We start from the raw sequence: 144,179 nt of genomic DNA on the forward strand, positions 1-144,179 counted from the left end.
AATGTATTTTAACTGTGCAAAAGTCATTTTGGTCACCACTTTTACAGCCTTCCCACTTCGGACGCCAGCCTCTGAGTTCGGGGGAAACGACAGACACAGACTTCACTGGAAAACCTGGAGCGGTGTTTGCATGCAGCTGTGCGCTAGCTCCCTTTCCACCATTAATTGTGGGTCTCCGTCAGCCGTGGTGGCTGCTCCTGAGGGAGGCCAGCCCTCCCCCATCAGAACGCCGGCATGTGGAGTAGGATGCAGGGCAGCCTGGCACTTCCTTTGGCCTGCGGTCACTGGGAAAGCAGCGCTACCGCCGCTTAACGACTAGTGTCTGAGAGCACTGCTAATTTTTATTTTGTGCCCCCCCCCCCCCCCCCCCCTCAGATTTTTTTTTTACTCCAACATGGCTGCAGATACACGCCGCATTCCCCCAGAACAAGGAGATGCCAGCACGATAATTTGTGTACTAAAATGTAGCTTGTAAAGTTCCTCAAGTCTGAAATAACAGTTATTCGTGCGGCACTTTAGATGTGGACACTGGATGCGAGCATCACCAGAAAGGCCTCTGGTACACAGCAGGCGGAGGCAGCGTGACGGAGCTCTTCCGCCTTTTTTAGATGGTTGAAATGGTGTGGACAGCCAGTATTCAGGGAGAGGTGACTTCAGCAGCACTGACGGCTGACCCTGTGGATGTAGCGTCTGTTTGATTCTCTCGCATTCCCGTAAACGAAACAAGTTCAAAACAAAGAGCTTAAAACAAAGACTTCTGGTTTACTTGCGCTTCTCTCTGTCACCTCTTCTTCTCTTTTCTGTTGGGATCCTGAATCCCCTGCAGGCTGGTCCAGCCACCAGCGCAGTGTTGCCTGCGTACCGCTGCTATCGGGTCTCCCCCATGGCTGGCTACCGAGCTTGATTTACTTCACTTTTGCGTCCAGCGAACACGCGGGGCAGAGCCATCGGGGCAGGACGGGGCCACTAACGAGGGGTGTGCCCCCGGACACTGACCAGGCCAGCAGCATCGCAGTGGTGGTGGTGGACATCTTCGCTCCGTGCCTCATGCCTTAAGTAAAGTCTATAAATGGGTCTTGGGGCTTCCCACTTGTGTGTGGAGCAGGAGGCTCTAAAATGGGCTAAGAGGAAGCAGAGCTGAGGAGCGCTGTGTCGCCAACTCATTTATTTGCAGCGTATAAAAAGAATAACTATGTAGATGAGGATGAGTATGATGAATTGGCTGCTAGTGGAGTGACCCATATAATACATTATGTGGCAGGTTTAGATGACTGTGATTTGGTGTGTACGTGTGGCCGTCGCATGCAGATGTGTCTTGTAATGACTCATGGATCCAAAAGGCTGAGCACATAGTGCGCACATGTATCCAACAACCTCTTTATCTTTTGCGGGTTTTCAATGAAGCTGCACTTTTGCTTCCTTGATGGACACAAATGCGGTTTTAATTTGTCTATAAATTAATTCCTTTATTTTAAATGATTAAAAATTCCTTTGATATCTCTTCTAATGTTTACTGTATCAATTATATATGGATTGTAGGATGCAATAAGCTTTCTATTTCATCTATACTTGTACTCCTCTATAACTTCAACAAAGAGCTATACAAATAAAGTTTTATAATTTTATTATTATAACTATTTTTTATCTATAACTACTTATGCATAACTATATGCGGGGCCATAGTGCATTCACTTAGTCACACAGCCTGCTGGAGTAGTACTCTTTTTTTATAACAACACACAACATATGAGAAAAGCAAACATCCTTTTTTGCAATGCAGGCATCTCTGTTTTACTGTATGTTTTTGTGGCTGTGTGTCATTGTGTGTGTTGTATCGTATGTAGTACGTATAGGGTCTTTCTAGACAAATTCACAAGAAAATAAACAGCAAAGCCCAAAACCTCAGAATCTCCATGCTCTGTGAAGTCACTTACCATACCTCAGGATGTATGCACTCACTCTGGCATACGCATAAATGCACGTGTTATTACACTTACAATAAACGGTTTCTGTGGTTGTGTTGAGATAAAGACCTCAGACAGGTAAGCAATGACTTTCATCAGGCAGGGAATGGCATTAATGCTCTCATCAGCAGGGCCTTTCTACTTTCTTCTTCTTTCGTCGAGCATGAGTGTTAGAAGCATGGGTGACCACACTGAAAGTACCTTGCGGGCTTTATGTGGTGGTTACTGAAGATTCCACGGCTCTGGCAGGATGTGAGTGATTCTACAGTACGAGCGTGGTTTTTATCCGACGTACGAGGCGAACAATGGTGGACGTTTCGCTGAGCTCGCCGGGCCTGTGCACAGCCAGGCTTGTTAAGGTTTCCTTTGGCAAGTCCCATTTGGTGGGATGCTGTAAAATGTCCCACAGAAGTCTTGCTAAGTGTGTCTCTTAGAAATCTTGAGTAATCCAAACCTTAAGATGCTGTCCGCAGAGCTGAATCAGCACAGCTCGCCACCCAGGATACACGGCACACACTTTTAATTGCACCTGCGTTCAGGGGGTCATGTAACGTGGGGCGTGACAGCATCCCGGACTGTGTTTTACCTTTACATTTTACGTTTTCAGCATTTGACAGACACTCTCATCCTGATCCTCTTACATGCATTTATCAGTAGACAGCATATGTAATCCCTGGGAAATGAACCCATGACCTTGGTGTTGTTCGCTCTGCGCTCTACCTGCTCTATCTGGAGAGCTACAGGACCTGGAGTTCCTCAGAAGAAAGCCTTTGTTCCTCAAAAGGAAGGATTTTCCTTTGAATTTCATGAAGCCGGAGGATGGGGAATTCAGGCGCTCAAGCAAACGCCGGGTGTGAGGGGTGCGGGTCCAGGGCAGGGATTCTGGATCTGGGCGAAGACATTCTGGTTCACCCGGCCAGCACTGCCCATGCGGCCGGCCACGGTTCTAATGAAGCCCCTGACTGGTAACGTGATGCCGCTGTGACGCACCAGTGGGCCAGCTGAAGAACCAGAGGTCGGAAAAAGCGAGGCGAGTTCCATCGACTCTGTGGCCGCACGCCGCTAGCTGCCAAGGCCGAGGCTAGCCCACTAATTCACCCAAATGAGGGCCCTTATTCGCGGTGTTTTATACATGCAGACACGCTAGCTCACACTGTCATAAAAAACACATACCATGAGCCCCGCAGACCAACAAGATTCAGGGGCTGGGACTCCTATACCTTCTCTGTGATGGAAGCCAATATTACATGACGATGGCCATTTATTGATATAAAAGCCTGTCGTCGGATGTCAGTGTTTCAATCCCAGACAAGTAAAGCATTATTGCAGAAAAACGGATTCAGCTAAAAATCACCAAGAGGCATGACGGTTCCCTAAGGTCTGTATGCATATCCATAAAGAAAAATACCGGTCTTTCCCAAAAGCTGGTTCCTCTGTAGTGACGGGTGGTTTGTCCACAAAGGACTGGCCTAATTATGCCCCTAGCAGGATTAACTAGATTAACTTATCATGCAGATGTGTTTGGAGAAGGTCCAATACTGCTTTAATTAAAGCATCACTATCTAATGCCCACAGCTAACAACCCCCTCACCACCCACCACTCTTTATTAAGCCAGTCCACCTCAAGGAGAAGAGCTGTGGAATCCAGACATGGTTCCTTCTGGAAGGTTCTGTATTTACTGTCTCAGAGAACTGCACGTCTACATAAACAGTCACCTTGAATAGTCACCTGGATTTTCATAACCATGTTTAACAAATATTGTTAACAGGTGATCATACAAAGGGAAGAGTTCATCTGGTGTTATAGCATTTGTAGATTAACATTGGATGTTCACCTTTCTTTGAATAAAATAATGAATATTCATTCATTATTGCTGGACCAAATGAGTTGTGATTTACCCATGAACTGGTGATTCCACTCGCTTTTTCTGCACTGCACTAATATTAGTATGTAATATTGGTATCTTATATTGCTATAATTCCTAAAAGTTACAATAGCTGCTAAAATGTTGCAGTAGATTTCAGCAGTGCTGAAAACAAGAATTTCTTCATAGTCTGATCTAGTTGTGTATTTTCAGCAGTGGGGAACCGTCAGGGCCCTCTACGCCCTCTCAGAGGGCCTAAAATATTCTTAAAGCATTATATATATAATTATCCAATTTTATTTTATCTACTTACAGTTTGACATTCGACATCTAAACAATTACAAAAATATAAGCAAATAAAATATTCACCCGTGTCTATTCAATCTGTGTTGGAAGGTGAGGGGTTGAGTGGAAGCCTGTGAGCCTGTGTCTCCCCCTATCAGGACTGTGATGCCCGCTGTTCGTTTACAGAGGGCCTGGCAGTTATAATTCAGCGCAATACCAGTTTCAAATGACAGCAAAATTGACCAATCATATCTTCTCTCTTAGTGGGCGGGCTTAACTGTATGATAATTTCCGCCCGCTGTGGCGACGCTAGCTGTCGTTAGCACCATCGCTAGCTAGTTTCGATTCATCCCTTTGACGTCCTCGTGCGCGTTGTTTACATATTCCGCTTCCGAGAACCACGGAGCTGTGAACCTTATTTTGTTTGGAAACTTATTTTGCTTAAGATGTTATCTAGTACAGATATTATTGTTTATTGCGTTTTTAAAGCTGTACTGTCGTCTCAGTTTTTCTTTATTTAGTTTATTAAGAAAGGAAAAAAAAAATTTCGGGGGGGAGGGGGGGGGGGTAGCGGGCCCAGGTTTAAAGGTCACGGTTCGCTACTGATTTTCAGTGAGTGAATATGTAGCAAGGAGCTGTACTGGCATACAAAATCGGGAGAAATGAAGGACTGGAGTTATGGGAGGGAAGGGTCACCTTGGGCTGTTCTTTGTAAGCTGTTAGGTGAGATCGGCTAAGGGCTGTTGAACTTCTATTAAGGTTAGTACTGCTTTAAAATTGGTATTAATTTACATGTCCTGAACTTAGGACTAGCTATACTAATTTAAGAATAGAATAGAATTTTATTGATTTCTATTTTGGAGAGACACTTCTGTTTGGCTGTAAGTTGATGCTTTGCTACTGCTAAAAATTACCTCAAGGAAAAGTATATGTTAAATGAATAAATGCAGATCTAAACCATCTATTTGTAGGTCTGAATATTTTTTCAAAGGGAAAATTTGAAATTGTTAGTTACACATGGCACTCTCAATGTGACATCTCACCCTTATTTGTATACATGCAGTATGCGTGTGGTTGTCAGATCTCCTCGTGACATCTCTGCAACTGAGCTCCATCCATCAGAGCTTAAGTAGTTTCCCAACACTACATTGACCTTGGCTGGCTGCCATCGATTTCCTGTGGCATGGCGAACAACGGGGTCGGTGGCACGCACGGCTCAACAGGGTGCCTCTGGGAACAGATTCCAGAAATCCCGATCTGTGCTGCTGATGGATCACCTGCGTGCATGCCACATCCATCCTCACCTGCCTCTGGAGACATGACACCTGTGTGGAATTTGTCATAATAAATGCGACTGACGTGGCAACCAGGAGACGATACAAAGTAGAATTCCTAAATGAAGACGCTGTCTTAGGACTTTATCCTCAAACACCCATCCTATGTTCACTGAAGACTGACCTCTCCCAACACACACAAACACACAAACAGAATTTCTGGAAACCATTTATCAAACATGTCAGGCCTGTAGACTGCCTGATTTACATAATGAAGTTAGCTGAAGTTACATAATGTCTGCTTCTTCTGTGAGTGTAACGCAGGGGTCAATTCTGAACAGCATATAATTGCAAAATCTTGTGACAGCTATGCGACTGTGCCCTCCTGCCTTTGTCCTCCTCCATGTGAAGGCGCGGCCTGTGAAAGACAATGAGAGAGACTGAGGCTTCATTGCCACATGCCTTATATGGGAAAGAAGGTCACATGACCTTGACTATGTGTTAATTCAATTAATTACCCACAGTTCCAATGGAAAAGGTTTTACAGGCAGTTTAGGAAAGAGAGTGAGAGAGACCAAGAGGGAGAGAAGGAGAGAGAGACCGAGAGAGAGGGAGGGAGAGAGAGACAGAGAGAAATGTCTGTTATTCTTATTGCTTCATGAAGCGATGCATGCGCTTGTCTCACACAAAGGTCCACTTTCTCTTTCTGTCTCTGGATGAGCCAAGTGTAAAATTAACAGCGTGTGAAGGGATGGAGAAACAGCAGTGTCTGTTGAAAATAAAAGGTTCTCTCTCCATCCATCTGTCAGTTCTTCTCTCGCTCCCTTTCTTTCACTCTCTCTCTTACTTGCTTGATCACTCACTTGTACCCCCTCACCAGGGCAACCCAGGTATTATCTCTATGGTGACTGTATGCAGGCCCAGGCCAGGTCCTAGTGCCAGGACCCCAGACCGCAGACCGTGTGGAGTGGAGTGGGGGGTGGGGGGGAATTACTCATTCTCCTTTCCCCACCCTCGTGAGCACAATGCCCCTTTCAGTCTCTGTGCAGTCCTTCACAAACCAGAGACAACCAATGCTGCCCCCCACCCACCCCAGATCTATTAACCCTGACCGCTAAAGAGCTTAACACCATGCAGCAGCCATGCTTGGGTAAACCAGAGGCTCTGGAACCCAGCGATGCTGTGGCCTGTTTATGAGTGATGGTGACATTAAGGGACCAACCAAAATGCACCAGCTCTGCCTAATGAAGGTTTGTGTTGGAACAATAGGTGTCTGCATGTGCTCTTAAAAGACTTTTAGGAAAAGAAAACGTCAGTCATTTCTGTGCTCTGGCAGTGAGGCGCTCAGAATTACTCAGTAAAGCTCTAAAGTCCCTTATTTCAGTTAGTTTCTTCTACATTTTTACATGGATCTTCTCCACCAGAGGCGTTAAATGCATGCTGACGCTTTTCTTCAATGCTTTGCTAATGGTTTGAGCCCTGCGGTCCAGCCAGCAGAGCTCCCCGGGCAGGCTGGCGGGCGCGGGGGTGCGTGCGGGCGGATGTGGGATGTGGCTCTCTCCCCAGCACCCTGTTTCGCTTGGACGGCGGGCTACCCACGGCCCGGGGGTTTTTGGAGTGGGGCTCCTGAGGGCAGCCCCGCCCTCCGCCCGTCCTCACAGGCACTGATCTCCCTGGAAAGCTCGAGGAGGACCACCCACAGGTCGCAGCACACAGAGACGCGCTTTTTGTTCAGATGGTTACTGTGTTGGGCCGCGTGCCCGCTAGCTCCGTCTGTCAGGGTAACGTATAATGTTAAAAGGCCACCTGAAACTACTAACATGGCTGGCAGTTAACAGTGGGCTCCAGTAAGTGTGATCACGTTTAAAGAATTCTTTAATCTTGCTTCAAGTTGATATCATCATTTCAGTGTTCATTAGTGGTGTCTTTGCTGAGCTGATGTATTCTTTTGATGGATGCCAATGCATAAATTTTACGTCATTAGAACATGTGTCATCAGTGAAGGGTGTACTCTGTAAACTGTGATTGGTAGCATTGAATGTGACCCCTTCCCTGTCTTCAGTGCCTCAAATTTGAGCAGATCAACTCCAGGCTGGATTGGCTCATCACTGTTTCTACATGAATGTGGTGTAGTTTGCTTTTCTCTGGCATATCGAGCACTAGTGAATGACTCTACAGGCTCTGTTCATTTTCCTGAAAAAGGTATTATTCTATTGTTTACTTTATCCTGTATATACTCTAACATGCGCTCGGACGATTTCATATGAATTTATATAAATGGCACATAATGCGGAACGTTTTGTTTTGTTTTGCTCCATTTGCAATTGCTTTTACTTTTTTTTTTTAAGTTTGAAGATTCTTCCTTCATTCCTCTTCCAACAAGATGGTCCTCCTCCCTCTGAGTTGATGCACAATGTGACGCACAGTTTCTGCACAATATCGGCTGCACACGATCACCTTCACTCCTTGCTGATCTTAGATGTGTAATAATGTGATTGCTGCAAAGGTTAAAAACTATATGAAGTTTCTGGCCTCCCCTCCACTGTCGTTTCTTTAGCCTTTAGGAACCGCCTGTCCTTGGATCCTCGCTGGGTCCCGTGCTCGCCGCGTGTCACAGAGGGGGAGTCGGCTAACGGGCCGCAGACATGTCGGCCTCCTCGTTAGTGGGTCGTTGCTTTGATAACGGATCACTTTGAAAGCTTCTTCAGAGCATGGAGCACTTCAGCATGGCTGTTACCAGGGCAACGACCCACAGGCAAACAGTGGAGTACTGACAGCAGACACCGCCTTCTGTCTTTGTTTGTATTGTTTGTTGGTTTGCAGCATTTTGTTTGTTTGCACTGGTTTAATTTGTTTGCACTGGTTTCATAGATTTGCGCCATTTTGTTGGTTTGCGCCATTTCGTTGGTTTGCGCCATTTTGTTTCTTTGCACTGGTTTTGTTTCTTTGCACTGGTTTTGTTGGGTTGCACAGTTTTATGTTGACGATAACAGTGTCCTTCAGTTAGATATCAGTTCATCAACATATTAGTATACAAGTTACTAAGAGTAAAATACATAAAATACATCATGGCACATTTATTTTCTATATAAGAATCATAGAGTATACAGTAATCAGTACTGTAAAGAAATAGTATTCATATCCACATCCTGCTGAAACTGTAAAGAATTCCTTTTTCTCTCGATCAGACAGCTGGGGTTCTCTCTCCTTCCTTCTCTTCCTTTGTGAGTACACATACATACACTGTACGTGCTCACTTTTGACAGGTGATTTGCACCGTGCTCCTAGGGCAGTGCTCCGACTCTGTCCGGAAACCCCAGGCAGGAGACTCACCTCAGACTCTTGCGTTGCGCCAAGACGTTCGTCACACTCTCCAGCGCTGCGCTACCTGAGCCTGTCCTCCTCCCTCGCTTATGTCACGGTGGGTGGTCTCCTGGAAAGCCCGTCACGGCTGTGATGCGTTAGAACGCGAGCGCATGTGTGAAAACGCTCAGCGACTTGGCCGGGTTAAAGGGTGACGGCGTGTCTGCTTACCCCGAACGCCAGGTGAGTGTGTTCTGTGTGTGATATGACAGCATCAGTGGACCATCGCGGCATGGAAGAGCAGGTTCAGACAAGGGTGAGCTGGCAAACCGATGCTGATTTATTAAGTTCAGCATGGCACTGCAGATGTGACCTCATCTCTTACACCTAAGAACGGCAGGTTTACTGAGACTTACAGGTCTGCACTAGAATGCCGAGGAGTGGGTTAGTGTTACAGGGTACCAAAACCGACTAATAACGGATCAGAAATGTCCTGTTGGAGTCACGATTGCAAGACACTTCCATGTAGCGCCTTTTCATGTGTTGACAGGCAATGCTCTTTTTTTGATCAGCGACTGTTTGTTTTAAAGATCAAAGCCATCAGGCTGGAGCAGAGAGCATGTGAACAACGGTGTAGCCTTTTTAATAAAAACTGCTATTACCCCCACTGTCTCTATCTTTGTCTCTTCCTCTTGCTCCTTCTCTCCGTTATTCTGTCGTTCTTCCTCTCTTTCCGCTCTCCCTCCCACCCATGCGCAGCTCTAACAGTGGAGTTATTTGAGCTGCTGATCTCAGGGGCCTACTCCTTTACGTCCAGATCTAGGAATAAGCAGTGTATTGATTAGATATCAGGGCCTAATTGGGCTGTGATCTCTCTGGCCCTAGGATGTATGATAGAGATGACAGGAAGCAGATACTCCGCCAGTGCTTGTAAATAGTGTAGTTGAACAAAATGTGTTGACTCCACTGCCAGGTCCCTCTGTCTCATCCTCCGTCATGTCCTCTCAGCCTCCAGTGCATGAACATGTGAATTATCGACATCACTGATTAATACGTCAGTGTCCAAAGCAAGGACAATTGGAGGAAAGAGTTATATTTAAAGATCATTTACCAAGAGTGCATTTGCAGGAAGTGTATATATATATACTGTATATATGGCTGTAATTGTGTGTTGGCAACATTCAGTATTAGGTTTATGGGGTAAGCAAATGTTCTGTAAATGTGCCTCACGTAGGAGAGCTGACCTACTTCGGAGAGTCAAGGCCTTAAAGGGAACCTTAAAAAAGGGAATGAACTCTTTCTTCCTCTCTTCCTGTCTCTTCCTCTCTTTCTTTCCTGGAAAACCACACGTTACTCTCTCAACACCCACAAGGGTGAACTCTGCAACTCGGGACACTTTTAGAGAGACGCCCGATTGTGTCCTCTGGAGACACCGACCGGGTGGACGGGAGCCATGCCTGCGTTCACAAGCTCCTGTCCGTCCTTCCGTGTGCACTGTTTTTTTTTTCTGGAACATTTGGAAACCAGGGCACGGTTGGCTCTGGAACCGCCAGCCCTGCTCTGGGCCTCTGTGTGGAGCGTGGCAAGCTCGCGGGCACGCGTGCGCTCCTGCTGCCGCTCGCCAGGGTAATGGCCGTGAGTCAATGTTCCGTGTCCGCTACCGACATCTGAGAATGCAGTTAGACGCTGGTGTCACTTTGGGTTGCACTGGAGCTGCATGCACGATACTTTACAGCATCCAAACCACAGCGTCTACCTACTGTGCTGTGACTTTTTTTTCCCCCATTTCACTGACACCTCGTATAATTTCAGACAGCACCTCTATTTACAATCACTCCACTGTGATTGTATAACAGCTCACTTGTTATTTTTTTGGTCTACAATAAAAGGTTTGCTGACTTTGAGCCTCTTGTGAGAAAGGATGAATAATAATTCTTACAGCTCTAAGTAATTTGGCAAAGATTAACCTGCACTACAGTGATGGAATGAGGAAAATGGAGAACTAAATAAGTGCTCATGATCCAAACTGTACCAGCTATATCATGTCAAACATGGTGACACGTACGTAGCGCACTTGTCTTTAATGACGATGGGACGTCTTAACTTCAGCTGTACAGTTTCTGCATTGCACAGAAATATTTGAGCTGCTCAGATCCAGAACTATAACGCCGTGCATCAGTACCCAGAAACACCTTCTGCGACGCGATGACCCAGAACATACTGCCGAAGCATCTATGGAGCTGTCCTGGTCCAAAAGTGAAATAATTTTGACAGGCACGTCACTCACACAGCCTGAACCCCATTGAGCAAAAAATGACTGACTGGGGACAAGAGTGATAGTCAGTGAAAGAAGAATGACCTGAAAATGGCTGCATTGCAAACATCAGCAGGGACAGCAGCCAGTCTAAAGTGAAGTGTGTGCGCTTCTTTCATGTCATATCCAGTGAGCGAGAGTCAAGCTTACAGATGGCACGTTTGGAAAGCTTTGAAATAAAAGAAAAAGTCATCATAATAGACGTGCGTGTGCCATTTAGTAAAGTCCCCATTTCCTGTTAGCTCTGCCATTTTGCTGCTAGGAGAGTATTGTGCCAATCGCGGCACTTTTACCTCCCTTTGAGTCCTGCTTTAACCATTCGCACATGTCTAAAAGTGGACTGGAAAAGATCTCCACATCTCTATCTGGGTTCCTTGGCAGTTATGGATTAAATGGCGCTCCTGCCGTGCGAAGGCGGACAGCTGCAGTGTGGCGGCGTTGGCGGTGGAGGAGAAGAGCGGGGACGGCCCGGTGCGGACCGACGCTCCCGCTCGCCAATCTGCACGCGAGGCAGAAGTGTCCGCAGGCCCACCGTCTCAGCACTCAGAGGGGAGACTAATTGAGCGAATTGTCTTAGGCCGGCTGGTGATGGATGGTGTTCTCTCTCCCCTTCCATCAGTGCATTCCGTGCTAATGAGAAAGTGTTTAATGGGAGACCAGGAGAGTTTGGCGTGGTGGTATGGGGGTGGGGGGTAAGGCATTGATGAGTTTTCAGCTGGACAGGAGAAGCCAGCCCCACATGACTGGTAGATCAGAGCAGGATACCTACCCTGGAAAAATGACTCCACTGCTGGAGGAATATAGACTAAGGTGTCTGAGCTCATTTTTCTGCGTGCAGCTGTCTCTTGTCTGTGCGTGCCTGAGCATGTTTTATTGCACCGTGGGGCGGCCCGTTTTCGGGAATGGCCTTGGGAGCCTCCCATTAATACCCCGCCTCTAAAAGTCACGTGCAAATCACAGAAACCACGAGGGCATAGTTCTCAAACTCACATGATCGTTGTCATCCTGCATGTTTAAGGACGTAACCAGTGTTAAGGGTCTAATCTCTACTATCCACATTGTTTTTTTGTCGGCATGCCATGAAGAGAGTGAAGAGCTTTATCTCTTCATGACCCCCATGGGGACAGTGACCGGACATCTATTTAACATGCTTCCTTCTGCTCGTCTGCTTTGGCTAGAGAGACAGGTATGGTAGAGCCCGTCCTGTCCTGCCCCGGTGCAGAGACGAGGGATGCTACCTATCACATAGCAACAAGAATCTATGCAAATGTCCTTCCCAGAACCTTATTTAGCATCACCAACTAGGGATTCATAGCATGATAGTATATATGCACTATGTATTACATAGAGAGGGCTTGTTCTGAATTGGTTTGTTCCCCCCAAAATGTCATGATTAACCTCAGCAATGAGCATATCATCTGATTACCTCAGAACTGACAGAAGAATTTGGCAGATTAAATGTCATTGGCCTGCAGTGGCTTCGTAATAAAATTTATGCCAAATGGAAGCTGGGAATGTTGACTTGCCATCCCCCACAACACCCATTCAGTGAAAGGTCTGCCAAGAAGGACATTCTGTGTCCTCTGCCCCCCCCCCGCCCCCCGCTTCACCCATTGTCGTGTGAGAGAAATTCCAGCCCTGGGATTGATGGCCCCATCCACTGTGAGAGCCTCGTTGTCGTCACTGCAGCCTTTGTCCCATTCCTGCCGCGTTCTCCGAGTGCCCACATGCCCCGGATGCCTACCTCTTCCTTGTTTCCTCAATCCCGCATCTGTTTACTTTCAAAAGAGGCTTTTTTTTGCCATGCATCTTTGCCCTCTTGGCCCACATCCTGGTGGGAGGGGGCCGGGCCAGACCAGCTGCCTTATGGGAGCCTCCAACGTGACTGTCACTCTTCTGCTCCAGGATGCGTCACGCTCGCGGAGGTTCACGGGGTCACGACCGTGTGCCAACATGAGAAAGGCATATGGGCACGGAAGCTTATTCCAGTATTGCTGTGTGAGAGCAGCATGCCTGGAAGTCACAACATACACACACACACACACACACACACACACACACACATACACACACACACACACACACACACACTCACATGTCTCCTAAGCCATGGTGAGTAATACCGAAAATCGTGTGATCTTGTTTTTTTAAACAAACTAAAGCAAAAACTAAGCAAAATAAACCATTGCGACAGGATATGAAAAAATGAAAACATTACTCAGCATTTTCACTTTGGTAACTGTTAGCAGCCTGGTGATCTCTCTCTCTCTCTCTGTCTCTCTCTCTATCTCTATCTCCCTCAACTGTGTCAGTGCTAGTACTCCCATTATTACCAGTATTTTGGTTCTTAGAAGTCCTTTCAGACATGGTGGCAGCAGAGGCGTGTTAGTGAGCAGGCTACAACCAGCCTCCACCTCCTGCCCCCACCTCCTGCCTCCACCTCCTGCCTCCACCTCCTGCCCCCACCTCCTGCCCCCACCTCCAGCCTCCACCTCCTGCCTCCACCTCCTGCCTCCACCTCCTGCCCCCACCTCCAGCCTCCACCTCCAGCCTCCACCTCCTGCCTCCACCTCCTGCCTCCACCTCCAGCCCCCACCTCCAGCCTCCACCTCCTGCCCCCACCTCCAGCCTCCACCTCCAGCCTCCACCTCCTGCCCCCACCTCCTGCCTCCACCTCCTGCCCCCACCTCCAGCCTCCACCTCCTGCCCCCACCTCCTGCCCCCACCTCCTGCCTCCACCTCCTGCCCCCACCTCCAGCCTCCACCTCCTTCCCCCACCTCCAGCCTCCACCTCCTGCCCCCACCTCCAGCCCCCACCTCCAGCCCCCACCTCCAGCCTCCAGCCTCCACCTCCAGCCTCCACCTCCAGCCCCCACCTCCTGCCCCCACCTCCAGCCTCCACCTCCTGCCCCCACCTCCTGCCCCCACCTCCAGCCTCCACCTCCAGCCTCCACCTCCTGCCCCCACCTCCAGCCTCCACCTCCAGCCTCCACCTCCTGCCTCCACCTCCGTCAGATCTTCGTCAGTTGCAGTCCACTCGACGGGCCTGAAATAAGCCTGGAGATGTTTATCACCGGACACCAGTGATTAACTCGATGCCAACAGCATGGGGATAATCTGACCTCATAAAACTACTTACGTGTGCCTTTCTCTGAATCACAAACACACCTCCACACACCACAGCAATCCTAATGTCTTTGAGCTCACGTGATTAGGAATGGTGCTTAGCAGAACATGTGTATTTTATTATAACTGTAAATCACATGAACATTTTATTAATAATGTCTCTTTGCATCATAATAGTATGGCAAAATTCATTTCTGTGCATAAAAAATCATAATTTTGAGTACAGTGTTTGAAGCATATTAAATGTGTGTAGCATCAAATGCCAAACATTGGGGATTAGTGGCTTTGCCTCTTGCCATCTCTCCAAATAACAAGCCATATCATCTTTCTCTGTTTTGGCACTGGTGAGACGTACACACACACACACACACACACACACACACACACACACACACACACACACACACACACACACACACTCACACACACAACCTCCCATAACTAGCCTGGAACACACCCAAACTCCTCTCCAAAAGCCCAAATTCACGTAATAAGATCTGGACTCTGGGATGTTTGAGTGCCACAACAAATTGGCCGTGTATAGGGAGTACTAAAGAGAGGCTGGTGGGGAGCAGGCGGATCCAGTGGAGCTGGGGGCATGGGGAGGGAATGTTAGAGCCACCGTAGCCCTCCAAGGCCCCGAGAAGCTGGCCTTCTCCCAACCAGAGGGCCTTGAAAGACGAACAGTATGGCTGGCTCCTTCTCACCCCATGGAAGGCCCACTGACCAAACCTCTAACCCTTACACTCTTGTTCTCACCATCAATGCATTCTCTCTCTCTCTCTCTCTCTCTCTCTCTCTCTCTCTCTCTCTCTCTCTCTCTCTCTCACTTTCTTTCTGTTTGTGGATGACTTTTTTGTCTGTTCCTCTTCATTTACTCTTTAGTCTCTTCCATCTGAATCCCAGATATGTTCAGACACTCATTTGTGGCGTTTCATTTCAAGCGAGGGGGGTTGATCTGCTGCTCTAGGCAAATGTATTATTTATGAAAGGAAAAGGGGTGTGTGTGTGTGTGGGGGGGGGGGGGGATTACGGGCTTGCATTTAAGACCCAGTTTAGTGGAAGTCATTTTTACAGGCAAGCAGCACCTTTCATTGGTCTGAGCCATGGAGCCAGTGCTGTAATCCCAGCTCTGTGTGGCTCTTGGTCCTGTCCAGGTGGAAGCAAGCAGGGTGAAATCCCTGCAACTCCTCCTGCTTCATCACTGGGGTATTAAAAGGCCACACGGTGTACACCAGCTCTGATTCAGCTCATAAAGCCGTTAGCAGTTAGCTCCCGATAAGACGCAGTTCTATTACAGCAGGTAATAAATAAATAAGGGCACGCAGGAGCTTATTGCCATTCCTCCTTATACTAATATACATTTGAACGAGATGTCGTTTCACGTGGTCCATGGAGCAACACGGGATGAATGAATAAAGGGAGGGATGACTCAACACGTTCATCAGTCTGTGGTGTTGGGGGCTGTGCTAGGCTGGTCTGGGGAGGTGTGGGAGTGTGGTCTTCTGCAGACAGCTGGATCATCTGCACTGCGCTGGTCCGTCTCTCGACCTTGTTTCATCTGGGTCTGGAGTCTCTCCCTGCCACGGGTGTCTTCTCCCGCCTCTCCTTACGGCACAGGAGGTGGTGCAATAATGTTTCACAGTGTTCAGTATTCAGTACAATAATTACAGTAATGTTATAACTGACAGTTGCCACATTTTGCTGTCACCTTGAAATGTTGGCTGTGTGTGTGTGTGTGTGTGTGTGTGTGTGTGTATGCGTGTGTATGTGTGTGTGTGTGTGGGTGCGCACGCTTGCTCTTGTGTTTTCCAGCTAACAGCATCTAATTTGTCATAGATGGTAGTGTAAGAGGTGTGTAAAAGTGGAAGATAAACCACTGTGTATCATGTACAGTGGGGAGGGTCTTCTGTGTCCTTGCAACAGAAAGTGAGAATAGGGGCTTCCATTTGTCGACCACACCTAACACCACTGAAACTTCTCCACAACGTTGACTGAGCTGAGGGCCGTCTGGTCACACGCGTGTAACAAGTAAAACGTAAACAGTATGCCTCTTCCTTAACAGTGTTTCTCTTTGTCTTACGCTTATAAACACCACCTTTCAATTGTATCACGTTCTTTACGACTTTAAATTTTCGACTTTAAATATTTGCCTCGCAATATTGGCTGAATTCTGAGTTGCTGAAGTTCTCATGAAGTTCTCATTTCTGTCATGACACCTGTGTTTATTACTCAGAGGAGAAGGAGCTGCTCACTGTGTCCTGGCTACGGATGCTTGCACCACCTCCCGCTTTCAATCACTTCCTTCCACAGGAAGTGCCTTCAGCCAATCAGCTCCATGACCACTTCTGGTGCGATACGGAGTCGTCTGTCAAACGCGCTCCTCTTGGGTCCTGGTTTGCACAAAGTCCTGCTTCACAGGAGGTGATCTGTAGCTGGTCCATGATTCTGTTGAACATTTTGTGCAACCCACTTGGTGTACGATGTGTGCGTGGCACGTGTAGCGTCTGCTTGTGTGTCTGTGCACGTACGCCACGACAGCACAGCTAACCACAGGGGAAGTTACGTTTCATGTTCTGTGCCGTTGATTCTATGAGACGCACGAGAATGCCGTCATTTAGTGTGGGAAGCACACTGATCCGCTTGACTGATTCACGTATTGCCGTGATCAGGGTGAAGGGCAAACTGCACATGATTTTAGAATCCAGTTTTCATGTTGTATGTCAAGATTTAGATTCACTCTGAGTGTGTGCACGTACACACACTGTGTTTTTATAACATTGTTTAGCCCTTAAAGTCTCATTGTGGCAAGTCCTACGTCACCACCTAAGACTGTGGTGTGATGAAGAGTGAACATATTCAGTGCTGTTATGCAGAGGACAGAAGAATTGATCATCTCTGTGTTTAGTTCAAACGTGCATCCGTGTTCCTCCGATAATGTGAATTGTAAACAGTTGAAACAGTCAGAATGAATGTTGTATGTTTTCCATCTTCATTTTTGTGTGTGCCACTATATTTAAACTTTGCACTGGAACCCAGTTTCTGTGACAAGATGACTGTGATGGCAGCATGTGTTTGACTTCCAAGGTGGCTTCATCCCTATAAATGAAGGTCCCTCTCCAGCAGACTGTTCAGACCTGCCTCCCATTTCTGATACATTCTGAGCTGACTGGATTGCAGGCGACATTTGGATTGTGTAAATGGTAAAGTCTGGTCCCCCTGGAGCACCATAGAGAACCATATTCAGATCAGTCATTCCATGCGTCCACACCTGCCTCCCAGTCTCCATCCATGAAGACTCAGTCAGGCAGGGACTAGAAGTCCGGCTGATATCACTCATTCTCTGTTTCTACCCCAGCCGTTCGGCATCGCTGTCAGCTGCCGGTCCCCGCGGCAGACAGACAGGACGGCTGCCGCCCCGTGAGCGCTTTGCCCCAGCGTCCCGCCCTTTGGCTGCATCAGTGTGCGGTTACCTTGACTCCCTCTCCACGTTTGTTTACTTTTACGTTCTCTTCCATAAATGGCCCTCCCGTCGGCACCCCGCACGCAATCAGTCCAAACCCGTTGCGCGGGGTAACTGCTTTTGGCTGCAGATAAAGGTGAAAGTGGCAGTCAGGCGTGACCCAGCAGACTGCTGGCCCCGCCAGGCCCTCTATGCCTTTAAAACGTGGCCCCTGCTAGAGCATCTCTTTCATGACCAGAGCACAGTGCGTAGTTTTAACTCTATTTATTCAGGATTTTTTTAACAGTTTAAATTCTGATTGCTTGAACATGTTTATTTCACAAAGGTCTCTGTACTTGAAGAGATTATAGAGATTACACTGGAAATTAGCAGTACGTTACATGTCGAACTGAACATTTGTACATTTTCACTCGCTATAGGCAAGTAGGTATTGTTGCATGTTTCAGTGGATTTTGTCTTAAATATTAGGCGGAAAAGGGCCACTAGTGGTATTTTGTGAGCTCAGTTTTTCAACCATCTTGATTTCCAGACCACAGTTATGCCCAAGCAAGCACAACAGGCCAGTACTTGGTTGAGAAAAAGTGACACAAATGAACCACACTGGAGCACTTATCAGGGGAACTTCCACTTCTACACTTCTCTTCATAGCTGGCAACCTCGCATGTATCCTCAAATGAAGGTGTTGCTGGCTTAAATGTGCTGATTGCATGAGTTGACACATTTCTGACTTCTGAGTTTGCACTGTACAGCTCACATATTGTGGCTTTATTTGTCTTTTCTTATTTTATTTTTAGTTTGGTTTATTTTGTTTCAAACAATTATGTGTTTTTTCTTCTTCTTTTTGTATTATTATTGTTATTATGCTCCTGGTGATGTGCGTGTAATAGTCCAGGCCCCAGATCAGCAGAGCTGTGAGCTGGGAAACATGAGGCCGTGTTGTCGGTCTTCTCTCCATCTTCTCCAGAGGTGTTCTTGTTAAGGAGGCTAGCTGAGCCATGTTGGCTCGTTCCCACCGCGACTCCGCAGGAGGAGACGTGTTAATTAATCATTTGTGACTGTGAGCGTGCCCGGGTTGCCGAGCTGCGGCCGGCCGGACCCGCGCCCCGTCCAACAGAAACACGGGCGTGTGGCACTGGTGCTCATGCTCGTCTGGATCCGCGTGAGGTTGGAGGGAGCGGTGTGGTCCGGCTGGTTTGTGTGGACCCATGTAGTACCGGGCAGTAACAGCACATTTACTATGATTCTTAGTGTTGATTCATAATATTATAAAGCAGAACTGTTGGGTAATGTTAAAACTACACTACAACATTACAGTAAATGTTAGTGGATTTGCAGGCGTCCTGTAGAATATACTACAGAAATATAGTGCAATATAATTTAACTACATATGATGTCATTCTGTCAGCAGAATCTAATTTCTTAGTTATAATGACACACTGCATTACTTAGCCAGTACTGTGTAGCCTGTGTTTGTTGTATGGGCCAGGACTGATATTTTATTTCTGACGCTACGGGTGCTGGTGCAGTCAGTTTTCAGATGTTTAGCAGATGGGTAAGAAACATCTCCTGAGTCCAGTTGCCTTAGTCTTGATGGTTAGGTGCCTTCTTCCTGGAGACACTGGAGGATTCAGTGGGCGGGGCAGGGATGGTTCTGACAGCTCTCTTTTGGGTCTCCCATTGCAGAGGTTGAGAGAGAGAAAACCGCCAACCATCCGTCTTGCACTCGCAATGATGTGTCGCTGTTTCAGCCTCGCTCGTGTGGCTGGTGAGCGGAACCGCACGAGGCAGTGGGCCAGTGTGAGCAGAGACGCCATGGTGGTTAGTGAGAACTGTACCACTGAGCCTGCAGTAGGTTCAAATGACTCTGTTAAGGAGCTGGACTCCTGTTTGATCATTGTGGGAAATGGTGGTCGAAAGCCATGGGTACTTGGGGGAAGAAGAGGGGTTGTTTACATGAGAGTGAGTGACATCGACAAACATTAAGTTTAAACCAGTGTAAACCAGTGTGTGGAGGTGCAGTTGTTAACATAGAGCTGGGGTGTGTTTTCCCAGCAATGGAATCAAGTCCACCAGCACGATAAGACATGTGGGACTTGATATGTGGAAGATGAAGAGCAGATATGAAGTCAGAAAGTAAATTCCTGTGGTCATTACACAAAGGCTGTGAAATGTCGTGCATGCCATATGCTCACAGCATCATCTGCAGACCTGATGGCTCTATGAGCAAGCCGGGCCTTCAGTCAGGGGCCCGTGATGCTTTTGGGGAAGACAAGTTTCTAAAAATCTTCATGACTGCAAATTAGGCCCACCGGTCTTTAGTCATTTTGATGTGTTTTCCTTGGTGTATTGGGGACAGCAAAAATGAAAGCTGAAGATTGGAGATTAACATTAATCTGCACAGAGCTTTGCGAAAACAGGAGAGATAGGGACGTTGGGCACTTCTGTGTTCATAATATTTCGGGAATTGTTTGGTTAGTGCTGGATTATGGGTATGGAACCTGGGTGCTCCTTGTCCAACCCTACAATCTGTCCTGTGGGCTTCTGCAGTACCCAGCATGCATTGAATTGTGGTGGAATTTGCATGCTGACCAAAATAAAAGAGGTGTAATAAAAGTCTTTCCAGTTTATTAAACATGATTCCAGGAGAGCAGAGTCAGTTTGCAGCAGACGTGACGTCATTACACAAGCATTCATTGTTATAGGAGCATTTTCTCCCAGATAGCAGTGGTCTGTGCGGCTGAAAGCCATCCAATCATAATGCGTCACCCACAGGTAAAACGTAGAAGAATGGTTTTATGAAGCAGACAGGCCACGTCTTAACTCATCAGTACTGATCAGTAATTGCAGTTCGTCCGGGTTGTTGGGCAAATACTGAGAATTAGTGGCCGCTGTCCCAGGAGAGGTGAAGGTGCAGTGGGTTGAGAGAGCTGCAGACCTCTGGGCCGCGCGGTCCTGGCTCGTGCCGCACCGCCTTCAGACGAGGCGACGGCACCTTTGACTATGAGCTCCAAAAAAACCCAGTGCCAGAAGAAAACCTGGAGCTAAGTCAGATAGTATAGTGCTCCAAAAAACGAAGTAGTTCTTCTCTGGAAAGGCTAATTCCGCTTGGTCACAATTTATAGCACCGCAAAAGTAAACAACAGGACAGAGCAACATGCCATGGCTGTCATCCGCGGCGCCATCTTAAATGAAATGGTTAGTGGTAGCAAAATATTTACTGCCCTTCATCTGATGAGCCCCCCCCCCCCTCTCAATTTCTCCCTTTTTCATTTACAGACAGACTATGCTATGCATTGCATCATGTGCACCAGGCCTTTTTGTTGTTTCTGTAAGAGATGAGGCTGCCAGACATGTGGTTCGCCACACCAGATGCCTGTTGATAGGCCAATGTCCTGCAGCGTTACTCTAAATGAATGTCTGCAAACAGCCACATTTCCAAGAATAAATGGAAAAAAGTGAAGGAAAAACCATCTTATGTACTTTGTCTGTATTTGACAGTAAATACAGAACCCGCACTGGCTTCGGCATACGTTACAGCAGAGCAGCAATGGTAAATGTGACCCCAAACACTTGAGGTGAGCTGAATACTGGGCTACGTTTGGGTGAAACTGAGTTAAACTCAGGTGCAACTCTCACATGAGCCCTGTTACTGATGAAGTAATGAATTGAGACGTATAGTTCTTGTTAGACCTTTTCACATAATCATTCATGTAATTATTCTGTCAGCCAACAATGCAATGCAGCAGTAATGCAGTGTGTAAAGTCACGCAGACACGGGTCACTTACGGTTCACATGAGACATCCCAACAGGGGGAGATGAAATCTGGGTGACTTCCACTGTGCCATGACTGTTGCTGGTGCCATATGGGCTGGTGTGAGTAGATCAGAAACTCGTGATCTCCTGGGGCTTTAATAAACAGCAACTCTACAGCTTCAGCAGAATGCTGCGATAAAACAAAAACCAGCAAAAACTTGAGTTGCGGGGACGGCAGGGATGGGGGGACGGCAGGGATGGGGGATGGCAGAGAGGGGGGACGGGGGACAACAGGAACAGGGGGACGGCGGGAACCCTAGCATGATGGAAAAAAAGAGGAGAGTGACCTGACTGGCTCAGGCTGTGGTAACGCACATCACGGCTGTGGTAACACACATAACACACCGGGGTCAGTGACCTCCCCATCATTGGATCTGAAGAGTGGAGGACCACACCGGGGTCAGTGACCTCCCCATCACTGGATCTGAAGAGTGGAGGACCACACCGGGGTCAGTGACCTCCCCATCACTGGATCTGAAGAGTGGAGGACCACACCGGGGTCGATGTACATCAGTAACCTCCCCATCACTGGATCTGAAGAGTGGAGGACCACACCGGGGTCAGTGACCTCCCCATCACTGGATCTGAAGAGTGGAGGACCACACCGGGGTCGATGTACATCAGTAACCTCCCCATCACTGGATCTGAAGCTGGCTGACTACCTTAGGATGAGGTAAATTTGGAGGTTCACTGTATAAATGTAGTGTGCATCACAAGTGTGCAGCTGATATGTGATGCAGGTCGTATAATTCCAAGTCATGTCATACCTTTGGGAATTCTGTCCACATGGTGTCCCTAATCAAGCAGACAGTGAGTGTACATTATTTTTGGTGAGTCATAGCAACTCTGTAGCTTCAGATTTCTGATTCTGTCTGACAGGAGTGAAACCTGATGTGTCCTCTTCGTTTGTAGCTAGTCCGCCTCAGGGTTTGATGTGTTGAACATTCTGAAAGGTTTGTGTGCTCACCATGGTTGTAAGGACTGGTTATGTGTGTTAACATGGCCTTCCTGTCAGACATCAGACATTCTCCTTTGACTTTTCCCATCAACAAGGTGTTTCTGCCCACAGATCTGCCCTTCACAGGATCACTTGTTTTCATCCCGTTTTGTGTCAAATATACAGAGTTCAGCAATTTCTGAAATATTTAAACAAAGTCGGCTGTCACCAACAACCACAGCATGGTCAAAGTCATCACATTTTCTTGATGTGAACATTAAATGAAGCTCTCGATCCGTGTCTACATGGTTTTACTTGTGGCAGTGCAGCCTCATGATTGGCTGATAGGATAATCATAAAAATGAACAGGTGCACCGCTGTTACTAATGAAATGGCTGGTCAGTGTTTTATATCCGCACATACAGTCCAACCATTTCTTGCAAAACCCAAAGTTACAGTTCTACATACAAAATGAAACTTAACAAATGTTACATAAAACATGGTAAATTGAATGACCAAAACATATCTACAATATACCATTCTCTCTATACCTCTCTCTCTCTCTCTCTCTCTCTCTCTCTCTCTCTCATATTCACTCATCTCAGAGTGGCTGTTATTAGAGGGCAGAGGTGGGCAGGGAGTTCTGCCCCTCCCTTGTTTTACCCCAGCACCCAGAGCAGGTGTGTTATCTGCCCCTACACAGCTACCCCTGACTCTGTAAATCATTTTTGTTTCTCTTCTCCTTCCATCTAAAGGGGGTGAAGCCAGTAAAACTTACACTTAAAAAAACGGGTGAGGATTCTCACCTGCAGTTGAACAGAGTTCACTGTCAGTTGCTACTGCAGGGCTAGCCTGTTTTATTTTGCAACATGTTTGTATGTGTTTGTCTGCCGTCTTATCAACAGGTGTGATATGCTGTCTTCTGATAGAAGAATAACCAGCATACCGAAGGTAGCCATACCGAACAGCTAATGCATCACAGTATTGACTAGCATTGATGCTACCTCACAGAGGTAATTTATGGCCTCTTTAACCCCTCAAACTCAAGACAACAAACTTAGAACAACAACTTGTTACGCAAGCGTAGAGACATCATAGTCACTTAAAAGACCATTTGATATGGATCCTCCGTGAACCCTTATTGACATCTCAAACAGATACCAAAGTATTGAGTGCCACACCCCCCATCCCATTTTAGTATCAAAACCCACAATCAGCTCTGTGCTTTCAGTAACCACCACCAGAAGCACAGAACCGATACCAGCAGACATGCTGATAAACCCAATGGATCCACCTCTCTCCCTGTCTTGTTTGATCAAACATTAGGACAGAGGAATGAATGAGAGGTTGAAGAGGACTTCACTGGGTTCTCCTTATCATTCAGATAAGTAGAAGATACCGAATGTTAATGAAGGCCACACAGATTGTGGGCTCTGATTTAACAGGGCATGTGGCTGAGATACAGAGAGAGAGATAATCCTGGTGGCACCTGGAATTGGTGGAGCAATTCTAAGTCCATCCTCCACAGTACGGAAACTGTAATGGAATGTGGGCGGAGCAAATGCTGCTGAAGGAATGTTCATGTCCTGCTTCATATGGCTTGACTTCTTCTAGTCAAAACACCAAGTGGAAACACACTAATTCCAGTTCAATTCAATTCAGTCCAATGTAATTTTACTATCTAGGTGGAGTAGCCCAGCATATATCAGTCACTAGTACAACAGGACAGCAGAATCGGTGGAGAGAAATGTGCCCAGGCTTACAATGTACTGTGCCTATTACCACCTAACCGTTTGTAAACAGCTCAAACGGCCCAAATTATGCAGAGACGTTGTACTACAGAAGCGTGAGCCGTATTACAGAAGACGTGGAGAGCCGCTAGTCTTGAGGTCACGTACGAGAAACGTTGCCCTATATCCTGTGCCTCTCACTTCTTGTAATGTGGCTGAAGGCTTCCCTCTCTAGAGCCTCTCCTGCAGCTCAGCCTGCTCCCCTTACACCTTCCTGCTCTACTTGCAGAAGTCTACACATGCACGCACACAGTGGACTGCAAAGGAAGATGCTTCTTGTTAGGGAATGTACAGAGCTGCTTTCTCTCTATAACTCATTTCCTCTCTCTGTCTTTGTGTGATCTAGCATCTGGCTTTCTAGGTAGGGCCTTTTCTTCTTTTTTTGCCCTCTGATCTGCCACTTTCTGACAATAAGGCAATGCCACAAAGTTTGGGCTGAAACTGTTTTTTTTCTGAGGTCATGACTTTATTTCATGCTATGTGGAGAATATTGTGAGTGTATTTTTGCTCCATTTACAAATCTGGAGTCAGAGTATCAAACCAATCTACCATCACCTCTCCAAAGACTATAAGGGCTTGCAGTAGGGCTGAACAGTAACATGTAGATGCTTTTTACGATCTGGGTGATGTATATTAATTGCACCAATTGACAGCAGTGTGCTGTTTCTTGCTTTGCTGAAGCACATTACTCCTGATCTGGTCGTGCTTGGTTAATAAGGTGGAGGCCCTTACACAGCACCACGTCGGTTCCCTCCACCCCCAGCCTATCATGAAGGCTAACACCCCCAACCCTTGTCTTCTCCATCCTTCAGAAGATGGCTTTAATTTGATGGCCCCCGCAACAGAATTAAAAAGCAATTAGCATTCAATCCCTCTGTCGACACACGGGAGGGGCCCCCACCTGTGGGTACCTTTTTAATTTGGTGAAGTGCTGAGTGTTTATCGAAGTAGAGGCACTTTGATATACTGAGGTGATGGCAAATCCTTTTAGTGGTAACTCCACAGTTGCAGCAAAAGTCTCTTGCCGACCAATTTCCATCTAATCCTCTAGTTAGTAGGAGGACTCTGTGTGTAACAAATTATTAGCAGTGTCGTCTGGGCTCGGAATTGGAAGGCACATCCATGCTTTTGTGATGGAGGAGATGAACAGGGTGGATGCACTGGCAAAGGGAGGGGAGGGAGAGCTCAATTAAACCCGCCTGATCCATGTTATTTGTTGAAAGTTTAATTGTAATATTGTGTGTACTCTTAAATCTCAAGTCTCTCTGGAGACCGTTCATTTCACACTGTAGGCTGAATCTGCGTATACCTTCATTTTCCCAGTTTCCCAATTTGATTTGTTTTGAACAGAAAACTGTATTGAAAATAATCTTTTTACAAATGATCTTTGGTATTGTATTCATTAAGGGGAAAGTCCACCTCCCTTAGGATGTGATCTTTGAAACTGTATCTTTACCCTAATGATGGTCTTCCAGAGCTTAGTGGAAATGTTTAACTCTCCGATCCCAAAGGAAATGTGAGTTACTTGTAATCCTGTGAGCAGGGCACTTGAACTTGCATGCCCTCTGACCTCTCATTAGGATGGCTGCAGTTTGCCTGAGGGTTGCCCATGACATGAAGCTGCAAGGGACCCTAGGACACCAAATCTGCTGGGCCAAATGCTTCAAGGTCTGAAACTAGACCAGCTATAGCTCAGATATGGAGACGGCGACCACCTACAAACGCATTATCTTCCCACCAAAGAAAGAACACTTTAACGGCAAGGATAACAACTTATTCTCTACTCATCTTGAAAAACAAAGTGTAGAAATGTTCTCTTGTGCCATTTGATCGTTTTCAGTATTTCCCAAAAGCACATTTAGTGCAGTGATGCACAGTCTTCCTAAACATCAGCCTTAAACATTTACAGCCACAGTTACCCCTAAATGCCTTGGTGCATAGCGTAGCTTTAATACTCTTGCTCCTTTGCTGTGATTGGCACACGGGCAAACCCCACTGCCTATGATGTGATCTGCCAGACAGACTCATGAGCCTAATCACTGCTTCTAGCTTGGTGATCGAGAGAGGTGAGTCCCGTGAGCTGAGAGTGAGGCTTTCTTCACGTGGCGTGTGTAAATCTGCCTGATCGCTCTATTGTGAGCCTGCACACCTGAAGCAGCAGTCCCCTCCGGGCTGTAATTACCCACACTATAATCAACCACAGCTGCTCCCAGCTCCGCCGGAGCACCTCGTCAGATCAGACACCACTAGAGAGAAGAACACAGGTGTTGACTCACTCACCTCTGAGTTAACCTCTTTTTGAGAAAGGGCAAAATGCTAGTTTATTTTCTGACTGTTAAAACCACACATTGATGTTACTCGAATAACTAATGTAGCCGTGAACTCGCAGCCAGCCACATGCATGGTTCCATCGTTTCACTCTTGTCATGGTATGCATGTTTGTGGAATAGAAAGGCTCTTGTGCAAATCGTGCTTCCCACCCAACCGGACTAGAGTGGCTGAGAGGCATCACTGCTGAGAGCAGGATGTGACAGTATCATCTTTCTTTTGAGTAATGCTAGATAACAATGTGACTTACAGAGATCTCAGATACAAACATGTTTTATTATTTTTTGGTTTAATTTGTACAATTTCTGCTTTTATGTCTTGAACGTTTATTGATAGCTGTCTCTTACGGCTGTCTCCAAAGTCTCTTCAGCTGTGTGCGTGTACAAGATGTTTATAGACATCATCATGCCTGATGCCTCTCTCTCGTTTATTTTCTCAGAAAAGTCAACATTCGGAGTGCGTGTTGATCACAAGAAATAGAAACTTTATCATTGTGTCAGTAATGTTTCTTATGCAACGCATGCAGTGCTTTTCGTCAAAGGAGAGCCCTGCTTGTGTCGTGCACTGTGGGGACTGCTGGGAGCTGTGGGCTTCTGCTTTTTCCAGCCTGTGTTCATGAGTGTGACAGCCAGTTGAAATGGGACCGGGACACAACAGGAAAAGCACAGCTGTCACCAAACGCTGCCTTTGCTGGCAATGGAAAAAAAAAACAAGCATAAATTTATGTAGCGATTATTTTTCATGATCCCAGGGATCGCTGCGGATCTTCGAGCTGTCTCCGTAGGGAACACGGAGCTGGGGGTCGGAGGGGAGGAGAGGACTTAAAGCATTTTGGCAGCTGAAACACTTCAGGATAGCAGAGATGGAGCCCTCCTCCTCTTGCTTAATCACATGCTATCGAGTGGGAGCTGATACCTCAGATGGAGAACGAATGCTGTTTTGGAGGATGTGCTTCAGAAAGCACGCTGCTTCCCTTCAGCCAAGAGACCATTTGAGCACCAACCAAGACTCGGACGGTAAAGACCAGACCTGAAATAATGTAATGATGAGGCAAACAAAGGCGTTTCTGGCGTGCCTGTTGCTGCATCTGCCTGAAGGATGTTGTAATGCTGAGGATCTAAAGGAGATCAACACGGAGACGATTGATCAGCTCAGATACAGACGTTCAGCGATATGGCTAGTGGATTGCATCTGCTCCACTCTCTGATGAGAGGAACGTCCCCCACGTGTGCTGGAGATGCAGAGGCTTTGCCCCAGTGCTCAGCTAAATGCATTAAGAAGTAAAGATACATGACAAATAAAATGACATGGTCTGTGGTTTCTGTCACATCCTTGCTTCTCATACAGATGAACCCTGCCATCTTTTCAGTGTCACATAATTGCCACCGAGCAACTGAGACAAGCTGACACAGTGTTGTCATAGTGACTGAAAATGTACTGTTACTCTTTGTCCTCAATTTCTAAATGACAGCGTCACCTGGATAAGTTGTACCACTAAACTCTAATCAGCAGTCTCATTTGGAGGACTCCCACCGGGGCCATATTTCACATGTACCCCCTGAGGTGGGATGACAGGGTTTCTGGCTGTTGGCCAAGTGTTCGTGGTCAACACTGCTCACTCCACAATCAAACTACCATATCCACACGACTTTGTTGAACTCTGGTGTCCTGAAGTTTTGTTTGCCATTTTTAATAGAATACATTTTTAATGCTATTTAAAATCTATACATACCACATAAGATGAGGGTCTTTTTTTCACCTTAGGACCTTTGTTGACTCCTTCAGAAGATGCACTGTAAGCAGTACTATCATCATACTATACGCCAAAGCACATGGTTACCATAACGATACCCCCCCACCCCTCCTCATATCAAGATCATTTCATTATCCTGGAACAAGTGCCAATGTCTTCCCAATTTATTGAATTAACTTTAATAACACGATTTTGCGCTGGTTCTCTGGGAGAGCAGTGCAGGGTGATGAGAGACGGCCTTGTCCAAGAACAGACGGCGCTCTTGTTCCCCGTGTGTAGGTGTTTTGGACAGGAGTGTCTGGCCGCGTTCGGTAATTGTGGCCAGGAATGTCAGTGTGTTTACAGCGCACCACTGTGCTCCCGGTGAGCATTGTTCCAGCAGACCTCGGCCCCAGGGATGCAGGAAGACTGGACACGCCACACACAATTTGACTCGGTCTTTGCCATAACTCAGTTAGTCCTTAAAGATACGGTGGGAACATGGAGACAAAGGTTGATTCTGTAGGCAGGGCAGAGGCGCTCATTCTGGGGTTCTGACTCACTTGACTCTGCTGAAGGTTTAGCGTAGATAAAGTTTATCTCCGCAAGCTGTGAATCAGTTAAGATAGTGTGACATGATTTTGCTCCGTGAAGCAAGTAAACTGTGTCAAGTAAACACACACGGATGTCTTGCAAATGTTCTTAGGATTAAACAGTCATTTGGACACTTTGGCTCTATGGGCCAAGAAAACATATCTTGCTTAAAAATCTGAAATCCTTCCTTTTGTGACACTTTGAATCCTTTGTTTTCTTAGAAATCATGTTGTGCATGTGTGTGTTTGTGTGTTTGTTCACGGGTGCGTGTGTGAGAGATAGAGATTGTAATTTAGATTAATCGGGATCAGAGAAGTATTTGTACATAAACCTACAGCCCTGAACAGCAGCAGAAGTGGTTCTGTCTATGTGTACTGACTATTATTCATGCAGTAAGTATAGGGCTCTGTGGAGGTGCTAAGAGGTCCAGCTGCTGTACTTTACATGATTCCTGCTTCGTGTCCTCAGGCGGAGAGATTCCCAGAAACAAAGCCATACAGCCCCCACACCACCACACAAACCACCACACACTGCTGGGTCCCATCCTAATAGAATCTTAACCATAGCCACTGCAGTCAATGTAGTGTGAAAACGAGAGATGAGTTGGCCACTTCCTTACTTTGAAAACAGCAAATTCCCACTCAGTTGCAACCTGTCTACTTCAGCCTACACACACACAAACACACACACACACACACACTCATACTGACGTGCTTAAACTACTGGCCTCAGTTCACATAAGGTTTCTAAGAAAAGTTGACCTGGTTAACGAACATCCGTCTGTGTAGCCATGAGATGCATCCAGCAGGCCTGTGTTTTTTCTTATCTGATCATGAATGCACAACCGCTAGCGATAGCTCATGGCGCTAACACTTCTCTCCGAGATTATCTTAAAAACATTTTAGGTGAGAAATACATCTGAGCTTGTTGTTACAATAACGCAGTCTTAGAGAAATGAATAGTATGAACCAATCTTTGTCGGATATCCTGTTGTGTAAATGTGATTTGAATAAGTCTTCTATACTCATGTGAAAGTTATTATGTGTTGAATGTGCCCTGTTCAATTAGATTCTAATTCATACCACTGTTAACCAAATTGTTTTTGCTACAGCTCATATGTGGTATGACGTGGGGGGTGGGGAGGGGGGTGTAGGATAACAGTCATGGGGAGTGCATTACTCCATAGTGTCTACAACTTCCACTGTCCAACAATACCACTGTGTCTGACCCTGCAGAAAATGATTCTAAGATCATGACTCTCTCTTTCTCACACTCTCCCCCCTCTCTCTCTCTGTCAGTCACACACACACAGATCTATTGTGGATGTTTCATTGTTTAATGGGAAGCTCCATTTCTGTTCATGGGATTGTAGGGGGGACAGGCCAGTCTATACTAGGATTAACTTAATAGAGGGCCTCATAATTTGCCCTTTATGGAGGCCCCAGATTACATAAACATGACGGGCTGAACCAACACATCATAGCCGAAGCATCCAGTCTCGTTGGCCCTCTCATTGTCTCTGTAGAGATGGACAGAGTGCATTAATCACTGGACTCGCCATATTGGTGGAGCAGCCTCAGCATCGATGTGTTCCACTATTTACATGGTGCAGCCGCTGAGAGACCTTCACAAGAGCACGAGGTTCCTCCTTTTGGGGGTGCGGAGAGTCCTATTTGTAATGGATGCTGCAGGTGTTAGACATTTTGATATGGGAATTTCCACAGCTTGCTGAGAGCACAGGGGAGACTCCCAGTAAACTTGGTCTTGACAGTCGTCCACACACTAAAGGCACATTTGCAGTGCATAATACATTCAGGTTCCTCTGATTTAAGCAAGATTCAATCCAAATGGAAAAAAAGCAGTGTTTGTTGTATCTTATGTATACCTTCAAACAAATTAAACAGAGAGCATTTGAGAGCATATGGTTGGAAGATCACTCAGGAATTCCTTTATTTAATCTTAAAATATTGGGTGGGGGTTTGAAAAGCATACAGATGGTTAGAGCGCAGTTAATCAGTATAGTCAACACATTTTTCCAAATTAAAAAGAGAATGAGCTGTTCATATTACAATCCCACTTCATGTTTGTTATGCCTTCCCTTTGTTTTTGACTGTCATATTTTCCCTTGGTTGAAATCTTCCCTTATAACATGGGACAATACTTCAAGAACCTGAGTTCTCATCAGTAGTTGAAGTGGATGGCTTTTATGAAAACAGACCCTTCAAGTCTTTGCCAAACTTTTTCTCAGGTGTGTTGATCTCTCTTGTGTGCGCTATACACATCCTTTTGCGATTGTCTGCTGGTGTTCACAATTTTTTTTTAATTATTGCTATTTTATTTATTTTTATTTTGGGGGGTGGGGGGATGTTTGAGTCAGGCATGTTTTCTGTGATTGATAAGACATTCTGAGAAAATATTCTCAAAATGGCCGGTTTGAGTGTCCCTCTGAGAAACCTTTGTTTGGAGGGCCATGTAGCCATCCATCTCAACAAGAATCAAGACACCCTACTCCTAGATGTGAAGGCAGTGGAAGGGGTGAAGTGGGAGAGGTAAGGGGTGATGTGGGTTTGGGGTTTACCATTCAGTTACTACAGTAATAATTATTATTATATTGTTTTTCTCATCACCTCGCTGCCACACCACCAAGTGTGTGGAAAATTATCTACATATTGCAGTGTGTGATTAAAATGGTAACAATAATCAAAAGAGGAAAAATATTCAAAATGCCTGGGATCTATTTGCTAGGGTATATGTAGATGTAGTTTTCTCTGTAATACTGATACTAGGATGACTCTTTCATAATGGTGAAAGCTGCATCGCTAGTTGTAATGAATGCAATAATTACATGTTGCTGAAATAACTGTAAATCATTAAATGACCCAACAAGTAAGGTTATTTTAAAGGGGTATTCATCAATATTCTCATGGGAACAGGAATACAGGTCAGAAGATCTGTATTATAGAAGGTATATATGTGTGTGTGTGTGTGTGTGTGTGTGTGTGTGTGTGTGTGTGTGTGTGTGTGTGTGTGTGTGTGTGTGTGTGTGTGTGTGTGTGTGTGTGCGCATGTGCATTTGTGTGTATGTGCATGTGTGTTTTCAAGAGAGAGATGGTATGCCCGTGTGTGCATGGATGAACTTACATGTGTATGTGAGATACGTGAGCTTCCTCTCTTGTGGATATATTCATAGAAACATGTAGTAATAGTACACAAGCCAAACTGTGTAACGACAGCTGTATTCTGCTTCTCAGTTTCAGTAATTCAGCTGAACCCTTACATATGCTGACACCAACTTTGATAACATCTGGCACTGGGTGGCATATTAACTCATACTGAAATAAGGACACGCTCGCTCTGATAAGATTCAGGGAGCAAGACAGGACCACTTACCTCCAGCTGGGTGGTTATGGTGACACAACATGAAAAAATGTCTTTAGGCAAACCTAACTGACCATGATTTGGAAAAACAAAATTGGAAGCACAGAATGTTATGGGCTGCTAAATGTTAGCCGTGTTGGAGTAATCGGGGTGCATACAGCTTCCTCATATCATCACATCCCTGCATGTGTTATCAGCGGTTCAGATCATGTTTACTGACACTGTTCTCGCGCAGGTTGCGTAGGTATGCCATGAATGAATCAAAGGTATACTATCTTGTGGCTTCTGTAAAACCGTCATTGCTTGTTAGCAGCAGTGGTCCATATCTTTTTGATTCGTTTGTTCGATAGTTTGTTTGTTTCTGGGTTGACTGTAGACAAGCATCAACATTAGTTTAACTGACAAGTCATTGTTGCATTTGTTGTTGATCTTGATTTTATTACAGGAAAATACATGATACAGATTTGCACAAGGCAGCACAGATGTGGATCCGAACTCCACTGGAGCATAAGGAAATACAATTAAGAAACGTTAAATGGATGATATATTATCCTGGTGCCAGACATATTAACTCTTGAAAACTAGGAACCCTATTAATCATGTTGTAGTGCATGCAATTACATGTAATACTCAGTGCCTCGTCACCGCTTCACTGAATATTGACTTGGCTCATTCGATTGTTTTACCTTGCATTATACCACTCCGTTCATCTGCTATGTGCTGTTGACCTAAGAATAGTGTGGGAATGATATCCATGAATAAATGCATGCAATTCATGCACATACTTTAGCACACATCAGTTTTGGATATATGTTTATGCAGCGGTGGTTAAAACAATAAAAACACATTAGCTGGTCTTCAATGGTAAGCCACGTGTGATTTGTGTCCACTATATTGTATTCAGCACTGTGAATGTGGGCCGCCTTGCTTTGGTTCAGCCCCCCCCCCCCCCCCCCCCCCCCGTCACTAGGTGGCGCTGTTCTAGTGTTGTTGCTCTGCTCCATCAGGTTATCCTTAAAGTACCATCATGAGACCCTGATGAATGATCATAAAAACAAACAGGAAAGGTTATTTTGAATCAGGCGTACATCGACCTGATTGTTTAATGCAGACGTCTGATCACCGGCATTACGGATATGAAATACGTGTTTTTAATAGCTTCCCATCAGACGATTTTTCACACATTCGTGCCAGATTCTTGGGCTTACAGTTGGTTCCTCGCTAGAAGGTAGATGTCAGACAAAGCCACCGAACCAGCATACAGACCAGAGCAGGCCCTGCCCTCCGCCATCGCCCTCATTCCGGGGTGGCCCAGTGCCTGGCGGCCCAATGAAGGAAGGGATGGGATGTGAAGTTGTGGCCTCTCAGGTTCCGCTTGTGGCCTGGTCACACAGGCTCTTCGCCAGGAATGGATCCGTGTGATCACGCCACGGCTCTGCCTGCATTCTGCATCTGGGTGAAAATGAAGGTTTGTAAAGGGCATCTCCTTCATCACTTCATCAGATGTATAGCTTCTTTCATCAGCCTAAAGGCGTGCACCAAGAACCCTTGAATGACGTTTGCCTCATGTTTGTCCTGTGCTGGAGAGGTCAGGAAAGGGTAAAAAAAAAAAAAGATGCTTAATAATGTAGTTGTGACCCATGAGCAGAGGTGGTTCTGCACAATAGCAATAGCAGTTTCAGTACCATTAATGGAACTCAATTCACCCAGTGAATAGCTTAATATACTTTAGTATAGCATCCCTGTAGTTTTGTTTTGTTTTTCTCCCTGTTTTCCTCATTCATGGACTGTTAAAAGTTTGTGTACACAGCAAGATGACGACCAATCACATATCAAGAATCAAGTTCTGTGGGTTAACCAGATTCTGCTTGCACGACCTTTTCTTGCTAAACATTAGTCCTGTTTATGTTGATCTAGCTGGTGTCATGTTTTCTCTAATGTACCAGCATTCTCAAACTGCTTTCACTGGAGAACCCCACCACTTACCAGATCAGACTTCACTTCATAAAAGGGAGCTTTCTCACTCTCTGATATGTTTTGCTCACTGTCTAACAGCAGACACAGAACCTGTCTGTGATGTGTTCATATATCGATAATTGATCGCTGAGCAGACACCAACAAAACAACAAGACCCTTGTCATTATGTAACACCACAGTGATCATTCTGTATTATGCAACATGGTTAACCAAATAATGCTGATTAAAAAACAAAACAAAACAAAATCAATCCTAAATTTGAGTGTTGACATCTGAACTATGTCTGTTTGGGATAAAATTCAGGGTCAAAGGTAAAATAAAAACGAATTGTCCTAGTGTCAAGAAAGGATTGTGATACCTAGAAAAATTTTCAGTGAGCTCCCTAATTGGTGACAGACATTTAAATCATAGCAGTTATCGCCTGTCATCTGAGGTCAGCGTGTAATTTGTGGTTATTAGAGTCTCAAGAAAAATAGATGCAGGTTTTCACTTTGCAAAACTTTGCCCATGTAGTTACAGAAGGCTTTACATAATTCTGCCCTCTGCGGACTTCCTGTGCCCGCTGTGCCCACAACCATCTAGGCATGCCATCACGTTTCCAGGGTTTCCAAGCGTCTGGCTTCTTTGCCTCACTGATAAACCTTGATTACAAAACAGCTGCTTTAGATATGGTCTTCCAAATAAGTATCCATGGTTTTAATCTAGTGAATGTAGCTACGAATGAAGAGAATGAAAATGTTTGCTCCTGAAGAGCATTTTGCTGTCTCACTATGAGGCCTGGTGCCAAACCGTGGACCTTGCCAACACTGGTACAGTGCTGGGCTGATTTATTCACCGCTTAAAAGAAGCAAGTATATGTACCAGCAAGCACCTATTTCTTTCCGGATCCATTATATAATTTAAGTGGAACATATTTATGTGTGTGCTGCGTCCGTGCTCTCATTTCTAAAAGATAAACGTATCTTTGTGTCACTTGGCAAGTCTTCCTTTGCAAGTCTTAAGACGCAAACTGATGTCGTCTTTCATTACAGTTCGCTTAACTCGGCCTCTAAAAATACCAGATATCCTGAGGATGAGATCATAGAGTTTTTTTCTGGAGATGTACCGAGTATATGATTACAGGCTTTTGCCTTCATCACGAATTCGCTATTTGTCAGCACGGTGTCGAGCCTGGACGCCTCAGACTGACTCTTCCTCACAGGACCGTTACGTCTACGTGCGGTTGTCTGTCTTACCAGCTGAACATGGCGTAAACTTTTTATGTTTTGATTTAGATGCAAAGGAAAGGAATACGACTGGCAATACTGGGCAGACACAGAGAGGGAGAGAGAGAGAGACACAGAGCTCTACTCAAAAGAAATGTATTTCTTAATAACACTGGTAAGATAAGGAGAAAAAGAAAGGGGGAAGCCTTCTAGCTAGAGTTCGATGTACAGTCCAGCGGTTTAATGTATGACTAGTCGAGGGTGAGATTCAGTCGCACAGATAAACAGGTTTTATAGCGGTCTAAGTCTGAAACGCGTTGCTCTTTCGTGTTTGAGTGGCTCATTGCGATACTTAGAAACATTTTCTCATGGTGCAGAGGTTACTGAAGGAATTGATAATGGAATGATTAATCTCCGACGGTTGTACTGTTAACTTTATTTTATTGCACTGTGGTGTTGTACATTTTCATTATATAAGTTTTCTTTCTAAATAAGCATGGTTTTTCTAACTTCAAGTTGTCTAAGTATGTTTTCACATGGCCTATTTAACAAAACTACATTTAGACACGTTCAATTCTTGTCTTAACGTAATATTAAAGTAAGGTATGTCTTAAGTAATATCATGCCAAAATTATGAACGAAAATCGTATTACCTCATTTCTCTATATGTCCAAAAGGTGGCACTGTTGAGTTTTCGAAGAATAGTATTTGTACAATTTATACTGTGTTAATACATCCCCACTGCTGTCACAAATAAGCTAGTAATTTGTTTGTTTTTGTTTTTAAACATTTGTTTAGCCCCCAAACTATGAGTTTGATGTTGAATACACTGTTTCGGTTAGACGAAATACACATTCCTAGTAGGAGCAACATATAATATTCTTGGACTATTGCAAATTATTATTAAGAACGAACCAATAACTAAAACATATATGCATAAATTATATATGTATTTAACACAATTGTATCCTGCGTGCTGTGATAGGCTGTCCACAATTCCCTAAGAAGCCAAAATAACTGAGAAAATAACACTCGAATCAGCGTGTACATGAGCAAAACTCGGTAGGGAGCCGGTGTGTGCTGCTGGAGTGAACCGTGTTGTAAAGCGAAATCATTGTGTTTCCGGAGTAATGCGGCTCTTTTGGTATTAATGAACAATCGTCTGGTGTCGTTTGTTTGACTAAAAGCGTGGTTACTTTTTGCAGGAGATAAAACGGTCTTCATTATGGTTACGCATGGCTGACTACAAGCACGGAAAAGCTGGGAAACAATACGAAATATTTCAAAGGTAGTATGAAACAGTTAAGGACTCGGAGTCCAGCTGATAGTCAGCTGATAGCCTCTGACAGACGAGAAAAGTTTAGTTTCTGTACTAATATGTTAATTAGCTCTCGCATTTGAGCGAGCCCATTGGCTGGAGCTCCGAGTCAATTTGGCATTTCAAGACTGACGTCAAGGCGGCTATAAAACTCAGCAATGCTTTTAAACTCATCTACTGTGTGTCCCTTTTAAATACTCCTACAAGCCCGGACAATTTCATGTCCAAGTCCACGTCTTGCGTCTTTCTTTACCATCTCCTATCACTCCGGTCTGCATGATGTATTCGTGAAGAGACAGTAAAGTGTTAAATGTTTGAAATACAAAGCCGCCGAAATTCTCATGTAAAGAGAGGAAAAAGAGTCGTTGGGGACATCTCCGATGCCTCTGCACACTAAACGCTGCAAAGGAGAAGATCTGTTCATTTGGAGTTAGGAGCACTTCGACGAAACGCTGAAAAAGACTTTTTTTTCCTGGTAAGAGTAAAATCTTTTTAAAACATCAAGCTGGCTCACTCTCTTCCAACCCAGACCGGTTTGACAGCTGCTCTTCAACCCTTTTGGAGGACTGTCAACAGCAAGAGGATGGCATCAGAACTGGCAATGAGCAGCTCCGACCTGCCCACCAGTCCCCTGGCCATGGAATATGTTAATGACTTCGATCTGATGAAGTTTGAAGTGAAAAAGGAGCCGGTGGAGCCCGATCGCAGCATCAGCCAGTGCAGCCGCCTGATCGCCGGGGGATCCTTGTCTTCCACCCCGATGAGCACGCCTTGCAGCTCGGTTCCCCCTTCTCCAAGCTTCTCGGCGCCCAGTCCGGGTTCCGGGAGCGAACAGAAGGCTCATTTGGAGGACTTTTACTGGATGACCGGTTACCAACAGCAGCTGAACCAGGAGGCTTTGGGTTTCAGCCCTGAAGACGCAGTCGAGGCGCTGATCAACAGCACTCACCAGCTTCCGACCTTCGATGGCTATGCTAGAGGGCAGCAGTTTGCGAGCGCAGCCGGGGCTGGAGGCACCATGGCCGGGGAAGAGATGGGATCAGCCGCCGCGGTGGTGTCCGCTGTCATCGCCGCGGCCGCAGCGCAGAACGGAGGTCCGCACCACCATCACCACCACCACCACAGCACCGGGCACCATCAACAAGCCGGCGTCCCAACCAACGGCACCTCCGGGGCGAACCACCAACATCTACACCTGGAGGACCGGTTCACAGACGAGCAGCTGGTGACCATGTCCGTGCGGGAGCTCAACCGGCAGCTACGGGGAGTCAGCAAGGAAGAAGTGATCCGGCTCAAACAGAAGAGGAGGACCCTCAAAAACAGAGGCTATGCCCAGTCCTGCCGCTTCAAGCGGGTCCAGCAGCGGCACGTCCTGGAGGGGGAGAAGACCCAGCTCATGCAGCAAGTGGATCACCTCAAGCAGGAGATCTCCAGGCTGGTCCGGGAGAGGGACGCCTACAAAGAAAAGTACGAGAAGCTCATCAGTAATGGCTTCAGAGAAAACGGATCCAGCAGTGACAACAATCCCTCTTCACCGGAGTTTTTCATGTGAGTCCCCACATAATAATAAGAAAAAAGAGAATAGTTCGAGCGAGTTTGTCAGTGCCCAGCGTAAAGTTTCATTGTTTTTTTTTCTACCTTTTTTTCTTTTTCGTGGTTTGCTAGACCGAGAGAAAAAGTTCCAAGTTCTAAAATCTTTTTTCTCTCAGTTGAGCGAAAACAAGGTCAGTCTATCGTTTTTGAGATTTTTCTTTTATGATTTTTTTCTCTTTTTCTTTTTTTTCTTTTTTTTGGGCCTGCGTGTAGACAGACGAACTTTTCAAGAATAAGTGTATATTTTTTGGAGCGTGCTCTGAAACCTGCCATCTTGGCATTTTATCTCCATGCTTATTTTAAAATGCATACGTGTCAAATGCATTATTTTGAGTTTTTGTTTTTCATCGATATTCACGTGACTTGCAGTGTTTTTTTTAATAGGATGCCATTTGTATTTTTCCCCGAAAGTTGACATTTTGTATGTGCGTATGCATGCGCCCTGATGCACACACCACTGATGTTCATCGATCCTTTTGCATCATTTTTTTTTACAACCAGAATCAATGTTTGCCAAAAACAGCTACACTTTACCTCCGGTGAAAGTTTTTGGCTTTTTTCCTCTTTTGCCAAAGTCAGAGGACCGCGATCCTGCAATTAGTCCATTATCATCCCATGCGTCCTGCTTGCTGTTTTGTGTTTAACAAGAATTTACTTAAGAATCTATAGACATTGCTTTAAAAAAGAGACAGTATGTTGTTATTGCCTGCATGCTGGACATGTATGGTTTTCTTTTCCTTTTTTGCTTGAAAACTGAACTTTTTACTCGGATAACTCCAGCATGGCATTCATATTCGTCCTTTACTGCCGAATCACTTTTTTGGAATATATGCAAAAAAGTGAAAGAATATGTTCACACCATCCCTCCCCCCTCCGTCCCGTGAAAAGGTTATTACGACAGTACTGACCTGCACGAACACCGCTGAACATCTCCATTCGGTCCGTGCACTGACGCATTCCTGTTGAAAGCTGGCCAACTGGAAGCAATGTTTCAGGGGACAAGGACCTCATCGTTTCTTAAAAAAAAAAGGAATTCCCTCTCGGGGACTAAAACTGTTAGTTGCTTAAAGCGGATTGTTTGTTTATCTCCAGTCTCATTCTTACGCATTTTGATAATTCTGTAATAAACCACAATTTGTTTAGTGTAATCTAGGCTAAGACTAGTTGTTTTATCTGTGAGCGTGATGGAGACTATGCTCCAGGTAGATGATGAGGAGGAAGGGTGTCATTTGAAGATAGGCTTTTTATGTAGGGTTCATGTCCTATGCACTAAACTGTTTCCTGATCATAGTGTTAAGGTATACGAGAAGGACCCAGAATATGTATTATACAGCAGGATTGTGATGATGCGAAACTTAAGCTTTTTTTTCAGCATGTGCTTGCCCTGATAAGTGCAGTTTGACAGATGTAGCCCCTCTTGTATCTTACCACTGACTGTATTTCCAAACCAAAGTATTAAAGAAAAAAATAACTTAGTCAACGTGGGGAAACAGTGCTTTCAAAAATGCACTCTCCCTCAGAGATCGAAACTATTTGGACTGAGTTGCACTAAAATGTAGCCTGTAGCTAATCATACAGTATATCACACAATGGAATCTATCTAGAACGCTAATTTAAATACATATCTTATGGCATTGCTGGAGAATTTATGAATACATTCTTATTAGTTACATTGTCAAGCAGGACTAGTTTCTTTTGTTGTAAACAAATTCATTATTTACAAGGCAATAATATAATAATCAATAATGTCTGGACATTGTTTTATAGTCAGGGATTGAAACCCTGCTTGTATAAAATGGGGATATACCATTCATCAATAATTTTTTTAAGTATGTTAATTAAAATTTTCTCATATATATTTTGCTGTGCAAAATTATTTCACTCACTAACCATATGTGATGTTCATATGTGCTTATTTTCATTTCATACAATTATATGATATGCAATAAAAATGCAATTCAGGCTTCATAAAGTCTGTGTTCTCTGGATATTAATTTATAAATCGTTATCGTTATGTGTAGCTAATGAAGTGTCAGAGACAGTTGTAATAACATATTTAGTCTTTCACTTTTTTATTCGAACACCTTTGTTTGAATAACTAGATCAGTGACCCAAATGTGTCATTTCTTCAACAGATTTATTGCATAAAGTACAGATTTATCACTCAGACAAGGACAACGTAATGCAGAGTTTTACATATTTGACACATAACTTGTCTTTGGTCAGTGTCTTATAGTTGATTCAAATAAAATAACATGGACAAACTTGAATTGTGTTTGGAAGGATGGCGTGGCCTTGCTGAATTGCTCTGCTTGTAGCTTATACAAAACTTCTTTACTAGAACAGTGGGGCCAGGATATTTGCCAGACGTTTTGTAAACTCTTTCGTACAAATCAATGGCAATCTATATTGTAGATGGATGTTCTCAAGAGCACAAAACACTAACTAGTATGTTATTGAAAGTGGTTAGTTTAGTACCATAAATGCTGTATGTGAATGAGTGAGTGAGTTGTAGTTTTTGATTGTGTATCTGTCGGTGTGTGACGGCTTCGTGAACTGTAGTTAGTGCATTTTTGGTCTTTTAAGTGGTGCTATGTTTACTTTTGTTGGAGTACAATTCACAAGTTTCACTTGAATGCAACAAAATATTTTATTTTTATACCGTTTCTGGCATAGTTCTACTTGAATTTCACTGGCAACCAATGCAAAATAGTAAAGTTGCACACCTGAAACCTATCATAGGCATTGTTTTCTTACAGCCCCATTTCATATTGATCATCTCCATACAATCACATAGCTCCATTCAACAGGATGACAAGTACACTAGTATCACTACACCAAACTAGTTGTGTACGTTGTTGCTAAAAGTGCCAGAAAGTGAAGTTGAATACTACATAAGTGCATTCTTTAGTGTTCCATCCAGTCCTGGCTTGTAAACGTATGTCCTAGTGTGTGTGTGGTTGTGGGTGCGTGCATTTGCATACTTGGATGACTGTCTGTGTGTGTGTGTGTGTGTGTGTGTGTGTGTGTGTGTGTCTCGGTGCGTGTGTGTGTACACAGGCACACATTTGATTAGAGTTGCATACACACGGGTGTACAGGGCTTCGTGTGGCATCTGCTGTGTCCTTAGTCCTTTTGCTTTCTCCCTGGTGTTGGGGCTGTCGTGCAGGGCTCTGTGGGTTCAGTTCAGTACAGCCGCAGTTCAGTTCAGTTAGAACGTGCATCCACTGAACACACCATCTAGTACGGTTTCTTACTGTTATTCACTTTATTGTCTTTGCAGTCAGTTCCGGTATAATAATATAATTATAATAGTTATAATAATGTAATGGTGAATATATAAAATGCAGCACATATTGAAACATCTTCATGGAGTTCAGGGTACAATACAAGAAAGACAACATCTCTGGAGGAGAAGCTTTTTCCATGGCTGATTTATGAAGTAAAGTGCTTCTCTGTTCAGTGCTGTGAAAGAACTTTTGCCTCTTGTTCAATCCAACCAGTACGTCTGGGCTGGTGGTGGTGGGGATGCGGAGAGACTCACACAATAGCCTAAGAGTTGAAATGATTTTCCTGATGATTAATCGCTCAGAAAGAGGCCCGTTTGTGCAATGCAAAAATGATAAATCATGACTGTGGCTGGCCACAGCTGGGCCAGGATAGGAGCTTTCATGACAAACACCCTGCCTTTCCCCAACCATGACAGCAACTAATCTGTCTGTTGGTTTGCAGGAAGAACAAAAATTTTTCCATATCCTCATCTACATGTAAGCGAATAATTGACCTGCTTACCTAATTCAGATCGTTTCAATATGAAGGGTTGCACTGAATCACGTTTAAAGGTTTTTGCTGATATGATGTTGTGTTGTACACAGGGCGAGTTTGACCTTTAGTTTCACAGTTATCAGAGCTTCATTCCTGAATTGATTATTTAAGGTATCAAATGTTGCTTAAAGTTGGTGTAAAGAGCCCTTCTGATATGTGGTGTTTGAGAACATGTACGATATGTTAGTAGTGTTTCTGAAAAGTGACACAGTGACCTTGCCATCCACTTCTGTTAGATTTGAGCATTTCTGTTAGTCTGATTGATGTTTTGGATAATCAAGGATTAAATGAATACATATGAATCTAAACATTTAACAAAGTAAAATTTAAAGCATTTAACCAAGACCAAAATTTAGAAAATCCTGTTAGTGTGCCGTAAATGACACTTACTTACACCACCAGAGAATCCTTCAGAGAGTTTGTGTTTGTGTGTTTGTGTGTTTGTTTGTGTGTGTGTGTGTGTGTGTGTGTGTGTGTGTGTGTGTGTATCTGTGCGTGGGCACGCATATACATGCTTGAGTGTGAGCATATTTATGCGACAAGAGTGTTTGACTGTGTTTGCTTCTCTGTGTGTACATGATGGTTTATGCTTGTGTGTGAGGGTGTGCCTTGTGTATGTGTGCCCAACTATGCATTATTTGTGCCTGTCTCCGAGAATGAATACTTGTGGTTTGTCTGGAAGTGCGTCTGTATGTGCGTCTGTATGTGCATCCGTGTGTGTGTGTGTGTGTGTGTGTGTGTGTGTGTGTGTGTGTGTGTGTGTGTGTGTGTGTGCGTGCGTGCGTGTGTGTGATTTGCAGAGGAGGCACGGAGGTCAGTGATGAAGCAGGAGGAACACTCTCAGAGTCATTACACTGATCCATGCCCTCAAGGGATCCCATGCTCATTTCCTGCACCGATCCTAAAGACGCATACACACACATGCACATGTGTTCATGCACATACACACACTCACACACACATGCACAGCTGGAGGAGCATCTTCTGACTGACTGCTGGTCTGCCAGCCATCGTTCTGATGGACTCACCACTACATTTCATTTGCTGCAGATATTAACCAGTTTATGTTGTACATATAATAATATTCATTACAGTCATTTTCATTTTGTTATATTTTCAACAAACGGCACAAGCCATTTTTAACATAGCAAATGCATGCACATGTTTATTTATTTAGAATTCTACACTTGGTGCTGTGTACATCTCAGAATTAAAATGTTTATTTTCTATTGTTGATCCAGCCTAAGCAGGAGCGTTTTGAAGGAAAGGACTCGTACAGATCCCACAGCAGTATGGGTAGTCTGCACTTGTGTGCTGTGCCTGCTAGCCCGGCGCTGCACGCTAGCTTTCGTTGCAGTAGGAATGTCACTGTGGGCCAGTCCCTTCATGTCCCTAATCTGTCCTCTGGCTAAAGTGTGTTTGCACAGGGCTGTGGAAGAGCAAAGCTACCATTTATAACCCCTACACAAACACCAACAGCCCTTTAATGTACACACACGCACCGCACACACACACACACACACACACACACACACACACACACACACACACACACACACACACACACACAAGGAGGGGAAAATAAAATACAATGAAACAGAAGAACATTAAGGGAAAGTCTTTAGCAAATTGAACAATCATAAAAAATGCTGCTACTGGGTTATGAGTGAAAGAACCTCTGGAAAAGATGTGCAGAAACTGAAACTGTATGTGTCATTGCACAGGGGTTTTCCAAAAATGCCTGGACACAATAAAGATGAGGTGTGTGTGTGTGTGTGTGTGTGTGTGTGTGTGTGTGTGTGTGTGTGTGTGTGTGTGTGTGTGTGTGTGTGTGTGTGTGTGTGTGTGAAAGAGAGAGAGAGAATGTTTCCTGCTACTTCTCGCATGTTAAGGATCAGAAGCACATCTGATGGATCTCCTCCTGGAGGACTAAACACGGACCAATAAACCATTGCTTTAGCTTCAAGTCCTCTGGTTCTGTTTGGATTTAAGCTACTGCAAAACATCACTGCTTTTGACACAATTTATTCATTTTAGATAGTATTAAATGTGCTCTCATATGTCAGTTATAAATGTATAAAGTAGAAAAAAAAACCTTGTCGTGTTTGTGAAAGCACGTTAAGTTGTGTTTATTCTGCTAGAGTGAGAGGGAGAGAAAGCTAGACAGGGTGAGGGAGAGATGTCTTGATTGCATCATCCTCCTCCCTGAGAAGCAGTGTGAATATTACATCAATTAAGATGTGCTTGTTTTATTGTAAATGTACCCCCCCCTCCCCCATCCCTGTTTTTTTCTGCCAAGCAGTCTATCTTCTGAAAAGTCAAAGAAGGCTTGAAGTAGATGTTTAGATCAGATCTCCTCCCCTCTCATTACGCCCATTGTCCTTGAGAGTTGACTGGCTTAGGGTTATGCTGATAATGAGGTGTACAATATACTCTGGAGTCATTTTATACGGCCCCAAATGTACCCAAAGTGAAGCCACAGTGACTTGTAGGAATCTAATACCCGTCCCCGGGTGACTGGCACTCAAGAGACTAGGCTCAGTCTCTCAAGTGCTGAAAGTGAGTCCTATATTATCAACTCCACTGTTGTCCTAATGCCAGTTTTTATTTAGATTCTATTAAATTAAGTAATTATGTTATCATCTATCTATCTTGCATGATGGTCTGCATAGGTAAAGGTATCATAGGCATTTTCTGGACCATGAATTGATCTGTGATCTATGTAACCTATTTTGCAGAAAAAAAGCAATGGATTATATTTTACAATTCATTTTCTAATTTATTGCTGAAAAAAGAAAGTGAAGTAAGTGAAAGGCCAGTGGAAAGTCAAAACAACTTGTGTGTGTGTGTGTGTGTGTGTGTGTGTGTGTGTGTGTGTGTGTGTGTGTGGACAAAGGAAATGAAGAGGTAAGATTTTGTATTAATGGAGCATAAAAATGCAGTTAGTTCATACAGTAATTTAATCTTCACTGAGCATCCTTCACTCTGATGCATACACACACACACACACACACGCACACACAAAAGTGTGTGTGCGATTGTACATCCCCTGTTGCCTGTTCTTCTTCAGAAAAGTGTAAGTGTTGCAGTGTATGCAGATTCCTCAACTGAGCTTGATTGCATATTGATAAGATTAATAAACTATGAATGATTTCCAGATTGTACATATTTGATTTTACCACCTTTAACTGAAAAAGTGTCAGTTGCAGCTAAACCCTCGGAGCCTGGGAGGGGAAGTCAAACCTGCGGTTTCCATGGGGGCTACATAAATGCAGACTTTGCTGAAGCTTTTCTTAACATACTAGGCTATATGTTAAAATTTAGTGAAATGTTTAATATCTCTTTTCTTTGCTGTTTGATCTCTGTCTTCTGCACTAGGTCTTCCAGAAAGTTCCTTCACCTGTGACTGTGAGCTGTGATTCCCTCTGCTCCTGGCCTTGAAGAGTGAGGTACAACTTTCACTGTCTCTCCTTTTTTTTGTCCATCTCCTCTCTCAGCATCTCAACCAGGAGTCCTTGTACCATGCATGACAGCTGATAGAGCTCCACTGCCATATAGCACATGGATGGATGGATGGATGGATGGAAAGAAAGAAAGAATCAAATGTCACGTAAATATTTCTGAACCATAAGGTCAAATAGCAGATTCACTTGCAGTTGGTTAGGGTCTTTCCCAGATCTGCCTATGTGTCGTTTCATCCTTCCTGTCCTGCACCTGGCTAACAGTGGTTGGCGTGAAATCACCTTCCCACACGCTGCCCTCTCAGGGAGGAGGTGATGGATTTTCAAAAGCCCTGGATTGGCGCGCTGAGAATCCATCTTTCTCCAAGTCTCGCGTGGGCTTTTGTGGGGTCTCACATGACATCTCACTCTGCACGATTGCCAACTCCCTTCCATACCCCTCCAGCCCGCTGACGGGAACCTTCTTCTCGGTGAGGGATTGAAGTTGTTAGCGGTAATATTGTTGAAGCATAAGAGCGTTTTTAGTGACCAGAGCCAGCCGTGTTCACGGCAGTCTGACCGAGTGTGATTGATTCTGTACGCTGTGCATGCAGTAAAGTCAAGGCAAACGAATCCTGCAGCACAATGGATTGAGTCTGGAGACACATATGGAATGGACAGCGTAATTCTTTATATTAAAAGCAATTAAGTGGACAGTAAGTATTTGGAGAGCGATGCCATGTTTATTATTTTGTCAATTTAAGAGGAAACAATGACTAAACAATGTTAAGATGTAACAGATGCCAACTTTAATTCAGGGGTATTTACATATACTCTGGGTAAACCATATAGGAATTACTGCCCTTGTATGCATAGTTTCGCTATTTCAGAGGCCTGTAAGCAATTTGACAACTGGCTGCTCAGTTGTTTTTTGGCCAGCTGTGTCACTGAATCATTTGTTCATGCACGAGAGAGCTAGCCAATGGGACGGAGCTCATTCCAGATGTGGGATTTACATCTGGAATCTGTTGCTGGTGTCTCTCAATATGACAAACATGTTGGTCAGAACCTTTGGGGCAGGCTGTGACGAGGCTCATCAGGAGAAATTGATCATAGACATAGTCAAAATGTTAGGAGCTCAGAACCAACTTGTTTGGCACACACTGTAAAGAAAGAATGCTTGTACAAATAGATGAGCAGACAACTGGAGTGGATGGCCAACCCATACACTGTTGAAAGATGTCCTGAAAGAAGAATAAAAAAAAAAACACACAAGCTGTACAGTTCGAGAACACTGTCCAGGATGTAGACAGATGTGTCAGAGCCTATCATATACAGAAGGGTACAGGAGCAAGTTGTGTTCTCCACCGACAGATTCACCATGACATGCCAGTCACTGGCAGCCCTCATGGGCAGAGAGGCCGGCTTACAGCTTGCTGAAGCGAATCCTTGAGAGGTCTGAGATTTATGGACAGATGATTTGAAAGTAAACCTGTACCAGATGGAATGTGTGCACTCCAGGCACTAATACAACACCAGTGATTCTGCCATGCAGCTTGTGTGTGAAACACGGAGAGCTGGCGTGCACGACTGCCTCCCTGTTCCCTCACTCTTGTGTGTCCTTGATGCAGGGGCAATTCCAATAATTCCAGTGGCAAACTGGTGTTGTGTCTCTTGATTGGCTGTTAGTCCTGCTTTAGAAGCGTGACCTCGGTCTGCACCTCAAAGCGGGTTGTCGTTAGTGATCGTTAGTGCATCTCTCTCACTCCTCGTCAAGGTTATGCAGACGGCACTCGGGACGGCGGCACCTCTGGGTGCAGCATGGCGTGGTCGTCCACCATTGTGTCCGTGCAGGGACGTGCAGGACCAGCTGATGTGTCCCTGTGCTGGTCCAGGAGCCAGGGGACACAAGCAAACAGTGAAGCCATAGGCACAACGCCTGAGAGGGGACATGTGAGGACGGACGTCCCACTCGCCATCGTAAATCTGCTGCATTGTCCCCACTCACACGGACACCTGATCCCTGCCAGTTTCAAACGGCGTGTCACTTATTGCCGACCAGCAGAAATGTTTTGCTTCCAGGCACCATGACGGACGAGCCTCTCCTCTGGGTTCGTTAAGCCTCCTCGTCTCCGTCTTATGCAAATCCATGCGTATGAGGGCGAGAGGGCGGGCCTTGAGCAGTCCGTCCACGTACCCCACGTGTCGGCCGGGGTGATGGAGAGGCGGAGCCGTGGCCTGGCTGTCCTTGCCCCAGAGAGTGTCCAGAGCGCGCCCCTGCCACGCTTCGTCTCCGCCCGGACAGCCCGGAGTGCGGCCCCGACTACCTGCTGTGATTACGGTCATCACTCACCTGCAGTGCTTCAGGCAGCACTCTGACTGCTATGTCACATTTATGCAGGCCCCGTTTCACCCTGGTGTTGGGTTTTTCTTTCAGAGCCCTGTGATGTAACAGTTCACACGTATAGAGGGTCAAAAGAAAAAGTCAGTCTGTTTTAGGAGGGTGTTGTAGCATTGTGCACTGCAGGAGACCCTGCCACCCTACCTATATACAGATGAACTCACCCTGTGTTTGCGTCTGATGTGGGTTTGTGTGTGTGGGTGTAGGTGTGGGTGGGTGTGGGTGAGTGGGAGGTGAGAGCTGCCCCAGGGCTACCCTGACTCCTGTCCTGCATGTGGCGGTAACTCAGACACCGGCGGGTGGAGGTGGACAGAAGGGCGTAGGAAGTGCTGAGGCAGGGAGAAAACTACAGAAGCCCTAGGACGAGAACGTGAGGAGAGAGGGGTGGTGGAGGTTTAGCGCACACACACACACACACACACACACACACGCTGTGGCAGCATCAACGTGACACCATTGCGACAGAAGAGACAGTGGACTGCGACTGGCAGTTGATATATTTTTTTTCACTGTTGGTCAAACTCGCTGATGCAGTCACGGCTTCAAGCCGTCCTGACAACACAACCGTCCTGACACCACGGCCACTTCTGCATTCTCCACAAAGCCTGTTAAGGACAAACAAAAAAGCACACAATATTTAAAAAAGAAAAAAAAAAAGAATGAAGTGGAGGGAAACCAACACTCCTGTGTTCACCTAATGTCTGATGTCTCCCATTAAACCCTCAACTCTGTGTACAGCCTGAGTCACTGCATGCATCACAGAAACAGGGTGGAGGTTGGCCTCGAGAAGGCAGGGTGGAGACGGTGGAGGGTGGAGACTGGCGTGGGCTCTGCCCTGGGACGGTGTGACCCGGGCGGGCTGCGTGGCCTCCTTCTGCATGTCCCTTCCTCCATCCTTCACCTGCTCTCGGAAACTGGAGCCGGAGACGCACAGCCTATATATAGCGGTATGGGGTGAAGACACTGAGGCCTGGCTATAAGGTTAAAAATATAGCTATCCTTGTAGAGCCAGGCACAGATACAGGGTGACTAGAGCATGCAGGAGCTCTGGCTGGCTGGCTGCATCCTCCTCTATACACAGCACCTGCCTTGCTCCATTATAGAGACCCAACGGCCATAGCTCGGTACTTCATGCGGGCCTGTGTGTGTATGTCCGTGTCTGTGGATCTGTTTTCAACAAATAATTGCTCTCTGGCTGAGACAGATTGATATTGTTCACAGTGGCAACAAATAGTTTTAAAAATCAATTATGTTTGCTAGGCTTATATTGTTAATTTGGTTTTTATATTGTTATTTTTTATATTGTTTCTTTTTCTTTTTTGTTTTGCATTGTCCAATTTTAACAGCGCCTCCTGTTTATTGATTGGATTGATCTATTTTTGCAGTATTCCCTTTGACCCTTCTCCATGGGAACGGCGCTCCGTGTGCTTTTATATCGGTTCCTCTCTCTGATGTTCTGAAGGTTGGAGACATTTGAAGTTTTGCGTTAGATGGGCAGCTTGTCAGATGCTACTGTGTGTAAGGCACGCAGGCCTGATTGCACCGCGCTAATTATTTTCATGTTGCGGGGATCTCAGCGTGTATCTTCTCCCCAGTTTGTAAAGATCAGACTCAGCAGAAACAGCAGAAAGGCGTGTTTGTGGCGTGTTTGTGTGCATGTGTGTGCGCTCAAATGTGTTTATATGTAGATGTCAGTGTGGTTGAGTGTGTTTAGGAGAACGTGTGTTCTCTAAAGCTATCATATTTCTATGGTGTATTTATCTGTGCACACTAAAACTACATTCCATTGTTATTTTATGTCAATATATATATTTGATTTGAAAGCCCACATATAGCACTGTAATTACCCCACTATTCCGCCTCCTTCCATCTTTTTACGTATCCTGAGGTATCACTTTAAAAGCAAAGAAACGCGTTCCCTCCTCTCACGCGGGCCTGCTATCGCACAGCTGAGGCTGCTGACGGGCAGAATTTCGTGCGGCGTGCTGGTGGAGAAGCTCCATCTCTCGCTCCCCGTGCACCGCCCGTGGACAGCCCTCCTCACCGTGCCATCGCCACCTCCGCCATTTGCTTGTTAGTATTATTCTGTGTGTCTAATTAAACTGAAGTCTGTGCTAGAGGAGCTGCTCTTATGAGCGCCTGAACCGGGGCGGAGGAGATTAGCAGCAAGGGAGGCGCGACGCTCTTCACAACAGCACAAAGCAGCAACTCTTTTGTTTAGGTCATTACCATGCACTTTTGTTAGTGCCACACTGTTCCCCTGCCAAATGCTAAATGCTACGTGCTAGGTCATTACTGAGCACTCCCACACCTTCTGAATCTCTCTCTCTCTCTCTCTCTCTCTCTCTCTCTCTCTCTCTCTCTCTCTCCCTCTATCTCTCTCCCTCTCCCCTATCTCCTTTATTTCTGTACTTTCAATCTCTCTTTTGCTTCGAGAAGGGTAACTGGGGCTAAGTCACAATTAGGAAAATGGCTGCTGCTTTCAGCACCGGGTAAGTTAGGCGTTCTGTTGCCCCTTTTTAGGTTCGCGCTCGAGCGACACTCCAGTGCCACAAAAAGAACTGATCTCAGACCAGCTTAGCCACACTCTGGAGCAGCTTCAACAATCACTGCGGGCTGCGTTTCAGAGCAAAGCCATTTCCATCACTGCACGGGCAGTTTCGAGAATGTTATTGAATCTGGCCCGTGTATTATTAGCCGAGCGCTGAGCAGTGGGGCGAGAGGATCCGTTCTGAAGGAGAGCGCGGCGCTGGTGGGGCTTAAATGGCCCTCTCTGTCCTGCCCCTCCTTTCACCTTCAGACACTACGTTCATCCTCCTCGTTTGCTTGATGATGGCGGCTGGCAGAGTAGTGCTCTGCTTACGTTTCGCCTCAGCCATCTGCTCGTGTTCATTTCAAACTCACACAGAGAGATGAAAACAATAACTATGAATACCCTGTAGCTCTGGTCATATCGCCAGAGTCTTGGGTAATATGGTTCAGGTGCTAGCCACAAAAATGGAAAGTCTAAACTCAAATTAGCACCTAAAGTCTCGGGGTCAGAGATAACTCCAAAAAAAGGGACATGGATGTAGTATGTTCATTAAATGAAGCAGGTAATATGTAAGCATGGCTTGTTTCTATTTACCTTACTGGGCTGGTAAGGTAGCTTAGTACTCTGGGCCGAGGGTTTTGAGGGCAGCTGCTGAACTGTTGCCCTTGAGGCAGGCTTTGGGGCACAGGGCCCTTTAGGGCACTCTCCCACGACTCACCCTCGAGGTCACGTGGGGTACAATAAATAACAAACAGTGCCTCAAATACATGCTTTTGAAATATGCATTTGACTCATGTTTGACTCATTTTTACTTACTCCTATTAAATCAAGGAGAAAAGTTTAACAGTTAGTCATTATAAATTAGTATTGACTGCGTTTTCTTTAACATACTCTTATGATTAGAATTGTGGCTCATTTCGCACCATTATGTCCGCCGTGAACTTGTTACTGAATTCAGTGCCACCCGTTGTGTTGGATCAGTGAAGCGGGAGGCGTGCGTAAAGTGCTCTGAGACGGAGGGTACACTAACATCCCCGTCACCACTGCGTGGCCCTAGGCTCCTGCGCTCTGCCTAAAGCTGTAGGATTACCTCAGCGCACCTGATCCGGCCGGGCGGGCGCGGGAAGGCTCGGCCGGGCGCAGCACAAAGGCTGAGCGCTACGCATAAAAGGCCTGCGTAGGTCTAAGTGCACCTTATTTACAGACCACACTTAGTGCTTCCTGTACAAACATATCTATTTTTAATAAGTGCCAGCATTATGGTCCCACCCATCACGGTCAGTGTCCCTCACAGCAGTATACGCGTCTCCTCTCTCTCCCCGACGTTTGCTTGCATGTTATTGATCTCTTTCTTTTTGCCCAGTTTTGGATTTTTTTTTTTTTTTAGTTGGAGCATCACAAATTATGGCAAGCTTATATTCCTTCAGAAAAGATAGATTTTTATCACTGGTGGTCATTCGAAAAATGTGATTTTAAAGCCGATGGTAGCTGCATACTTAAACCCTGTAGGCTGTAAGTTGATAAGACGCTGCCTGAATTCATTTTGAATCATAACTTCAGCCCACTGTGCATTTCGTGCAAATGCCGCATTTGTGGCGGAGTAAATTAAGTCCTTTTTTAGTAGCTAATATATTTCTGCAAGTAGAGCCATAAATCAATACCCATGTGAATATTGCCTCACACGCTGCGGGGGAATGCAGTTGAACGCCTTATCCTCAGGAGAGAGAGAGAGGAGACTGCAGCGCTAAAGGTGACACGGCAGAGGGAACACGTTGGAGACGTTGCTCAGTTCGTGAAACTGTCATTGTGTTTAATCGTTGCAAAAAAAAAAACTGCTGAATTTAATTACGCCAACAAAAAGTGACAGAGCTAGTCTCTTATTGTTTAACACTCTTGGTGTTGATACACGCATGCTGCATATCGCTGAAAGACGCACAAGCACGCGGATATGCGAATCTTCTGAGTGGTGTGAGCGCCCAAGGTCGTGTATTCTTTGCGTTCCTTTGTACGTGGGTGTGTGCGTCCATGTGTATGAGTGTGCATGTGTGTGTGTGTCTGTATATATATGCATGCGTGCATCTACTGGTGAGCTTAGGGAGCTAAGCTTGCACAGTGCTAGCAATATAATTGCCCTAATCAGAGGTCTTAATCAGCCATTAGTGTCCTGTTCAGCACACGGGAGCAGCAGCTGTTAGCGCTGTCTACGGGTGGTGAGACGGTGACCTCCGGGCCCCGCACGAACGCCCTTTAGCAGCTGGGCCTCGCACATGGCCTGCTGCTACCCAGCGTTCAAGACACAGAGAGACCAGCTCCTGCCCACAGACTGCCAGGGGCCCTGGCACAAGGCAGGGGGCCTGTCTGACCATCGCAGGACACCTTCTTGTGTAGGCTGTGGGACCGGCGTGGTTAAGTGGCGGTGGATGTGTCTTCGTTTCAGGGGCTGTGTGCGGCGTCCACAGCTCAGGGCCGGCGGATGTGTTCATTCTTGCAGTGGGGAGGGGGGGACTATATTCAAGGCAGCAGCAGGGGGCTTGGAGTCTGTGTGTCTGCTTCATGTGTTTTCCACTCCAGACATAACTGCTGTGTTTACAAGGCTCTGAGGCTCTTACTGTTAAATCATTGGAGTAAAGAGAGAGGGGGGATAAATTGTTCTCTCTCTCTCTCTCTCCCTCTTGCTCTCTCCATCTCTCCCTCTCTCTCTGTTTCATAGTTCTGGTTAACCAGCTAAAAGAATGCTTTCACGCCATGTTTAATTACAGGCTGGGTTTGCCGTCACCCTGCAAAAGGCCGTTACTCTAGGGATTCAGCTATATAGAGTTAAAAAAAATGAGTTTCAGTCCGTCCCTGTGATGAGCTTTGCCGAGTTAAAATATGAACAGCAAGCCAGAGAGCTCAGGGCAGAGCGGGTTCTTAAAGGAGGCCTCCACTGCCTTCTTCACTGGGATGCGCTGCGAGTTGTCTAGCCACGGTTTGGACCGCGGGCCCCCTCGTGCATTCCGAAGCGCCGTTTGGCCCGCCGTGCCTGTTCTGTCAGGGTTGGGACCTCCGGGCTGGGCTGTGAGAAGAAGCAGGGCCTGTCAGGAGAACCCTGGTGCCTCCTGTAGCGGAGGCCCCCTGCGGCGACCTCCAAGCCTGTGAGCAGGAGCGCGCTCACACGCGGCACTGTGCTCGCTCGTGTTCGTGCTTGCAGACACCTAACGTGCGAGTGTGTGCGCATGTAAAACATAACACGTACAGAGCAGAAGGACATTTCTTCTCACGTTGCTTGGCTGCTTCTGTCCGTCTGCAGCACGCTCAGGGACACCCAGACTGATCTCTCTCACTCTCACTTATCTCCGTGTCTATCTCCTGATCCAGGTGGCTCTGGTTCAGATATGTCATAGCCCTGTGCTGCTATACAACTGTCATCCAGAGAGCTCACCCTGGGTTATGGCATTCAGCCCTAATTATGGACAACCACCACAGTCCTTCTACATACGGCATGTCAGGAATGCCAGCATCTTCCAGTGAGTAATAGAGGGGAGGGGAGTTGTAAACGCTTCATGTAAAAACAACTTAAAAAATAAAAAAATAAATAAGTAAAAGAAACTGAATCACGAGTTGCAAAACATACAAGACTCTATAACTCTGATTCTGTTTGATTCTATGTAGGTTGCATACTGTAGGCAGTGCTATCAAGCATATAATCATTTGCATTTGAATCTTCCCACGCATTTATTCTTTTGATTGTAATTCACGTAAGAGTCCTGTGACGGTCCCTCGTGCGTGGTGGTGCGTGGTGGTGAGCTGATCCGAGCAAAAGAGTCCAGCCGTAGGAAGGGTTCAGTACCAGCTGCTAAACATGCACATGATGTCTTGAAGTGCCAGCTCTTCACCTTGAGTGAAGCTCCTTTGGTGCATGTGCTCTGACGCCCGCATTAGCGCACGTTTAACGGGCCGCCCCGCCTCGCCTCCTCCTGCGCGCTGTGTGTGTGTGCGTTTAAAAGGGGGGAGGGATGGGGAGAGCCCTGCATTTACGAGCTCCATAAAGATGCTGCTGCTGTTCCCCCCCCCCTCCCGCTTCCTCGCTCGGTGCCGTAGGCCATCCTTCACGGGCGCCTGTGATTCTCAGAAGCACGTGTGCTGCTCCCCCCACGTGTGCTGCTCCCCCCCATACGTGTGCTACTCCCCCCCATACGTGTGCTGCTCCCCCACGTGTGCTGCTCCCCCCACGTGTGCTGCTCCCCCCACGTGTGCTGCCCCCCCCACGTGTGCTGCTCCCCCTACGTGTGCTGCCCCCCCACGTGTGCTGCTCCCCCCACGTGTGCTGCTCCCCCCACGTGTGCTGCTCCCCCCACGTGTGCTGCCACCCCACACGTGTGCTGCCCCCCCCATGTGTGCTGCTCCCCCCACGTGTGCTGCTCCCCCCACGTGTGGTGCTCACCCCACGTGTGCTGCTCCCCCCACGTGTACTGCTCCACCACGTGTGCTGCCACCCCACACGTGCTGGTCTCGACAGCCGTGCTAACGCGTGTTATTCGGTACTGCCGGATACTATCAATACTGCCTGGTCAAATGGTCAAATGGACAGAGAATGTGTTGACGGTGTTGGGGAACTGTCCCGTTCTCTTTTTTTAAAGACTACGTTTGAGATTATGAAACATCGCAGGACGATGTCAAGCCAGTCACAAGCAGTTTATCAGCATGAAAGCCCATGCAGTGCGTCAGTGTAATGGGAAAGCTCTTCTGTACAGGCCGTGGTTCAAGATGAACTCTGACCGGCTGGTACATCCAGGATGGGCCATTTACACACCCCTTTCAAACAATACCATCACGTGTGTGTGCGTGTGTGTGCGTGCGTGTATGCATTTGTGAGTGCTCCTGTGTATGTGTGCATTTGTGTGTGTGTGTGTGCGCGTGTGTGTGTGTGTGTGTGTGTGTGTGAGTGCTCCTGTGTGTGTGTGTGTGCACGTGTGTGTATGCAATTGCAAGTGTGTGTAGGTGGCTCATTATTACTACCATTCTCCTGGACGGTGCTCTCCTGAGACACACACTGCTGCCACAGTGGATGGCACTGTCACCCCCTTATGCAAGCTACCATTAAACTCTCCCAAAGACAAAAGACAGCAGTGCCACACTGACGTCTCTCCCCTGCATTCACGCACCAGCGTGCATACGTGCGTGCATGTATATGTGCATTTATCTGTGTAGGCCTGACTGTGCATTTGTGGAGAACTGTGGTTTTATGATGTAGGTCACAGAGGTCTGTAGAGGTCAAAACCCCAGTGTGTCTTAACGAGTCTTATGGACAGAACAGAAAGGTTTTTTTTCTGTTTTTCTGTTTCCAAAACAGCTTCCTTTTCTCAGACATGCGCATGCATGCGTTTAGCACCTTAGATGGAGCCAGAACTGGAGAGACGGAGCACTGCAGCCTTCTCAAGCAATTAGAATAATTTCAGATGAATATGAAGTGACTCGGCACTCTTATCTGCATCCCGAGAAGCCTCGTTAATCGCAGAGCGTGAGGCTCCTCTTTCTGGAATAACCACGGCACTGTTTTTCCCTCTTGTTTCTTGTGCCCATTTTAGACGCTTCTAAAGAGCGAGGTGCTTTGGCTTAAATAGCAAGTCTTTTGTTTTTTAGGACTACAGCACAAATGTGGTGTTACTTAAGAAGACAAAAAGCCCCCCCAAAAAGATAGAAAGAAAGACCAAAGGGCTGAGTCTCAGATCAGAGCACGCTCTGTGCTGTGCACCTTCGGCCCTCTACGGGACCTCTATGGGACCTCTACGGGACCTCTACGGCTTCGCTGTTGCCCTGAAATTTGGAGTGGCCAGCTCATGTGTGTGAAACTGCTGATGGCTGGGGCGACGGAAGCCTCAGAAAGAGGCTGATTCAGTGGCGTGAGCTGGATGTGGTGTGTGTGTGTGTATGTGGGTGTTCATGTGTGTTTGTGTGTGTTCATATGTGTGTGTGTGTGGGTGTGTATGTTTGTGTGTATGTTTGTGTGTATGTTTGTGTGTATGTTTGTGTGGGTGTTTGTGTGTATGTTCGTGTGTGTTTGTGTGTGTGTGTGTGGGTGGGTGGGGGTGCGTGCGTGCGTGCGTGTGTGTGTGTGTGTGTGTGTGTGTGTGTGTGTGTGTGTGTGTGTGTGTGTGTGGGTGTGTGAACACTCGCTGCACTGCCCGCTGGTTCACACTCGGCACGGTGAGCAGGCGTGTTCCTCCGCCGTGTCCAGACGTGTGTTCAGTGTGCTTGCTCTCAAAAGCTTAACTGATTTAAACATGTATTCCTTTAAATGGAAAAAAATATCTTTTCTTCTCTCTTTATTGCGACAGCATTTGTAACAAAGCCCCAAGCTCTGGTTTGCAAAAATTCCTTAATTATCTCAGTAAAACTGGCCTGACTGACAAAGAGCCTTAAAACCACCATCTGTGCAAGTTCAGGAAATGTTTGTGTGTGTGTTTGAGTGTGTATCAGAGACATAAACAGGGCACCATGCCCTTCAGCAGTTTGTATTACTGTGCCTATATACATACACATCACTGAAAAAAGGCCACATAGGTATCCGCGTGTACATATATCCAGCGTGTGTGTTCCTCCGACACAACTACACCAGTCTGATGAGCACACAGACACAGTCACCCGTGACTTCGTGCTGCGTGAGAGGGGCAATGCGATCGTGATTGAGCGCACGTCCATGGAAGCGCACGTTTCCCTGGGCTGCCGTGCACACGCGGTATGGGCATTCTGTAAATAGCCGGGTCTGAAAGGCTCTCCGCTATGCGTGAGTCTATTTTTCGACCTCACACAGGAAATCAGGCCACAAGCCCATTTCCCCAGCCCATACTGAAAACATGAGCCCAGATCACTCGAATGCAAACATCCAAATATACCATAGAACCGAGCTACTCCACCTCCACCTCCACCCAGGGCGGATGTGAGCATCGCTAACAGCCAGACAACATACATCAAGGTCATTTTGCAATCGATTCAAAAGAAGGGAGCGGACAAGGCTCACATACTGCAGCGGGCCATCCTAAATGTGTGTGAGTGAGCCCCAGCTGTGTGCATTATGGAGGGGCTGCTTCCTCCATGCTCATATGTGCTTTGGGGGGTTGGGTTGGGGGGAGGTATGTGGGGGGTTGGGGGGAGGCAGGGGGGGGCTCCTAGTCCCCTCCTCGGGGACGTTCTGTCGGGTTTGTCCTGCTTGTGACTTCAGTGTGCAATGAGGACTTCCTTTTTAGAGGGCTTTTTAAAAAATTCAAATACTCTCTTTCCATGGTCGGGTTCACGTAAATGTTTGGAAATTTTCATGAGCAGCAGAAAAACAAGAAAAAAAAAAGTTGTACTGTCTGGTTTGGAACAGTTTTGTAAAACTTTATTGCAACACTTTGCATAATATATTCCTTAAATTATATTTTGAACAGTTAACTGTTTATTACCTTATTCATGTGATCATGTGCACATTATTAACGTTTTAAGAATCTAATACAAATAGTTTGAACAAGGGATAACATTAATATAAGGAGACCCTTCTAGTCTTTTCTTGGCGATTAATGGTGTTCGGTTGCTTCTCTCGTCTGTCTGTGCTTATTTTGTTGTGGGCATTTGCACTGCAGTAACTCACTTTCATGCCTTCAGCTCTGCCGAGCGTGAATGATGTTGCCATATCTAGCGGGACGCGCGATTGCTCACTCTTCTGGGAGAGTTGGCGTGTGGTAAACGGCTCTTCAAAGGAAACTGGATTTTGCGCGACACTCTGCTCTCACCGGCTTCGTAATATATTTGAGCTGGAGATAAATTTGCCCCTGTGCCACTGCCTGCAACTGTAATTACACTCTCAGCGATGTGTTTTTACAGGCTGCTTAACAGAGGGAAATTATCTGCCCAAAACCAAACACAATTAATGATACCACTTTGCAGGCATACTTGAGCAAAAACATTGTAATGACATTTAGCGGGAAATTGCCTTGCCTTGAAATATAAGAGAGTGAGGTTAGAAAAAACATGCGCCTCACTGCTTCTCAGTAAGTGGCTCATTCATTTCTTGCAGCCCAGGAATGGTGTCAGTGTCTTCTGGGGAAGCAGCAGGCAATATGCTCAGAGTACAGTTAAGAAAATTAATTGTTTCAGGCTTGTTGATCTAATTTTTGACAGTGGAATATTGACAGATATTTTCAGATGACCTGACGAAGAGATGAAAGTAGATAAAACCATAAAACCTCATCAGAGTCACATGCAGAACACATGCACACATGTAAATTTGTACAAACGTAATTAAAGAAGAGAAATAGATGGAATTTCGTACAAAATACAAACCCATTGATGTGTACTGGTGATGGGTCCATGACGTCTCCTATGAGCACTGAAGCATTATGGGCTAGAAACCCCCTCACTGGTACCATAGCGATGACCTTCAGATACCATAAAATGGAGATGAGCAGGTGACCATATAGTGGTTAAAACGGATGATTGTGAACAAGATGTGTGCGTCCTTTAAAAGGAGTGCAGTGAGCTCAGATTCACCAGAGCTCATTTGTCACAAAGGTGTCTGAACACGAGTCTCTAAGTTTCCATTTTGAACACTGCGGGATAGGTTGTCCCCGCAGTAAGTGCTCGAGATGTCCTAGAAGTACCGCCCATTGGGCCAATCTGAATGGTTCCGTGGAAGCCCTGGGGATGAGTGCGGGCTGGCCCTCCCCACAGTGTGTGTGTGTGTGTGTGTGTGTGTGTGTGTATGTGTGGGGGGGGGTTGCTCAGTGCGGTCCTTGTGAAAGATCCGTCCCCTTCTCACACCGAGCTTGCTGAGGCTCATTGGAACAACGCTGCTTTTTGCTCCGATAGCCCGTGATCAGGACGTTATTCTGCAATTAGACAAGAAACTCCAACAATAAGCCACAACAAATGATCACTTAGTTCCCGCTGAAATTTGCATCTGGTGACGATTAGTACCCTCAAAACCCTGCAAGGACTGAGAGTGCTCAATAAAACACATTTACAAAAACAACAAGGGAAAACTATGGAGTCTTACTGGCTTTAAAAAGCCTTGTGGTCCTATTTTTTCTGCCTTAACAGTTAGAGGAGCCTTTATTTGAGATGGTGCAGTTTGACATTTTATAGTTTTCTGTGGTATGAATCATTACGTTCTGTTATGAATGTTCGTGACCCAGAATAGACATAACAAAGTGTCAATGTCTGTTGTAAGGTCACTGAATAGTGAGTGATGGTTTCAACCATGTCGGAGAGAGGTGTGTGTTACAAGGCGAGATTGAGTGGCATTCTTTTGAGTTGGACATGGGCTACAAGCCCTGGGTGTAGGTGGAACAGGAAATTTAATAGTGTTTAATGTCCTACAGTGTCACTAACGGAAACCCCCTGCCAGATGCGTCATGCGCAGTGACATTTTCCGCACGGCTCCGAACACAGCACCAGCGCTCTCATTTGACTTGAGCCCGAGCGTGTGTGTGGGGCCCTGGCGTCGGCCTCTGACCCATGTGCACTACACAGGCCCGAGCAGTCGGCCAGCGAGGTGCCGATGTCATCGCTCGCGATTGGAAACTCACTCTGGACGTGCACTTTGTGTGCGGGACGTCAAAGGAAGGCTGAGGTTTTGAAAGCCGTGCAAACCAGCGCTCAGCTGAACTGCTACTGGCTGTTTTCTCAAGCGCCATCATCTGCAGGAGAAACGCCATCTCCTCTGTAATATCAGTGCTTCTGCAGGACACAAAATGACTCATTTTAAAGCAACACACAGAACTTCAGTGTGCGACTGTGCAAATCATCCCCCTCCCCCATCCCCCCCAATCTCTGTGCAGTGTTGCGGGGCTTTATTTAAACACATCACCCTCTACCCCAGGCCTGCAGCACACACCCAATCAAGGAGATCCTTTGTTGTTTCCAAAGTGCCTCCATTACAACCCCCAACCAAGAGAGACGCCTCCAGAAATTAACCAACTTATTGCAGACTGTGCAGAATCCTCTTTCCCCAGTGGCCACTCCTTTTCTGGAAGAGAATGAATACCCCTGCACCCCTCCAAACACCACCACCCTGCAGTACCTGCTCCGTGGACGCTAGGACGCACCTCCTGTTGCCTCCATGCATCTCCTCGTATTTGCAGACATGCAAGCAGCCACCGTGAAGGACTCTGCGGATCCATCAGCGTCTCTTTAACATGCAGATGTGCCGAATGCTCTTCACTGTGGAGATGTGGAGGGGAGTGGAGGTGCGGAGGGGAGCGACTGTGGGGAGGTGCAGAGGGGAGTGAGTGTGTGGAGGTGTGGAGGGGAGTGAGTGTGTGGAGGTGTGGAGGGGAGTGAGTGTGGGGAGGGAAGTGAGTATGTGGAGGGGAGTGAGTGTGGGGAGGGGAGTGAGTGTGGGGAGGTGTGGAGGGGAGTGAGTGTGGGGAGGGAAGTGAGTATGTGGAGGGGAGTGAGTGTGGGGAGGGGAGTGAGTGTGGGGAGGTGTGGAGGGGAGTGAGTGTGTGGAGGTGCTGAGGGGAGTGAGTGTGGGGAGGGGAGTGAGTGTGGGGAGGTGTGGAGGGGAGTGAGTGTGTGGAGGTGCTGAGGGGAGTGAGTGTAGGGAGGTGCGGAGGGGAGTGAGTGTGTGGAGGGGAGTGAGTGTGGGGAGGGGAGTGAGTGTGTGGAGGTGCGGAGGGGAGTGAGTGTGGGGAGGGGAGTGAGTGTGGGGAGGTGCGGAGGGGAGTGAGTATGTGGAGGTGCTGAGGGGAGTGAGTCTGTGGAGGTGCTGAGGGGAGTGAGTGTGTGGAGGTGCTGAGGGGAGTGAGTGTGAGGAGGTGCTGAGGGGAGTGAGTGTGGGGAGGTGCGGAGGGGAGTGAGTGTGGGGAGGTGCTGAGGGGAGTGAGTGTGGGGAGGTGCTGAGGGGAGTGAGTGTGAGGAGGTGCAGAGGGGAGTGAGTGTGTGGAGGTGCTGAGGGGAGTGAATGTGAGGAGGTGCGGAGGGGAGTGAATGTGAGGAGGTGCGGAGGGGAGTGAGTGTGGGGAGGTGCGGAGGGGAGTGAGTGTGTGGAGGTGCGGAGGGGAGTGAGTGTGGGGAGGTGCGGAGGGGAGTGAGTGTGTGGAGGTGCGGAGGGGAGTGAGTGTGGGGAGGTGCGGAGGGGAGCCAGCGTGGGGCCTCATGCTTTGCTCTTCTCTGTTTCTGCAGCAGGTGCCATTACTGTCTTACTTTGAGATTCGGCTGTTGTTTCTATTAATCAGAGCAAGTGAGCTTAGTGAAGCTCATGTGGTAGCCATGGAGTATATGTGTGTGTGGGTCTGTTTGACTCTGTTCCTACGGTGTGTGTGTATGTGTACAACTAAAGATCTATTTGAGGGGAAACAAAAAGGCCTAATGTAACACACACTTACATGCTCCCCAAAATAAAGGCCTCTTTTTCAGACTGTATTCTTCACACACACAAACACACACAAGTGTGTGTGTGCATGCTGCTTCACACTCGACTGGCGAGCGCTTAGCACCACTATCAAAGAGGTTTAGCAGCTCGGTCCAGTGAACACACTGCTACTCTACACATTACTCCCACGGCACTCTGGCCCACAGGCAGTCAGCCAGGGGCCTGGAGCATGGAGCCACACACCCGTCCCTGTGCGGAAGTGTGTGTGTGTGTGTGTGTGTGTGTGTGTGTGTGTGTGTGTGTGTGTGTGTGTGTTAGGAGAGAGATGCTTTTGCAGATAGATAACACAAAGCCTCCAGTGTTCCATGCTACTTATTTGCAATGTGTAACAAACGTTAGGACGGTAACAACAGCACCTTTTCAATGAAGTCCGTTACTAGCACAAGGTCCTGCGTGCCTTACCTGGGATTCCCCTCAGATTTACGCAAGTGTGCAGTTCAATTTGACCATATAACACTTACTGTAAGCAAGAATCTCACTGATTGATTTTTTGGTGACCACAATAAATGCTTCATTTCCTGTTGAGGTCTGATGCAGGGCCTTCCTGCACCGTTCAGACTATTTCTCTGGTGTAAAATGTAAAAAGTTGTGCACAAAGAAAATGACCCTCCGTCATTAATCACAATGCAAACAAAGGAGATTAAAGAGTTATTGCAGAATGCATCCATCTATAATGCTGTTTGTGTGTGTGTGTGTTGGTGTGTGTGTGTGTTGGTGTGTGTGTGTGTTGGTGTGTGTGTGTGTTGGTGTGTGCGCGCGCGTGTGTGTGTGTGTGTGTGTGTGTGTGTGATAGAGAAAAGGAGCGTATTCTCTATTGTGTCTGATGTGTGTAAAGACTTGTTCTGGCAGTAGAGTCTGGACTGAGGCTATTATCCTGGAAACTGGCAGCGCTGTGTGTGTGTGAGTGTGTATGTGAGTGTGTGTGTGTGTGTGCGCGCACATGTCAATTGTGTTAGTGTTAAACCATGTATCTGAGTGTACATGTTCTAGTGATGGGAGGCAATCTTAAAGAGTCAAACCAAGTCTATAGAGGATGCCCAATCTTCATAGTGTGCCATCCTTTCCTGGCTTGGTGCCAGGAGTCCCCCAGCCAAGCTCCTGTGAGACACTGTAATCTGTAGTCTCTCTCTCGCTCTCTCTCTCTCTGCCTCCCTCTCTATCTTTCCGCCTCTCTCTCGCTCTCTCTCTCTCGCTCTCTCTCTCTCACTCTCTCTCTCTCTCTCACTCTCTCTCTCACTCTCTCACTTTCTTTTTCTCATATGCTCCATCATTGTTTTATCTCTGCACTGTGTGTTCTTTTTATCGCCCAACATGTCCTGGTCAGTGCTGCTGTTGGGGATGAACGCCACAGTAAATCAGCCTTGTTCTACACAGCCTGCTGGACCAGCCTGGTCCAGAGACTCATGACATCAAAGCAGATGTCCACAGGCGTCAGAGGAGCAGCCCGTCGGCCCACAGAATACATGTTTTCTCAGCTTCATAAGCATCTTTAATTTCATAAATATCATTTGCCCCACCTAACATTGTATAATGCTGTGCTAATGAAGAGAGATACGGTAATATACAGAGGACAAGACATCATAAGGGCGAGAGCATGTTGAGACATTAAAGGGCTTAGTGTTCCTCGTATCACTATTTCTCCTCTCAGTCTGTGTCAGGAGGTCACAGTAAACTCTGTTTCTGTAGGCAGGCTGATTTCTCTTTCCCTCTCTCTCCCTTTCTCTTTCTCCCTTCATTTGTCATTCTCCTTCTGTCTTTGTGTGTGTGTGTGTGTGTGTGTGTGTGTGTGTGTGCGCGCTCTTATTTGTGAGTGGCTTCTATAGTGTAGGTTGTCAGAGAGACAAACTTGGCGGTATGATATAGGTGTCTGCTCATCCTTGGGCAGCTGTATAACTGTAATTCTTCTGTATCTCCGCTGAGACCCACATGTTCTTGGGGAAGATGTAAGCAGCTGTGCTAGCAGCAGTGATGAAGGTGCTGGCGTGGGACCCACATGCTCCCTCCATCGTAGGCAGCGTGTTTCTCACTCTCCACGTATTTAATCTGCTGCTTTAGTTACACGTTTTCCATTTGCACCCTGATTTCTTTTTATTTGACATTAAAGCAGATATTTAATATTTCAGACAGCTACATAAACAACATTCGATTTAATTAGATGGATCTATGTGTAAATAAAATATTCTGAACATTGCACTGGGAAAATGTTATTACTTAAATGGACTTTGCAAGACAAAGACTTTGGTATTATCATAATTAAAAGTGAAACCCACCATATGGTGAGGGAGAGGACTTGCATGTAAACAATCAGTCTAAAAGCTTTTAAGTGCCCAGAAATAAACTCTGTTGTCCCTAAGATGCTGTTCTTTAACCACGTATGTTTGCACAGTCTGTGTCTGTGTGTGTGTGTTTTTGAGGGTTGTGTATCAAGAGACAGAAAATGAGATTGGGGTGGGGGAGATCATGTTCACCTCATTGCATCTTGTTCACAATGTTGCAGGCAAGACCCACACACACACATTCCTTTCTTCTGGACCCCGAATGGTACCAGTAGAGTCCATGTCCTTCTGGAACTTAACCACATTCCCAAGCAGGTCCCTGTCTCCCCCCTGCAGTGGCCCATGGACAAGGTCTGGGTCTGGGTCTGGTCTGGGTCTGGGTCTGGGTCTGCTCCGGCCTACTGCCCCCTGCTGCAGACACAAATAGCCTCCACGTGGGCTCCCTGCTCCAGATCCATTCCCGCCAGCAGGAAACTGTTATATGGTTACAGTTATTTTTGCTGTCTGTCTGGACGGAGTTTTTTTTGCAGCACACTCCAGTGAGAAGATCAATATTTGTCATAAAAAGCCCAGCTGTGCCCTCTATGCTCTGGGGACGGTGTGCATGTGTGTAAGCGTTTGTTTGTTTGTGGGATTGTGTATGTGTGAGTATGACCAAGTACGGTGTTTCTTAAACACTGGACGATATCTTGCCATGTCTGTAGAATAATAATTAACTGATTACTAAATCAATGTTAATTATTTCTGATTAATAGAGACTTTTACAAAGTGAACCGTTCTTGGAGCACATGCCAAAGCAGTTTTTGGTTTGTTACTTATATTGTGAAATTCTCAAAGAAATATCATATATAGTATTTATTACCAGATCCTAGTGCAAACAGCACCTTTTTTAACATTCACTCATTAGATGTAGAGTTGCAAATTTAAAAGTGTTATTCTGTTTCCAGCAGCTGTGTGTATGTGCACATTCATCTGTTTGTCTCTGTTTGTTCAGACTCTTAATGACTGATAGTGAATTATTCCCCCACGATTATGTCACCTACATTTCCCCTTCTTCACAACCTGCCTCCCAGCTAATGTGAGTTTCAACAAAGGACAGAAAATCTTTCATAGTAATTATTACAGCAGACGTGAAGGTAGCCGTCCTTGTTGCGGACCCGCCAGGAAAACAGCCTTACTGTCTTCGCAAATTGGCGAGGGCCGTGTGCGCATCAGGCGGAGTGTTTCAGCTGCTCTGAACACGAGGCAGGTGTTCAGGAGAGGACGCGTCCAGGGGCCAGCCAGGGAGCCCTTATTTCCGTGGTTCACTGCTGTGACGCCAAACCCTCGTCACCTTTCCTCTTTCACCCAGAAGTGCAGGGGTGTGATTCCTTTGAAGAGCTTTTCCTTTGAAGAGTACTGAACTAGTTTCCCACCCTTGACCAGTCATATATGACGATGTACACACAGACTGAGCACCAAAGGACTGACAGCACTGCCTAACCTAGATGACACCTGTCTTCCATCTATCAGATAGAAATCAGCCCACCTCCAAACTGGTTCTAATGGTTACTCACAATCTGCTTCTCTTCTATATGTTTTTTTAAACAATGACGGAATAGAATAACGTATTTAGACACATGGTGATAACACTTTAATTAGAAATAAGGCATTCATAATCTGTTTCATATAATAACACTGATTCCTCACTCAGATACAAGCATCAGTTCCATACACACACACACACACACACACACACACACACACACACCCTATTGAACAGATTTTTTAGACTGCCGGTCCTGCACTCTCTCCAGGGTACATGCTGTCCGGATGCTGCGTGTGATGTCCCTCGTCCCTGCCCCTCCCCGTGTCCCGGACGCTCGCTGACCTCCAACGTCAGACTGCCTGGTCCTGACCCGCCTCCACTCTGAGCTCCTCCTAGCACCAAACATTCATAGGATAGGGTTGCGGTGTGATGAGGGGAGGATGGATAAACAGGAAGAAAGAAAAACCAGACAGAAAGTGTAGAAAATGAAACGGATTAAAAACACAACCAAAACGGTTGCTGAAAGCATCTGCTTCTGAGTGCTTTGAGTTCTAAGATTATATGTGCTATCAACACAGTAACTTGAAAATCTGCTGTATATGACGGAACAAACAATGTGGGAACCAAAACGATACATCGAGCCCTATTACAGCTCTCTATGATCTCTGTAAATGGAAAAGGTTCTGGGGTTCTGGATCTTTACACTGTGTGTCTCATAGTTATTGCTCTGTTGACTGTTGACCTGCACATGCACGTCTGATCACATTAACGTGCTGATGCTGAATCATTGCTAAGACCCCATGCAAGCTTTTCCCTTTGGTGTCTCTAAGTGCGTAACTCTTGTAGATGGAGGCTGATCGTGTAACGCTTGTTGACAGTCTCACCCGTGGCAATGTGATTTCCCGGAACTCGCAGTTTGAGTTATGTGTGCCGTTTGCAAAGGGGGGGGGGGGGGGGGGGGGGGGGGCAGTTGTGCTTTATGTGTGAAAGCACTCCTAGTGTTATGCGAGTGTGTGTGTGTGTGTGTGTGTGTGAAGCACAGTTGCTACTGACAGATGTGTGAAAGGATGTGGTTGAGGCTGTAGACAGGGTGCTATCTCTTTCTCTCTCTCTCTCTCTCTCCCTCACTCTCTCTCTCTCTCTCTCTGTCTCTTTTACGCTCTCCCTACATATACCAGTTGGATTGCCTCAGAGATAATACTGTGTTAATTACAGCTAAATTACATCCACATTACACCAACCATAACGCCGCAAACATGTAAATAAAATAAACATCACCATGTCTATTATGACAATGATTAGTTTACAGGACTCTTCAGGTTGGCTCTAAAACATTGCAAAACGTCTAAAAACGTGCATAGAAAGATCCATGTGCACGCGTGCACACACGCATGCACAGGCCCACCTACATTGAAGATAGCAGTCGACCTGGTCAACCGCATCCTATGATATTCTGTGAAAGTTGAATCTTGAGTTTCAGTGGCCTTGGTCTCATCTCAAGTAATCTTAATCCATATCCGTAGTTACATATTGTTTTAAAAAAATAACACACACACACAGATTTTTCTACAACGCCCTCTTTCCTGTTTCTTGAAAATCTAATTTCTTAAAAGGAGGAAATATAGTGTGGGTTTGGTTCTCCTTCAAGCGAGTGGCTGATCCATTATTTGTTAGTGCTACAGATGCAGCAATGGCGGAACAGCACGAGACGTAGAAGTCCGGCTCTCTATGTGGTTCGTGCTGATTATGTCAACTGAATGCAAGTAAATGGACATGGAAATGGTAGCGCTATGGACAATGGAAGCGCTATGATTCCTTCTCTAGATGGCCATCGGAGCAGGATCTCTGTGTTACATTCAGACATCCATGAATGTCCAAACATGCTATCGCACAAAAACATTAACTGTCCCTTAATAATTTGTTGCGGCTAACTGCTTTTGTATTTGTCTGCGGTGAAGTGTCTGCAGATATGAACCCTTTTTTGCTTCCATTTCTTTTTGTTCACAATTATTGTCTGTTTGTTCTAAATATACCATTTCCTGATATACTTCTCCCAACATGACTCTGAACGGTTCGCATGTTATGCTAGTACATGCTGTTTAATGAGTTTGTCTTACACATAAACACAAATGGCAACCTTTATATGTGTACTGCAAAATACTCATAGATACTCATAACTACAAATTTACAGCCTCTGAGTCCAGACTGTATTTCAGCTGTATTTAACAGTTTATGACTGGGAAAGGAAGGTATCCTTCTAAATGAATGAATCAAATAGTTTTGATTTGTTTACCTCATGGTGTTGTGCTTCAAGCCCTCACCTTTTCCAACTAGAGTGGTAACTTAGCAGAAATGAAGGTTCTAAAACGCCCCATTCTTCCTACCTTCAATATTCATTGAGAATGTTAATTGCCATGTGTGTCATGCTGTGGAATTAGGGACCCACTAATGCTTTTTATGGGATAAAGTGTGTGTGTGTGTGTGTGTGTGTGTGTGTGTGGGGGGGGGGGGGGGGGGGGGGGGAAGAGGGAGTATTTTATTAAAGTTGGTTTGTACCCTCAGGAAGTTCCTCTCTTTGTGTTGTACCTGAGCATATCTGAGCGATCCGGCTCATCAGATATGCCGTGTGATGCTACCACAGGACTAGAACTATTCTTTTTTTGCTCCACTCTTTTTTGCACCTGCTCGGCTATCAAAAAGTTGCCAATTTTTAATGAATTATAATAAAAGTGGGGTTTTAAGCATTAATTGAGGCTCTATCTGAGGCTGAGGTATTGTCATTTTTCCTAGCTCCCTCTGTTTACTCCCCTAACACCCCCCCCCCCCACCCTTTTATATATACCTGCACTTTTTTTCATTTTGGTTTACCTCATGGCTAAGGACAAGTCACTGTGACATTGAGTCATGCAGTTCCACCAGTCGACCACACGAGGCACTGCAGCAGAACGTTCTTGCACCCACACTCCTGTCTGCAGCACACCTCAGCTGACCTGAAAGTTCCACAATCTGCCTTTATTCCTACTGCCCCCTGAAATAATGCTGATATACCTCATCCTCATTAATCATGACTCAAAAGCATCGCATACTTTTGTTTGGGTGGCTTAAACCGTGCCGCTGCAGCAAAGTTGTGCTGGTATATTTTCCAGTGGTGTTTCAAACGACTGTGATGTTTATATGTACTTGTTAAAATATGATTATTCCAGTCACATCCTATATACATATATATTTAACAACTTTATGCAACGTCCTTATGTCCTAATAGGATGAAGTTAATTTTGTGTGACCATAACCTCAACGCATAACTACCCCACCCCACTAGTTTTCAGGGTGGACACTTGCTATGGATGTGGTGTCCCACTCCATACAATATGTCTTTGCTGCCCCCTACGACCTTTCGTGCCCGTGCTATAAAGGGCCGGAGGGAAGAGTTCGTTTTACAAGCGAATCCGCCTTTGCCTGCTTAAACTGACTCTCCACGCCATAAATCAGCCCTGTCTTAATTATGACTGAGGCGCTGGCTGCCTGTTGCTTGGCGTATCAGTCACTTGGTGTATCATGTTCTTGAAGGGTAAGACAGTGAGTGGATTTGCCTCCGGCACACCGTGCATCTCCACGGCTCTGCAGGCCCTGGGTGTCAGTAACGGCGTTTAAAGGCGACTATAAATAGAAACAGCTATTAAAGTGCGTTCTGGCAGGGGAGAGTGCGACTCCAGGCCGTAGAGCCACGCCCGTGAGAGGCTGCGTGAAGACCGGCCCGCCTGCCCAGGAACTCGCCTGTTTAGTGCCCTGCACGTGACTCCTGTTGGCCTCCACTCCGGGGTCACGCGGAGTTCTTTTAAATCTTCAGTATTATATTGGAACGTTCCACTCTTGAGTAAGTTTCATATCAGTTCAAGACTTATTATTTTTTTGGTTTAAATCTTGTGTCAGTTCATTGTAGAGTGGACAGAAGTAGTTTGTGGCAGAAGTGTGAGGAATGCAGGCGTTAGTTTTCTGAGCACATCGTATTACATGTCAAGAGGATTGACAATAAGTGCTATTCCAGTAGACACGCATAGCTGGGGTAATACTCTTTTTCATTCGCTAATTAAAGTGAAACACAAGACAAGCCTCTTTCAATCATACACACGGCTCACAGAAACATTAGCTCCCCTGTGGCAAGGAGACCCCAGTAACTAAGATTGCAGTCCAGACATGTCCCCGCTGTTGGGGCTGGTGTGTCCGTTCATCTGTCAAAAAGTCTGAAACGTGAGTAGCGTCTGTAAAGTGCTTGTCTGCATCTCCTCTGTGCAGTTTGGATCCGATCCATCACTCCCAGGATAGCAGCCTCCCCTCTCCTGCCCCCTTGGGGGCAGCTGGGAGCGGGGCCACAGAATGCTCCCGGTCCAGGACCCCTGCTGCCGAACTTCTCGCACCGGAATTAAAAGCCTGACGGTGAAGATGCCGCCCGACTCGCTTGTAATGGGAATCCACAAGAATAATGGCGGCGGCATTTCTGGGCTGACCTTGGAGGGTTTTTGGCGAAAGCCTTGTCAGCACTAGAGGGATGAAGGATTATAGGTGTATGTGTACACACAGGCAGGGGGACATAACTGGGAGTCCCGCGTGGGGCAGGAACCCATCCTGCCCCACCCCCCACACCCCGACACCTCCCCCCATGCCCTCCCTGCAGTCACCTTATTCCCCAATCAGTCCGGCGACAGGCCCTGCTCTCTCGCTCTCTCGCTCTCTGTCTAAAGGAAAGGGGCTTTAAGAATAAATGACTTCCTGCTGGCCAGGGGCAGAGCTACAGGGGAGGAAGGGGCAGCTCTGTTTATCTCGCCCTGCAGCAGTGGCCTCCATTAGGGGAACATGAAAGCCCCAGCACCTCCGTGGTTTTATGAGCCCCTCCGCCGCAGGCTTGGCACGCGCCCCCCCACTACACACACACACACACGCTGTCTCCCTGCATCCTGCCTCGGCACAGAAACTGTAAAAGGTAGGCAGTTGTAAAAGATGCAGAGGTCACCCAATGGCATCTGATGGGTCGCTGGCAAAGGGAAGCTAGTGGCCCGAGGCGTCTTCATCTCAACTAACGTCAGCCCCTCCCCTCACGCAGGGCCTGTTAAAGCAAACCGGGCCCTGTCCCAAACCAGTCATGGGGATCGCTCTCTTCTGCTTTTGTAACAAGACCTTCTCTTCTCCCACTGAATGGCTGGCTCTCGCTCCAGTGCCCCTCGGCCACGCCCCCCGCCTGCCGCGCTGCAGTGTCAGATAGCGCTAAGCGAAAGGCCTGCATCTCCACACAGGATGGAGATCGCTTCCTGCCTCCTGGAGGGGGGGCTACATTCGAATCCTTGGCAGATATATGGGTCATGGTGTTTGTTCAGTCCGACAAGCTGTTTGGGCCTGCCGAGGAAGCCCTGAAGAGAAATATCATTGTTTGTACAGACACTGGGTCCTTCGGCAGGGCACATGCGAGAACAGCTATAGTCCCCGTTTAAAACATTCTTTCGTTTGTGGATCAAACAAGGTAATCTACTCACCTGTGCAGTCTTACAGAAATGGAGCTGATTCACGGCTAGCTCTGCGCACCTGACTCCGTGCCTCTCTGGCAATTGATAACGCTACTAATTGAAGTGCTTAAAACTGCACTGGATTTGTCTGCTCAGGCAGACGACTGGGCCCACAGGGTCCACAGAATGTTATTAAGCCACACTCAGATTGCTCAGCGAGCGCAATGAATTAATTGGAGCAGGTTAAACGCAGAAAGCCGGAATAGCAGAGACAGCTCTCGACACAATGAGAGCGCGTTGAGGAGGGCAGTGCATCTGCTGCTCCGAGCAGCACCGACAAACACGCTTTCATTTAACCCTTCGCACGCCACATGAGTAATTAGGACAAGCTCAAATAAAAAGCAGGCACACATTCCAACCGCAAATCGTCATGTCATCGTGGGATTGGAGGAGGAGTGGAGGATGGGCAGCCCCTCCGATCAACTGTACGTGAAGTTTGCCTTCTTAAAATATCGCTGCAAAGAGATTACGCAGGGATGATCTAGTTAGTCACCCAGCATTTAGGAGAATGGGAACTTAGAGAGGAAGTGATGACCTTCATTTTGTAGCTCCTCTCTGTATTCCATCCTTTGGGTCTCCCTCTTTCCTTATTGCCATAGCATGGCAACACTGTCTCCTGAGACCATCTATGTGGTGTATAAGTAGCTCTCAGTTTGACAGGTAAGTCGGCCATGCGCTGAGATGAAGAAAAATGTTATGGGTAACGTTCAGATTTTTTGAAGAAAAAAAAAATAGCTTCTGAGAAACTTTTCTTCGTCAGATTTCATAATCTCAGTAGATGCTTTAGATGTGCAGGTGCTGCTGGAGTTGCAGTGCAAGCGTGGCCCCGTACCCCTTAATCCCGCTTTACTGTGTAAAACAACAAAAGAAATATCTCATTGATGTTTTGGTTATGCTTGCCGTGGGTGTGGTTTTTCTGTTTCTGCCTTCTCACTTTGTCTTCTCTTTTTCACTCACATGTGCAGGCACACAAACACACATGCACTCTCTCTCTCTCTCACTCACACACACACTCACTCACACACACTCACTCACACACACACACACACACACACACACACACACACACACACACACACACACACACAACACACAAAAGAAGACAAAGAGATTGTGGGGGAGCCCACTAGAGGAGTAGGCCTCTGATTGCCACTCTGACATCACATCTCCCACATCAAAAACAAGCAGCTTCAAAACCTGCTACTGTTACACACACACACACACACACACACAGACACACACACACACACACACAGGAGTTCTACACATGCATTTTTAAACATGCAGGAGTTCTACACATACATTTCTACACATGCAGGAGTTCTACACATACAGTTCTACACATACAGTTCTACACATGCAGGAGTTCTACACATGCAGGAGTTCTACACATGCAGGAGTTCTACACATGCAGTTCTACACATGCATGAGGTCAGCTCACAGAAAAGTGCAGTATTTACCAGAGTATATAGGAACTCGGGAGACATTTGTAAACCGAGACGTTGTATGTAAACGTTTTCTAAGTGGAGAACATGCACAGAAACTTTCTCAGAAAAAAAAAACAGACACACTAGTAACACACAGTGATCAGTTGGTGTTTCTGTTGTTTGCAATAACATTCCTGTAATCTTTCACATATTAACCCACAGTGCATAGAATGATGATGCAGTACTGCCAGTTCCTACCCAAACAGTGACATATTCCCACACACTGAAAATGACACTCCTCTTACAGTATATGATGTGTCATACATGCGCATTCTCATACATATACACTCTGACCAAACCACACCAAACCGCTTAAATGTGCTGATAGCAATAGAAAACTAAATTGTAATGCCAGCACCATTTCTATATTTACTAGTCCTAAAGCTCTCTGTAGATACAAAGAACATGTATAGATAGAGAGAAAATGGATTATTGCATACTTTTTCCAGCTGTAGTATGCATGTAGCAAAACTGTAGTCAGTTTATGATAGGTCGTTTAAAGGACTATAAGTGATGTGCCTGTGTGCACGACTTCACACCCCAGTGTGACTGGTATCAGTGCAGTGACCTTCTGCCACCCACAGACACAGGAAGTGATGCAATCGTGGCCTCATCTTCTCACAGCTTTCCTTTGCGTGGTTTGAGACGCATGGTTAAACAAACAGCACAATCTTGAACCGTTTAACATGGTTCCAGCTCTGTTCGCTGCCGATGTGTTAGAGGCAGGGAGGGTGAGAAGAGAGTGAGTGAAAAAGAGACTGACAAAGCGATTGAGCGAATGTTTTGTATTATCACGTATGATTTGGCAGAGAGAGAGAGAGAGAGAGAGAGAGAGAGAGGGGGGTAGAGACAAGTTTTAGGCTTAAGAAAAAACTAAAGATGATCAGAATCAAAAATTGTTATATTAACGGGGTTAATTATCATGGTCACCTTTCAGTTCTGTTCATAAAATTCATTCAGCCAGCTTGTAAACATTACAATAAGGAAAAACACACACAGCGGGTTATGAACTGATCTTAAAATCCATAAACTGTAAATACAAAAAGGGGGGAAAAATCAAACAAGCAGAGACCTCTCTAATGATTTCAGGAGCACGCAGTCAGAACAAGCAGTAACTAAAATAGATAAAGATGATATGCATGACAGAAATGTGCTTAGGCATAAGAGGATGCATCAGAGAACACGTCTACTAAAAGTCCTTCTTGTTCAAAGGACTGTGGCTGTCAGGGTTAATCTCTCTGTTCCAGCCTGAGGCAAGGACTGCTGACAACAGGACCAGAGTTAACCCAGCTCCACAATGGCCCGCTGGGACACATGCAAGAGGATAGACTTCACTGTTAACCCCAAAACCCAGCATTTAGGAGACAGAACTCTGCGTTAGGCTAAATCTGTCTAATGTTACAGCTGCTGTTTTTAGTATATGTATTTTTGCTTGACAAGTAATGTAATGCAGTGTTTGTGCAGTATCAGATAATCTCAGCCTTCAACACTATTTTTGTACCTAGATTAACTGCTGATAAAACATCGGTCGAACGCTGACTATAATATTTTTGATGTTGCAATGTGGTTTCAGCCACAACACACAACAGATGTGTCTGTGGGTGCTGTATTGCTGCCCCCTACAATACACCAGCATTGCATCATGCTCAGCAACTGTGGTTTGTCTTCCAAACCATGGCATGAATTACACGTATGACCATTGCTCTGTCACACATGTTTGTGTACACATGTGTATGTGTGCATGTATCATTGTACACGAGAGGCTAATTCCGTATGTTCGAAAGTTTATCTCAATGTACATCATTGTAGTATAGTGTGTGTGTGTGTATATATATATATATATATATATATATATATATATATATATATATATATATATATATATATATATATATATAGTCTGTATTTTTACTAATATTTCACTATGTTGATGTTCAAGTTAAAAATTAAACTTGCACAATGTACTTTCACTTTAATTTGCCATTTCCCTGTAGGCTAGGTAAGATAAAATACCTCTCTTGAATATAAACACATAAGCAGTGCCACGCTGGTAGTATAAGAGACACCAGATGTGTCCATTGCTAAAGTTCATTTGCTGAAATGCCCTTGAATGTCTGTAGTGGCCCTGAAGGCATCCCCACTCACCTGTGTCAGCTTCATTACAGTGGACCATAGCAGAGAGCTGGAGAACACTGATAATGTGTTGCATGTGCCAGGTTAGCAAATATCGGAGGTTCCTTTCATAGAGGTTGATATAATAACTTCAGTTTATAGAGCTATGCTCCAGAGTTGGAACATTTACGCAGTCATGATGCTTTTACCTACAGAGGAAGCACAGCACCATGAATGATGCCCTGCTTGACGCCCCGGCCAAGAACAATAGCCCCGCGTCTTGTGCTTCGCGTTAGCGGCCCGTGCACTGACTGACAGCTCCCGAGCGGGGATAATGTGTCCTCTCTGGATGCCAGTGCAGGCCAGTAGTGATAAACAGCAGCAATCTGAGCCAGAGTGGGAAGCCAGCGGTCCAGCCAGAGCTGAGGATGCACACTTAATGCACCTTGCTTCCAAACACATGCACCATCAAATATTAACATCACCACATCCTTGTCTCTGTCAGAGCGATAGACCTTTAGGTTCGCTCACTCCTAAGTGGCTCAGAATTCCCACTATAAAGAGGCTAATTCCGTATGTTGGACTTGTACATTTTTTTTGTCCGGTCCGGAATATTTATTGAAAGTTTATCTCGATTTATTATTATTTTACTTGGAACGTGTGGCGGGGTAAATAGGCTCTTCTGAGGCCCTGGTTCCTGGCCTAGCTGTAATGGCAATGTAAACATGACTGGGTAATTTGAATTCTAACAAAGTGAAGATTAGCTGTTGACTGGCGGCAGTGTGGCGATTATTTCTAAAATAATCCTGCTTTGATATGCATCGACGTCCCGGCAGGAATTTTCAATTTGTTTTCCCATTGCCGCATGTAAACAAGCTCCGGTGTCTCCTTATCACGGAGCGGCACGGCCACCGAATAGACATGCGTAAGCTCCCGCTAGCCTTTCCTGCCCCCCTTTCCCCCTCCTTCGCTCCAGAGCCCTCCACCAGCACCAGATGTGCCTCTCGTCTGAGTTTCAACAAGTCCCCTTTATCATGGCCACGGTGGATGGGGCTTTATGTATGTACCTGCAAATCATTTGCAAACATGAAGTCCCTCACAAGTGCACGTCCCCCTGAATGCGTTCTGCATGAGGAGTTTTCACCCATTCCGCCGACTGAATAGGCAAATGTGCAGGCTGTCAAAATCAAAATGGCCTCCCGCAGCCAAAATAATCAGGCCCCATCCAGGGCTCTGCAGCTGGTGATAAATGTTTACCCCTGTTGATTGTCAGACATATGGAGGGTAGAGAATTACCCGTTTCAAAAATATCTCGTACGACACAGTTGACTGTAAATGAAAGTTCTCGGGGGAGTGTTGCTGCTGGCGCTCCACTGGTATCCATGGTTTCATAGCTCTTGCTTTAGCTCGCTGCTAGCATGCTAGCACTCCTGCACACCATATAGGCCACGATGAGTCATTTCACAAAGCTGAGATCCCAACCACAGTAAGCAATGGCCAATAGAAATGATTAAACGCTTTTTCCTGATCACTTCGTAATTGACTGTTCATAGTTGTGGTTCAGTGTTTGTGTAGAACATGACCGTTGACTGGGGTTAAATACACAATTACTAGGCAGTTTCCACACAGACAGAGCTCTTTCTTGTACAGCCTCTGTTTAGGTGTATTTAAGATGTTTTCTTTTAGTAAACCTAAAGTTGATTCTGTAGAGGCTGTAGCACCCATACGAGACCTATACGAGATATGAGAGTGTCAACTCAAAAAAAGAACTATTCAGTAGATTTGGCTTTGTGTGAAGAGGTAACACTGCCTGACGCATTGCCTGCATGAAGCCTGGGGTCATCTTAGATTGAACTAGTGGAGAAGTTTTGATCAGAGGTGACCAGCAAGACGAGACTGCGGTCACTTGAATTACAAAACCCACACATGATACGATACCAAGGTTGATGTCCAGTTAGTGCTGACAGTTTAAATCGATTCGGGCCAGATCACTTACCACATAAATCGTTATGGCCAATGCGATGCTGGCAGTAGTAGTTTCAGGAAGGTGAGCTTTTCAAGGTGTGCCTTTAGTGGTCCAGAGCAAAACAATAGAAATAGTGATTTATCACTAATCCATGTAAAAATGGCTATATTTTGATTTCTTCTTTGTATGCGCTTTGATTTATGATACATTCAAGCTAGTCGGTGTTGTGTTAATCGTGTTAGCATTATAATGGGTATGGATTCTTCTTTCTTTAAGGTCAGGTCTAGACTTCAGGAATCCTGGTTACTGGTTTCCTGTCAGTCATGCCTTCACTTATTGACCTTAGATTGGATGTTGAATCAGAGGCAATTGACCAGAAGAGGACAGGCAAAATGTTGGTTGTTTCACAAGTGAGGGCAGTCAGCTGTCTCAGAAGACTTCAAAGCCATCCCACGGTTCAATATCACCAAGCACTGGTGAGCTCCGTGGAGCCCCCCAGTAAATATTGATTACACTGTAAAGCATTATTAGGCCAGAAGGCCTTTATTACTGTAACTGGCTATATTGCAATAATAAAACTTCTCTGTGTATCATTTCGATTTCATCTGGGATCAACAAAATACAATGTGATACACTTCTGGAGTTATGTACAGTGCTGTCCCTTGAGAGACCTTCCTCCTCTCGGCCCCGCTTTGTCAAACACTGTCTCTTCGGCTTAGCCAAACAGCACACAGAAATGCCTCTTTTGACCTCCTCCTCCTCCAACATAGACCTCCACCCGGCCTCCTAAGACGAGCTGCACTTGAAAGAAAATGAAATGGCACATGACACCACACGCTCCCAGCCGCCACTTTTAGAGTTCTTTCCTGGAGTCCTGAAAGCAGCACACTGGAAAACTGCAAATGCATATCATGAGGAGCACTGTGAATTATGCCCACAATACAAATCTGCGTGGCTAAATTGGCAGGGTGAATTACCTTTTGATACACCCCTCATTAATCTAGTCTAATACAGCTACAGACGAGCGTGAAAATCTCAGGCAAGCGGGTGCATTAATGATTAGACTGCAGAGTGAAATCATTACTACCTTTAATGTTCCCAATCTAATTGAGACATTAATTAAAGCAGAGGACTCAGCTGGGTAGTGTTTATTACCACATTCAAATTCTGCTGCGATGATTTGAGGATACAGTAGTGTATGAGACCTACTGGTTAACAGAAAGTGTAGCTAAGGACTTACTTGAAGACCCCTGTTTTTGTTGGGTATTTGGATATTTTTTATAATTTAAATTATTTAATTTAAATTATATGTCATTTATTCAATGAGTATAAAGGGGAGCCTTATCTTTAACAAGTGACCTTTATTGATATCACACACATTCCTTTCTGGTCTTATTTGTGTATGTGCGTCTGCGTGTGTGCGTGTGTGTGTGTGTGTGTGTGTGCACGCGCGTACGTTTGTGTGTGCGTGCGTGCGTGCGCATTTGCTTGTCAAAGCTTTACCCAGTAGCATAATACTGTCATTTTAATGCCACACCATGGTCAATACCCCACTTGTACCTGAGCAAGTCATTTGCGTGACTTTTTGGGTTATTTAAAAAGATAGAGGCTCAGAAAATCATTAGTGTGCAAACCTAATGTGTATTCAAGAGGACAGTAATGGTTCCCGCTATAAAACAATGCAAACACATACAATTAAATTAAATATTACCATGCAAAAACACAGTCCTTCATGGCCCGCTCCCAATGACAAAGACACATATGTAGTCCCCTATGGCCAAACGTGTCTCACATGGTAAGCCATCTGGAACACTGAACAGTGACACAAATAGGGTCTACATGCCAGAGCTAGCAGGCTGCCATCTGGTTTGGTGTGGGCAGTATCATTAACGCTGGACACTCCTTCAAGGAGAAGATGGAAGCAGTAATATAAGTGTGCTAGTGAAAGATAGTTGAATCTAAAATGCCTGTAAAGTCACGGATTCAAAGTTTATTTCATGTTTTATTCTTGGCCTTTAATGAGCAACTTATTTTACGTTAAGTTTACAGCTAAGTGTTTAAGTTGGCATGGATCCCCTCTATGTACGTTTCCAGAGTGTTGTTAAATATTCTATTTAATGTCACGTTGCCTTTCTTACTTTAGGGCCCCTGCTAAAATCTCTGACATTAAGAAATTAACAGTTAGAAGTGGAGCTCTGCACCTCTAGACATCAGCACCATTTACTGGGAAACCTAATGGGTGGGTGGGTTTCCAGTAGAATTTTTACGCATGGTTGTATAAAAGTAACAGTACCTGTCATCAGTGCTAAGGCTGGAGAGGGCTGGAGGCGGGACACAGTAGGGGAGGCAGCGATTTGGCTTGTTGGCTGTCTGTCAAAACTGTCCTCAATGGTGTGGCTGCAGCCATGGGCACTCACCTCCGCGTCTGTTTGTCCTGACCTCTTCCTCAACCTGCTTACACACACACACACACATCCCACACACATCGCCCCCACACACGCGCGCACGCACGTGGCTGCGGTGGGCTCCCTGTGTCCTCAGGTCCACAGACAGAGGAGACGAGATATCGAATGTCCCTTAATATTTTATCGTTTCCTTCAAAGGGGCCTAGCAGCTTCCCCTGAGCTAGGCGTTTCTGCTTGGCACGGGGGGTTCAGACTTCCCGCCTGTTTCCTGGGCCAGTATAGCGTTACCTTGTCTCCCCTTCTCTACCGATGCTGCACTATCGCGTCTATCTGAGGCTGCCATTGATCGCACGCGGGAACGGCCTCCTTCAAGTGCGACAAAAAATGCAGTCGACTTTCCATCACGATCTGTGGTTAGCGTGTGCCGGCGGGGCGAGACGGCCAATGACGCGGGACGGCCGTTCAGGTGGAGCCGACGGTCGGAGCTGCATTCCTGAGGTTTTGAAGTGGCTCGTGCCTCCTTGCTGTACATAAGCCCCAGGAGCTCGGCCAGACCAGGCCGCCTACGCGAACGCACGCAAACCAAAATAACCGAAACCTCTCTGATCTCCAAAGTGAAAATGAACAGAAGCAAATGGTCATTTGGATGGGGCTAAAAAAGCAAAGTTTAGACTTCAAAGCTGATAAAAGAGTATAAAGTTCCCTAAGACTTCATGAATATTGCAGTATTCAAAAGTCACTCCCCCTGATCTGAAAAGGAAACATCTAAAGAGTTTGATGCAATATGAAGTGCACATGGGACTTCAGACAGAAGTGGGCAGCATAGTAATGAAAGGCAGAGTGGAGGTTGAGACCCTTCAAGTTAGTATCTGTCTTTAAACATGCCTGAGTATTACTCTTGTATTATCTGCATATCTTCCCACAGCATCAAATCTTTGGATTGCTTCCTGTGTTTTTCCCCCCCCCTTTGTTTGACACTTTTATAACTAGTATATCTAAGATGGATTTTAGTGGCCAGGAAGGGGTCTTTTGTTTAGGTGAAGTATTTTTCTTATGAGCGATCGGGCCCCTGTGTGCATTACTGGGGGCTGGCGGGGCCGCATAGTGAGGACTGAGATGAGATGGGGTATGTGGGAACTGTCCGTCAGGCTTTATTTCGGTTGCCTTTCTTAATTAGCAAGAAAAGGTCAGAGTGTTGTTATAAGGGTTCGCAAACGCCTGGTCCCTGGTACCAGCCCTACATGGTCGCGCTTCACGCGCTCAAGGTCAAGATGCAAATTTAGAGCCTTCTGCTATCACTGACAAATACACAAACAGACTCGGAGGAACATGTGCAGTGTGGTATATGGAGTCAGAGCTTTTTTGTTGTGAGCCATTTTTGTAAGTGGCTCAACTTGTCGTACATTCAGTGCCACAGAAGAATAAGAAAAGTGCATTTTAGAGGAGCAGGGCTGATGCATAGCTTTGTAAACTTCAAATTCCAAAGCAATGCACAATAAATCACTAATTCAATGCTTAATAAAAATGCCTAAAGCTGCCTAAAGCAGTCCACAAGAACTGAACATGTAAACCGGATAGCCCCGCCTCCCTGTTTTGTCAGCAGTTTAACTCAGAGCCTCAATCATTCCTCCTCTCTCTCCCGTGATTTCCAGCAGACATCCTAAATATCTTCACCTTCCTTATCTGTCTACATGCACTGTGTTCCTCATCTGTCTTCCCCTGATAACTGCTCAGTGTGTCTCAGGAAGCCATTTACAGCGCATAACCAGACTGTTGTTCCAGTCTGTCCCTCTCCCAAACCTGTGCCGCAAGAGTTGCCCCGATCACGTGAACCTGCACAAACCTCTCTAGAGAGGACGGCTTTGCTGGTGTTAGCTCCATTGCTAGAAATGTCAAAGCATGATGGAGTGGAGAAAGTGTTGAAAGCAGCTTTATCCGTGAAGATGTGTGGCTGCTTTATGGTATGTTTTAACATTTCTGTCTCTGATGTTAAAACTGAATATTTTTTTTCTTTCTAGAAAGTGTCAATTTTTTTTCTTTATTTAAACATTCCAGAAATGTTTACTTTCAGGGTACTCAATCTCTTCAGTTTGTTTTCTTTAATTTAGAGACCTATGTTCTTATTGGTTGATGAACTCTGTCAGTCTTTGCTGTGTGCTGGAAAGACGTATCTTATTCTCTGTGCAAATTCAAGGATTGGGTGATATACGTAATAGGGTGTTGTGGTAAATTAAATCTTCACATCCAATCATATTGATGCTCTTATATATTAAAAACAGCTTTGCAACAGACACACATGAAAATGGATCAGGTTAGACAACACCAAAAAGGTTTCACAGAGAAGACCCAAGTGCTTGTTTAGCATGAGTAGATATTTATTATACAGCATAACTCTTTTTTTTTACTTGACATACCAAATTAGGTGTAGACAGACCTGTTGAGCAGAAATTAGCAATGAATTTGAGTGTGCATAACAATATAAGACCCCAGAAACAGCTAAATTCTGGAATCTCTATAAAGCATCCAATTTATGATCCTTGAAGTTATAGGGACATCATTTGTCAGATGTCTACAAATAACTTCTAACTTCTTCACACTTTCAGTTTTGTTGCCACCCCCTCACACCCCTGCACAGGACATGAAACTACAACACGCACACTGATAGGTCACAAAAATACCGTTATGTTGTCGTACTGCCAGTATGAGGTAGAAATACAAAGTTCACTGAGAGTTCTTCCGTGTTTAAATTAGTTTTGCCAAATTTTATAGTCATCTTATTTATTCATACATTTATTATCTAACGTACGAGTCATGTGATTTCCCCCTTAATCTGCACAGTGTAAAATTACTCGAAAAAAGTTCAAAACAATCCGTAGGAGATGAGACAGAAGAACCAGTCTACATATGCTGAACATGAATGTTATGCCATTATTCATATTTGATAAATGTATTGAAGTTGAAAGAAATATATATATATATATATATATATATATATATATATATATATATATATATATATATATATGTGTGTGTGTGTGTGTGTGTTTTGCTGTGTGTGCAGTAAGTCAGTATTACACAACAGCCACTTACTGTCAAGGTTGCCACCATTTTAACTGGCCAGTATTTCACTTGTGCGATGCTTTCTCCCTACCTGCCAATATCCAACTACCCACTAAGCTAATGGACAGCCTGTAAACGGTGCCTCATTACATCTCATTACAGAGGGATGAAAAATGAAATGACAGCAAATGTTGGATGGAGAGTGGAAGAGGTCCAGTGAGAGTGGCTCCATGCTTTGTCTACCATCGTAGTTTGTGCTGTCTCGAAAAAGGATATAAATTGAACAGTGACAGCTGCAGGCTCTGCTGGACACTTCTGGCACAACTTGGTTCTACAACTTGGTTGGGAACGCCCTCATGCTGCATGCGGATTTACTCTGGAGCGTCACTGGATTATTCTATAAATTAAGCTTTTGCAAAAACAGTTCAGGGTGTGTGAGGGATCTCTCAAGACCTCAGCCCCATTCACTGTCTGACAGCAGTCCAGCAAGACACCAGCTGGATTATCTCCTGACATACGTAATCTGTTTCATTGAGATTTTCAAGGGGCTGAGCCCCTGATCACAGCTATGTGTCAGGAACCCAGTAAACTGAAGAGCCTGTATGTGCACTGCAGTGGGCGGGGCTAGTTTCTTAACAAGTCCTAGCTCTGTGGTTTTCACGTTTCCCTAGTCATAGTGAGCACAGACCAGGGCTTCCCCTCTCCCTCACCAGGATAATCCTATTTCGGCCAATCGATGGACACGAGTTAAAGGTAATTGCTGTGTCACGATGTCAACAGAGCCATTGATTCAACATTGTTTAGCCCAGGACCTCCAGCAACTGTGCCGTCCTTGTAAGAGGATTTGGGATGACCAGATGTCCCGCTTTACTGGTACGGGGCCAGACTAGGTTCAGACGCCGGGTCGCCAGCCTCCTCAGGGAAGTCCCTCACACGCTCTGCCTTTGCCGCTGATGGCTTTTTTTTATGCCGCTCCAGTCAGGCTTTGCGACGGCGTCTTTTCGTCACATGAAGGCGATTACAGCGGCTTTAATTGACCACAGCGTGCTGCTTTTCTGGCGAACACATGAACGAATGTGCCTATAATTGTGAAGAAGCGTGCTGACTTAGAGCAGGCTGTTGACATGCAGTAAACATTAACTATGACCTTAATGTGAATAATTCATCTCCTACGGTAAATTATTCAGAGAACTGCATGTACAACACAGAAGGTATGTTTAAATCTTTGCTTTTATGTATTCTCTTAAGTGATGAGGCATTCTATAATTGTTCGCTTATGTGTTAGAGAATGTTTATACATTATACCCTGTTTAACAATTAATGATGCTAAGCACCTGCTACGTGCATGGTAACGCGGAGAATGAATCAGACGACACGTTGTGTTTTTCTCAGTCCTGCCCCAACAAGATACACAGGATGAATGCTCGCACCTGTTTGCTTGGCTGTTTTATGCATTAAAGTTGACACAAAATTGGTCCTTTGGGGTGTGAGGGAGTGTCTGTAGCGAAGTGGCAGCCCTCATTTGCATAAATCCCACCGATGGAGAGGAGCAGTGCGCGGGCCGGGCCAGGCCGGGCCTCCTCTGGGAGGATGGATTACGCTGCGGAGAGGCGCTGGCAGCGATTGATTTGCGCGGTGGCCGGAGGCCTGTGGTGAACCGTAGCCCTGACCGCCCCCGTGCCACAGCTGGGGATGGGATGGTGATAAATGGAAGCAGGAGGGTTGGATAGAGACATGGTCACTCGAGAGAGTATATCGGCTGCCTCTTAAGAACCCCAAACCACCAGCTGTCAGGTTCTTTTTGAAATCCATCATAAAGCCCATACCTGCCTGGAGTCTCTCTCTCTCTCCCTCTCCATCTCTCTCTGTTGTTACTCTGTTACTCATTCCCATGACTTATGCACTCCCAGTATGCAGAAGGGACTCCATTATGTGACTGAGAGCGGTGGATGTGTCAGCGTTCCCTGCTCTGGGGGGACAGGGATGTCCACCCCTGTTCAGACTGATGGAGAGCTGCTTTGTGTCTCTTACCTATGGCACACTAAGGACGCACTAATACATAGTTGAGGACATTGCTTGGACATACCTGAGTGCAATTCCTAGGCATTACATGAATATATTAACTGCTGGGCATGTCCTAAAGAAATCGACCTTTTGCTTTTGATCTCAATTTGTAGTGCATATTTATCACGTACACCAAGAACCCCTTCACTAGCACAACAGGACAACTTTTATCCTTCTAACCACTGTTCAGTCCCAGAAAGCTTTTGTAATTTCCTGCTCTTCTCCATTCCTCTGTGCTTGCTCTCTCTCTCTCTCTCTCTCTCTCTCTCTCTCTCTCTCTCTCTCTCTCTCTCTCCCCCTATGTGTGTGCGTGCGTGTGTTTTATGTTGGTATTGGACCTGACAGCTCCCTCAGTAGGGGAGCTTTTGAAACACAGTGTCTTGGTGCTCTAACTGAGGCTAAACACTGTTCTCCTTGGTGCAGCCTTCTCCAAAGTAAACATTTACTGCCATACAGCGGGGTTGGGGCACTGCTCGCTGGGCCCAAATACCAGCGACTGGCAGGACATGGGCTGTCAGCAGACCAGGCTGCCGTAGAAGAGCAGTTGGTCAGTCTGAGAGGAAGAGCTGGTAAAAGACGAGACCGTTATCTTAGCAAAAGCCGTTTTCACTGCCGTCACCTTTTGTCTGCTCAGGTCAGAGACTGCAGGAACAATAAGTGACCAGCTACTCAGCTTCCCAGAATTCCCTGCACAAACATACTGGGACGGATCAGAGTTCCTCAGCATTGAGAAATGTCAGCATCCTCTCTATAAACATGGTAAAATAATTTGTGAATACTGTCAAAAAATCAGAATTTGTGCTGCCTCACAAGGCTTTTCAAAATGTCCCATATTTCATTTGATAAATACCCACTTCATATTAGGGAGGACCTTAAAGCCAGTAAGAGACCGAAAGAGTCTTTTTTCTAGCGGGGACCATAGATCGCCCGTTCATGCGTGCCTTATTTCACCGTGTGTGACAGCGCGGTGTGGTGGACAGGAAACGCAGCTCGGCCTGGCCCTGGTGCTCACACCTTTAACGACATCTTAAATGTCACAGAATGTCACACTGAAGGATAGAGTCAAGAGAAGCTTCGTGTTAGCACCCTGTTCCCCCAGGCACCTGTACCTTGCTGCTCTGCTGTGCGTGCGAGCGTGTGTGTGCTCGTGTGTGTGTGTGCGTGCTCGTGTGTGTGTGCACGTGTACACATGTGAGGGGTCTGCTCATTGTGGCCCACATTTCAGCACCTTTAACACTGCTGTGATTTACAGCAGCTGCTAGTGAGGGAGGCAGCAACCTTCTCCCCTAGCTGCGGCTTTTGACACTTTAGTCTTGTTTTCATCATTTCTTGATAACAGCGACTTACAGTATTCCTTGTAGGCTGCTATTTTTAAGCGCAGCTGAGTAAATGTGCTCTCAAAGGGATTTTCAGCAAGCGCCGTAGGAAACAAACCGGGTGTCAGAGCGTGCGTGCGACTAACGGCCTCCCAACAGCGGCTTTGTGCCTGCAGAGCAGAGAGCCCAAAGCAGTGTGTCCCCTATATCCTCTTGACCTGGTGGAGCCCTGTCTCTCTCTCTCTCTCTCTCTCTGTCTCTCTCTCTCTGAGGGCAGTTTGGAGTCAGCTCATTGGCCTAAAGGCTTGCCAGTGCAAAAAATCTCACAGTTGGATGTCGGGATACTTTGCTAGCCTGCTAATGCTAGCAAGCAGCTTCAGTGACATGAGCAGCAGGCCCTTACAGCAGCCGGTCAGCACGCTAGAGGGTGTGCCAGGCTGTGTGCGCAGAACTGGGACAGGGGTCGGACGGGTTAAGGTCACGCCCTGTGACCCTTCCAACCGCCCTTGCTGTTAGCATTGACCATGACGTGCACGCAGCTCAAGTTTAGCTCACACTAAGGAGGACAGAGTCCTAGCTTTCTCCAAAGCTTCAGAAATGTGTTTCCTCTTAATTTGTCAAGCTTAATTCTGAAACTGACTAAATTAGAATCTTTTACCTTTTGACCCATTCCTGTATTCCCAAGATCCGCATATTTGTGTGGAACAAGGGAAGAAAAAAAAAAGTGAAATGCGTCAAAAGTAGCGAAATGTAATGGGGGGGGGGGGCATTCTCTTTCAGCGAGTGTTTTTGTGAATATTTCATTCTTCTACATAAATCTTTGTCATGCATAACAGCCCTGGCGTATTTGGGCTGGGAGTTTGCGTGAGGCCTGTGGAGGCAGCATGTAAATGAATGAGGGAGCGGCAGCCTTGCTGTGCTTCCCCGTGTAATTTCACAGCTGTCATCCCCCGTGAGAAAAGCTCACCTTTACACAATCGCCGCACGGAGAACAGGCTCTCTACGGCGCGGCTAGTCTGGCCTCCTTTAAGGATTAATGTCGCCATCGCACAAGAGTGACATTATTATTATTGTTGTTATTGTTGTTTTTATTATTGTTATTTCTGCTGTTTTATATTTAATTTTATTGTTTTTAGAAAAGGGAGGTCTGGACTAGCTATGGCGACCCAGCACATTTGAGCTTCATGTTTGCTTCTCCCAGTCGCTCATATTCATAATGTTCTGTCAAAATCATAAAGACCTGTATGACTAAGATCAGGTCCTGTTTTTAGCAGCGTGTCGAGACATTCGGGACAGCCCACGAGCATGAGCCAGCGTTCACATCTCCTCGCCGGGTCTGCCGAGGACACAGGGAATCGGGTTTGCGTCTCAGCTGTGCGTTTTCATCCTGGGGTACATTTCTGTCGCACCACCCCCACCCCACCCATCCACCACCCCCTATCCATCCACACCCCCCCAGCCCTGTGCGCTGTACTGTCTCGGCCCGTCTGGCTGCTGCACGGCCGGACCAGTGAAGCGCTCAGTGGCGGGAGCTCAGCCCGCGCTGCCGGCTTCTGTCCCCCATCAGAAGAGGCTCACACCGGCCGTCCAGCCGCCTGTAGCCCTCAGGAGCTGAGACAGCACAGGAACCTCAACCTTCAGCCTGGTAGGATTAGACTTGCAGGGGAAGTCACAGATTGCCAGGGCAGACCTCTATCTGCATCTTGCAGCTGATTTGATAGAGTTGCATAATGATATGCATGCACGTGCACACACACACACACACACACACACACACACACACACACACACACACACACACACACACGTACAAGCATGCATATGCAAACTGCTTGCAGCATTTGGAGGGGCTGATTAGAATTGGAGGTGGCACAAGGCAGAAGGTCAGATTAGTGCAAGCTTTCATGTGCCATTCATTATGTAGGATCCATAAGTGTTCCGCAATTAGCAAGAGATAATCATAGTAATCAGACTGATCTCAAGTTATACTCACACATGCATATGATCAAAGAACTGCAGTGTGATAATGCCAAAAGTTTTAGACCCCCTCAAAATTTTGATATTTATTTTCTGCAGTTCATGTAAAACACTGTAAAATGCATAAATAAGGTGAATATAATAAAGCATCAATGCAAAAACATTAGCTAGTAAATTTTAAAAGAAAAATAAGTGTTTGTATGTTTTAATTCGAAAGTACTGTTCATTGTCAGTTATTTCTGTATGCCGCAGGAAAAAGAAACAAATAAATAAATACACTTTTCATATGAAAAGCACTCCAAAGACACTGAAATGCAATTAAGACCTAAATGTGTCCACTGATGGGATGGGCTGAAGAGAAGGCCCTCTCCGTGTGGAAGCACTTGGACAGGCAAGACCACAAACAGCAACCGCAGTCAAAAGAACCCGAAAGAACCGATGTGCCACTTTTTGCAGTAAATGCTCACTGCCCTGGAAAATACCTTTCAGTTTACAAAAAGCAGTCTGACCTCTGTAACGTGTATCCCTTTATCTTATTTGTTATGTTATTGAAATTAATACAGAAAGCTGAGAGATTTCTTCAGGGTTGTTATAGGGAGGAAACAGCTTTGTTGTATGTGAACATATCAAGTGTTTTCATTGTTTTATATGGGAAAATATTTTTGCAAAATAGTACATCAGTGTTTGCATATTCATGAAGGTAATATGCAATCCCACATGGACCGGATCTGACCGTGCTTTGAAAAACATGACCAGGCAAAAGTTCCAGACTCCAGAATGGAGTTATGGGTTAAATGACATGGAGTGCAAACATCAAAGAAGCACAAAAACCTCCACGTGCTCTCATGAATTTCACATCAGCTCTGATTCTGCTCAAAGCCAACACAAGCCTCCTCCTGCAGTCTCTTATGTTAATTTGTTTACCATATGCGAGTTTAATTTAATAAATTTGTTCACATTCAATTTGTTAAATGACACAGCACGCCGGGCGCCAGCTCTCTGCACAGACCGAGCGGCTTTAGCGCCGCCGGCCGCCGTCACCTCACAGTGGAAGCGGACATGCAGGGTTCAGCTGATGTTTGTATGAATAGCATGAATAGGCCACTAAACTGTGTGTGTGTGTGTGTGTGTGAGAGAGAGAGAGAGAGAGAGAGAGAGAGAGAGACTCTAGGGAGACTGAGCAAACAGGCTTAACTGGGCCTGTTTTTGGATCAGGCGTGGTGGAGGGGGATTACTTAGCAGTGTTGGAGAGCAGTAAACAGCCACTGAGGAATTACTCCAGCACTGTGAAATTCAAAGTGCTTATGGGACTCTGCAGTGTCCTCGACAAACAAGCTAACACGCGCACACACACACACACACACACACACACACACACACACACGGAGGCCCGCAGGCATACATGCAAGCTGGTGAGGTTGGTTTGCTTTTGCTGTGTTGTGCAGTCAAGTGCCTCCTGTATAAACACACTCAGTCAAAGGAAATATGAATGGCTACTGTCCTGTCTTCTGAAGGCCAGTGTCTGACTAAATCTCCCATCCAGTGGGGACTGTCCATTACAATGGGACCAAGATTAATCACTGTCTGAATAATTGGCTCTAAAAAGAGAGAGAAACGAAAAAGTTGGATTCCGGACTAGCTGGAGGCACATTTTGGAAATGTGTGAAAGCTGGTTTGAGGTTTGAGTAGAGGTAAGTGCTCGCTGCCTGTCCTGCTTGCATTGTGCCTTCTACCACAGAAGGATAAACCACGGGCAGAATTTAGGCCCCATAATTTGACACCAAAAATACCAAACATAAAGTTCACAATAATTAGGTGCCCCACCTTTCTTAAAGTTCACCTCAATTAGGTGTGTGCTCTTCTGAGATGCAGGCAGCTGTGATTTATCAATGCCCCGCACCGTATTTAGCACTCACACACACACCCATGCAAACACTCGCTGTGTGTTTGCCTGTAATTCCGTGGGTGCTGGTGTGTAATTGGCCGAGAGTGTGTTCTGTGCCCTTGACATTTTTGTGCCACCAACAGAACATGATAAATGATCTGTTATTGAGACAAAACCACCATTTGTTCTGAAATTCCGTCAAAAAAAGTCAAAATGCAGCATTTAAAAACTCGCTAAAAGATCCACCTCAAGGCCAGGTACATATCCATTGGACTACTTTTGTGTCATTGATGTGGGCATTTGTTTTCATAATGATAATATTACTATTGTTATATCTGTAGACACATCATTGATTTTATATTCAAATGTTGATAAGCGTTGATTCTGTGTAGGAGCCAGTAAGTGGAGCTGTTTGTTGAAAAGGTTAACAGGGCAGACGTGTGAGTGTCCGCTGCCTGTCCCTGAAAGGTGTTCGGTATCGGACTGGACCTTTTGGGACATTTTTACATGGACAGATCAAACTTCTGAAATGAAACCCATTAGGTCACCTTTAGCAATTTTTTCCCTTTATTTGTGCATGTAAAATGAACCTGCCATGATGGAAAGGGGACTAAATTTAGATTCCATACTGTATGTATATATAATATATAATACATACATAATAATACATAATATATATAATATGAACATACAGTTTATCCTCAAGGGGAGAGAGACAGAGGGTGACAGAAGTGGAGGGAATTGTTCTGTTTAATTGACAGGTACATACATATCAACTAAGGAATTTAAAAACCCATTAATGCCAGTCAGCCAAGAGATCAAAGAATATCTAGGTTTACTTAGTTCCTTACTTACTTGCTTACCTACTTTAATTTTGACACAACTTATCTGATGGAATGTACTATTAGCTTACGTACACAACGCGACACCACTCACGCTGTGGGTCTGGGCCTGGCTGTAATTAAGGAGGCGTGTACGTGCATGTGCGTCTCACTCGGCTGGTGAAGAGCGTGATTTGTGGTTAAGTGGGGGGGGGCGTGTGCTCTCGCGCTCTCACCCCGCCGCCGTCTCGGTGTGCTCACGCCTCTCTCATCACCTGCCATTGTGTAATCAGCGGTGTGTGTGACGATGGAGCGGGGCCCTCGCGGGCTCCAGAACCGCTGTGTGTTATTTGTTTGCAGACAAGGAGGCTTTGATGATGCGGAAGGGGGGGGGGGGGGGGGGGGGCAGCGAGCGTTCGCTCGGTAAGCACTACACACCCGAACGTCTGCAAAATGTGCAGCATGAGCCGCGTGACTTACGAGCTGCATTCTGAGGTGGGGGGTGCGGCGGGAGGTGGGGGGGGGGGGAGTTAGGAGGAAGAAGCATGACTTAAAGACTCGGGAGATCATCAAAGCTGGAGCGAAATGAATGAAAAGGGCTTTTTGTTGGTGTGTGCACTCAGCAGCACTGCAGCAGCAGTTGGTGGTGTGGTAGCAGCAAGGAGCCTCGGGCCCCTGCACCTGCAGCTCTCCCGCCCTGCCTCTGCACGCCACCCGCCCTGCCACCCGCCTGGCACCCGCCCCCCGCACGCCCTCACACCAGTCCAGCCACAACCGGGCTTTGAATTTTGCAGATGGCAACAGAAAAGTTCTTATTACAGCATTTTGTCAGTGACGGTGGGTGGAGTTTGGTGGTGTAGCAAAAAAAAAAAAAAACCTTTTCCCTCTCTCTGTGTTTGTGCGTTTGTTTATTTATTTTTCTGCTGAACGCAGCTGCTCGGACGCCTCCATGCAGAAAGGGCCAATATGGCTCCTGCGCTGAATTGGAGGCTGGGGGCCAGACCGGCGGGTTTTAGGGAGGAGACACCATCAGACTCACTCACAACAGCTCCCAACGGGCATCATTTCCAGACTTTTTGTTGTTGGTGGTGGAGATGGTGGTGGTGTTTTTCTCTTTCCTCTGTTTCCCGTATCTGCCCCCCCCCCCCCCCCCTTCATGCTCACCCCCCTCCTGCCAGACATGTAGGTTGTGCATTGCACTGCACTGGCAGCCTGCTGACACGGCCAGTCGCAGGGTCTGGTAACAGCTCTCTTAACTCCACACCTGTTATTGAACAGTCAGTTCTACACACGCACCCGAAAACTCAATTGGAAATCTCAGTAGTGTCACAGCGGCGAGCAGAGGAGGAGGGTGATTCTACAGCGCTGTCGCCGAGCGCTGACAGACGGGGGGGGGTGATGTCTCTCGTCAGCGTGCGAGAGGGTTGCGGCCCCGGGAAGATCCCCGGGAAGACCCCCCATGCCACTCTGACGCTGTCACGTGTACCCGTGAGGGAACAGAGAGGGGAGAGAACATGTGTGTCTTCTTATTGGTCCTCTCTGCTAAAGGCAGTTTGGCTAGAGAGCCCTTTAAGATTTATAGTGTTACGAGGTGATAAAACAATTATAAACAAGAATAATTATAAACCAAAATGATGCTAAAGAAAAATACATTTTTTTTAATATCTGACTGAAAACAGAAATTACACCATAGATTAGGGAGTTATACATAATGATATAGAAATAAATATAGGTACACCCAGTGATGTCAGTAACGCGTTACTTAGTAACGCGTTACTCTAATCTTACCACTTTTTTCGGTAACGAGTAATATAACGCGCTACTATTTCCGGTCCAGTAATCAGATTAAAGTTACTTATCCAAATAACTGTGCGTTACTATTTATATTTTCCCTAGTAAAATATATATTTTTGCTTTCTTCTTGGCTCAGTTCTACTTTTGCGTCTGACCGTAGCGCTCGACTCCGCACGCTGCGCGCGACCCTGTGAGAGCGCGAGCACGTTTTACAAGTCATTCTTTGCTGTGTCCTCCCGTAACGATATGTGGTAGTATAAAGAAACACCCCTCAAAAACAGGGGAAGGAACATTTACCTGATGAATTTTAATGTTGCTTTGTGTTCCACGTTTGAAAAGTGCTGGAATTTTGACTAACGTCGCCTACTTTAAAATGCTTGAAATTGTAATGGTATTTCGTTTCACAAGCTGTCTGACTGAACTGGGGTGGGTTTCCCGAAACGTTCGTAGCTTCATACGAGGTTACGAAGTACTTGGCGCTACGAACGTTTCGGGAAACCCACCCCAGTTCGCTTGTATTACGTTTACACAGTGGCGTACTTAGCAATTTGGGGGCTCAAGGCGAAATTAGCTAGGGGGCCCATCAACATTAATATGCGAGAAATAAGTTAGCTAGTCAGGGGGGCACTACAGTGGGCTGCAGTGGGAGGGGCCCAAGGCAGTTGCCTAGCCACGCCTCTATGCAAAGTCCGCCTCTGCGTTTACAAATAATACCGCGCAGCTACACAAACGTAATGTCAGGAGATACTGTAGCGACTCCTGCTCCTCACGGCGAGTCTTGCCCTTTAAGTGACACTGGGGGGCGGAGCCTGCGCGCGCCAGGGTTGCGTTATCAAAAGTTTCCCTCCTCGGGATTTTTGGATTAAGCAGTTTCTGCCTCGGTTACCGAACCTGCTTCAATACATTGTTACTGTTAAAAATGCACTTCCAATAAAGTGAGTATTGGAAAAATTTATTTTGCTGCTGAATGTAACTACTAAAGTAACTTGTAATCTAACGTAGTTACTTTTAAAATCAAGTAATATGTAACGTAACTAAGTTACTTTTAAAAGGAGTAATCAGTAATCGGATTACTTTCTCAAGGTAACTTAGCCATCACTGGGTACACCTCTAGCTAAGCTCATCCTCTATCTCTTTCACTCTATTTCTTTCTATCTCTCCCTGTCTTTCTCTCCTTCTCTGTCCCTCTGTCTCTCTCTCTCTCCAGCGGAGCTGTCGCACTGCAGAACAATCGAAATGGATTTAAGTCCTTACGCTTCACAGAACCACTGCCCCCATAATGACCGATCCATAAAATAACCCAAACATAAATCTGATATTGTTGTTCTAACACTTTTAATAACAGATTTGAATATTGCCTTGTGCATTGGACTGATTTATTTGTAAAAAATAAAAATAAAAAAATGCTATCGAGCTCATACAAGCAGGAGAAAGTTTGGTGGTCTGCCAATAACACCATTAACAGCATTGTTCAAACTCATTACGCCACAAGAAACACAATAATAATCGCAAATCTACAAATGTGCAAGATTCCTCTGAATAAGCTAATTACTTTTACCCACCATGTTATTAGGCTCACTCTCTCCCAGCTATAAATCCCAAGGCGGGTGCATTTAGAATCCCCCTCCCTGGTGGTATTACTGTAACATTACCCTGTTGTAATGTGTCTGTGAAAGCAACTACCAACTGCCCATTTATGACTTATTAGGGATTGGAGACAGATACCATTTAAACAATATGGCCGGGCAGTTGTCGCTATGATTATGCTGACTTAAACAATGCTAGGAATTCAGTATTCAATTAAAGGAAAATGGCCACGTGTCTGGAGTGGCATCACACATCATCTGTTCACCCGTACCCCCAGATCACCACAGTTAAAAGAGTGTCTGGTAAAATCACATTGGATAAGAGCTGTTGTACTGCAATCAAGATACAACTTTTTAGTAAACACACCGAGACTCTGAAGACAGCAGACTTAGTGGGAGACAAGTTGTCCAGCATGCTTAGCTGAAGACAATAGCAGTGGGTCTATTACCCTCTCAGTGCAGTCACGGGTCTCCTGCCAGAACCGTACCACTAATGGGCCGCTGCAGGAAGCATGTGCTCACGCTCCATCCTGCTGACTGTTCCCGTAACCTGGCCTGTCTCTTAGAAGGCTTAGAACCAGTCTAGTAATCTGTTGAATTTCACAATGTATGTTTTGTCTTGAATCCCCTAAACATTGTATAGAAATATTTGTTTGAGGCTTGTGACTACCAAAAAGGTACTCATGAGTACTGTAGGCAGTTTTACACATTTTGTTATTGTATTATTGTATCAGAGATTATAGCTAGAGCTGATTCTCCAATGCTTCAGGCTGGCGTTAGATGACTGAACATGGAGTTATATGGTCCCATAAGACATGGCAGCTAGTGGACACTGCTGGCAAAGCGTTACAGCCTGGCACTGGGGTGGAGTGACACCAGCATGTCACAGCGCCCGCCGCAGGTCACAATCCCACATGCTGTCACCTGTGACAACAGCTGTTGCTGCAATTTGAATAAGTAGCCAGTAATAGGAAAAAGATTAAGAATCGTTGCCGATAAGTGCATTTTATCGTAAGATTCGGGTACGCATGATTACCACAGAGTTACCCTCACATCGAGACTTCCTTATTTACCACTGTGCATCGAGTGAGGCCTTGCTAACTTTCCCCAAAGTATTTCTGATCCAACCGTAACTTCTTCTTTCCAGTTCCCCAACTCTGACCTCTAGACACCTCAGGAAAACCGTTTCAACATGCGTTGTGTTGCATGTCCACATGATCAGGACCTGTAGTCTAAAACTGTGTTGTTCTCAGTGTTGGTTCCATTTTTCATTTGGCTTATTTTTTCTGCAGTATGAATTAGAAATGAGAACTAGAGAACAAATTGCATAATTGTTCACATGAATCATACTTTTTGTGCTATAAATGATATGTTTCTTAGAATCAGCCTACTTGAATAGAATCAGCTTACTTGATTACAGTAAAATTTTTTGTATCAAAGTATAAAAATATATGTAAAAAACTATTAAAAAATATTCAAATGTATAATATAAAATATTATATATGTTCTATCCCATTATTATTCCCCACTACAACCACCTACAGAACAGTATGGGTGAATACTATTTTTTTTTACTTTAAAAAGAGGTAATAAATAGCTTTTATAAAGCACATATAAGACAGCCCTATAATGATTGGTGGTGAGAACTCTGAAGTAAAAGGATTTCAGAAAGGCACCAGTGAGCATAAACTGCATAAACGGCAGTAAATAGGACACAAATTTGAACTGGCACAGTACATCTTTCTGAAAATTAACTATTTGTACTTTCAATATGTATTTCTTCATTTCACACTATGTATTTTATACATTTTTGAGTTTGCTTGTGCATTTTCTCATTATTCTGTTTAATACTTTTAGGCACAAAATGAAATACGTGCAAGAATTTGGCATACATTTGAGAAACCAACTGACACACACTCTCCCACATGCACGAGCAGTGTCTGGTGACGGGAGCACCATGACGCCCAGAGCCTTGTGAGGGTGTGTGAACGAGTGTTTGGGTGCATATGGAAAGGACCATTAGGAGGAATGGAGGATCGTTTGGGATAAATCGCGTCATTAGGCATCCGTTTGTGGCAGAGTGGCTTCCATCTGACAGAGCAGGGTGGTGGGCCTCTGCCCTAGCCAGCGTCTGCTGCCTGCACAACATAAACAGACAAACAGATTGGCCCGTTTGCACGTCTCCTCTGGGTGGCAGCTTGGCAGGGGATTGTGGGAAACCTTTAACTGTCACCGCTCATCCTGCACCCTCCTAAATCTTCCCTTTTTCCCCCAATTCTTGTCGTATTCTGAATACACAATGCATGGAAAACCAGACGAGATTCCTTATTACAACCAGTCCATGTCTAGCATCTATACTATCCAGAAGCTTCTATCCAATTAGGGGGCAAAGTTAACGTGTGAATGGTAGTTTGACTGGGCCGGCCCTGTTCTCTCTGTTCTTACTCCGTTGGTTATGGCAGTAACATGATTGACAGGTGCAATGAGAGCCGCCCATAGTGTAATCTCATGGTGTAATCTTAGCATTTGCATGGCCACAGGCACTCCCATCTTACACTCTATCACAGTCAAGGGGCAATCATCCACGCCACCTGATTATAACTGCTCTTTTATGTAAATGGCTCTCATGCATGGACTGATCCTGCTTTCGAGACAATGTGTTGCAGCTCCCATGTCTGGATCTTTAGCTGTGCCTCATAGGTACCCGGGTACACCACACGTGAGCAGCCGCCGTCACACGTGGCCTGCAGATGTGCAGGAAGGCATCGCCAGCGAGATAACCCCCCACCAGTCAGTAATCTGCGTGCGGACGGGGCGAGAGAGCTAGCGACCCTCTAGAGGACGCTGCTGGTGTGGTGAGATCGGCAGGCCAGTAAGCCTGCGCAAATGGAGACGCCTGCCCTCGCCTCCCTGTTGGGTGGCGGGCTCCGCCCAAGCTGTTGTCCCGTGGCGGCGGGCCGGTCGTGCGGCACCCATGCCCAGCTGCCTGCGTGCGGCCCGGCTCGAAGTGCCAGGGTCGTGCCCGCTCCACCGTCGGGCCGCTTTTGGCTGGGAATCAAACGAAGTGTCTCGTGGAGCTGAGAGGTGAGGGAGATCCAAACATATGCTCTCCATTACACGTTTATTATTCTGTGTCAAAACACCAACTTCAGACCAGCCAACATCTGTGCCAAGCCATGCTCCTGTTGATCTGGAGAGCGAGGAGAATCCGGATTCGTTGTGTGCGAAGGATTAGATGTTGTAAAGGGTGGGCACAGTCTGAGGACGGTGTTGAAGCCAATACTATAATGATGTTAATAGAAGGCAAAAGGATCTGCTTTAGAACTGCTGATAACAACCAGATGATATCATCTTTATTTTCTTTTCTCTGAGATAATTTTGTAAATATTATTGTTTGCACTTACCATGGTCAAGAGCTATTTGGGGCAGATGGAAAATAATTCAGAGACATTATGTGTTAATATGCGTGTCAGGGAGTTGAATGGAACAAATGATGCCCTGCTCTGTGCTGGTTACCATCTAAATAGTTACACTAGGCTGATTTCAGCTAAAAAAAATATATATATTTTCCAAGGAGGACAGAGATGCTATGCCGTGTTTGTTGATACAAGCTGTATTCTCAACTTGAAGGTCACGGGATCAAATTCTCTGAAATTTCGAACTACATTCCTGTATATCTTTACATTCCGTGCTGTTGGCTTATTGCAGTAGACAGCCGTGATTATGCAGCACGGACCATTATTTGCCTACATGTCAGTAGAGACGTCGTAGTGTAATGCAAATAGACAAAAAGAACGAGATAGTGAGAGTGATGGAGACTTTGCTAGTGGTCAATGCATGAACAGATGGTTACCTTGCACATCACTGTCTCTCCCTCTCTCTCTCTCTATCGCTCTCCCTCGCTCACTCGTTGGTGGTCAGTGGTTGAGTGATGTTACCCATCAGCATGTTGTGCGTGCTGTAAAACAGTCATCCTCTGACAGATTGACTGGGAGAAGGAGGTCTTCAATCACTAGAGAGAGAGAGAGAGAGGGAAGGAAGGAACCAGTACTGTTGTCTGCAGGCTGCCCGATGCAACATGGTGGTGTTTGATTCTAGCACCGCATGTCTCTCTTTCTTTGAAATGCAACCCTGTCTAATTCAGAGCAACTGTGGTGTAGCCAATATTATGTTTAAAAAAATATTCACTTTGTTAGAACTTCCTAAAACTTGAGACTGTCTAAAGAGGATTCACATTTAATAAGGGCAATTAAAACTAGATATTTCCCCATGAATACGAGACAGGAAATGGCTGTGAAAGCAAAGTGATTTCGACTGGACCGAAAGGACCAGTCGTTTTGACAATTATTGATTGGGAAGGGAAGAACCCCTCTCGGAGGGCCGGACGGATCCCGACAGTGATGGAGACGGAGGGGGAGCGGTGTGCCCACCTTGGCTGCTCCTCAACTTCTCTAGAATTAAACTGGTTCCACACTCCACAGTTCGCCGTAGTAACTGCATTATTTCCCATTATTTCCAGAGAATAATGCACCATAATGACACGACGGCCTGTTATTTAGGCGCTTGTGGAGACGGTAATGAGCATATTGGGCACCACTGCTGATTAGCCACCCTGTCATGTAAAACCCTCACTGAACCTTGTTGAACATATGAGTCTACAGAAAAGACCTTAATGAGAGGTATGAGGATGAATACTGTGTGTGTGTGTGTGTGTGTGTACACACATAATGCATGTAACCCATCATAACTGCACTTAGTTGCACTAAAATGTCACATCCTGCTCTCAGTGTTAAGACCATGTTTTATCAAATCAATCAGGACACACGTGTAATCCTCTGTTAACAAGCCACTATCCTCAGGCAAAAGTGTCCCCCCCCCCTTCTCTTTATCCCGAAACATTGGGTACAATTACACGTGAGCCCAAAGTGAGTTTAGAGCAAGACAGCAGGGAGAAGGGCAGACCAGACCACGGTGGCCTCATGACACCCTCCAGAGCCACTTTACTGTTGGGTAACACCACACGCAAAGGCCCCCCTGGCATTACAGTCCAAACATCTGCTCTAAGCACATGCAAAGGATAAACATTTTTACTTTTCTGACTACTTTTTTTTTCACATCATCCATTATATTTGAAAAATTCAAGGTGGCTTATTTCTTTCCCTTAGCCCTTAGATTATTTTAAGAAGTGCTAAAATCTGAATGCTTCATAAATCATTATTGTCATTAATACATGTTCTTTAATAGACCACCTCAATTGAACTGTAAGGTTTGATCTGGTTTTTCATGTAATTTTATCATACTTTCCTATTATAGCTCCTCCTAACTCTAAAGGCACTTCGGTGGAACTCTCCTGCTGTTATTCAGAGTTCATTGCTCATTATGGCCTGAAAGGAAGTGATACAGCAGACTTCTTTCATAATGTCAGATTAATGACACATAAAAACACAGAATGAGGATGAATTGCATAACAATAATCCTAAAAATGATGAACTTTATGTGAATCAGCCCTGTTTTGCAGTGTAGGTAGACAGCAAATTGAAAAGTGAAACTTGTATGTCACAGCTGAACACCATCAGTAATGGAACAACATACCAATCAAGGGCAATACTGCATGTTTAAAAGAACTTCATTGAAATAATCAAATACATTCACACTGACAGGCCACTTTCCCCACTGGTATTTTCCAGTTATAATTTACATTTGAAAACCGCAGTTCGTTACCACTGATGTTACAGTGGTGAATTTCTGAAGAGAGATTTCATGGCATATGTTTTAATCATGTGTATCTTATTCAAGTTACCAAAGGAGTATGATAAGAATTCATAAAAAAGAAAAAAAAAATATTTGATTTTACATTTGAGTAACTTCTGTATCCTAACTTGCCACATGCAGACAAGGTTAGACACGGCTAAGTTGCATTCGTTTGGAAATGCGAGCTCACTCCTCCTAACAAGGAACGTTCCACATTACCAAATCATCCATTTTCCATGGTTTGCCGTTCTTTAAAATACGCACAATTATCAGTGTGGTGAGTCTGTTTGTCTTTGGTCCTGGTCCTGCCTTTAGAAACGCGGGCTGTCTTGGTCCCACTGCTTGAGCCTGTTCCTGGGCCCTCGCCATCCCTCCCAGCGGGTAGATGGCGTAAGCGGAGGAGGTGCGACGGCCCCCGCCACCATCTCCCGCAGAGCTGTCGGGGGCAGCATGCTAGTGACGGTAGTCCCGTGACCGGCAAAGGCAGGAGGGCATGTTGCCCTGTGCCGTCTCCTTGAGCCCTGCTGGGCCTGGGTGACGCACGCGCCAGCCTTCCTCCAGGCAAACCCCAGCGTCTGCGACGGCCTTCCGCCCCTCCTCTCACGGCACAGGGAGCGGTCAGAGCGTGCAGCAACGCGAGATGCCGTTATAAATGTTTCATTAGCGTTTCTCAGCCTCGTTTCCCCTGGCTCTCTCTGCCAGGGTTATGCCAACACATCCTCTCTCTTTTCATGCCCATGTGTCTAACTGCACGAAGCCCTGCCTGCCTCTCCTCCTCCTCCTCCTCCACGTTCTCTTTCTCCTCTCCACCTCTCCCCTCCTCTTGTGTGTTCTCCTAGCTGTTCCTCTTCTCCTCTCACTCTCTGTTCTCTGTGCTTATAAGCTACGGCTTGGCAGCAGGGTTCGAGTGCCCCAATCTCCAGTTACCCTTTCACCTTTCACCTTTACAGCTTTTCACACAAATGACTCAGTTAAACAGCCTAGAGATGTATTCTATACGCTTGGAATGACAGTATTCACAGAAAAGAGGATGTAGGTGCAGTGTGCTTCTAAAGAGAGAGTCTTTGGCACAATTGTTTGCATGCAGAAAATTTTCTGTTTATAAAGTACAAGAAGAAAAAAAGTCCGAGCAGCTCGTTGAGAGTGCACACAGTTTGACATCCTATTAATACATGAGATTTTAAACCCTGCACTGAGCATATAACTAAACCTGTTTTGGCCAGTGTTCTCGTAGACATTCCCCCATTGGGAAGTACTCCAAATTTCCATTTAAATGGCCTAATGTCCAGACCGCACAGTAGCAACAGACTAAATGGAGTAATGGAAATTATTTTGCAAGATTTGAGGTAGCTTCTTCTAGTCCGTTAGATGTATAAATGTATATGAGCAGATTGCACGGGCATTTGTGATGACTAATTCATTTGTCACATAGCACCAATTCCTTTCAAAATACTCATGTACTATGCTATAAAAAAATATCCACGATATAAATTATGCTATTAGTTTTAGGATCACAATTGCTAATATGAATTTACTATTTACCTTGTTGGTTTTGTTCAATATTTAGAGTAAAACAGAAATACAGCCATATGCAGTTATGAAGAAGAGATAATTGGTCTGTGTTTTGCAGTTTTGGTGGTTGTTTGTGAGGCTGCTGTTTGAGATCCAGATGGGAGTGAACGGTGAGCTCACACGGACAGCACTGGTCATTCTGGACCTTCTATAAATAACAAGATCTGATTAGGCAACCCATGTCTCCAAAACTGTCTTAGCAACAGTAAATTGACTTCAGACAAAGAGAACAGAGGCAGACTTCTCTAGGAGTGTTCTTAAAATACGTCTAAATTAGGGAAGAAAAGGCCAGTAGGGTTCCTCCTTCCACAAACAAATTTTCTGGAAATTTCCATATACACTTTATAACTTAATGCAACCACTGGGGAAGGTATATTCTCTCTCTTTCTCTCCCTCTCTTACACAAACCGAAACACAAGCACATACACAGTTAAGAGGGTGGAACTAGCCTAACCACAGTATTGGGCATTTGTTTGCAAAAATAAAATGCTTCTCGAGTTTATTCAGCGGCTCTGTTTCGCAGTTGCGTTTCGTCGGGCGGGAGCAACTATGCAAACACGTGTCCTGGGTTGGTTCCTTTTCACGCGCTCAAGGTACCGAACCGGTACCGCTCACCGGCGTCCTCGCCCACATGCACCATGGCCGCTGGGCGGAGGTAAGCGGAGAGCGGGGGAAACGCAAGTGCCAGATTTAACGGAAGGTAGTCTGGAATTTTCCTAGCGACCACAGGGCTTGGATTTCAAGCGTGCTCTACTCACTCTCCGCTCTGTCGGGCGTATCTCGCCTCCAAAGCCCGTCTCGAGCCCCGCCTCCATTATAAGATGCCGCTTCTTGTATGGCCTGTGTTTCATGAAGCGGTTTGTTCAGGTTTGGCGACAGATGTATCTATGCATATATAAGTTGATGTTCAAAAGAGCGTAGATTTAGGCTATATTTCATGCCGTGCATTGCCTGCATTGTAGCTGTAACATGCTGAACGCTGAGTTTGCAGTTCCATCCTGTTTGCTAGTGGACAACTGCCCAGTTAGTTGACACGTGAGATGGAAAACGCGATCGGTAGTTTTCTGTTTCTGTGAAACGTTTGGCCTGTACTGGGTAATATGGTTTGCACATTGTGATATTCAGGCCGGCACCTCTTTCGCTTTTGCTGAACCGCAGTTGATTTGCATTGCAGGAAATGTCACATCCGCGCACGGGAGAGGGACAGCCCCTGCACATCGTGACCCATCTCGCGCCCATGCTGCTGGCGGGACACGCAGCACGTTATCTAACGATCCACCCCCACGCGCCCTGCGTGGAGTCACATGCTGAAATGATTGAAAGATTCAGAATAGCGTGTGTGTGTGTGTGTGTGTGTGTGTGTGTGTGTGTGTGTGTGTGTGTGTGTGTGTGTGTGTGTGTGTGTGTGTGTTTTGAAGTACCGGTGATTGTACCTTTCTGTGTCCAACGACACGTGGCTTAACGTTTCTTATTCTGAGCATTCAGACGTGTCCGTGTCAACCTTAAAGATCTCGAACTGAGTTTACAGAACACAAAGTATGTTTGCAGAACGCAGTCTTTTGTTTCTTTAGGCTAAATTCACATAAAAAGGAAAGGGATTGTTTATTTTAGCTAATGAGTTATTGAATTAAAAGCAGTATTTTTCTCAAAGGAAAATAGTTGCACATTTATGAACCTGCAAAAATAAAATATAAAAATACTCCACTGAATTATGCGCTGTTTTTCTATTCTTATTTTTTATTATATTCTCATTTTATTCCCTCCTGAGGTGATAGATCGGGTGTAACAAGCTTTATTATTTAATTATTCTATTCTTGTGTAAAACACTTAACATTGCACTGTATGAAAAGTGCAATAAAAATAAACTTGCCTTAATAAATGTCCTAAATTAATCAGAGCAACAACAATACTCAGACAACATTCACTTAGCTTTGATCCTAGAACAAAATTTTCCTTAATTTTACAACTCTTACTTTCATTCTTAGGATAATCAGTTTGGGGGGGGGCATTTAAATATGCTCCACTGGGTCCAACTGTCCCTGTTTTTCATGAGAATGAATCCTGTAGGCACTGTGGAGAGTGTACGTGTGTGTGTGTGTGTGTGTGTGTGTGTGTGTGTGTGTGTGTGTGACAGAGAAAGACAGAGATAGAGGGGGTAGGAGAGAGGCAGAGAGAACATCAAGAGGTTGTCTCATGCAGTTGAAGGTGTTAACGCGCACACACAGTACAGAGTTGTTATTTCAGGCAGGTTGAGAGGCACAGGTTTGCATGACCTGACTCTGAGCTGAAGGTTTGTTTTGGAGGTACAGAACAGTTTGCTGGCATTACTGTCAGCCAGCTCTTTCCACACTGAACCTGCTCTCCAAGTGATCTTAAGCACAGTGGACTGGAACACTATGCTCACACCTTTACAGAATGGGGAGCTCAAATGTGAATTTCCTCATCCTGAGGTGAGGAGCGTATCAGGGACAGAAAGGGTCGTCCTCTTTGAAGACGTGTTTTTCGCCGGGTGAAAATGCGTTTAGACCGAGCTCGCTACTTTCCTGGCACCGTGTTTGGCCGCTCCATTTTCCACTAGCTATTTTTTCCCCTTATGTTCTCAGAAAAGTTGGGGTTTAAGAAGAAAAGCTCTGAAAGCTCACTGTATGTTCAGTCGCCACTGACAGCTATGCCACAATGGCTTTGTGGTTACGTGTTTGCTCCGAGTTTACTTGGCTACGTTAATATTTACTTGATTCATGGGACTTATTTTGAGCATTAACGTATGACTCCCCGGCTCCTTCAGCCTGTTCTCTGCTCACTCTGCATCTGTTCTTTCCTGTTAAGGTGCCGTTTCCCAGGGTGCCTTTTTTATTGAGCTCGACACTGCCCTTAATAAATATCGATTTGCAATTTTAATTGCATGTTTATCTCAGAACACGTAGGTGCCAGATTTATCGCTGACAGAGGTGAATGGCACATTTCTTCCTTGAAAATGTTTCTCTGCTCTCTGATCCAGTGAGCACCTCAGAGCTGAGTTGTAATCATTAACCATGCAGTGTCTGTGTAAGGTATAAACTCAGCTGTCAATACTGTACACGCATGGCCATGACATCTAATTCATCCTGATGTGCTCGTGACCTCTTTCAAAGTCCACGTAAATCAAGACTAGAGGAGTACAATAACACATCATTAAGAGAAGTTGCAGACATCTGTTCTATTTTATTAACATTTGTTTTTACTAAAGACATTGACGTGTGATGTGAATATCATAGGTAGAAATCACTCGTATTGATATCCTACGAGAGGCTGAAGGGGTTGGAGATGTTGGGGATCTGGGTTGGGACGGGGCAGAAGACTGCACATGTTGTTTGTGAGATAAGCATCTTGTGCTCTTTTATTGACAGCAAATAAAAAAAGTGACTTTCAAATTTAGTTTAGTTCAAATGATATTAAATGTGATTAGTGAGTATCTCTGTCCTAATTCTTCCATTACAAAGAAATCTCCTGAGTCCAGGTGCACTAGCCTGATTCTGCTGTGATCAGTGGCTTTCTATGAAGGTTTCTTTTAGAACTTTGATCTCCCTCTCAGACACCAATGTACGGTCTTACGCGTCAGACGGTGGCGCTGGCTTTGTTGTTAACATTGATGTTGTTGTTTCGTCATTTTCTCCCACGTTTCCATGCCGATCGATGTGGCGCTTGTCCATAACGACATGCCCTTAGCAGGATTACCCAGGAAACGACTAAATGGACTCACTCCTCAGCAACAGCCTGCAAGACCTCACCCCCCCCCTCCTCCTCCTCCTCCTCCTCCTCCTCCTCCTCCTCCTCCACCACCTCACCCCACCTCACCCCCCCCCCCCCTCCTCCTCCTCCTCCTCCTCCTCCTCCACCACCTCACCCCTCCGCGGCAGCAGCCTAACATGTTTGCTCATGCTCAGCTTGCGGAAGGAGCTACACTGGATAAGAGGGGGCAGCGTTTGTCGAGGTGTCAGGCACCACTTTCCTTGCCGACAGATGACCCTGCTAGGACTCTTGTCATCTGATATCCCCGAGTCCTCTGGTGGAGCGTCAGACAAGTGTCCCCTCCGCAAACGACTCGGGCCAGGTGTAACCGTTTCAGCTAATTGCCTCATTAATGATTAAGCACCCCGATCGTGCTCAAGCGCTTCACTTGTGGGGAGCAAATTGTTCTGATTGGTTTGACGCCGTCAATTATTGATGAGACAGCAAGCTCGGATGCTCGGACCTGAGGTGGGAGCTGCCCGCAGAGCGCTCTCACCAGTTACTCGAGCAAAAGTGGTGAAAAACAAAATACTCTGATTGTTATTTTTATATTCTATTAAGGGGTCACATTGGGAAGCTCCGGTGTGTAGTCCTGAAACTCATGCCTTGGGTGTAAGCCCTGTGTTTTATGCATCTAGATATGATTTATTTATGATAGTACTTGGATGGATGGATGGATGGATGGATGGACAGACGGATGGACAGACGGACGGACGAACATTGTTCATTTATAATGTAAAAGTTATTGATTTTGTTGTTAGGTTGAAAACCAGCAAAATCTCCAAAAAGATTAAGCATAAGACTTCACTGAAGTAACTCAACCTTGATATGTTCTTTCTGAGAACGTTTTGCACTCAGCTTTAACATGACTAAGTTTTGCTTGAGGATTTTCCTGGGTTTTTGGGGATGGTCAGGTGGTGTTCTGGAGATGAGTGGGTGGGGTTCTGTGGACAGTCAGCTGGGGTTCTGGGTGCAGTCAGGTGGGGTTCTGGGTGCAGTCAGGTGGGGTTCTGGGTGCAGTCAGGTGGGGTTCTGCTTTGGGAAGCTCTGCTTTAGTTGGGAAGCTCTGCTCTGCTTGTTCCAATTATTGCTATGTACACTTTGACCACAGCTGCATATGTGGTAAAGCCAGAAGAAGGAAACCAGGTGCAAGGTTGTCTTCTCCACACACACACACACACACACACACATACATACACACACCCGTGCACACATCCACACACACAGACTCCCCCACACATACACACACCCACGCACACATCCACACATACCCACACATGCATACACACCCACACACAAATACACACCCATACACACACACATTACACACACCCACATACATCCACATACACCCACACACCAGAGACCAAGTATCAGGGAGGGCATGTAGCTCAGGCCCAGCGGCTCAACAGAGATGTTGCCTCTCACGGGTAACTGCGTGAACCTTTGTTGAAGCAAAACGTTTGGGAGCTTTTTGGAAATGTTTAATAAACGCTGCAGTTGTGCCTGTAACATAGTGTCCAACGATTCAGTTCTGAGCAATTGTCAGGTAATGACATTAAAGAGCCAGATTAATTTCAGCGTACGGTCCTACACCTTCTAATGTGCTTTCTGACCTTCTACTATAAGTACACATCTACACAAGGCATTCTAAGTACTGTCAGGAATAAGTGTATGAGAAGTCTCATGGGGCGGAGTGAATTAAGAGGTGGGGTGGCACTTCTTGGAGGTGAGGCTAAGATGCAGAATATTAATTGTACCCGCCGTTGCTGATGTGGGTGAGAGTCAGAGTGGTCTGGCAGCCTTTCTGCCCCTCAGGGCACAAGAGAGTGGGAAACCACCCTAAGCAGCCTTGAATCACCCCTCATCATCCACACACTTCTTTAAAGTATGCTGAGAAAGTCCCCCTGTGGTATCCAAACATGCACACGTGGCTGTCCTTTGTCATGCCCCTCAATGTCACCGTTTCCACTCTCTGACCTCCTCCTTCTGCCCCCCCGTCCCCGTCCCACTCTTCCTCTTCTCCTAACCTTCCCCACCCCTGTGTCTTTCCTCTCTGTGTCCACAGATGTCATGGCGACAGAGCAGTGAGCTGAACCAGGACACGGGGCCTCCCACAAAGCACAACATTTCAATCTCGTCTGGCTGAAGGAGGCGCAGAGGGAGGCGACGTGAGATCTGGCTCCTGCACTTCGCCAACGGCTCCACTCCTCAGTGCCCCCCCTCCTCCCCCCACCCCCCTCCCCAACTCCTTCAACAGACTGACAGCTTCTTTTTCTATGAATAATGATATCAAAGGAGGAAAAATGGACTTCAAACTCAAGAGAGCTGAAATCATTGGCGGGATATTACTGGAAATGATATTTTCTCTTCAGGTGATAAAACCCATCATGTGCATGTTATTGTAAGTAGTACATCTGAACACATTGCTTCCTGTGAGAGACGTCTGTAAAACAACGACTGTCTTCCACTACAGGCGTTTTCAGCAGCTGTGTAGCTGTGTAGATCACCTTCCAGTGTCTGTTCCCACTGAAGTCATGTCCCATTGTAATTACCACCACCTCCTATGCACATTGTTTTCTAATTGATACAAATTAATGATCAGATATATGGCCATTTTTGGGTCAATGATTAGTGTTGATAAAGACAGTCTTCCCTTATATATATATAAATATATATATACAACAGCATGGACAAAATGTAGCTGAGCATTCAGAGCCCTTTTGGTGAACAGTCTTGTAGATGTTGAGAGTTGTTTCTTATATATTTCAACATTTTTTTCAGTACATTTTAACCTTTTATTTTTTTATTTAATTCAGCCTCACCTAATGTTATTTAAATGTGACAAAGTGAATCCAATTCAGGGATTTTATTTATTTACTTGTTTCTTTGTTTATTTTATTTAATGTGTATACACATAACCTAACAGACCAGACTGAAAACAGGCCTCCAGCCAGTAATCAGTACATCACGTTCAATAATACTCAGTAACTTTGTAAGTTATTACTGCAATAAATTTGAATTGAAAAGGACAAATTCTACAACCTAAACCCCATCACCTGAAGGAAATGTTTTAAAGACCAGTGTGAGAGAGGAGAGGATGGAAAACCAAGGGGAGCCATTTCTGATTTCATTTTGTTCTTTCAGTCGCTTATCGACCCACATGTAACACTATACTTTGTGTATTAAACTCGTTAGATTTATTGAGGACACGCACGCTAGCTCCTGCTCTAGTCTCTCTCGCCCTCTCTGCCTCCCTCCATCCTGGTCTCTCTCCCCCTCTCACACTCTCTCCTCGGGTGTGTCATCCAGCAGCCGTTGGCCACCTGTGGCCCTTCATCTCTCCATGGGTGACCCCTTTTCCTGGATTACCAGGATAGGGGGACCCACCCTGGCCAAATCCTGTGAAAGACTCTCATCTCACTGGCTTCCTGTCTGGTGACTATAAAGCTACTGAGCTGGTGCGGGTGCAGATAGCTCTCCATAGGGCCGGCGCACCGGTGGCCCCGTCCAGCGTGTACCAGAGGGTTGACGGGGACACAAACATGACGACCTCATGCTGCAAGACAAGTGCTCGGGAGAAACACGCTTGGAGCGCATGTGGGGTGTAGCGGGGGAGCCTCATTATGGGACGCGTACCAGTCTCACCCACGCCCCCACCTGAGACATCACGCCACCCCGTGCGGGGAAGGACTGCTCGCCCGGCTGGGCCACCCCGGATCACACAGTGAAACGGTCAGAGTAAGGAGTGTGTAGAACAAAGGGCTGATTCAGGGCTCACCTGTGTAAATAATGTAAATTGGTTGTATAGAAATCTGCATGCTGCAATGTAGATTAAAAAAACTGAGGTTGTTTTAGAACAGCAAGGGGAACCATGTCTCTGGGTTGGTTAAGGGTTAAAAACAAACCCAGATATGGCTGACATTTCAAACCAACACCCTACTAAAGTTTGCCTTTCATTTCTTTGCCTATTTTCTTCTTCCCCTTAGCACACACTGTATATCCATGATGGACCATGCTGAAAAACAAGTGAGCCACCATTAATTAGTCTGGGGAAGGTAGACACATGATCAAGCAATTTGGGTTTTGAATAGAGAGACTGTCCTTGCAGTATGAGGGGGAAAACGGAAGTAGGGCAGTCCAATTAAGTGGCAGCACACAAAGTGGTACAGGGCAGCTTGCCAGGAACTGTCTGTTTATCTGGTGTCAGAGGGAATTTACACATCTCTGCGTCACAGGCTGCATGTGGCACGGCTCTCGGAGCAGTGCAGTCCTACATGGCACCACGCAGAACTGATAACTCACTGCTGCAGCTTTTTGGACTTATCTGGCTCTCTGTTTAGCTTGCTATCTTACTTTTAGTCATTTTTTCACTTGGCCATTGCTACCTCCCAGTACTCCTGATCTTGGTTTTTGCAAGTCTATCGGGGATGTTTCATCTGTGCAATTTGCCTACACCCAAAATGCATTCTCTTCCCTTCCCTTTGAGTGTAAATCACGTCCAGAGTGCATATTCATTCTTGCAACACAGTAATGCTAAGCCCAGAAAGAAACTGGCCTGTAAAACGGTAAACACTTTGAAGCCCTTACTTAAATTTTTTATTACAGCCAAACGTAATGAACATCTTCTAGTACTTCCTCTGAAACAGCTGGGAGATAATGACCTCAGCCATCCACCACTACACTGACCCCTCTGCCTGTTCTAATGAGGCCCGAGCCTAATTCAGTCCAGATGTGTGCACTGGTGTTTAGAACCTGCTGCAATTTCAGTTGAGAAAAACCTCCATTCACTGCTTCAACATGTCTTTTTTGGGCCAGCGGTGTTGGTGTAGAAGGTTTCTCTCATCATCCCATCATCTGACCAGGGAGCGTCTCGAAAATGCAGACCACAGTTGTTTGTAGATCATTTAAAATTGAGCAGAAGATGCAGAAATGAACGATAGGAAAAAATATCACTTACGAACAGACCCCTGTCTTTTGGCTGCCTTTAAGGAGCGTTGGCTGCCTTTAAATTGAGCGTTTGAAGTGTTAGGTGTGCTATATTCTATTTGGTCACCATATCCATAAAAACAACATGATAAGGATAGTTGTCTCCCTACAGCTCTAGCTGTCCCTGCAGTGATAAGTTAATACAGATTTGAATGCAGACACACTCAAGACTCATCCTGCCACACGCAGGTGACTGTTACAGTGCATTTAAAGACTGGTGAATTTAGAGCTACACTCTCCTCTAAAATGAAAGGCTGATTCTTGGAAGGTAATTAAATCTCTTCAAGTTAAGATGGGTAGAGAACGCAAGAACACAAACAAAAAAGAGAAAAAGGACAAGAACAAAAGCATGAAGCACCTCTTTGTGTAAGTCCTTAGTCCCCTGTACAATCTAAACAATCTAAAAGCCTTTAAACCACATGTAAACAGACATACTACATAATGGCATTGTTCGGTGGCCAAACAATGAGCTGTTAGTGTAATCACAGGTCAAAGATATATTACCCATAGGGCTAGGGTGGAGGTGTATTAAAATGATGGATGTCCTGTAAGCGGTGACGGAGCACAGGCTGCAGACGTGTTGTCCAGATTCAGATTTACCTCCTCGCGTTTTTCACCGTACTCCTCCATCACCCGCCCCCTCCCCACATACGCCCCCCATACACAAACACACACAGCCCGCCTCCATTTAATCAGCCTTCTGCCCCACTCACTCCCCGCACGGACATTTGCAAGCTGTCGAGGCGGAGCGCCTCATCAATCTGGGCCAGAGACTGAGGGCAAGAGGTGGGCCTGAGCATCAGACACTTGGGTTTTGGATTAAGCAATGGGGGAGGTGGGGGGTGGTAAGAAGGGCCAACACGAGGCTTGGCGAGCCATTTATCCATGAGCTCCGAGTGGGCAAAACAGGGCAGAGAGGTCAAGGGGGACTTACAGTTTACTATCTGTTTGACTATTTGAATAAAACGACTGGGCCACAGCACTAAAGAGAAATCCCTGCTAAGCTCTGCCACAACAGTGTTTGGTCAAACTGGAAATTTTGACTTTGGAAGTAAATATAGTGGCATCTGGCTGGATGTGAGGGATCCCATCACGTGTCTCTCAGCAGAAAGTCCCAGCTATCCTTTAGGGCCACCCACATAGTCTCATCCTCAAATAAGGCTCGACCTAACTAAGCATTTAGCATTCACTACAAAGTAGATCTGTCTATTCTAATCAATATTTCAACAGCAAAGGGCGTTAAAGGATGAATTTGAGTTCATCCTTCACAACGTATGTCAGATTCATTCAATGGAGTAATAAAAAAGCCCTAATAAAAGAGAGCTAGTGCTTCTGTTTAAGGTTTCCAAAGCCTGATGTGCTTGGCATGCTTACCAACCAGTTGTGATGGAAGTCTGATCTATCAAGCATGACCCACCTTGGGTTTGTGTTACAGACAACCAGTTGTTGTCTCAGGAGCCCATTAACAAATGCACATGAATTTGGATTCTCCAGAACATGGTTCTTTCCTTTCTGCTGTTTTATGTCAACTTGAGTATCTTTTGTGTATCTTTTTACTTTTTTCAGTTATATTTCTATTTAATTTATTTCTATATGGCTTTTCATTTGAGGCTAATAATTATTCATTTACGTTTCTGTCTTGTACATCCTGACTGGAAAGAGAAATCATGCTATCCTGTGGCTATCGAACTCTTAAACAGATGTGAAGTGGGGTAATGTGTGACTAATGCACCACAGGTTGGGTGGACTGAGCAAACATTGTCTCTAGAGATAGAAACAAGTTAAACTTACTAGAAAGGACAGCATGGCCTGGGTTATGTAATAACACTTTTTGCACGGTTACCATCCATTTTTGCCAGAACATAAGTAGAACATAGGTTAAGGCCAATTGACTCAATTCAGCAGTCCGGAGGATCAAGCAACCCCCCCCCCACAACCACCACCAAAAAAGAGAAAAGCTCATCATGTGAAATACAGTGGCTTTTAGTTAGCTTCTCTCACAATCTCTTCCTTAGGTTTAGCAGTAGCTACTCCTAAACTGTACGCCATCTTTCTTAATCACATACAGGCATGCACACTTGCACATGTTTGAGCGCTGGCTAAAGTGGCAGAAGGTTTCTGAGGCAGGGTTAGTGTAAATACTAGCTGGTCTTGGGAAATATACATTGTTTTATTGATGGGGTTCAGGTCATTACTGCAGACCTTCTCAGTAATCTCCGGATTACTGGAAACCTTCTCTGGTAATCTCTGGATTACAGCAGACCTTCTCTGGTTATCTCTGGATTACTGTGAACCATCTCTAGCCATTTTTGGATTACTGCAGACCTTCTTTGGTAGTTCTAGCCCACCCAATTTCAACCCAGGCAGGATTCAGTAGCTTTTCACTTATATTTATTTTTTCTATAATCTTCAGTATCACTATCAGGGCAATTTAAAATACCCTATCAGCCACCAGATTGTGGAAGATTTTAGTATGTTTTGTTCCATCATTTTCCATCATCATCATGCAGTGTGATTCACAGATGCCCCTCCAACCCCAATAAGTGGAGGTCCAAGCTCCTGAGACTACACAGGGCTCATGGATCAGCACCACCTTGTGTCCCCTCCGCCAAGGCAGCTGCCCCCTAAAAGAGGCCGCAGACCCTCTAAAAAAGGACCTTGTCTCTTGAGGTGCTTGAAAAGTTTAAGGATTGGTTCAGCTGTGCCAAATGTTATTTGTTCACCCAACTAGACCAGTGGTAAACCCTAGATTTATTAGGATCCACTCGTTCTCTATACACATCCCCATAGAAGAAAAAATAATTTAGTGAGAAGAATGAGAATCATGCTAGCCATGTCCGTACGAGGGGAGACATCAATATCCAGGTTTATAGACATAATCTGACGAGATTAAAGCATTGCCTGTATACTGAAGACATGTGGCTTTTCAGCTTGTGCCATTTAGGCAAGCAGTCTGCCTATTGACAGCTTGATTTAGGCTTGGTACACTGATGCCAACTCACTGAGAAAGAAAAGAGTCAGAGAGAACTAATACAATGTAAGGCGTTTTTGTCCTTGCATCAGTGCAAAATATGTTAATTGCAATGCTGTTCACCACGCTTCTTCACGAATGATTCAGACTCTAGTGCACTCAGCTGCACTAAATAAATTTGTCCATTTATTCACTTGTTTGGCCCTAAGGCTTATGCTGGTGTTCACATCCTGATCAGCCAATGGAGATGAATGACTCATGCCAGAAGAAAAGCCATCTGTGACAAGGTCGACCCACTCCAGAATTTCAGAATGGTGGTGTGCTATGTGAAGTGCGCTGACTCTTAAAATAGATGCGTCAGGGAGAGTTGGAACAATAGAGACTCGGGTCACGCAGGAGGTCCGGATCAGAGCGCGGCAGGCGGCCGTCCAACGCATCCCACTGGGAGCGCGGCCGTAATCGCCTCCGCATTAGAGCGGTGAAACGGCACTGTCCGGAAAATCCCCTGCCACCCACTGCAACAAAGACTACACAGAGAACAAAGCTGACTTCCTTAGTACGTATCCTGGCAGTGTGGCCACTGTAACCTGACTGAAAATCCTCAAGAACCAACCCCACCTTCCCTGATACCCTCTCATTTAAACAAGTCACACTGCGAGCCAGCCAATAACCACATCCCCTACCCCCATCCACCCCACCCACATCCACCCCACCCTCACCTCCCCATCCCCCGCCCTTTCATCTTGTAGTAGCTTAGTGGCTCCTTTATTTCCAAGACCAAGGCAAAGAATTAGGAGTTCAAATAAAAATCGAGGTCAAGCAGTAATTTTCATTTTTAAGAAGCACTGCCACTTGGGCACAATTAAAAAGTATTGCTCCTGTTGTAAAGCTTCCTCTCGAGGGACCCACTCCTTCAGCTGAGGTTAATTAGTGTTTTCCCTTTATTTCAATTTTAGTGTTAAATGTCTGCTTTATATCACACATGGGTCTGCAGGTTGGCTTCTGATGAGGGCGAGATGGTCTTAAGCCGGAGGACCATCCTCAGGGGGCATGTAAGCTGGGAAGACTGCTATTGTGTCACAGTGCTGTTGAGATTAGCCCCCCACCACTTGGCCTGAGTGACCTCAACCACAGATGAGCTGTATGAGATAACACATTAGCATGCCCTGTGTACACACACATTCATATCATCTTTGATCGAACACAGAATGGCCAGACAATATTTGATGCATGCTGGGAAGAAAGGGTTCTAGGACCTTCTGTTGAAAAGCATCTTAATACAGCATATTGTATTTAGGAAAAAAAGACAATGTTATTTGCATGATTGTAGCCTATAAAAATCTTTATTTTGATAGTTGCAATAATCACCATTCTGGTGAAACCTTCAGCTGGAAATAAACAAAGTAGCATTGAATTGATTTTTTCTGCTTGGCGTCATTTACACTGATAGTATTGTGGACTTTCTGTGGCTTGCAATGCCATATGAAATTTTTGAAATTCCTTTGTTTTGTCCTTGTGTTTCTCCTTCATACTTTTTCTTACAGTTTTGTTTGTATGAAATCCATATGTCTCTTTCTCACTCATGTAAGTATTATAGTGATTTATTTTGTGAAACAAACGTGTCATAATTTTTTCCCTAATGACACATGGCTACACCAAGACAGTGATGCCTTCTGGTCCGGAGGCTGGACCAAGTCATGTTACCAGGCTGATCACTGGGAAGAGAACCTGTCAGAATGTCGTCCTTCATAAATTGTGCAGGTACAGTTATTTATGTGCAAAAAGTACAGGGCACTGCATACCTAAAGCAGAGAGAGAGAGAGAGAGAGAGAGAGAGAGATGGGGGTGGATGTATCATTGTTTTCCTATGTTTCATTGAGTTGGTGATGTGCATGTCCGGTGTGTGCTACAGACTGGGTTCTTCCTTCTCCACCTACAAAGAACATAATGGAAAGGAAGTGACATCGTCCTGTTCTGGACTGGCACTTGTAAATATTGTGTAAATATTGCGGCTACGCATGCTCATATTCTAGCAGTTTGTTCAGGTAATTTTGTATGAAGAATTCTCATATGGCATGTATGGGAAGTAAAGAACGAAGTACAAAAAAAACCAACAAAAACAAAAACCAAAAAAAAAAAATCCAAAAGCAAAAAAGATGATGAAGGAAAGTTCCATGTTCAAATAAGAACTTCACTTTCAAATTAAGACATTTTTAGGCACTTATTTGAAATTCGTCCATCAGCTTGCTATGACCATTTTATGTGGTAATGTTACTGTTTCATTGTATGTGCTGAGGAAGGCTGAGGTTGAGGCAAAGCAGAGTGTAATTCTGCTCCGAGAAAGAAAAGGACGATGGCTCTGTTGAACTAACCCTTTACCAGCCGTAAGCAGACCTCTCTATTCTTCTATATAGTTTCAGCACTATTAGATAAAGGTTTTAAAAAAACAGATATAGTTAGGCTTTTCTTAGGTGTGATTATGATCAAAATCTGGTTCATGCTGGAGCTCTTGATCAGAAAGTAAACCTACCAGCTTTAGACACGTAGAAAGCACGTAAACAGATCTAGAGTTGAAAGTAGTGCCGGTAATGTACATGACATGATGGGACCATATTTGTACAGTTTAGTTTCAGTTTTTTCATCACTTTACTATGAATTATACTGACAGACAACCTGTGCTTATTTTAAACTCAAGCCCTCATCAGTATTCATGGGCTTGGCCGACATAATATATGCATTGCCTCAACCATAAGCCTGCGTCTCTCAAACGATGGGTGTAACATTGAGACTGCATAACACAGGGAATGCTAGCAGAGAAAAAAATTAAGTTTAATTTCATTTAATTTATGATTACTATTATTTTTAGAGTCTTTATTTTTAATCATCTAAGAAATGGAGGTACCCAGTGGTGACCACGACAAAATGGAAATGTGTAATTTTTAAAATGTGCTACAGATAATTTAAATTTAATAAATAATCATTGTAACAAGAAAATGTGTGTTTGTGTGTGTTTGTGCAAATGTGCATTAGTTGCTCAGGACCATACAGTGTACTCTGTGTTCTTTTCAAATGTGTCACCATTTACAGTTACCGCATGCCTGTCCCGCCCCCTGCAGAAGCTAAAGGCATGGCCACAGGAACCATGCATGAGTCAACACCTGCAGGCCAGCCACAGGCTTTACCAACAAGCAATCTACCACCACCCGGCGAACGTGCACGCCATTACTCTGGGACTGCTGCTCCGCTTTGGGGCTCAGTTGGATGACTCAGCCTCCACCTGCGGTGTCCTCACTGTCCGTCGGTGAGTCATCAGCGGGACCCACCAAGTGTGTGCACATGCAAAAATGTAGCACCTTGAACTTCCAGACAGTTTGACGCAGGCACTTTCCGGTCACAGGCTTAGCAAGTCAACAGTGGCCGTGGGATTACGTTTCCATTCTCTTCTATGAACGTCAGGGCGCCGGCTGCCTGCAAGAGAGATGGAACCTTTGACCCACTTACCAAACTTGATCTTTGACCTGACAACACCCCCCACCCCCAAATCTCCCATTAGCATACCGGCTCAGGCCCTGTTCGCCTGAGTGATACACGCTCAGCCAGTCATCCTGGGCCTGAGGACAACACAAACAGAGGCAGAGGCCGGTGCCAAAGTCCTCCAGCAGGGCCTCTGTTGACAGAGGCCAGTGAGGCAGACAGAAAAGGGCCTCTGTAAGAGTGGCACACCGAGCCCCGGGGTGGCACACAGAGCCCCGTGGTAGCGCACCGAGCCCCGGGGTGGCACACAGAGCCCCATGGTGGCACACCGAGCCCCGGGGTGACACACAGAGCCCCGTGGTGGCATACCGAGCCCCGGGGTGGCACACAGAGCCCCGTGGTGGCACACCGAGCCCCGGGGTGACACACAGAGCCCCGTGGTGGCACACAGAGCCCCTCCCTGTGTGCATGCAGCTCCCCCTCCTGAACCGCGGCTTTGATCGCCGACAAGTCGATGAATAGCAATACCCCACAATATCTCAATACACCCACTTTATACAGACACCAGTCATAACCAATGTACAAAAAGGGCAGAGAGCATGACTGCTATCACTTTGAAGCTAAGAATTTAAATGACATTTTGAGAATAAAAGGGGTTAAAATGAGATGTGTAATGAGAGTGAAAGTCAGTGATGATTGCTATTGGCTTCGAGTCCTTCTCCGTGCCTATTAATCAAGCATACATCAACATAATGTTTATGAACTCAGAGAGCTAATGATGTTTTAGCATTGTAGAATTGTGCAGTGAATCAATCAATTAACGAGCAGGAATCCTCTGTCTCTTTTAATGGCTGTGTGAAGGTTATCAGATGCTTGAGTCATTAATTAAAAGGCTCTCATTCTTAGACAAGAGAATGGGACATGTTTGTAAGTTTAAAATAAATCGCTTTACAAGAGGACACATTTGATTAGTTATTTCATTATACCCCTAGGTATAATCAATTTGCTAGCTCAATAGCAAAGTAAACAAAGCTGTCAGGTAAACTCAAGCCTGCATTTCCACAGTGACAGAGAGATAAGATGAGCTTCCATGACTTCCTGTTGTTTTTTATCATTAGTTTTTCCCTATGGGGAAATAATTCCCTATAATATTTAAATTAAAGAAAAATGCCAAAATTCCTGACCAAATTGCAAATAACATTCCTTCATTTCTAAAGTGCCAATTTTAATAATGATAGTGAATTTTGTGTAATGAGAAAGAAATCATTTATCCTCAGGTGTTTTTCTCACTAAGTGCTTCAGTGCCAGACTTGTTATGGTAACCGCCAGCTGGATTAGCTCACACTTAAACCTGATGTGACATGCTACATTTAACAAAATCAGGCAGTCTCTCTCCTTCCCTTACTTACCTTACAAACATATACACTGTCTCCTCTCTGCACTTTTTATCAATGGTGATGATATATGGAGGAAGAGGAAGGTATTTTTATTTTGCTGGCTTTCCTGCAGGCTCAAATCAACAATGCATGAGTGACACGCTCTCATCAGTCATGGCTCTGACTCTTTCCTCTGGCCAGATAACATCAAGTGTGCGTGTCAATTGCCAAGTGCTGTCTGTCACACTTCAGCGATAACAGCAGGAGCAAGTGTGAGGGTTTAATGTTTTGTGTGTGTGTGTGTGTAGGAGTGTGCGAACAAAAGGACAGTAGAGCAGGGCACTGTTGGTGGTTTAACAGAATGCACTAGCGGATGAAATGGTTCAGATCACAGTGAGTTTTGCAGGCTCAGTGATCTCTTTGTAAGTTTCAATAAAAATGGCTTCATTCTTCATAATGGACATCTATATATAACATTCAATGTTATAATATCAATGCAGAAAAATGTAGAGTTATATACTTCAGAAATGCACATGTAAAAAAAAATTTCAAGTGAATTAAAAAAAACACTCAAGAATAACATTTCCATCAGGAAATTGGAATAATTTTAATCTTTGTAATGTACATGCATGTTTGCCTAAAATACTGTATTTTTTAAATGCACAATAGCAAACTTTCTGTGGTATTACAGAATGGAATATCCGGAATGTCCATGGACGAAATCACAGCCAAGTTCAAGACCTCCTAGAAGCTTTAGCCCAATGTTGCACTATTCATTTGTTCTGTATTTACTTCCTCATTCTCAACCTCGATTCTGAAAACCTCAATTCTGAAACCTCACTTCCTGGCAAGTAAACATAAGGAGTTTAGTGCTTGTGTCCAAACAACAGGCAGCATCTGGTGGTGCACACGTCAGACCGCTGGTGGCAAGTTCTCAATGCACTACATTAGACAAACGACAGCTCGTTTTGGACTTAATATCCACTGAGATTCAAACAATTGCCGTTCTACAGCTTCCAGAACCTCAAGCACAAACTGTGTGTTTATCAGTACTTGCTCTAAATTGAATTTGGTGGTTACTCTCTATGGTGATGGCCTCATATAAAATCTTGAAGATGAACAATATGCTTGGCGGTATGTCATCCCTGCCTGTGGAGCCACTGGGGTGTGATTGTTTAAATGTTTTGTCATATTAAAGCACTGGATCATCTCATTGTGAATGAATTACAGCTCATGCGAGACTGACAAACACCAAAGTATTTAATTCTTCATGGACCAATGCAGCAACATGGCCTATTATAGGAAGGGACAAAAGGCTTTAGAGGGGGCGGGGCTTACAGCCACTGTTTAGCAGAATTGTTGTGCATTAATAGATTATTGCCATACTTGATATCAGATAATGTGCAACATAATTGCACATACAATTGCTCATACATATCCAGGATACTGAGTTAAGAACATGCTACAGTATTTTCAGTTATATTTTTATATAACTGAATATATATATATATATATATATATTATATATATATGTTATATTTACAGTATAAAACTGTGGTGCCTCTATATCACACCTTGGTTTTCTCTGGTTTGCAGTATTCTGTATTATTTGAATAATAAATCACCATATTCTTTGGAAATTTTGTTAACTCAAGGTTTTGAGGAAACCAGATAAGACTTCTGGTTTGCCTTCCAAAGCATGGCGTGCATCACTTTAACTGGCCACCTTTAACCTTTGTGGCATGCAGGATGGTGGCTAACTACAGCCTGTGACAAAGCTGATGTAGCCTGCTCAGTCAGGACGGATGCTTAGCGCGGTCAGCTTCACCCAGGAGGTGACACATCTCGGCCCCGCGAGCCTCTTCAGAATTCCTCTGAGCCGTTTATTTTTTGTTAACCTACTGTCCTTATTTTCTTCCATCTCATCCCTGGCAGGTCACAGAAGAATTACAACTACATTTTCTCCTCATTATGTCATCAAGGGCAGAAAGAGCAGATGTCACACAGCTAAAACCATTCAGACTATCTGTGTCACTAATTGGAAGACACACATCATTTTACATGACACTGTACCTATTCCTTGGTGCCTACAGGCTTTTATAAATACAAATGTTATTGTGTTTACAAACAAACTAGTCTTTGCCTTTTGAACATTCTTTTCAAAATGATAGAGACTTTAGTCTCATTTTAGGCTGCAGTTTTAGGCTGCAGTCATCCTTGTAGCTTTTTGTTCTGCAGAGATGTTTGAGGACTGTGGAAGACCAGCGTGTCTGCTTTGAAGTTCCACTGCTGTCTCAGTGAACAGTCAGTCAGTCGGGTTTCATAAAGCAGCCATGAGTCAGTCATCATTCAGGAAAATGACAGTATATGTGGCAGTTGTGAGGGTTTCATTCATACCCAATTGAGCCTTCCCCAAAAAATGTCAGATGCGAAGGTTATCTTTCGATGACAGAGTAAGTATCACTTTGAGTGTGCTCTCCAGCAGCTATGATGTTATGGAGAAACTGAATACTGGCACGCTTAGCTGTGTCCTATATATTCGCAGCATGTCATTATACAAGACACAGCAGAGGCACATGCTGTTGTGTATCTCTAGCATAGTGAGGGTACAGCTCTGTGGTAAACCTTCCAATTATTACAAACCATCAAATACAAATCCAAGTCAGTAAAGTACAATGCACAGATCAAGCAAACTCCACTCCGCGTTAAGAGTGAAGTCGTCAAACAGTTTGGAGACAAATATTGTATTTCTTCAGACAGGAAAGACTAAACAGACCAAACGGCTCCATGTGAAGTAGCTTATTGGGGGGAGGAGGGATGCCTTGTTTGCATCGAAATCAATAGGATATTGACCAGTGAGTAATTACATAATAGTATTGGTATTTATGCCAGTTGGAATTGATTTCTAGAAGCTCATTTCCTGTGTAACTGTGCTGCTGTGGGCACTCACCTTCAGCAGAGAGAGACCAAGAGAGGCTCCTGAAAGATCGAGAACGTATATTGCCTTAAAGAAAAAAGCATACAACATGACAAGCAAAAAATAAAAATAAATTTTAAAGGTGTGAGATATCTGAATATATTTTAGATGAATGGAAATTCAATACAAGTCTTGAAATATTTTTATTTTGCGAATTATTATGAAAACCTTTTAAATTATAGAACACATTAATGATTAAACACAGGTGCTCCATCTGTTTACACACCTCTTTATGCTAATACAATGCCTTGTGTCATAAGCATGCTTTGATAAGTTGCTGTGAGCTGAATGGTAAACTCGAAGCTACTGTTACAATGCTCACATGCCGCACTATTTTGAGAGAGAGCATATTTTCCTATACAGACTATATAAAGTTACCCACACAGTGAAAGATGAATGACTAAAAACAAGTTCATAGTAAAACCAGTTCAAAGGGATGAGTTATTCGAACTTTTCTTGCTATTTTGCATATTTTCTTAACTTCATTTCACCTTTCTGAGCCATCGACTGAGAAAGATCAAGAGCACACTGGGTTTCAGTTCTTCTCTTTGGGTCTTTTCCCACAGTAGCTGTGTTCATGTTCACCTGTGTTTTCCATGGTCAAACTGACGGTCTGTGTCAGTGCATCGCGTAGCAAAGAAAGTGCTGCCTGCTTTTATGAATGTTTTCAATTTTGACTGAACAGTGGAAACATAATTACTACAGTGCACCGCCTGAAGACATTAGTTATTTATTTCTTATAGTCTTTACTCATATTGTTATAGTGTTGGGTTATTTAGAAACGTGATCTTTGAGTATGCTTTTGTGTACTGTTTAACTGTAGAATCCAGCATTCACTCTTGGATTTGGTAATCGTTCTTGATAAATTTATTACACATCTTGTATCTTTATTATACATCTTGATGTAGACCTTAATGTACAGAATCAGAGCCTCTACAGATTGTAAAGATTTGGCAGATTTTACAGACTCTAAACTCTCTTTACCTCACAGTTGGATGTGACAATAGGGCCAATCAGTTACATTATCTGTTCAATTAACTCCTAGTGATTACAAGATCCAGGACAAGAAATTAGATGCCAAGGCCAGAGGTGAATGCCTCTGTACTCAAAGAAGTGACTTGCTGATGAACTCATGGAAGACACAGAAGAGCACGCACTCTGACGGGTGTGTGGGCACACTTATCCACTCCTGGGCATTATTATCTGCCCAGGATTTAAGGAAGTACTTCGACTGTGAGGGGAATAAAAAGGAAACCTCGATTTCATGGGTCACGATTGGTCTTCATCCACTAAAGTGCAAATTGCATTAGAAAATGACACCTCATACATCTACACTGTACTCAGTAGATCATTTAGTTAATTTAATGATTAATACATCCAACATCTCTTAATCATTTCCTTTTGCCTCATGATTGAGATTGTGGCAAACTGTTACCCATGTGTGGGAGGGCAGTGATGAGGCTGGTTGGCTCTTCCACGAGGTTCTGGAAGATTCTCTCCGTGGAAGAGTGAGCAATCTATTACCATCCTGACCTCATCACTGGCCTCTACCCACCATTACTGCACATCTCAGAAACTGCCACGTTGATTAAGGAGTGTTATCTAGCAAGTAAAAGAGAAATAATAAAATTTTAAAAGGAAATATATTCTTTCATTAGGAAAATGGCTTGAATTATTACTACTTATGCATACATATTAAGCGCGGAAGTCTTTATTTCATAGTATCTGAGAAGTCGTTCCCAAGCAGAACATAGTCATGTGTTCTGTAGATATTTGTTTCTGCCTATGTAGTTGTGTGAAGAATCGTGTATTAGTGGTTCAATTAAAAAAAAAATTTAATCACTAAAGAGTGCATTTGTAGCATATTGTACATCCGGCCGGAATCCACAGAGAAACACTCCATGGCCACAATTTCACACTTCATATGTGTGAATTTGCAGTTATGTATTTTTATGTAGTTTCCATTTTCCTCATGACGCATGAGAAGCAAACCTCAGTGTGTGTGTGTTGTAGCACACACACGCGCATGCAACTGGATGAAGTAGGCCACGACGGCAAAACTATGGCCCGATTTAATACATTTGTGTATGTGTCATGGACTGAAATGTGAGCTTGCCGTTTGTCATCAGAAATGAAGAATGTTGAGGAGCCACGACATGGATGTGTTTGAAGAGTGTGGAAAGAAAAAAACTTGAATTCAAGTAAATGATTAGCATGTTGAAAAGCCTGAACTCTCTCAAACATTTCCCCTATACTTAATATAATAAACCAATCTGCCCTCATTCAGACGTTCTGTTTATAGTCAATATAAGTCCACTCTGAGAAATAATAGACTTCTAGTATACAGTCCCAAGTGGTCACATCATAAATTACCTCCTTGACCTTTTTGTCTGTGTCCAGAATAAGATCAGCCTTTCAATACTGCACTTGTCGAAAGCAAACTGTGTTCAACCAGACAGAATTTCATGAGATTCAGATTACTTTTGTGGCCTGAGCTCAAGTCACTTATTTGGAAGGAGTTCAATTCCTAAACTCGAATCACACTTTCCCAGGCTGTCCTTCTGCACTCCACATTACCATTCTCCTCGTTATGCCCCCAGCACTTCATGACCTTGGTTTCTCTCTCTCTCTCTCTCTCTCTCTCTCTCTCTCTCTCTCTCTCTCTCTCCCTCTCTCTCTCTCTCTCTTTCTATTATTTTGTTTCACACATCACCATAAAAGACATGCTAAAGAAGGTCAGATCAGACCAGTGCTTCACATCAGAGGCTGATTGAGCCCAGTTACATTGTTGGTGGGCTGCATACAATCTCGTCCAGCCATGTGACCCTCAGACAACCTTGTCTGTCTGACTACAACACAATGGTCTCTACTAGGTTCTTTTTTCTTTCTATGCCACACCTGAACAGATAATGGAAAACTGGATTTAAATTATCTTTAGGTTGAACATTGAAATATGGTGGAATTTATGGTTTGGCATCTGAATGGGCATTTATTTAATGAGTGAGCAGCTAATTGACTTTTAAAAAAATCTGTACTTTAGATGTCCTGAGAGACTTAGGTTGTGTATATTTACGTGTTCGTGCATGCATGCGTGTGCGTGAGCGTGCATGCGTGAGTGTGTGTGCATACAGTGGTTCTCATATTCATGCTAGATGTCATAACCATCCTGTGTCTCTCGGCCTATGTGCACACACGGACAGAGGCGCATTATGTTCACATGTGCTCTATTTCACTACATACAAGCACCTAAGAGCACGGAAACGCATGATGACAGAAAAAAGACTGAAAACACAAGACAGTGGGATCTTTGTGTACCACAAATTTCTATGAAAAAAATCTATGAAAAAATCCTATTATTCCTGAAGATAATTGGTGGATAGTGAGAAACTGCTTACAATGCCTCATGAAATCATAGTAAAAATTATTTTGGTATATTTGGTGAGTACATCTAGTGAGCAATTATAACCAGTGTGAGGTCATTGCAGAATGATTTTACTAGAGCAAGGAGCAAAAAAAAAAAACAACAACATACAATTATACAGAACTTAATGATGATTTTAATTCCAGAGCCCACAGCCCCCTGCATATTTAGTCTTTGATGCGTTCCTAAAAAGTCTCCTAAAATTGGGCAGTGGTAATAAGCATAAAACGGACAGCTCGGGTTTAAAGCATGTTTAAAAAGTGCTGATTTGAAATAAAGCGGAGGAAGGAAGTGTTCTGGCCTGTTTGGTGTTTTTGTTGCAGTAATAGCTTTAGCTTTGCCTCTATAAACAACTCTCACCAGAAAGGATTCACATTCACTTCTGACAGCCGTTTAACAAATAAACACGTTAAATCATCCTTCACATATACAGGGGCTTACTGCAGGGTTTGACTGGCTGACATGCCAGATGCTCTGGAAACATGAACCATGTCACAACTCAATGAACTGGATTGTCTCACGTCGAGATCTTAAGTCATCAGATGTGTGTACCTCGAGTGTACAGAGGCACAGGCCCAATGTTTACAGAGCTGCTGCCAGCCTCAGCCGCCCCAAACCTGCCCCTCCCTGGGCGTCTGGCAGCTCAAACTCATAGGCACAGGCCACGTTCCATCTCCTTCCCTCCTTCCCTCTCCTCCCCTCCTGCTCCTCTATCCTTCTCCTCCCTCGGCCTGCAAGCCAGGGTGTTGAGAGCAAGCCAAGCGCACTGCACTTCACGGAGTTCCAGCACCCAGAGAGCAGATCTGATTAGATGTCCCACTCACATCACCACCATGACTCATGAGGTGTCACGTTCATTATTTCTACTTAAAGGTCAAATAACATGACAGCTCTTTCTCTGAAACCTGTTTTTAAATTTTTTTACATCAACACATAACACAGCTCCAACGTTTCCTGTGCAAAATTTCTTAAAAAAACAAAAGAAGGAACACTACTAATTAAAAGACTACTGTGATTCTCGTGGTGCTAATTCCCAGCTGTTTGCTGTGGTGATTTCCAGCTCCCAGCTGTGCTGTGGTGATTTCCAGCTGTGGATTCCTGCCATTTTCAGGGCCCCGGGGGTCAGTGTTGTCCGAGTGGGTTACCACACCTGCATCAGGGCGGCTGTCCTGCCTCATGGAGGGACATATGCATGGAGGGAGTTGGTGCATTTTTTCGGAGAGCTTCTGACAGTCTCCCTCTGTCACCACGCACTCCAGCCACTGGTGCTCATTAGGAGGGGAGCCCGAACCACTCGACCAGACTCCCACTCCCTCGCTCCAATTAGTTCTGCTAATGGCTGTCACCATCCGCCTGTGTCTTACTGTTAAAGGGACCACCGGAGGGCTTTACTGCAGAATGTCAAAAAAAAAAAAAAAAAAAAACAGTTATACCACTGAGCCTGGAAACTCCCAGCACAGTGATGGAGGTTTCAACTGTACTGCGCACTCAGTCTGAGCTGGCATGAAGGCATTACGTGGAGCGAACAAATATTTATGTATGACGGGTTCGACAGACCAGATGGTTATGACAAGTCTCATTTGAAAAATAAATCAGGTGGGCTGTTGAGTGTGAGCTGACCGGCCTCCTGCCTTTGAGTGTGTAATCTGTTGCCATGCATCTGGATGGCACAAGGGTGAAGGTTTGACATGCCAGGGGTGGGACTGGTCTCAGAAGCCCAGGTGCGGCCTGTTTCTGTAAGGGATCCGGGATCTGTCAGGTCTCGACCGCCCACCCCCGTTGATGTGGGGTCAGGAAGAGGTCCATGGCCCGGTGCTTCCTCTTGCAGCGCAGGACGGGAGGGATGAAAAAGGGGTTGCAGATCCACACGTTGACTTCATGTCATGTGTCAGCGTCCGGGGAGGAAAGGCCCGGGGATCTGGGGTCTCGTCACACCAAAGACATGCCGTCGCCGACGGAGACGTGCGTGCTGACAAGCGCCAAAGCACCTGCACACAGTGCATCCGTCTCCATCCGTCGAGAGCGGAGACGAGTCCCACACACTGACTGCATGTCAGGTTGCGCCGGGCTTTGTCAGCTGAGCGAAACACGCTCAACCTCATATGTGTTGATGGTGCAAGTCCTGAAATCTGTGTCATTAGGTTAGTAAAATGTGTCAGTTTCAGATCGAATACCGGTGAAAGACTGCGGATAAAGTGAGGAAAGTGTTGACGTGACACGTTGAGGTGTAAATGTGGAGGGACACCTCCTCCACACAAAAATGAGGGGGAGCAGATATCTGAAAAGTAGAAGACAGCTGACACGCAACATGAGAGAGTGAGCAAGCCTCCTGCCACTTCATCTACATCCTCCGCTTCACAATATGTCATTGTATTTTCAGTAACTGTGAAAATGGAAATAAAGAAATAAGCGTAAAATGTGAATCTGTACTCCCAAATGAGAGAAACGCATATGACCTGTGAAAGGCCTGCTTTAATGGAGTGTTCATTGATAGTTTTGGCAAGGAGAGATTGGAGATCCAGCATTGTGTTCTTTGATCTTAAATCACTTACTTATTGGAAAAGATTTTTTGACTTCTTAGTGTATTTGTATTTCAATAGATTTGTTCATTTAGTGCTTTTACAAGCAAATATTTTCTATCCAAATAAGTAGCTTATCATTTTAGTTTCCTGGATAAATAAGATGTACTCAGTATATATGTGCTATAGCACACACTCTTTATTAGTAACTTCTCTAGAATCTTTAATTTATTTAGTTATTAGATCATACAATAGCACTGACACTGACACTTGAAAATAAAACTGTGCCACCCAAATATGTCATCACATACTGTGGCCTGATAAACTGTACATACCAAAATAAAATATAATCACCTATAGAATATATATGTGTGTGTGTGTGTGTGTGTGTGTGTGTGTATGTGTGTGTGTGTGTGTGTGTGTGTGTGCTGTGGCCTCATTCCACAGCTATGTTCTTGACAGTGCTCGTTCTCTGTAGACAGGCAGTCAGGTGCGTGCTGTGTGACGTGTGAGCCATCACAACTTTATTACACAGCTTGGCCCGTTTGACAGCTTTGGCTCCCAAAACATGATTACATTACCTCTGATGAAGGTCAGAACGATGCAACACACAAACCAGGCGCTGCTGCAGCCATGGGAGACACTCAGGACACCGAGGACACCAGAAACATCTCTGCTGCATATAAAAAACACAACTAGCAAACCATTTAAATGTTTTCTGGAAAAAAAAACAGGAGGATACGATGGATCAGCTAAACACTGGTAATGCAATGAAACCGGCATTGGCCAGTCAGCATAAGGGCACGTTATCAGCAAGGAGAATCTGAGCATTGTGTAGCTGAATGGGCCTTTAAATTCAATGGTACCCACTGTGATTTTACATGTGAATAGACTGCAAAATGGTTACTAGACAGGGAAAAAGCAATATCTTCAGTTATAGCCACTTTTTACAGCATTCCATAATGACTCTTCCGCCAACTCCAAACAAGTCATTTTCCCAGTCTTTATCCAGCCCAGTCTCTGGCCTTGCTCTTCGTCCTAGGGACACCGTACCCTGAATTTACACTGACATTAAAATATGACAAGGTCATCATCTTATACAGTCATGCTCAGGCCATGATTTATGATGTGCTGCTGGAGGCCTCTTTTAACAAAACACCGCCTCTGTGATTCCTCCCTCAGTCCACAACACTTTTTTAAGTCAGGAAGGGGGGAACGAAAGTACAGCATCATGTGTGTGTGCGTGTGTGCACGTGCTCACGTTCGAATGCGTGTGTGCGCGTGTCTGTTTGTCGTACAGGATACAGGACTACAAGATGCTACTATTTGCGGTAACACTAGTCAGCTCCTACCTTAAACACACCTCTCCCATGGACAGTCTTGGGACATGAGTGTTTTACAAACAATTTTTAAAACTCAGCATTACTGAAATGCTTGTGGTTGGATGAATCCGGAGTGGCTTTATACCAGCTGAAAAAACATGATCTGTCTGTCTGCGCTTCAGCACGTTAAAGTGCTCCAGTCTAAAAGATATAAGAGCACACAGTCCCTGGGCAGCACTGAGAATGCTACAACATATGAAAGAAATAACCACAAGGAGAAACAACCAACATTAATAAACATAGATGTTATCAAATTACACATCCTATTGCTACAAGTATGAATTGCTGACAAATATTGCAGTCATTCATCTGTGCAGGAGGAAAATTAATATGTTAAAATCTCTTTGGTCAGGGTCTGGTTTGGAAGTCAGTGCTCCAGAGACAGCAGCTCTAAACAAATCTAACAGGAGTCTGTTGGCTGTCGTTACTCCCACATACGCTTGCTCCTGCAAAATCATTCTCTCATGTGAAAGGCCTTGAGAAAACAAGCTAGACTCTCCAGATCAAGGTCACAGTGTCCTCTGGCCAAACAGGGGTGTCCTGATCTCTCTTTTCTGAACTGTAAATATGGCAACAAAACACTAACAACAAATGGAATAAAGCTCTGTCCTTAATAATACACTGAATAAACTTTATACTGAGTAAAATTTACTGAATGAATGTGAGCACAGGCTGAATGTAACTAAATGGTTTCGAACAATAAATAAAAGCAAAACAATCAACAAATCCATTACACAAATTTCTCTTCTCTCTTGTTCAATTTGAGGAGTGAATGAGCACTACCTCTACTTTAGCAATTGCCCCTGCTTTTGTTACATGGTAGCCTAGCCCACTGAAGGCCCGTAGCATTGGACTGGTGTAAATCATTAATTGAATTGTTACTCATTTTCATAATTACACCCGAAACAAAGCGGGCCCGGTTTGGCTCGCCCGGAATCCCCTCAAGCGTCGCTGCGCTTTCTGCTAACTCGCGCAGCCGCGGTTTGTGTGCGCCAGAGGTGCATAGCCGTGGCCGTTCTCCAGCGTTCAGGCCACAGCGCAAGTGTTGTGGTGGCGCTCAGCCAGCGCCTCATCTCGGGGCATTTCCTGGAGCTGCTGGCCCACCTCGCCTGCAGGCTGGGCCTGCCAAAGTGGCAGGGTGGACCTGGGTGCTCCTGCCACGGCTCTTCAAGCCACATCGCTGGAGCTATGTTCGGTCCAGCCTGCCGGGCTTTTTTAAACAAAAATATATCATTACGATGAGTTTTGTTCGTTTTGCCTTGGCTTTAGACCTATAACATTGGGGCCACGTGTGTTTCTGTTACTGCTAAAGCTGATTAAAAAACCAGTCGTGGACTTCGGCACTACGTAGCTGTGACCGAACAGACATGTTGGCAAACACACACGTGCTCGGCAGTGAGGATGGGTGTTGTTTTGGAGTGAGAGGACAGGTCTGACCGAGCGGATGGATTCACGTGTTAATGCTCGGGTGTGCTGAGGGAGTAATGAGGTGTAGTGTATCAGGCTAAGTGGCTAATGGGCTGTGAAGTCATTAGCGCAGCGCCTTTCTCTCGTTCTGTCTCTCTATCCTGCACACACTTTCTCTGTCCTTTCTTTTTTTCTGGTTTTGCATCCAAGTGGTCTTAGCTCTCTCTCTATATATATACCTTTCTGTCTCTCACACACATATGCTAATGTCTTGTTTTTTTTTTGTTGTTTTTTATGTTTGTTTGTTTTCCTGATATATTGGGAGTGTGGTACGCTGCCTACACCACAGAATGATCAGGGCATGTGGAGTTAAGGAGTTTAGGAGTTTAACATTGTGTCCCCTATTTAGTTAACTGCCTTAAAGTGATGGTAAGTTTGAGGTGGCTTGAAATTCTTCAAATGCTAATCTTTCCGTACTAATCACTGTTAAGACCTTGAGGCTAAGTTATAAGTTATCTTTTGAAGATGTGATTGTCATGTATTTGAGTACAAAATATGTAGCCTACACAAAAAAATTTTTTAGAAGGAACAAATCTGACCTTACAGCCACATCGTCCATTAAAAAAACTTAAGCAAAGACTCCAATCAGGAAAGCTCCTCAGTATAACATATTCTTTGTGTTTTAGAGATAGGCCTTTCTGTCGATGTTTGAACTGTCTTGCTTCATCACTGAAGGCTGACACTCAGCAGGGAACTGAAGCATCATGTGGCTGAGGTAGCCTGGTGGACCATAGATCAGGCATCTCAGGTCATGGTTATACTCTTTTTGGGACATCCTACCCACAGGATAAAAAAAAGTGTGGTGGGCCGGCATACCCACAAGCCCTGGGCCCTGGCTTTGTTCAAAACACTCAACGTTCATCATCCTTAAGATACAGGAATGAGGGTTATTTCTTATTTTGTCTCATACATTATTTTTATAATCAAATAGATGTGTTGAAGTTTCACAATTTTTAAAAATAATGTATAAAATCTTTTGATTTGATTTGGAAAAGTAAATAATTACATGCTCAGAAAAAAAGGATTTTGTGTGTGTCATCATTGTGTACTGTTTCTGATCAATGTATAGGTTAAACAAAGTAGCACGCATTTGCCACATATTAAAAACATGTTATACTATGTTTTGGTATTTACAAATGTAAACCTACCTCGAGTTGGTGTAACCAAGATCAAATGTGAGCACTGTGGTGTGGAGTCAGCAGAGGCAGAGTGAAGCTCACAAGGGTGTCGAGTGTGTGTGTTTAATCAGAAGTGCAACTGTGTGTAAACTGCACGTTTGTGTGTGCGGGGGAGATGGGCTGATGGCCTTTGTGCTTGTGCAGCTGTGTCATGCACATTCACAATTCAAGGCAGAGTAGGTGAGATAGATGTGGGGAAGAAACTCCTGGACAGCCGTAGCATTTCACTGAACCACTGCAGCTGCAACATTGAGAATAATCATACATGTATGAAATAGCATTATGAGATGAAAACTATTACCCTGTATCTTTGTGTGTGTGTGCATTGTGTGCGTGTGTGCACGCATGTCTCTTCAGAGACAGATAGAATGCAAGAGAGAGTGACAATCTGTCCTGTGTCCTTTATGCTAAGTGCATCTGGAGTGCTAATTTGGAGCTGTCTCTCAAACCACATACTATACACTATATTCTTACAATATTCACTGTGCACATTTCTGTGTAGTTCCTGGATAATGGCTCCAATCACTGACATTCTGTACAAACAAGAAAAGACAAATGTGTGTAGCACCTCAGGTCACTGGAGCAGGTTTAAGCCTCCATAGGAGAATCACAACTGTTCCTTTTAAAATCCATAATGTTTACCTCAAATGTTCTTCTCCCAGTTTGCCTGAATAGAGATCCATTTGCTGAGACCCACATGTATGTTCTTCATAGCTCACCTTTGGTGCTTTCGAGTGCTGAGGCAACTTTTTGTTCACATCAACTCAAACCTCTATTTTTCAGTAATTTCGGGATGCATTCAGCTGTAAACACACGTACCTGGACGTGTAAAAAGATGTGGGCTTGACCTATTTTAGGTCAGAGGCTGAAGTTTAAGTATGCTGTTGAGGTATGTGCTAGGGCAGCGTGCTGCACAGGATGGGTGGAGCGCGTGGTTACAGCACCTCACGCACACCCGCAGGACCCCTGCATCAGACAGCGCTCATTAAACTATCGACATTTTAATACTGCCTACTGCTCTTAAGATCTGGGCACTCCCAACCCCTCAGGCTTTCCAAGCTTTTAATGGGTTCTGCCTTACACAAGCCAGGGATTAACCCGTCTCCCTTACCACCCGCTCCCACCGGTGCACATAACCTGCTCCCAACCCAAAGACCATGACGCGGGAATGCCGTGGCAACAGCCCTCGTATTGATCGAGGATGTGAGCTGAATCTGTGTCCTCCAGGGTTTGTTCATAAACACATCCCCTTCCATTTCTTCTTTGTAGTTTTTAAGTAAACTTCAAGAAAGTTTAGGGTGGCCTACTTTCCATGGCTGCTTTTAAGGTTGGTCACAGGCACCTGTCAGAGAGATCTGTCCTGACACACCACAGGCATCAGCCTGGATTTAATGAATCAATGATTAATCAGTGATGAAATATACCTGTTCCAAGAAACTTGACATGAGGAGTTTCATATTCACATAACATGATCAGAAATTTCCAACTCCTTAGTCACATCTAGGGGAGTCATGATCCGCCTGTCGACTTCTTGGACACAACCACATGGTCATCAATGCTCTCTCTCTCTCTCTCTCTCTCTCTCTCTCTCTGTGTGTGTGTAATTCTGACTTATTTCCCCACTCCCCCACTCTTTCCTTAGCTTATCTACACTATCTCACCCAACTCACACTTGATCATTTCTCACCGACGTGCCATACAACGTAGGGGCAGATCTGTTAAACATAGTCACAGGTCTAATTTACAGGAAACCACTATCTCTGTTTCTGCAGAACAATATATGTTCCCTTAATACATACATTTTACTAGATCACAGACAGATAATACAAGTGCTGAGGTGCCACCAGTTTAAATAAAAAACAACACAATGCCTAAACAAGTGTGGTTTGACATTTGGTCAATAAACACTAGTTGTATGTAATTATATATATTGTTACTGAGCAGCCCAAGTGATACAATGTTTAGTTTACTTAGTACAAAGGCCATCACGGGGTAATTGTAATGCATAGGTAAGAGACCACTGAAAGATATCTCTAATTACTTCATAAATTATAATAAATAGTCCATTCACATTTCCACCTGTAATAAACCTTCAAAATGCTCTCTTGTCCATATCCTATAGGGCATGTTTCTGCAGTGGTCTCCATGTAATTTGATCACTGCTCACATTTGACTACTTAGCTTTTAATATGAGAAGATTAGAAGTACCCCAAAGGATTGCTCATTAATATAAAGGTGCAGTAGTGTGTGGCCACTACCCACAAAAGGATTAGTAAAACTAATTAGCTGGAATTTGCTTCTCACTTAATATCTATATTTCTCACTTTAGGAACTGCTGGGTTAATTATACTAATTGCAATGTATGTCTGCAGCGTTTGGGTGCTGCAGCGTACTGACGTGTTGTATAGGTGGATTGGGCAGTTTGCACAAGGTCAGAGGTGATCCAGCAGTGCAGACAGAAAGCAAGATCTCACCTATGACGAGGCCGGGCTGGTGGAGGCTTATACTACGAACAGCAAGGCCACAGTAAGGATAGGAGGGAGGAGGGAGGCCTCTCAGAACAGCGGACATCCCAGAGCACAGCCACCAAAGCAGCCAGACCTGTGTACCTGATGGGGTCAAACTGACGCTGCAGTGCGGTGGGCAAAGTCACCCAGGAGCCTGCCATGAATCACCTTTACCTTCAGCCCGACCCCCGCTGGCAATAGTTAGGAGGTCGATTTACACACACACACACACACCACACACACACACACACACACACACACACACACACACACACACACACACACACACACACACACACACACACATACACACACGCACACAAAGGAAATCATTTGGTGAATGGTCAAGTCGGTCCATATCTTTCAGTGTTAGAGATGAACATTTAGTGCTTGAAAAGGCACCCCAGCAAGACTGTAGGCAGGCTTCGGCACAGACGAGCACATTTGAATATCTGACAGACGATGAAAGTGTAGCCATTAAAATGTCCATGGCGCGTTTCAGGGATGAAATGGGCAAGATAAAAAGAAATTCCCTGGGGTAATCAATATGAGTGTGAATTAGCCTGGGCGCTAAGTGAGGACCCCCGGTTAAACGCGATCACTCGAGTTCACATGAAGGACCTGGGCTCATGGCTTCATGATCTGCACGTAGGAGTCGTATATTCACGTCATGTGCACTCCTCGGCTGTGCGGTGGTACTGTACTTAGACATCTAAAAAGCACCATAGTGTCAGAGCAACAGTTATTTTAGAGTGAAAAAATTAACTGTAAAAATATAACAAGGAAAGCACCTCCTCCTTGCGCAGGTAAATAAAGACGCTACATGATAAATTCCTGAGCATGCACAGAGGCAAACAGACACACAGAAACTGCTTTGGCTTCTTCTGTATTGGAGGTTAAACTGCTGTCAAGTGGTTTGATGCTGCGCTGAAAATCATTTTGTCACAAGAACAGGACAGAGGCAGTCAGGCTTGAGATGTCTGCCCAGGGGGTAATGAACTCACTCAAGCACAGAGAGGAAGAGAGAGAGAGAGAGAGAGAGAGAGAGAGAGAGAGAGAGAGAGAGAGAGAGAGAGAGAGAGTAGTGGCTTAAGAAAACGAGTAGAAACGCTTGCAGAAGACAAACCCTCACACACATTTCCATCTGCATCACGTTTCCTTATTATTACCATTATCATTTTTTAAAAGACAAATCCTCACATACGTTTCTAATTGCATCACTTTTTTCTATTTTCTGTTCAGCATTCCCTGTCTGTGCTGCGATCTTGCGTCCACAAGCACAACCACGGGTCAGGCCCTTTGAGAAGGGGCCGTCGGAGCGCAAGAGGAAGAAGGTGATCGGGGGGGTGAATGGCAGCGTGTTAGGAGGGCATTGTGGGCCTGGGGGAGGTGCCCTGCATCGGGAGCCCAAGCAGAGGTGAACGCAAGAGTTCCTGCTCCTCCATACCTTATTTAAGCTGCAGTGCTGAGGGCACATGGCTCTTTAGAGAGACACTCAGCTCCCCTGATCTTATCACCCTCCCTTCATTATCTCACCATCAAGGTCAAAGTGAAGAAAGAGTCACACTGCCACGTGACTGGCTGACTGGGTCTGGGTGAGGCTGGCCTCCTGTGCCCCTTTTCTCAGTCATCCACTAGAAGAAAGTTTGGCTCTTTGAGCTCTAGTAATTGCAGTGATTGAAAGTGCAAGCATGGTCTAAAATGCACAGCCCTCTTCACGTTTGCTCTGAGCCTTGCAGGGAGGCCTGAGAGGTCGAGATTGGACCAGACTGCTTTCGTCCATGTGTTGTTAAAGCCAGCAACCCATGATGTGTTTCTAATGAACCCAGAATACAGGCGCTGGTTGTGTTGCTGTTCAAACTCCAGGTTCATTCAGGTTATCAGAGCTCTGACATGCTATTCACAGGACCAGTCTGTTCAGAGGACGGATCTGTTCAGAGGACCGGTCTGTTCAGAGGACCTGTCTGTTCAGAGGACCGGTCTGTTCAGAGGACGGATCTGTTCAGAGGACCGGTCTGTTCAGAGGACCGGTCTGTTCAGAGGACGGGTCTGTTCAGAGGACCGGTCTGTTCAGAGGACCGGTCTGTTCAGAGGCCCCTGTCACAGAGGCCCCTCTGAACAGGGGCTGGTCTATTCAGAGGACGGGTCTGTTCAGAGGACGGGTCTGTTCAGAGGACCAGTCTGTTCAGAGGACAGGTCTGTTCAGAAGACGGGTCTGTTCAGGGGACCGGTCTGTTCAGAGGACTGGTCTGTTCAGAAGACAGGTCTGTTCAGAAGACGGGTCTGTTCAGAGGACTGGTCTGTTCAGAAGACAGGTCTGTTCAGGGGACCGGTCTGTTCAGGGGACCAGAGCAATGACCTGCTTCGATAAGATTTCATTGCAGGCAGTTGCGCAGGCAAAATTTAGGGCCAGCTGCCAATGTTGTCATGTTGTGAGACCTGAGACCTTATTCACAGAGCGAGAAACAGAGATGGAGGGGGAGAGAGATGTGGGAATGATAACAGATGAGCTTTTAAAAATAATGGCTGAAGTGATGTGTATAGAAAGAGGAGTGCACATTCTTTCTCAGACACTGAGACGCCACGAACACTGATGAATATCACAGTGGCAGTCTCTATGTCACACACACGCACACACAGGCACACGCACACACAGGCACACGCAGGCACACGCACACACTTGCACACACATAAAGAAAGGGCACTTTTACATGTTTGATTTATGTCTGCATATGTGTGTACATATATATGTAATAAACTGCTCAAACTTATTCTGTGCAGTTGTATTGCATCATGGAGTCTCCTTATCATTGTCACACATCTCTACACAAAATCCCTGCATCTGATAGCATGTTGTTGAGTTTCCTGAGGTGGAGTTGAAAAAGTTTACCATGCAGTTGAAGACTTGCTGTTGTGTTCTCCAACTTCTACACGCATTACTGCTGAACTGGACTTTGAAGGATCTATAGTGAAACACTTTCAGTCTGTGTACACTAAAATACAACTCATGGAATTGAGCTGTATTTTCAAATTGTGTCCATTTCAGTTACTACTGTGGTGAGATGTGTGGTCACAAGCTAAAAATTAGGAAGGGGGGGGGGGGATGGGGTGAGATGCAAGTGTGAATAAGATGCACCTTCATTTCCCACAGAACAGAAAGACAATGAAGGAGGGAGGGTGGTGGTGAGCTAGGGTTAGGGTTAGGGTGGAAAGTTTAAACAAAAAAGCAAATGCACTAGCAGTAACGATGAATCGCAGACCTGGAAGAGACTATCATCTGTGGGAGGAGACTATCATCTGTGGGAGGGAGGAGACTATCATCTGAGGGAGGAGACTATCGTCTGTGGGAGGAGACTATCATCTGTGGGAGGGAGGAGACCATCATCTGTGGGAGGGAGGAGACTATCATCTGTGGGAGGAGATCATCATCTGTGGGAGGGAGGAGACTATCATCTGTGGGAGGAGACTATCATCTGTGGGAGGGAGGAGACTATCATCTGTGGGAGGAGATCATCATCTGTGGGAGGGAGGAGACTATCATCTGTGGGAGGAGATCATCATCTGTGGGAGGGAGGAGACTATCATCTGTGGGAGGAGACTATCATCTGTGCGCTTAAAGAGCAGAGAGCAAAAGAAACAAACAAAGCACAGGTGCTCATGTTTAGTAATCAGGTGATTGGGAATAGGGCAGGTGCAATGTGGTGTGTGTGTGTGTGTGTGTGTGTGTGCGTGCGTGCGTGCGTGTGTGTGTGTGCGTGTTTGTGGCTCGACCTTGCCTTTCCAAATAAATAAATAAACTATGTTCAGATGTTTGGAGAAATTTATTTGATGTTTGATAACAAAAATGTTTTATGTTCTTAAAATGCCTAAAATACATGTTTCCAGAAATGTGTCTCAACAAAAGGCCTCAGTTGTGCAGCTGTAGGAGCTCGCAGGGAGAGGCTGAGACACCTATGGAGCAGTCTCCTCCCCGTGGGCTGCCTCACGCACACTCCCCGCCTATAAATCTATTTTAGGGCCACAAGACACTCCCCTCCCATGCAGTTATAAATAGAGATCTAATTTCATTTACCTAAGTGGGGGGAAAATGAATGCTATTCTACTGCGTAATTGCCAGAGATGCATGATAACCATACCAGAGAAAATATAGGTCACTTCTAAACCAACGGTACATGCAGCAAAGATTACGCTTTATATATTTGCTTGGAGGAATAAGCTTTTAAGAGGCCAATAAACATGTTAGTGATGCTTGGTTAGAGATGCTTATGTGACAGTTGGGGTCTCTCTATCAGAGTTAAGTTCAACAGCACGAACAGGAACAGTGAGCAGTGTTGTTTCTCCTCTGGGACTACACATACCTATTACACCCAAGCAGAGAGATGAAGTGAAATCATTATATTACAGTCCGCTTAGCTAAAGACTCTTTGGTCAGTTTTAATTGGTCAATAAATCATATCGATTAGATGTGCATTAACTTTTCATGCTAAAAACATTTGCAATTTCAACTTTCAAAAACTTGATTTCCTTAAACGAACCTGCTGTGAGTGAAAACTTCACCACAGGGCTGGAATACTGCAGCAGTTTGGATGTGTTCTGCATGTCACTGTGTGTTGGGGAAGTGCACTCTGGGAATGGGCTAACCAATCTACTGTTCTTCTCTTTCCTTATAAAGGTCACTATCGTTTCTGCGCAGTCCCCTCCTGTCCCGTCCTTCCTCTCCTGTCCCTCTCTCCCATTTCACTCATCCTCTCACCAGCTGACGTGCCCGGTGGGTTCAAACTGAACACACCTCACTTCCTCCTCACTTGCGTTCCCCCTTTCCCCCGCGATAAGGGCCGCAGTGCGCTCTCGCGTGCGGCCTGGACGCATCTCTACCTCTCCGGCTCGCGCGTTCCCTCCCCGCCTGGTTATCGCTCTTTCTTCTGTTTCCACTCGCCACCGCTGTCATCCTCAGCGGCCCTGAGGGGCTCACTGTGATGCCGACCCATATACAGTGGGCCACATTTACCAACAACACCCGCCCGCACGCACGCCCGCACGCACACCCGCACACCCCCTCCTGCCCTCTGGAGACGCAGGGACACCATGTGCTCTACACTCCTATAGTAATTAATCTACCATGCCAAGTAAGTCAAGCATCTAATGAGAGTGAGTTTGTATAAGTGGGTTACTGTAATTAAACTCTCTTGATTGAGTTTGACTGATTTCATTTGAAGTACATGCAAATTGGGGAGGGGGCGGGGCATGTTGTTATGACACGCCCTGGGTCTTGTCCCATAACCTTCTAGGAAGAGATGGCTTCTAGGTACTTGAATATGTACAGCAAAGCAGTGCTACATGAGCACTCTCTCAAATACAATCACACACACACACACACACAAACACACACACACACATACACACATACACACGCACACATACATTGAGGCTTAGCAGCTAAAGGGTTAATAGAGAAGGCCTCTCTGGGGTGGGCTTCGGGCAGGGGGTGGTGCGGAGGTGGCAGAGCTACAAGGGCTTCTGTCCTGGGCCAAGTGCGAGGAACAGCGGCCCTGCACTGATAAGACTCTTAATAGTCCTCCTTTGAGAACCCAGTGCTCCTCTGTCCTTATTAGTCATTTATCACACCTGCCAGCCTCACTGAACCATAATTACTCTAGCCTTATCCCGCTGTCATGTCTGGGAGAGAGAGAGAGAGAGAGAGAGAGAGAGAGAGAGAGAGAGAGAGGAGGGGGAAGAGAGAGAGAGAGAGAGAGAGAGAGAGGGGGAGAGGGAGGGAGGGAGGGAGGAAGGAGAGGCAGGAAGAAGCAAGAGGGAAAGATGGTACATGGTAAGAGAAAGAGAGAGAGAAAGAGAGAGAAAGAAAAAGAGAGTTAGAGAGAGGGAGAGAGAGAGAGAGGGGAGAGATTCAGGAAGATGTAAGAGCAAGGGAGATGGTATAGGGTGAGAGAGAGAGAGAGAGAGAGAGAGAGAGAGAGAGAGAGAGAGAGAGGGAAAGAGAGAGAGGGAGGGAGAGAGAGAGAGAGAGAGAGAGAGAGAGAGAGAGAGAGAGAGAGAGAGAGAGAGAGAGAGAGAGCAGAGGAATCTGGTAACGTGTGGAACGGTGCACTGTCCAGACCAGCTAAGGCAATGTTCTCCACAACACACACACACACACACACATACACACACACACACACACACACACACACACACACTGATGAGGTGTTGGCATGAATTGGAATGAGAATATTTGAGATATTCATGAGGGCGTTAAGGCAGTGTGAGGGAGTGTGTGGGGAGGAGGGGAAGGATTAGCCAGCAGCCATTTCTCCTCATTTGGAATAATTTTCCTATAGGTAATAGTAGTGGGAGGAACCTAATCTCCCCAGGACAACCTGCACAGATGAAGCACATTGTGTTTCTAATGGGAACAAGAACTCGAGTTTCTAGTCATCACAGAGGGAAGCAATGTTGCCCCCACAGTAAGGCAAGCACTCACTTACAGAAGTCAAGAAACCCCAAAAAACCCTCATTGTAATGTATCAAACTAAAATGCATTAAATCTAGACTAATTGTCATACTCTGCTTTGTCACGTCTGCTACTTACACCCTCTCAGGTTTAAGTGAACACTGTGACGTCTGCTGGGTTTAACGTCTGCTCCTCCTCCTCCTCCTCCTCCTCCTCCAGCCCGTTGTCATGGCGTTGAGCCCGAGTGTTTCCTGCCTCTCTTTTCTTCTCTTGGCTTTATGATTGTGCCACGTGCCAGGCTGTCGCCATGGTAAACCCTTTAACCTCGAAAGCGGTTGCATATGTGGGGCGCAAGTTTTCATTTCAGGTTGGAGGCAGGCTGGCCACACACTGGCCTCTCTGCTGGACGTCTGCAGTGACACAGGAGGGTTACGCCCCTTCACCAGCACTGGCTGAACACACATCACACACATTACGGACATGACAAAATAAACATGCCTTCCTGTAAAACAAAAACATGTTAGAGTTGACATTAAAGGACTGACCAATTCATAAGAATCTCAAAAGCAAGCATGCTTGGTTGTTACAGAGTAGGGTTAGGGTGAGGGTGAGGGTTAGGTTTACACAAATCTGTATTGATGCTATCCTCTTTCTCTAAAAGATCATGCATGTAGGTGATAAGGGAATTTGTCTTTGAAAAATCAACACATAATTAAAATTATTATATATTTAAAGGATATATGTATATTAAAATATATTATTATATATAATAAAATATATAACTTTTTAATGGATATAGTATTTATAATATATAAATGTAAATATTATTTATAATATATAAATGTATATATTATGAAATATACATAATATATTAAAAGAATCACACAATTCACCTGTAGTCACCTGCTAGTGCTAATGTGTGTCTATGACACAGTTCTGTTGTGGTGAAGTCTCTTCAGTCTCAGACCAGTCGAGCTGTCCCTCCTGATGCGACCGCACTGGCCCACCAACACCCATCGCAGATGGTCCACCATCATCCCGTTGGGCTTGCATGTGCTAATTTCCCCATTAACCCCCTCCATCCACAGCGGAGGCCCTGCCTGCCTCTGTCTGCCCCCGTGGTGAGGTTCCTCCCTGGGCCTGAGAAGTCAGCAAGCTCCCTCGCAGATGGGGATGCAATAAGGTTCTGAGTTCTACATCCAGATGTGTAGAGAACTAGCATGGCCAGACGAGGGGGGAGGTGGGAGGAACAGGAGCGTGATGAGGGAGGAGGTGAGGATGGGAGGTGTGTGTGGGAGGCATGAATTTCATTGTCATTAACAGTCTCGACAGATGCACAAACCCCAAAGGAAGGGACAGCTGTGCATTTTGACAGTGCATAAAATCTTCTCTCTCCCTCCCTCTCTCTCTCTCTCTCTCTCTCTCTCTCTCTCTCTCTCTCTATCTGACTGTCTCTCTCTCCCTCATGGAAGGTGTGATTGTTGAGGAGGGGAGGCTCTTTGTTGTTTTAAACCCTCCTCTTCACGTCTCTCTGTTTTAACAAGCTTTTTATGGAGCACTGTTCTTAATGGCCTCTCACTTATAAAACGGAGCCGCCGGTGACATGGGGCTGACACGTAGATGGGGCTGACACAGGGAGATGGTGATGACACGGGCAGAATGCCATAAAGAATGATTTGATGGATGGCCATTCTGTGCACCACAATTAAACCCTGAGCCCACTGCACACATATTAAATGCCAGTATGAGTCTTGCTCATGTCTTGGATGTGAACACACAAACACACACACAGACACACACACATACACACACACACACACACACACACACACACACACACGCATGCACACATGCACACACACACACACACACCATGGGGATGTTCTGTTCACTGTGCTATTATTCATGTACAGACATGCAAACATACACACTCACACACTTTGTACTTCTCAATCAAAGCAGCTTTACTCTCTTTGATTTCTGGAGACAAAAGTGGAAGGTATATTAGGGCAAAACAATGGCTGGTGTCCAGAGCTGCGTGGCAGTGTGGTGTCTTGGGTGGGGGAGCTCCTCCCTCCTTCACCTGTGGCACCAGATGTGCTCTCCCTCAGCGCTGAATAAAGTGCTGATTTTCTAATAAGATTATTCAAAACAATGGGCCGGGGTGATGCATCGCCTCGGGTCACTTCTGTTGTGCGAAGGCTACGGAGCGGCGCGGGAAACAATGGACTCTCCTGTCGCGCCTCGCCGTGTTCGACTCTTCCGAGACAAAACATTCCCCTTGCACAAACAATAGGGCTCTCATTAGGACCCGTGCGGGTGTGCCAGGCGATTTGGCCACGAGTTCTCTCCGCCCCTCTCGCCCGTGCTCGCCCCCATGATGCATCACGCCCCTCCCCGCCTGGCCCCAGGGCTCCGCTCACGCCGCCCCGTCTGTGCTGGAGCGCCACAGCACCTCTTCTTTGCTTTGTTCCACTGGACTCCCTCCCTCGCCCCCTGTGTGGAGCACACACCTTTATTACTGTCCTCGCCCCGGATCACGCAGCCCGTGCCACTACTGGGCGTTTTTGTGACTGTAGTGTCCAGCTTGCTGCCCAGGGGACAACATGGACAGTGCCCTACTGCCTGAGGGTGCGCCCCCCCACATTCCCCCCAACACTCTCCATCCCCCCACCCACACAACCCCTTCATTCTCTCTGCACTTGTGCCTTTATCTATGTGAGCATCGCTGGCTGGAGTCCTTCAGATAAATCACTCCAGCATTGCTCCACTGAGCCTAGACTGTATTTAAACAGCTCTCTCTCCCTCTCTCTCTCTCTACTTCCCTCTCTCTCTCCCTCTCTCTCTCTCCTCACTCGCTTTATCTCCCTCTCTCTCTCCCTCTCTCTCTCTCTACTTCCCTCTCTCTCCCTCTCTCTCTCTCCTCACTCGCTTTATCTCCCTCTCTCTCTCCCTCTCTCTACCTCTCTACCTCCCCCTCTCTTTCTCTACCTCTCTCTCCCTCTCTCTCTCCCTCTCTCTTCCTCTCTATCTCTCTCTCTCACACCCTCTCTCCCTTTCTCTCTCTCGTTCCCTATGCCTCAATCCCTCCGGAAAGGAGATAGAGACCCATGCATCACACAAGGAAATTGAAAATCCAAGCAAACAATAGCAATAATGATGCTAACAATAACAAAACCATGTTTAACCAAATAACATCCCTTCCTCGGCATGTCTTTGAGAAGAAACAATGGTCCTCCCTTTGCTGGAGGAAAAACTATTCCCAGCGCTGTAAATCAGCCTATATCATCATTAATACAAAAGAGCTGGGAGTATTGCCTTCAGAGGCCCTACCTCTCAACGCCCACTGCTGTTCACTCATGCAGGCAGCACACGGGATTCACTGCTCATTTGCTAAGCTCTGCCAATAGTGGGATGTGATTGGAAGCTGTTTCTGCATGTTCACTGTCAGGAAGCATTCATGCAGTGTCACTGTTTTATGATGCATTCCTGTCAATCTGCATAGATGTGTGTGTGTGTGTGTGTGTGTGTGTGTGTGTGTGTGTGTGTGTGTGTGTGTGTGTGTGTGTGTGGGTGTGTGTGTGTGTGTGTGTGTGTGTGTGTGTGTGTTTGTGTGTGTGGGTCTTGAGCATGTAGGTGAACAGGAATACAGTCAGCACCCATAGGGGAGCACACACATACACACACAAACACACACACACAAACATACACACACACACACACACAAACACAGTGTGTACTCTGAAAGGTTCAACAAGAACAGACAGGGTGCATTAGTTGGAACAACTACTAAGCACAAACCACAGTCAAACCCCTATCATGTTAACGGCGTTCTTACCTGGGCAGGCCCACCTGTTGTCCACTAGTGCACTGGCTCTTCACAGATGTGCAGGTGTGTGTGCAGACAGGCAGGGCGTGTGGGTGCCACCTGATAATTAGAGGCCAGAGGTGACTGTGAGTGGCACACTTCAGTTAACGTCCAGCGGTGCAGAGCTATCTGCAGTTATGTTTGGATTGTTCTGTATGGCAAGAGTGAAAAGGGACATTTATTCTCAACACCTGTTGAAAGATAGTTATACAATTATTGAAAATATTGCATTTTTGTAAAGTGTAAGAGTGTATAGAACATGGCAGTTGCCGTTGGTTGGTGAACTCTGGCCTTCAGCTCAAAACTGTCAGTGTAGCTCGTCTGTAATTAGGCGGCTAAATGGACACTGAGTGTTCAAAGCTGAAGTGGCATAAGTGGCGTAACTAAGGAGACGCACACACACATTACAGATAGCAGGAATGTCAGCTAAGTCACACACTCCACCTGAGACACACACACACACACACACACACACACACACACACACACACTCCACCAGGAGCTGCACACACACACCCACACACACACACACACACACACACACACTCCACCAGGAGCTGCACACACACACACACACACACTCCATCAGGAGCTGCACACACACTCCACCAGGAGATGCACACACACACTCCACCAGGAGATGCACACACACACTCCACCAGGAGCTGCACACACACACTCCACCAGAAGCTGCAGATATACAGCATCATGATGACTCCTTCTATCTATCTCTCTCTCTACCTTTCTCTATCTTCTCACTCTTTTCTCTCTCTTCTCTCCCCTCTCTGCCTCCTCTCTCTCTCTCTCTCTCCCTTTTCTCTCTATCCC

The 144,179-nt window shown here is 45.4% G+C and overlaps 1 protein-coding gene across 1 annotated transcript; it reads left to right on the forward strand.

Annotated features, from left to right (window-relative positions):
- Positions 1 to 35,762: 35,762 nt before the first annotated feature.
- Positions 35,763 to 106,994, forward strand: mafa (MAF bZIP transcription factor a). The gene is made up of 3 exons (XM_076992527.1): positions 35,763 to 38,215; positions 45,464 to 45,534; positions 106,843 to 106,994. Exons 1-2 carry the CDS (start codon positions 37,251 to 37,253, stop codon positions 45,489 to 45,491), a joined length of 993 nt encoding a protein of 330 aa, XP_076848642.1. The 5' UTR covers positions 35,763 to 37,250; the 3' UTR covers positions 45,492 to 45,534; positions 106,843 to 106,994.
- Positions 106,995 to 144,179: the final 37,185 nt, after the last annotated feature.

The sequence above is a fragment of the Brachyhypopomus gauderio genome, chromosome 2, assembly GCF_052324685.1.
Source record: "Brachyhypopomus gauderio isolate BG-103 chromosome 2, BGAUD_0.2, whole genome shotgun sequence".
In the NCBI taxonomy this organism is placed as follows: Eukaryota; Metazoa; Chordata; class Actinopteri; order Gymnotiformes; family Hypopomidae; genus Brachyhypopomus; species Brachyhypopomus gauderio.

Excerpts from the sequence above, each read along its gene's own strand:
- mafa (XM_076992527.1), top strand. The coding sequence starts at position 37,251 with ATGGCATCAGAACTGGCAATGAGCAGCTCCGACCTGCCCACCAGTCCC. Across the intron at positions 38,216-45,463 it reads TCTTCACCGGAGTTTTTCAT|GTCTTCCAGAAAGTTCCTTC; the intron begins GTGAGTCCCCAC and ends CTTCTGCACTAG.